Genomic DNA, 144,179 nt, shown 5'->3' with positions numbered 1-144,179 from the left:
GGAGGCCCTTGTCTTTGTTCAAGGAAAAAATACATCCCCCCATTAATGTACATTTTATTCCCTCTGAACACATCTCACTATACAATATAAAGCTGTGAAACCTGGAATCTATAAGACTACAAACCCATGTCGCTCTTTCCATTTGCACACACTCACTCAATCTTCCCAGTCTGCCATCTTCCGTGCTAGCCCCTCTAGCTATCAAGGACAAAAGATAGGGCCTTTTGTGTTTCACCATCTCTCCAAATAAATTACTCCTCCTTAAAAAAACAACAACAAAGAAACCAGCATCTTTAAGGAATGTGTTTCTTCAGAAAACATTGCAGAAATCATTGGTAGTGTCAGGGCTTGTATGTGCAGTCAGCCTTCAAGCTGGGTCAAAATCAGCAGTGTTTAAGTGGTTGGGCTCCTTTCTATAAAAAATGTTGGCTTTCTAGCAGTCAAAAGTTTTACATTTCAGATCTAAAGGGCTTCTCAAGAACTTCAGTTTGGGTGCCCAGTGCTCCTACTCTTCTTTACAAACAGCATCCTCTGGTCAAATTAACACTCCAGACAAACACAGCTCCCCCATGACATCCCCATGGCCAAGGTGCTCCATGGCAAATACAGCCCTGGTTACATCCACCTCCAGAGAAGACCCTAGATCACTATAAGCCAGGTGAAATACAAATTTCAGCCAGCACTGCTTTTGACAGAATATTTTTTAACCTACACTGTGGGGAGATCTGTGCACTGGTGCTGAGCCTTGCTGCCTTGCTGAGGCAAGCAGATTTGTTGACAAACCCTAAACACCAAATAAATGAGCTAGACCTTCTTGAGTGATAAATCTAGAGCCTGTGGCTGGGCAGTACCCAATGTGTAACACTTGGAAGAGCTGCAGTAACATGAAAACGGGAAAAAGTAAACATCCAAGCCAGCTCACAACACAAGGGCACTCTCAGTGCCAACCCTCCAACAGCACAGAGTTAATGGAAGAATTTTATTTGCTGCCTCTGTCTCTTTTTTTGGCAGTGCCCCAAATTCATAATTAAGAATGATGCAAGTGTGATTAGAATATTCAGCAAAATCTGAATAGTTTATGATTTCTACTAAGTTATTTCCCATGAATCCAAAGAGCTCATAAGATCATTCTGAATAATAAAGTAAGTTATTCTTATAGGGACAAGGTATCATTATCTAATATTCATCATGACAGAATACAGTCATCTTACAATTTATACTGCAGAATCCAAGATATTATCTAACACCCATTATCAGCTATGTCTTGAACTGCCTATATTACATTTAAATAAAGAAATCCAGACAGGTGAGATGTCCTACAAAGACACCATTTTCAAACAAGAAATAGGGAAAAAAATTATTAACTGCTATAAACGTAATAAACTCCTGCTGACGTCTCAAACTCATTACAGCAAACTAACAAGTATAAAGGCTGATAACTATGATAAAAGCAACAGAGAGAAAGGAAATACGATATCTGCTCTTCACTGAGCCAGTTCACCTGACTGCTACTTTTGGCATCTTCCCAAAATGCTTCCCATCCTTTTTGTTAATGCTACATTTACAAAATAACCCTCCCACGCCCCACACCCCATATCCCCCATTTCATAATGCCAGACTTTGAACTCTGTTTAAAATATAAGGGATGCAATTTGAAGAGCTGTATTTACTATTTCTAGGGAAGTAATTTAACTGATGATTTCTCTTTCAAGTCCAAAAAGTTAAAGAAATGATACAGCACAGCTGATATGCCAGTTCCTTCCTCTGGCTTACTGATAATAAGATGCCAACAGAATGAAATTTAGCATCATGCAACTATGCAACTGGGTGCCAAACAGGTTTAAAATTGTTTAATCCTGATGAAAACCATACATAGGAATATAAAATTAACTGGGTAAGTAATCAGTGGTAGAACAGGCAGATCCTTCTTTTGAATCAGCCTTTAAACACAAACTAGCACTAGCCAAAAACAGGTGGCTTGTTTCCCGCAGGGGAAGAAAAAAAAATAAGACAGAAAAAAGCTATTTTGGAATAACAACTATGACAACTATGAGATATGAGTTAAAATAGGCAAACTACTGATGTCAAAACATGCCTCTGGAAAAGGTTTTTGTAGAGACTTCTCCTGTATTTTGTCCCTTGCACATCGTCAGGATTTTAATCTTGCCTGAAGCTTTCATAACCACATTCTTACTATGTGAAAAAGCCAAAGCCAAACATGGTGCACAAGAGAGGGCAAGGTTTCCCTGGAGCCTGCAAGGAACTGGGGCAGCTCCTCGTGAGTTGGCCATAGGTGAGCTTGAGCACCTCCACCAGAGCTGTGATAGCTAAGCCCTTCCTCCCTTCTCTCCTTGCAACCCTGAAATCCTACTGCTGCCACTATGAAGCTCAGTTTGCCAGCAATGCCAAGATGCTGGAAGAGCAAACAGAGCAGATGTCCCATGCTGTGTGTGTTTATTCAGTTGAAGTCTTCCTCTTTTTGTTTTTTAATTACTGAACAGCAGAGTGAAGTAAGTTAAAAAGGGACTTCAAAACACTGCTGCTGTCAGCCATCATTTAATATTTTTTTTTCCTCAAGGCCAAACACATAGTTTGATAATGCATAACACTGATACAAATTAATTAATAATTTGATATGTAAATGATCATTTGTTCATTTAAGGATTAACTTCCCTTACCTTGATCCCTGCTGAATGGTGAGACCCTTGCAACAGTGTCCTTAATGTCTAGCCACAGTCATATTAGAAAAGGGTTTTCTAGACAGAAAAGATTTTTTCTATTTTTTTTTCTAAGCTGCAGCATACAGAGTTGAGGACCCAACACAGAGATGACACTGCATTTCAGAGTAGCCTTTTCTGAAACTTTAGCCTGTTACCTTTCTGCGAGTCTAAGAAACTGAAAAGAGTTGAAGAATAGAAAAAGAAAAAAAAAATCACAGAAGCAAGATTACTGTGGTTATTCAAAGCACTTCATCTCCTCACATCAAATCACATGAAATACATCCACACAGTTTTATTAGCATATCCCAAATCTGGCAGTAAGTGGTCCAGAGGAGAAACAGGACTGAATTCTTGAAGCAAGTATGAAAACCTTCATCTGCCTATATTGTCCCCTATGGAATTACTGAAGTCTCATGAAAATGAGGATAAACCTCGTCCCCTACCCCACAAAAAAATTAGCATAGTAAAGAAAATGAAGGATCTTGTGCAACTGTCCTTTAGTAATTTCAGATAAAATATGGTCGGTATACAAAGCAAGTTTATTCACACACACGACATAGTCCTATCAGTGGTGTCCCAGTGCTCCAGCCAGTGGCCAGGGGACCCACAGGAGGTCTCCTTCCAGCTCCAGAGCGATCTGCAGCAGGCACCTGGAGAGCAGACCTGGATACTTCAGGCTCTGAGCTGCTGAAGATTTGTGAGGTTGACGGCAGACCTCTGAACTGTCTGTCCTTGCATAAAGCCTTGTAACGTATTTTCTTGGGCAGCCCTACTGACTGCTGCAGGTCCCACATGGAAAGAGGCAATTGCCTCAAAGCAGCTGACTGCAAAAAGCTCTTGGCAGTGCGCCAAAACCAGCTCCTGGCCCAAAGCACTGGGAAGGCCGCAGCACTCCTGGGTTGCCAGAGCTGCCTGAAGCAGGGATCATCCATCCATCCATCACTGTTTCTGAGAGCTGTGGCCAGGAGTGGCAAACAACAAAAACACCAGGTTTGATTAGCGCCAGGCCTCAAGTATCTTACCAAAGTGAAGGGAAGAAATGTGACAGAGTACAAAGGAAGGCCACAGTGCTTTGCACGGTGGAAGTCCTCTGTGCCCACTTAAATGACTTAGGTCAAAAAAAAAAAAAAAAAAAGAATCCCCTTTCCCGATAATTCACGCCTTTTTGGTGCTGTTTGCAATTAAGGCATAATGCATTTAATTGCAAATTGCACTGATCAGCTTGACATTCAAAAAGCCAAGAGAAAGTTACTTTCTCTGAATTCCACTAATTTAATTGGCATGCACAAGCCAGTGTGCAGACTGAAATAGTAGAAGCAGTGGGTTTAGCTGTTGGAGTCTATATCCTTCTTCAAGATAAAGCCAGCCAACTCTGCACTGCTTTGATGACAACAGTTCTGGCTGGATTTCTGGTCTCTTGCTGCACAGTAGTTCTACATCAATACTGCAGGAAAAATATTTTAAAAAAAAAAAAGAGAGAGAGAGAAAGAAAAAAAAAGAAAACTTTGCAAAATAACCTTTTTTATGAAGACTTCATCCTGTAAGGGAAAGGGAAAGGGTAAGGGTAAGGGTAAGGGTAAGGGAAAGGGAAAGGGAAAGGGAAAGGGAAAGGGAAAGGGAAAGGGAAAGGGAAAGGGAAAAGGGGAAAGGGAAAAGGGAAAAGGGAAAAGGGAAAAGGGAAAAGGGAAAGAGAAAAGGAAAGGGAAAAGGGAAAGAGAAAAGGAAAGGGAAAAGGGAAAGGAAAAAAAGGTTCAATGTTTTAAACATAAGAACCTAAATTCCAGTTCTGTAAATTGTTTTGGAAATGTTATATGGTTCAAGTTTGGCTATAGCACAGGAAGCTAGTCACTCTTGAGGAGAGATGCCAACAATTTCGCAGTGAGCAATGTCATTCAAGTCTTCTGTGCGAGCTGCAAGCCTGACATAAAAGCCTCACGGTGGTTCTGAGCTGTTGTTATTATTAGGCAATAGCATATGTAAGCATCCTTGACACGTTCAGCTTGTCAACACATTTCAATCTCAGGAGGAGTCTACATAAAATCTTTGCTTAACATGTTCAATAATGCTCTCAAAAGGCAAGAAGGAAAAGGGAGGGCAAGATTACTTCATACAAACTAAGGAGATCATGGATTGTGAATCACTCAAAGCAATGCGAGTCAACAGTGTCTTGTTTAATCCTTATTTCCTTTCCATAATGAGCCTGCCTCTATGAATATAGCTCTCTTGCCTCTCAGCTGCTATCTGCCACTTCAGAAAGCAAATACATCTTCAAATTTGACAGTTTTCTTGTTGTTAGTCTTTGTTCTGAAACCAGAGTAACACTCTTGTGATGATCTGAGCAGCCAGGGGCTCTCAGCCCCATCCTGTCCTGATTATGGTCTGGTCTCTCCAGTGCAAAGACGTTCATCAACTTGGTACATTTTTTCAATGCTTTGTCTCCCACCCCACAAACCAAAGCATCTCTACTACTAGAATTATGGAGATTATTCTGGGAGTTATTGAAAAATACTTGAAAAACAATGCAGTCATCGGTCATAGCCAAAATGGGTTCACAGGGGGAAAGTCCCATTTAATGGACTTAATTTCCTTAATATGACAAGGTTACCCACCCAGTTGATGAAGGGAGGCCACTTGATGTAATGTTTTTGGATTTCAGCAAAGCTTTTGATACTATTTCTAACAGTATCCTTCTGCCCAAAATGTCCAGCATACAGCTAGATAAATACATAATAAAAGGGTTGAACAATCTGCTGGCAGGTTGGGCTCAAAGGATTATAGTAAATGGGCTTGCAGCAGGCAGGTGAGCAGTCACTGATGGGGCTCCCCAGGGCTCCATCCTGGGGCCAGTCCTCTTTAATGTTTTTATAAAAAATCAGAATGCAGGACTTGAATGCATACTAAATTAGGAAGAGCTGCTGACTCCCTGGAGGGTAGAGAGGCCTTGCAGAGAGATCCTGACAAATTAGAAGGCTGGACAATCACCATCTGCATGACATTTAACAAGAGCAAGCTTCAGATTCTGCACCTGGGAAGGGACAACCCTGGCTTTGTGTACGGACTGGGGGATGAGAGGCTGGAGAGCAGCCCCACAAAAAGGAATCTGGGGGTTTTGGTCATTGGCAAGTGGAATGTGAGCCAGCAGTGTGCCCTGGCAGCCAGGAGGGCCGACCATACCCTGGGGTGCATCAGGCCCAGCACTGCCAGCCAGGCGAGGGAAGGGATTGTCCTGCTCTGCTCTGTGCTGGTGCGGCCTCACCTCAAGTATTGTGTGTGGTTTGGTGCACCACAGTATAAGGACATAAAACTATTAGAGTGTCCATAGGAGCACAATATGGTTAAAGGTCTAGAGGGTAAGATATATGAGGTCCCTGGATTTGTTCAGCCCAGAACAGAGCAGGCTGAGGGGAGGCCTCATGGCGGCCTGCAGCTCCCTCACAAGGGGAGCGGAGGGGCAGGCGCTGAGCTCTGCTCTCTGGGGACAGCGACAGGACCCGAGGGAACAGCATGGAGCTGGAACAGGCTCGGTGTTAAGAAAAGGTTCTTCACCCAGAGGGTGGTGGGCTCTGAGGTAGGCTTCACAGGGCAGTGGTCACAGCACTGAGCCTGTTGGAGTTCAAGAAGCATTTGAACAATGCTATCAGACATGATTTTGGGGTGGTTCTTTGTGGAACCAGTGGTTGGACGTGATGATCCTTCTGGTTCCCTTCTAACTCAGGGTATTCTGGGGTTAATAAGGGAACCTAAACTAGAAATAGTGCAGGACAGTAATACATCCTACAAACTGTCTGGTATAGAGCTGATTGGGAATTTTTCTGACACAACTTCAACTGTGAAAAATTTTGCAGAACAAGGACAGTCAGTAATGAACTCCACCAGTCACAGCAGCATTACAAACAAGCAGCCACAGAAAAAAATGCTTACTTCACCTAACAAATAACTTCTGGGGTGAGAGGCACTCGGGGAGTTGTTGCTTCATAAAGTCTGCAATTTATGAGCAATGTTAGCTAAGTTTGTAACAGTGTGTTGGAACAGATATATTTAATAAGAACAGTCACTCTGGATCGGACAGAGAAAACATCTACCCCATATCCAGGCTCCCGCAGTGATGAGTAGCAGATGCCTCCAATATAGAGTAAGAACTGGGCAAGTATGCCATGAAACCTCCCCCAGCACAACTTCCCTGCTTCAAACACCCTAGAGCTGGAGCATATCCTAAAACAAAAATATGATCCACTGCGTAACAGCCAAAGCATTTTTCTTCTTTTGATTTTTCTGTATGTTTTGGGACACAAATAAGCCTTTGGGAATAAAGCTTTCTGTAATGATGATCTTCACTTAGATGCAAAGAAATACCTCTTTCTGTTTAATTTTGAGCCATCACACAATAGACCAGTTCAAGAATGTTAACTTTTGTACTATAAGAAGCCATAATGACAAGCATTCCCCTTTCACTGTACCACTCCTGATCTTACATGTGGCCACCAAAAGTGTTATTTAAATCATGGGTTATACATCACTTTAGGATCTGAGCATACTTTTCTTTTACTCTTCAGCTTCAGTAAATTTTCAAATTTATACTGCTAAGTTCAGTCAAAGGGTCCTAGATTTTCATAACAATGGCAAAACAAGATGTGCAGTAAGTTTCCAACTTAAGTATTTAACAATTTAAGTATTTTAGCACTGGTGACTGGCCGCCTAGTTTCCATGCAAATCTGCTTGGGTTTAATACTTTCACATGTGAAAGCCTTCCAGCCATTCCTCCTGTTAAACAAGACCAATGTTGACGTGGCCCATCAGCTCTTTCATACATCATCACTTCTACAGAATCTCAAATTGCAGAATTGGGCCTCCTCCAGACACAGTCACATGTCAAAAGAAAGGGAACATAAGAACATATTTAAACACATGAAAGTGATCAAAGACACATTTAGACATTTAAGAAACCCAAAAAGTTCATTCAGGGCATTATCATCTTTTATAAAACCCAGAAAGTATGATGTTATGTACACTCAGAGGCCTTCAAACTATCTAGGAATATATAAACTGATGTAAGAAAATGCAAAGAGATCAGGCCAACAACCTTAAATGCCTAAAAGGCTACAACCCAAAGAATTTATTTCATCATCTTTTATTGTTTTCCTGACATGAAAACAGGAGGGCATTGTTTAGATTTAATTAACTGAAAACACCTGAATATTCACAGCAGAACTGAATACATGGCAGCTCAGCCTTCTTCGCTCAACACTACACCAGCAGGCTGCCTTTGCTATCCCTGTCCTTGTCCAAAACCTGGAGATTCCAGTCTAGTATCCTAAAATATCTGTCAAAGTATAGTTATACTTTGTTGTTGATTCCAGGAGTTACCAGAGAGAAACCTAAGGTGAATTCAACACTAAAACAAAGCCTAAGTGTAGATGACAAAAGCCATAATGACACAAACACGAACACAGCAAGCTTTCTGTGCAGATGTTGGGGCTTGCCCTAGCAGAAGGCCACGGAGGAACTGCCTTAGGGTGAAGTCCCAGTGAAGGCAGAGCCATTATCACTGCTACCTCACTCCACTTCCCAGGTTACTCAGCATATGCATCTCAGTACACAAACACCCTTCTGAAAGCTGCCCTTATTACCTAACACACCTGTCTGTATGCTTGCTTCCATTTCCAAGCAACTGCCAACAAAGCAAGGTTAATGATGATGGTAGCCCATTTGTGAATACATGTTCAGCAAAATGCATCAAATACAGCAAACCTTTTTCACTTTAAGCGAAGTAAGCAGAGACATGCAAAACTATTCTATTTGTTCATACAAGCACAGATGAAAAGACAGGAAAAAGGTGTTTAGAAAATGGTCCTAATTCAAAGGTCTGATGATGAGACATTTCCTGGCAAACAGCATTTGGACTTCAAAACACACAAGCAACAAAAGCCCAGACTTTCACTGTGTTAACTTCATTCACTAGGCTTTGGCAGAGGAGTGTGGCAAATATACTGGAGACATTCCAATATTTACAGGTGCAACCTACTCCCTTTAGGTTATCAAGTTAAAAATAAAGCTAAAGCACGAAGTGAAAAACCTAATTAAAAATAGCACATAATAAGATTAATCAAAACTTAACCGTGACTTGGTTAAATTCACACATAATATTTAAAGCTGTAAAGCTAGTTACTAGGGTTGTTCAGGTGTGGGATTTCCCCCTGATGACAGTACCAGCAGAAATGGTTAAAAAGCAGTCAATAGCAAAGCTAATGGGAAAAAAAAAAAAAAAAAAAAAAAAAAAAAAAAAAAAAAAAAAGCTTTCCAGGGGTATAGGAGTGTTGTTCAGAGGGGGCGAAATGCTGCTTACAGTCTTAACATGTAAGGCTATTTGAGTGGTGCTATCTGTCTCTTTCTCCCACACAAAGCAATTGTTCTCACTACAAGCAGTCCTGCTGAAGGTAACAAGGCAGATCCAAGCGAAGTTGTCATTTGGTACCTGATGAGCCCTTCGGTCCAGCCAACTGGTCTATCCCCTCCTAGTGCACTTTCACAGTTGGATGGGGATGATCCACACTGTCACCTAAAGGGGTAGAGCTGCTTCCAGCCACATGCTCCTGCCCTTGTGCAGCAGACATTTGGCCAGGCAGATCCACAAGCTGACACACAGCTGAAAATTAAATCTAGAAAATAAGGTTGCTGGCTACCTGCACAGCTGCCTGTAAGTCAGTGCTGGCACAGGGAAAGGAGCAGAAACATGAAGGCAGGAAAAGGCCATTTCAGAGGTGGCAGAGACTTGAATGTGCCAAACTACACCCTGCAATGGGTCCCTGCAATGCTAGTGAGGTCCTACCTTCCAGGTATGCAGGTTTGTGATATGTATTTCCTCAAAACAGTGTTGGAACACCCAATGGCAACCTAACACAGGAAAGTGGGAGACCGAGCTACATTTTCCACTTGACTATCCCCTTGAGAAGCCTTAATCAATCTCCTCTGCCCCATCCATACCTTGCAATGATAGTTAAAGGTACCTGGATCCCTCTTGTTTAGCACTTCAGATAAAACACTGTTGTAAAACTACTCAGGATAAACAGAAGCACAAGTCCTCCCTTTCCTTTTGTGTAAATCTTCTTAAGAACGTTTCTCTTATGACCACATTCAGTGGGATGAATCAATGTTTTTCCTTGCCCTCACACAGCCTACCTTCTCTGATTTGCCTGGTTTGATGTAGCTGGACCATTTAGCACAAGTTACACAAATACAAGTATTTAAGGTTAATGTCAGAAGATAAAAGAAATGTGAAAATATATATATATATTATCTGAGTTATTTTCATGATGCAAAGACTAGTGTTTGGGCATCAACTCATTGACTAATGATTACTGTCTTCCACCCCAAAATGGTTTGAGGTTCCACCTGGAGACCAGGGGTCCAGTTTAGTTAGCAGACAATTTTTTTTTTTTAAACTTGAAGATACAGAAAGATGACAAATAGAAGAATTTAGAAAAAAAAATGTAGTTCAAATTGCAGACACTTCAACCACCCGGCTTATTAGTCACAGTGGGACGTCTAAACCACAGATTATCTACAAAATTGTTTCCTTCCAAGGTCTTTCTCAATGCTTGGGGAACAACCCTGGAAGTGAGTTACATAGGATAAAGTTCACTCCAAGGAGGGGACAGTCCAAGAACTAGGTGCTATAACAATGTAGGCACTCTGTAAGACATTTAAGTTCCATGTTAGCATGATTTTGAAGGCCTGAAGAGAATAAGCTTTGCACTGGTTCTTATGTGAATCAGAGAATCATAGAATCATCTAGGCTGGAAAAGACCTTCAAGATGACTAAGTCCAATTATTTACCTGACTACTGAGTCCCATCACTTAGCCATGTCTCTTAGTGCCACATCCACATCTTTTAAAAACATCAAGGGATGGGGTCTCCACACGTCCATGAGCAGCCCATTTCAATGCCTAACCACCCTCTCCATGAAGAAATTCTTCTTAACATCAAATCCAAACCCTGGCACAACTTGAGACCATTTTCTTGTCCTATCACTTGTCACCTGAGAAAAGAGAAGGACACCTCCTTGCTGCAACCTCCTTTCATGTAGTTGTAGAGAGCGATGCGTTCTCCCCTCAGCCTCACAGAATCACACAGAATCACAGAATTTCTAGGTCGGAAGAGACCTCAAGATCATAGAATCATAGAATATCCTGAGTTGGAAGGGACCCTTAAGGATCATCAAGTCCAACTCTTGACACCGCACAGGTCTACCCAAAAGTTCAGACCATGTGTCCAACCTCTGACCTAACACTAACAGTCCTCCACTAAACCATAGCCCTAAGCTCTACATCTAAACGTCTTTTAAAGACCTCCAGGGATGGTGACTCCACCACTTCCCTGGGCAGCCCATTCCAATGTCTAACAACCCTTTTGGTAAAGAAGTTCTTCCTAACATCCAACCTAAAACTCCCCTGGCGCAACTTTAGCCCATTCCCCCTCGTCCTGTCACCAGGCACGTGGGAGAACAAACCAACCCCCACCTCGCTACAGCCTCCTTTAAGGTATCTGTAGAGAGCAATAAGGTCGCCCCTGAGCCTCCTTTTCTCCAGGCTGAACAAGCCCAGCTCCCTCAGCCGCTCCTCGTAGGACTTGTTCTCCAGGCCCCTCACCAGCTTCGTCGCCCTTCTCTGCACCCGCTCAAGCACCTCGATGTCCTTCTTGTAGCGAGGGGCCCAAAACTGAACACAGTACTCGAGGTGCGGCCTCACCAGAGCCGAGTACAGGGGGACAATCACTTCCCTAGCCCTGCTGGCCACACTGCTTCTTACGCAAGCCAGCATGCTGTTGGCCTTCTTGGCCACCTGAGCACACTGCTGGCTCATATTCAGCTGACTATCCACCAATACTCCCAGGTCCTTCTCCGCCTGGCAGCTTTCCAACCACTCATCTCCCAGCCTGTAGCTCTGCTTGGGGTTATTGCGCCCCAGGTGCAGGACCCGGCACTTGGCCTTGTTGAACTTCATGCAGTTGACCTCAGCCCATCGGTCCAGCCTATCCAGATCCTCCTGCAGAGCTTTCCTACCCTCGAGCAGATCGACACACGCACCTAACTTGGTGTCATCTGCAAACTTACTGAGGGTGCACTCAATGCCCTCGTCCAGATCATCGATGAAGATATTAAAGAGGACCAGCCCCAGCACTGAGCCCTGGGGAATGCCAATAGTGACTGGCCTCCAGCTGGATTTGACTCTATTCACCACAACTCTTTGGGCCCGGCTATCCAGCCAGTTTCTAACCCAACGAAGCGTACACCAGTCCAAGCCATGAGCAGACAGTTTCTTGAGGAGAATGCTGTGCGAAACGGTGTCAAAAGCCTTGCTGAAGTCAAGTTAGACCACATCCACAGCCTTTCCCTCATCCACCAAGCGCATCACTTTGTCATAGAAGGAGATCAGGTTCGTCAAGCAGGACCTGCCTTTCATAAACCCATGCTGACTGGGCCTGATCACCTGGTTGCCCTGCAAGTGCCGCGTGATGACACTCAAGATATTCTGCTCTATGAGCCTCCCTGGCACTGAGGTCAAACTGACAGGCCTATAGTTCCCCGGGTCTGCCCTCCGGCCCTTCTTGTAGATGGGCGTCATGTTTGCTAGCCGCCAGTTGACTGGGACCTCCCCTGATAGCCAGGACTGCTCCCTCAGCCACTCCTCATAAGTCTTTCTTTCTAGTCCCTTCACCAGTGTTGTTGCTCTTGTCTGCACATGTTCAAGCAACTCCATATCCTTCAAGCAGTGAGGGGCCCAAAATCAGACACAATATTCAAGGTGTAATCTCACCAGTGCTGTGTGTAAGGGGACAATCACTTCCTTAGTCCTGCTGGCCACACTATTTCTGATGCCGGCCAGGATGCCCCTGGCCTTCTTGGCCCTGTGGGCACACTGCTGGCTCATGGTCAGCCATGTTCAGTTGTGAATGCAACTTACTAGAGAAGATGCAAATTAAATTTAAGATTGCATTCCTACCATGCTTCATGGCTTAAGTTCTCCACATGATGAAGTCCACAGCAAAGAATTCATGCAAACATCCAGAGAAATAATATACGTACCATTTTCTGAAAATACAAATAATCAGAGAACAATTATCAAAGTCTGGACTATTTTTTTCCCTTGGAAAATAGAACAAAGGGAGACTTGATGACTGAGTTGTAAAAAAGAATGATTCAGTCTGTAACATGCCTCAGAGGAGGCAAACCTGAATTTAAAACAGTTTCACAAAAAAAGCCATGAAGTTGCCAGCCAACCAGTATGGACTGTTTTGCTTCTGATTTGATTACTGGCATAAAAGTCACTGAATCCCAACTCTCCAGATGAATCAGTGAGAGTGGGTTAACACAAGCCACCACTCTACATTTTTTTTCTTCCAAGTTAGGAATTATAGTCCAATAAACAAATTTTCCTTGAGTCATCAAGTAGTCAACTATCAGAGCCAGATTTGTTCTCATTTGCTGAAGAGCATTAAGAGCCACTGTCACTTAAGCCAACCAACTTAGTTTGTTTTCGCTAAAGTAGACAAGAAAAGTAACTTGTTCTAGCAGTGGATCAGGGTAATTTTCCTAAGAGATGATAAAACATGGCTGCTTGTGGAAAGCAATATGCCAAGATCCTTTTTGAGCACCGTGGTCTTACAACTTGCAGGAAAGCTGTCAGTCACCAGCACATCTGAATGTCAGAGTCCACATCTGAAGTGCCCTTGTTCCTGACAATATGATTTACAGACATTTATTAAAACAGCTTGTAATCTAAACCTGTTTATTTATGCCATCCATGGCGATATGTAGTGGACTAATATCATCTATACAGATTTAGCTGTAAAGGAGATTTTTGATAACTGTCAATATCCTGTATGGAAATAACACCTTCAGACAACTAAATTCTGGACAGAAGTTGACTGTAGACCTTTGCTAGGAGAGGAAGATAGCTATTAAGTATCAGACCAGCCACCACACAAACCTAAAATACAAGAAAAACGTAAATATATTTATAGAAAATGTCAGCAGGAAAAAAAAGAAATAGCTCCTGGGCAAGAGTTTTACAAATTATGCTCACATGCAATGAACAACAGGCTTCACAACTGACAGCATCTGCTCTCTGGCCTTTCACAGGTTAAAATGAAAGAAGGTCCTTTGGAGTGAATCAAGGGTAAGAGAGCATCTCATAAAAGACATAAAACAGCCCAGAACTGACAGTCTGTTTATCATAATTGCAGTTAAGCAGGAAAAGTGAAAAACTAGCCCTTTTGATCCTGATCCACATACTACACTTGGGGCCATTTTTATCCAACTTTACCAGACCATCCAATTTGAGATAGGCAGCACACAACAGACCTGGAACCCAGCCTCCAAAAGTGAAGATGCACCTTCCTCCTCATGCAAGCTGCATGTCAATGAGAAACATATTCAGCACCATTCAAGGTTGGGAACCTGACCCCAGTTATACAACCACAGAATGACCAAGGTTGGAAGAGATCTCTGAAGATCGCCTACTCCACCCCTCCTGCAAAGCAGGATCCCCTAGAGCACATTGCACAGGATGGCATCCAGGTGGGTTTTGAATATCTACAGAGAAGGAGACTCCATAGCCTCTCTGGGCAACCTGCGCCAGTGCTCTGTCACCCTCATAGTACAGAAGTGCCCTCTCATACAAGGACATCTCTCTCCCATTGCTCTTTTTGTCCAATTTACTCTGTGTGTTTTGTCAGAATTCAGCCTTGGTACAAAACATGTTCTTTCTCAGATGATCATCTTGCAGCTATTACCATTTTTGCATTAGTCTGTTCCAGCACTATTAAAAAAATCACATCCATTTAACTGCTTATGGGCAGAATGAGCTCTCTTCAGAAAAGCTACAGGTAATGTGCAACCTCTTAGGCACCTGGAGAGAGATCTGTACTTATGAGTTACAGATCCCCTATACAGATTTAACTTCAGTACAGCAGATGGCACATTTGACGGACCCATCTAACACAGACAATAAGAAAATTCTCTCTTCAACTCCAGTCTTTCCCAGGGCTTAAATACCTGCATTAGTCTAGGGTTTATAGCCTCTTCTAGAGATCTGGATCATAGCAGATCTGATTACTTACAAAGCAGAGCAGGAACCATTTCAGACCTTGCCTGAACCCCAGCCTACGACTCCCACCTTTATACAATAACATAACCAAAGAAGGTTTGGAAACATCTGAAATTTGTCTCTTAGTACATAGGCACCTAATTTTGCTATACCTTGAATGAATAAATCTTTTTGTAGTTCTCCAGAATGTGACTGCAGATAGAGACACATAAATTAGGAAAGACAAGTGAGAACAGACCATTATTAAATAAGCAATAGTAATACAGGAGAATATTAATTATGCAATACCTGATAGGTCATTAACTCACTCTCTTTGGGATTCTGCAGCAATAAATCAGGAGGAAAGATACAACAGATAAGATTATTAGCTACATTTGTGGGCCAAAGGTTTGAACAATCAAACAAGATTTACAATGCTTTTGGAAAAATCAAGCATTTCTATATGTCACTGTCTGAATTTGCCAAGTGAGACAGGTAAACCTACCAGAAGTATCTAGAGTACAGGATGGTAAGTAATGGCACACCTTGCAATTTATAAACTACACATTTAAAAATTACCTAATTGCAAGCAAAATACAATCTCCCCAATGTATCAAATCCCAAGTTTGTCACTAATAACGGATCGTATATACTTAATCTTGATTCCATAAAATGTTCTTTTTTCTCTCTCTTAGCAATGGCAATAAAAAAAAAAGATCATGCTAATAAAGATGGCAAGATTTATTTTTGAGGACGGTAATACAAAGATGCTGCTCTATAAGTAGTTGTAACATTTACTGAAGGCAGCCATAGATTTTACTTCCAGACAGGATGATTATGACCATATAGTCTGGGATGCTATGAAGCACCACTGTCAGACGAAGCAATTTCTGCATCAAAGCCCATAAATTCCTGCTCAGACACTTCCTCGCTTTCAGAGGCCTGTCCTGATTTACAGTTTTTATATCCTATCCCCATGCTCCTGTGTGACACAACGCCTATTAGCCCTTTCTGTTAAATATGCACCCCACACGCATAAAACTGCGTGACTGCATATATACATATATGGATTGTGAAAATGGTTATAAATTAAGAGATCTTACATCTTTGAAGAGAATCATTCAAGCCCACACTAAAAGTCTATTTTTATAACTCCTTTTCTTCCCCATGCCCCTCCCCAGTTGCACAAATCGAACCCAGACCTGTTGTTACCCGACTGCAAGCACCTAATCTTCTGGAACAACGTTCTGAATACAGCTTGTTGGCAAAAGCTGGATCACATCTTTAGGACATTTCTGCATAAACATCTTCAGTAGGGCAGGGTGCCCCATAAAGTGGAATTTTCATTAAGATAGCTGTGGGTCCAAATACCTTAATGGACATAATTATTTCATAGAAACGCATCTGGAGAACAAGTCTTTGCTTTACTGTGGTGGGAATGTACACTGAAATCAACAGTACTCTTGCCACGGAGCAGACTAGGAGTGGGCTAAGGGCTCCAGCTAAGTAACATCCTTCAATGCGGATCCCAAGCTCCACTTAAACTCCAGGTTTTCCAGAGATGAAGTCTTCACACACAGCTGTGGTGGGTTAGCCTCAGCTAACCACCAAGCACCCAGCCAGCCGCTCATTCACACCCTGGCCCCACGACAGCACCTGTTTGCAGGGGAGAAAATAGGAAGAAGGGGAACAAGAAAGTTTGTGGCAGGAAGGAGAGGACACATTTTAAAAAACAAAAAGCATTATAAGAGAAGTTTAATAAAGTATTTCCAAATTTATTAGCACTTCAACAGAGAACACTCAAGGATTTCATTTTACTGGTTTTGAAGAGGTACAGGGCAGAGCCACCAGGAATGCACATCCCTACGCTGAAAACAGATACAAAATTGTGCATATTATATTTATTACCAAAATCTGGAATAAATCCCCTTTCAGTCACAAGGATCTGAACTCCATTGAGGCTTTTGAATGCATCACCACTTTATCAGATGAAATTCAGTAAACGGTACAACTATACTACCCTGGTTTCAGCTGGGACATAGTTTTCTTCCTCATATTTGGTATGGCGCCGTGTTTTGGATCTTGGGGAAAAATAATGCTGATAACACAGGGGTGTTTTAGTTGTTGCAGAGCAGTGCTTACACAGAGCCAAGGACTTTTCTGCTTCTCATGCTGCCCTGCCAGTGAGCAGGCTGGGGGTGCACCAGGAGCTGGGAGGGGACACAGCCAGGACAGCTGGCCCAAAGTGGCCACGGGGATATCCCATAACATACGATGCCACATGGAACAACAAAACTGGGGGAGTCGGCTGGGGAACAGGCTGTCACTGCCCAGGGGTGTGCTGGGTATCGGTTGGCTGGTGGTAAGCAATTGCATTGTGCATCGCTTGACTTGTTAATTCTTTTTGTTGTTACAGCGTTTTGGTTATTGTTTGCTTGCTTTGTTTTGCTTTCCTTTCTTATTAAACCATCCTTATCTCAACCCACAAGTTCTTGCATTTTTCTTTTCAATTTTCTCACCCATCCGACTGTGGGGAGCGGGGAGCATGTGGTGTTACAACAGTGTCAGCCAGGTTAAACCACGATGTATATACATCATGGATTTGATAGAAAACTCCCTTATCTTGAGAGGATCATATACTCTGCATCACAGCAAAGGAAAAATCTCCAAATCTGAGGAACAAGTTCAAGATGAAAGAGACTGGATGGAAGGATTTTTCTGTATCCTAGAAAATTAGACCAGACTTAGCTTTTATTACAGAATGTTCTTAGTCTTATTAATAGATGACTCAAGAAGCCTAAGCTCACCATGTTTCTCGATATTATTTTCGTGGTTTAACCTGGCAGACAGCTAAACACCACACAACCATTCTTCTTTGTTCTTCTTTGTTCTTACTTCTTTATTCCTCACAGCTTTGCGTAGTGGTGGCCTTGCAACAGAGAATTCAGATCACACTCCTGCTTCCCAGTCAAAACTGAGAAGGTCCATACAGATCTCCATACAGACCAGTGCTTACAGAAACACAGACGTCTTCTTCCAGCTCCACACAGCCTGATGGGAGCCAGAGACACCTGACACTTGGATCACTGATTTGTGTCAGCACTGAATCCTGAGGAAGAGTTTCAAGAATAAGCACAAAGAACTGTAACATTAGCTTCTAAACACTTTTCCTTTGCTACCTGGCTGGAAGTTAGTGCTTATACTATTTTTCTTCATTTTTAAATCATTAGTAGTATAAGCAAGTAGTTTCATAGCTTTGGGCTCAGCAAGAAGACAGTGAGCACTGGATACAATTTCAGGATCTCTTTGACACACATGTATTGCTCGATATGTGGGTTCTGGCATCCTAAGTCAAACAATATTTCCGCTCTTAGGCCCTGGAGAGAAGGAGCCGAAGAGCAAGACAAAACAAGCTGAAGGTTTTTGTGTTGTTTTTTTTTTTTTCCAGCACACAGCCAAGGGTGGCTGAAGGTGGGGTTTTGAATAGCATGGTGTTTTCTGCTACACATCTGCTACAACTGAGGGCATGGATTGAACACATCTGTATTTGAGTGGCTGCTCTGATCACAGCAATTAATTCTAGTTACCACATACAGGTGTTTAATTATCAAGGTCTCACTAGCTACAGGTTTTTATTAGACTTTTTTCTGCCTCCTTCTGTGGCATTGCACCATGCGTTCAGACTTGATGGTAATGGTACCCTTGAGAGAGCACATCTTTGAACTTCAGGGTTTATTTCAGCCATCCAAAGCAAGCAGAATTAAATAAATATAAATGGTCACAGGCATGCATGCACCCCAAGCTGAGTCCGGATGAGAACGAACAGATTGTGCAAACGGATTTATCCAAAAAACATGTGGCAAACCAGTGCCCTACACTGCATTTGCTGGAAGTCATTGAGTAATCAGGCAGCTGAAAGTTACTCTTCTCTCTGCGTAGCAGGTTATTAAAAAAAAAAAAAAAAAAGTTTATATTTGGGACATTGGCGTAACCAATATCTTAAACATTTTTGCAAATAAAACCAATGTTCAGTACCACCTGTGATCCCTCCCACCACCCACTTTACTTGGCTCATCTCTACTCCCCTCTCTTCTAAAATGCTGCCGAGTGACTCCAAGTGAATTTCTGAGAGCTCCCTAAGAGATTTATTCGCAAGACCAGCAGGAGTCTTGGGATTTCCCTGAAGACATTCACACCAGAAGTTCCAGTGCTGGACCCATCACTTCCATCAGAAGCACAACACGTATTATACAACAACAATAGGCCTGCTTTAAATGATGGCAAATCCATCAGATCCAACTATAAGTTGTCTTCTTGATTACTTTCGTTATTAATCGTGTGCATCACAAACACTCCCAAAAATCCATTGAGAGAGATGGCACCTTGCCACGATGTTATACCCCGGAGCAGCCTCCTCACTGCTACAGGATGATTGCTCACCTTCAGAAGCAGTGCTCTCCTTCTGCACAGAGACAGTTAAACTCAGCACCAGCATGGTAGGAAGCACTCAGCTGTTTTACAGCTATTCCTGCACTCTCAGGTGAAGGCATCAAATCAGATGGGAAAGTCTGATGTATCACATCTAGCTCACAGGGCTGCAGCTTTTGTTTTATTCTTAGCCAAGCAGAAAAATCACATGGTGCTAGAAATGGTAAGGCACACATGACTGATTACTCCCATGAGCACAGATCATATGTTGCTGCAGGGCTGCCCAGTCTTCACCACCCAAGCCTATGGACATACACAAGATGTGCATTAAAGACATTCGTAAGAACATCAGGAGCAATTCAGCAGAGCACAGAAGAGTAGCGTTGGGTTTATTCATGGACCAGCCCAGAAGGTGTCTGTGTCTCCTGTCCCAGCAGGCAGCCCGTGGCCGGAGAAGCTGCACTTGCAGAGGCCCTCACACCAACCCTGCACCCACAGGGCACGTGCTGTCCGTGGACAGGACTGAGAAGACTGGTGTTGGACACAGTCTGTCTGAACATTGCCTTCTGTTGTGATAACCTGCACCACGCTAACAGATTAACCAGCGGAGCACAGTGGGACACCTGAACCACCAATGAGCTAAGCAAGGCTCATCCAGACCACCTCCACTCCATGTATGTGGTCGTTTTCTTAACGTAGTAATTTTTATGTGATCTCTGTCTTGATGAAAGCAGAAATCTCTAACCACCAAGCATGACCCTTGTTTTTTTTCTTTCCATCAACATTGCAGAACAAAAATCCAGGTCTGAGCAATTATTCTCAGAGAAAAAGCAACAGCAAAACTGGAATGCATTAGCCATAAATGAGGCAATTAAGTCTAACCTTTGCTAACCTGGCAGGTCAATGGTAACAAACAGTATGCCAGGAGTTATTTGGGTCCTATAGATGCCCTTTAAAAAGCCAATTATCTGGAAATGAGTGACTCTGACAGATTACAATATAGCAGCCCTTCAGAAAGGGCTGGAAGGGCAGGGGAGGGGGCTCTCGGGCTGGCCCACACGCAGCTTTCCAGCGTAATTGAAAAGCTCTCACTGTTAGAGGAAGGCCAAGGTTTCTTTCAGCTGAAGGTCTTCGGAATTAATTGCACTGCCTCTTACCAAGGAACAGTAGGGCATGTTTTCTTGGATGCCGTGTCAACATGTGAATAGGGTTTTAAGAGGTACAAAAAATTACAAAAGCAAAGTAAAAAAAAAAAAAAAAAAAAAAAAAGAGAGAGAGAGGACACACAGCAAGCTATATAAATAAGAGTGCCAATTTTTTTCAAAAATGACAGGATGAGATGAAACAAAACTGAACTGAGCTATCGTTATGAAATGGCTGACAGGGCACATAGAGGGACAATGGATATGAAGCAGGTAGGACAGGTGTGCCCATGTGCATGCACACACAGGGCAGGGGGAAGGAGGGCCCTGATGTCAGTTTGGCTTTCAGAACTAAAATCCTCCTCTACATACTATCTTAGTGAGAGCAGTGTGTAAAATCCCACCCCAGGGGCTTCTCCAGGTAACACTGCTGGTCTCACAACAGACATCTTCACCAAGGGATGGGGATTCCAGGCCCAAATATAGATTTGATATCAATTATTTTGCCTCAGCTTTTTTTTTTTCCTTCTATTTTCTCCTTTCTTTCTTCTAAACCTAGGCAGTTAGTTAGGAATGCTGGTTCAGCTACTGCCCTGAACCAAAGCTGCATTGCCCCTCCTAGACGCAGCAAGAGGGAACCGGGAAAACCTGATGCGAATGCAGTGAAGGACATTTACCTGCTGCCTGGCATCCAGTCCACCACTCTCTCCTCTCTCTACTGTCCCCACCTACTCCTACCTTGCCCCACTGCCTCCATCCCATTTGTCCTTCACTCTTTCACTTTCCAGCAGGCATCCATAAGCAGGAGAGGATGTGTAAGGGCTCCAGAGAGCAGGCTCACAAAACGCATCAAGCAGCAGAAAAGTAATGAAACAAAATCACTACCTACAGCCTCTACCAGTAGGAATTAAAACCCTGGAGACAAGTCAAAGCCTTACAGAGACAGCCCTTTAAAACTCAGGCTTTAGGGTGGCCTGGACTAACTCTGGAAGGCAGATCTCTGAATATTACATCCAAGAATCAACACACAGCCTTGGGCCCACCCAGGCAAGCACCATTTACAGCGAACTGCTGAGGTTGCTCACAGCCACAAGCACTATGGTCACTCACACTGTGCCTGGCTACCTTCCTCTACCTGCCCAGCAACAAAGGGTGACCAGTCCTTAGTCTGTGGTCTCCCAAAAGGTATTCACCCCCGCTGCTCTGAGCATGGTACTGCAACACACAAAAATCAGCGCTGGCTTTAACCATTACAACACAAAAGGACGTGCACATTTGCAACCGCTATGACCGGTGCTTATGACTCTCTGTGCAGACTCTTCTTGAGACCACTGTGCAGCTTCTGCGGGGTGGCAGGCTGCTTCGCCTTGGCTCTAGTGGCATGCAAGGCTGGTTGCACGTAAAAAGCCTCCAGAGCGGGAAGAGCACGATGCTGCCTGGGGTTAGGCAATAACACGCACAAGCACTATTGCTAATGTAGGCTCCTGCCCTTGTGAGTACTTGCCTTCACTGGCCAACTGGAGAGAATATGAAAATCCATAAACATCAGCAGAGAGCAGGGAGCAATCGGAAAACAGGAGATCGTAAAACAGCAAAGTACTGCAAAATCATTATACGCTCATCTTTGACACGCAGACTGGATGTCTCCAGCTTTGGAAAACAAAACACAACCATCACAGCACCCAGCGAGAGCAAAACAGGCGGCAAAAACAACCGCATCCATCAGCTCTGTAACCACCCCATGCAACCCACCTTCCCCTTCCCTCCTCCCAAAACACCTTTATTTATTAGTTTCTCACCCCAAATTCCCATTTACAGCCATAGACTGTTACCTCCCAGGAGCCTGACCCACAGCCAGCTACCGCTCTGTGAGAGCAGCTGCGCTGCGTGCCCGCCTGTAACACAGGTGAGCTGAATAAAAGCAGCTCCTGGGGTGCCGCACATTTAATGAGCTGGGATCTCTTAGCAGAAGTAAATTTACAAATTTTGTATTTATCATAGCTCTTGATATAAGCAACTAAAAGGCACGGACCATTAGTTAAGCTGCTTTTTTGGTTGATTATGTTATCAGAACTCCCTATGGTGATCTGACTACATATTACCATATACTTAATGGCAGTAACTGTTGGTATACCTGATCTGACAATCACAGGGCTTTACGGCTTCTTTTCTAAGAAAAATATCTCTAGAAAAATTGACCCCTGGTCCTGTCAATGAATCATAACACAAAAAGCACACCGGGTTCCCTCTCAGCAACACCGGCCACCTCTGTTATTAACTTCCCACTCAGTCCGCTTAATGCATGCCTCGCTGACACTGGACCTAGCAGCTTGTTTCTTACAAGTGCTCAAACAAAGTCCTACCGATTCATCGCTGTTCCCACTGCTATTTTTTTCCATTTCATTTACTGCTTAGATCTGTTTTTCCCCCCCACTCACGTTATCGCCGCGGCAGTTTTCCTCCACCTCACGCCACCTCCTGCTCAATCAGCAGCCCGGTCTCCGTGCTGGCTCAGTCCCACAGGCCCAGCCCAGCACACACCAGGCCCAGACGGGTGCCACCACTGACCTGTACTGGGAAAAGCCTCAGAGCAGAGGGTCCGAACCCACCATCACTACTTGCTTACCTACTTCTGAAATCAGTAAGAGCTCTCACGCGGGTCTGCCCTTTAATCAAGCAGCACAGGACAACGGCAACAAAAAGCAGAGCCCTAAGATTACTAACAAGCAGCACTACTAAATCCCAAAAGCCTAACAGGCACTGTTCCAAACCCCCCCAGCAGATGTGGAGTGCAGGCCTGACCTAAGTATTTGGCATCTCCAGAAGCCCGGGCTGTGAGCTCAGCAGAGCAGATTTCGTGATTGTGGATGTCATGTGGTAAGTCAGCTCCTTGGGCCTTTCAAGCTTTTCCCACTTCAAAGAACTGGCAGGAGCATGAAACCTGAGAGGAAAGGAAAAAAGGTTCACGTGTTTCCCTTGGAAAATAAAAAGGGTGTTTGATTCTACCTCTAACTAGTTGCTTCTTCAGCATCCAAGAGCAAACCCTATCCTCCTGTGTTCACAGCAAGGCTTTTACTGGTGAGCCACACACAGACGCTGTTCACAGGGCTGCCTTTACACAGACGCCCTCCGTTATGAGATTTTTCACCCCAGCTCTGTTCTGTGCTCAGCTCAGCTTCAATTGGCGTGGCAAAAGCCACCAGAGCAGTTTAGATCCACCAGCAGTTATGTGGTTGCACACCTAGCGTCCAGTCACAGCTCTACTTTATCATCAAATTACCTACTCCAAAGACGAAATTTCAGAGCAAGCTCCATCATGGGGACCCGCTGGGACTGGCACCAGTGCAATGCATCAGCTGCCCCCAAGCCCAAGCACACCAGGGCTGCCTCCCTCCCACTCACCCAGATTTTCTCCTCCTTCAGAGCCTGGAGATGTCAGCCTTCTCAGAGATATTTTTTCAACACGGCTGCCTAACCTCATCATCTCACATTTAACCATCTGAATTTTCACCAAGCATCCTCTACATTTTTTTTCCTTACAGCCTGCCATGAACATGTTTCTCCCATTTTGTCCAGTTCCTTAGTATTGCCTAGAAGGGCACCTGACCAGATCTATTCTCCCTGCATAAAATCCACCCTCACTAATTCAACCCATTCTCACTGCTCAGCACATATTGGTCTTTCACAGCTCATTTATCCCATTTCAGTGGTTTTACCTTCTGGCTCTGGGTGTTATCAATCCAAATTGTTTTTTTTCTCCTCCTTTTAAGGGTTTTAAATATCTTTTTCTTGATTAATTACATGTTGTTCCCTGTTGCTTTTCACCAAAGACTCAAACAACAGGTGCAAATCAGCATGATGTAGTAGCTCTATAGCTCTTCCCCTCTTTCCTATCTTGTTAACAGCCCTTCTCACCACCAAATTTTCAGCACCCAACCCAACTCCCCATGGCCACATTAATGAACGGCCACTTGTCAAGTATTTCTGCTACTTAAACATGAGGAGGACCATGCGTAAAGTCAGTGAGAACGAATGCTTCAATCCAACCCCAATCTCCCAGGCTGAATTTCAACCTCTCCCTGGAGGCCCCACAGCCTCAGAAGAGCAGATACCAGGCATTAAATACATCACAGGGATGGGCCCAAGTACCAGCAGAGAGGCAGGGAAGAGAGAAAACTACAGCAAAGAAGAATAACACTGAAAAAAATAATAATATATATATATATATGTATGTATATTCTGAAAGACTTCTAATTGAAAGGAAACTTCAAAAGCAACTCCCACGAATCACAAAAGTTCCTTCAATGGACAGTCCAGGGGTGACAATTAGACTGAAGGGAAATTCTTGACACAGAGTTTGAGGTTGGAGCTGCAGCAAACCTTTTCATCTAGGCCTATGCTAAACCAAGGTTGCCTGCATTCATACAGGAAAAAGCAATCAAGGAGTTCATTTGTTTGGGTTATTCTTGCTTCACGGTGCTGGAACAGACGCTCAACTTCCTATTCATTTTCTCCATCAAAACTGAGTGATTACCACTTTATTTCCACAATCAAAGCTAAAATACAAAATGGTATCCCACGCACTCCTTGTGCAGCCTCTACACAGTGACTCTTTTTCTTGGAACAGGTTATAGTAATATGGACTTTCTTAGGCAAAGACTCAACAAACAATAAAGAAATGGCTGTGATATCCTTTTCTATTTTATGTCCTGAAAAGGCAGCCCAAAGGTTTTTTGTTCAATGTAAGACTTCACAGAACTACAGAATCACAGAATTATCTAGGTTGGAAGAGACCTCAAGATCATTGAGTCCAACCTCTGACCTAACATTAACAGGTCCTCCACTAAACCATATCGCTATGTTCAACATCTAAACGTCTTTTAAAGACCTCCAGGGATGGTGACTCCACCACTTCCCTGGGCAGCCTATTCCAACACCTCACAACCCCTCAGTAAAGAAGTTCTTCCTAATATCCAACCTAAAACACCCCTGGCACAACTTAAGCGTGTTCCCCCTCGTCCTGTCACCAGGCACTTGGAAGAATAGAATAACCCCCACCTTGCTACTGCCTCCTTTAACGTACATATAAAGAGCAATAAGGTCACCCCGAGCCTCCTTTTCTCCAGGCTGAACAAACCCAGCTCCCTCAGCCGCTCCTCGTAGGACTTGTTCTCCAGACCCCTCACCAGCATCATCGCCCTTCTCTGGACTCTTTTGAGCACCTCAATGTCCTTCTTGTAGCGAGGGGCCCAAAACTGAACACAGTACTCAAGGAGCGGCCTCACCAGAGCCGAGTACAGAGGGACAATCACTTCCCTGGACCTGCTGGCCACGCTGCTTCTTATACAAGCCAGGATGCTGTTGGCCTCGTTGGCCACCTGAGCACACTGCTGGCTCATATTCAGCCAACTATCCACCTATACTCCCAGGTCATTCTCTGCCTGGCAGCTTTCCAACCACTCATCTCCCAGCCTCCTCTGCCCTTCAGAACCACCTCCCAAGGGACTCTACCAACCAGTGTCCTGAACAGGTCAAAGTCGGCCCTCCAGAAGTCCAATACAGCGGTTTTACTGGTCCCCTTCCTGTCTTCTCCAAGAATGGAGAACTCCACCGTTTCATGGTCACTCTGCCCAAGACAGTTGCCAACCACCACATCTCCCACCAGTCCTTCTCTGTTTGTGAAGAGAAGGTCTAGCGGGGCACCTCCCCTGGTAGGCTCACTAACCAGCTGTGTCAGGAAGCTATCTTCCACGCTCTCCAGAAACATCCTAGACCGCTTTCTCTGGGCTGTGTCGTGCTTCCAGAATTTATCTGGGAAGTTGAAGTCCCCCACAAGAACAAGCGCTGACAATTTTGTAACTTTTGTCAGCTGCCTGTAGAACTCCTCATCAGTCTCCTCATCCTGGTTCAGCAGTCTAGAACAGACCGCCACCAGGATGCTTGCTTTGTTGGCCTTCCCGCTGATCCTAACCCATAGGGACTCAACTTTATCATTCCCAGCCTCAAGTTCCACGACATCAAAACTCTCTCTGATATAGAGCCACACCACCACCCCTCCCATGCTGCCTGTCCCTTCTGAAGAGCCTATAGCCAGACATTGCAGCACTCCAGTCCTGAGAGTGGTCCCACCACGTTTCCGTGATGGCAACCAAGTCGTAGCCTGCCTGCCGCATGATGGCTTCCAGCTCCTCCTGTTTGTTACCCATGCTGCGTGCATTAATGTAGATGCACTTCAGTTGGGCCATTGCCTTCTCTCCCAGCCTTGCCATTGTTACCCCTGGCACAGCTCTAACAAGCCTTGTTTCAGCCCTGTCCCCCTTCTTACCTAGTTTAAAGCCTTCTCAATCAGCCCCACCAGCTCCTGGCCTAGGATCCATTTTCCCCTTAGAGATAGGGACCTGTCTGCAGCCATCAGGCCGGGTGCCAAGTAAAGTGCCACATTGTCAAAAAAAAAAAAAAAAATCTGTGTTGGCACCAGCCTCTGAGCCACATGTTTGTCAGGTGGGCTTTCCATGTCATCTCTGTACCCCTCCCTGCACCGCAGGGATGGACGAAAACACCACCTGTACTCCCACTCCATCCACTAACCGTCCCAGTCCCCTAAAGTCCCGTTTGATGGTCTTCAGGCTTCTCTCTTCAATGTCATCACTGCCAGCCTGGACTATTAAAAGAGGATAATGGTCAGAGGGGTGAACCAGGTTGGGAAGATTGCTGGCAATGTCCCTGACCCTGGTCCCAGGGAGGCAGCAGACTTCTCTACAGGTAGGGTCAGGCCAACAAATAGGGCCCTCTGCTCCCCTAAGAAGGGAGTCACCCACAACAATCACCCTTCTTTCTGTCCTGATGGAGGCAGTCCTGAGGCCTGGAGTCGACTTCCTCGCCCTAGGCATCCTCCTGGGTAGACTTTCTACCTCTTCCTCAGCTACCGGTCTCTCAAGCTCCAGGGCCTCAAACCTGTTGTGTAGGGGCACCTGGGAAGGGGGGGCCAGTGTGGGGGAGGGCATCGCCTGCGATGTCAAGCTGTTTCCATTCCTCCTCAACTCCTAGGTCCCCTGCCTCTGCCTGACAGCAACAGGGCAGGGGGTCCACCCCCATCTGGGGTGTCTCACCCCAGTCCCTGTCCTTCAGGCCACGCAGGGAGTTGCTCCACAAGTCTATCTCCCACTCACACTCCCTGATATCCCTCAACCTCTCGACCTCCTCCTCGAGTTCTGCCATGAGGCGGATCAGGTCGTCCACCTGCTCGCACCTCAAGCACACAGTCTCTCTGCCCCCCGCAGGTGGCAGCAACAGGCTCAGCCACTCCCTGCACCCGGAGACCTGAACTGCCGCAGTTTTGAGCGGGCAGTCGGTCTGGGTGTGTACAGACTCCGTGGAGAGATCACCGTGCTTGGTGTACACCATCGCAGCTGAGCTAGCGGTACACCGCCGTTAGAGGAGGTGTTCGTATGGGCGGGGCGCGCTCTGCCCTGCCTGCTCGCCCTGCCTGCGCCAACTGCCGCGCCACTCCCTTCTGAGGCGCCACGCGCTGTTTGCCCGTCCTGGTGGCCGCGCTCCCTGGGGGCAGCGTTAGAACGGCCGGGGAGGGGGCGCTGCTGGCTGCTGGCTCCGCCTCCGCCTCGTTGTGGCCTCGTTCCCCTCCCTGGCGAGGGCTGCCGGGCCCTGGCGGCTCCCTCGAGTGGGCTCGGTGCCGGAGAAATGAGCCCTACCTGGCCGATCCCCCGCTCCGCTGCAGAACGCGTCTGCCCCGGAGCTGATCGCCTCGGCAAGTAGCTCTTTCTTTCCGTTTAATACTTCTGTCAACAAAATTTGGGGATATCGGAATTCCATCCAATCAGAGTTCCATCCAGAGTATACCAGGTATGAAAAAGGTTTCCAAGTGTCCACATCAACAGCTATTCTTCCATTTGGCAGCCTTTTAAGGTAAATCTACTTTACATACAACGTATAAAAGAGAACTGTAAACAATCTTAAACAATGAATCATGTGTCCTCACTTAACCAGTTTCATTAGCTTATAATGCATTGTCCTACTACTGTTCTTTCAGAAAAAAAAAAGAAAAAAAAAAAAAAAAACAGTGTAACAGTGTTAGGTAAGATAAGGATCTTGTAATACGAAAGCAAGCAGCAAAAATTCTGGATGTAGTTCTAGTACATCTTAGAAGAGTAATGAGTAGTGAGACTCCCTTTCCCTTTTGCAAATGATTAAATCAATCACTTAGGAACTCCACCAAATCCCTTCTCTACAACAGGAAGCTCCAATTAAATTAGTTGTTAAACCAAATTAATTAAAGCTGCACAATTCCTATACAGACGCACTCAGTTTTGTGTGAGTCTTACTTGCGTTCAACCCTCTTTCTCATCAACGTAAATAAAATCAATATATGAGAGTTAATAAAGCTTGCTGGTAGTTGAAGGATGAATTCCAAGTCATTTAGTTGTAGTTAATTTGGAAAAACGTTCTCTACTACACAAAGCCTGCCCAAATTGCCATTTTCTCTTATCTGAGAATCAATCATCTGACTTGATGACAAGAAGGGGCGGGGAGATACATCTCTTCACTCTACAGCATTAAATGATCAATTAACGTTTTCCAGGTAACGTTTTAAGTGACAAATAGGAGAGCTTAGACCGTAACAACTTGTCAGAGCTTGAGGAAAGTCTCCTGTCACACAAAACGGCCACAGCTGTTTAGCAGCAGCAGAAATGGAGATGAAGAACAAGGCGTCCAGAAGCACAGCCCATATCATGAGGACCAAGGAAGAGCTTCACACTGCCCTGAGAATCAGCCCCACTGAGCCACTCTTATCCATACACACATGTAAGCATCAGAAACTACAGATTTTAATTCTGCCATTGTAGACAAAGCCCTGGTCTTCATGAGGCATGGAGACTGATGCTGCTGAGGTATGAATTTTATTCCGAATTTGCCCAGGACAACAAATCCTAAATTGCAGTTTAATTCTAACTGCCTGCAGCCGTCCATGAGCTGCCAGCATGAATAGCAATGGTTTTGTATCATCCAAAACCCAACAAAGGAAGCAGCACGGCCCTAATCAAATCAGGAAGGTGTGAGCACCGAAGCAAGACCTTCCATTGCTGGGAACGGCGCGAGCTCCCATGAGCTGCTCTGCACAAGGCCTAGCACAAAAAAGGTTTGCCGTAGTTTTGACTCATCTTCCCTCTCTTCCCACTGGCTTTTCCAAATGCTTTTCATTTGTTTTTTCCATTCAAAAACTCTTGTGTCTCTCCCATTTATTCCCTATCCCCTTCACACGCCCTCTTGCCCTTCTCTCTCTTTATCTCCTGCCTTCCTCCAGTCCCCTCCTCGTTTTTTCCTCTCCTTCAAGTCCTTTTGCAGGCACTTGCAAATGTGACTGCTCAGCAGTCAAACAGAACAGGAAAACCCAGGCATCAAGGGAACCTTACTGCTTCGGCCTACCCTGAAATAGACTGACACGGGAGCAATTAGAATGCAATTTTATGTAATAAGATGATTTATTCATTAGTACAAGGCATAGATAAAAGCTTATGGCTGATGAGAGAAGCAGGTTTGTTACAGCTGTCAGTTCCACCAGCAAAATGTATTAGTCATTTCATTTTTCTTTTTATTTTTTTTAACACCAAAAGCATCCTATAATTATACGTGTGTGCCCTTCCTTATAGAAGGAGGCTTTGCACAAAGTTATTTTCATAATAAAATAGCAACAATTAAAGTGTCATAAGATGATTGGTCTGTCAGCGAGTTTGATTGGCCTGCGTATTCCTGATTTTTTTTTAATATTATTTTCTAGTTTCTAAAAGATAACAGTAAGATTTTGGATTCAAAATATGTATCTTTGCCACAGTAGGAAGGTGAACAAACATCAGGTACTTTGAGCATGCTCTTGGTCAACAGACATACAAAATTTCAGATTAATTCTTTTCAAGGCCAGTGTCAGTAACAGGAGTCTCCTTCTTGCTTTTGAAATAATTTCAGCACAGCCCAAGTACCAACACTAAATCACGTCTGAAGTTGGCCTTCCAGCCAAGACTGACGAGTAGCAGAGATCACCATGAAAAATACCTGCACCGTTGCTGGCATGTGGAAGAGAATAAGAACCTCAGGGCTTTGGTTCATCATCTCACGCACTAGCCACAAATCCTGAGACTCTGCAAAAAGCAAAGAGCACTCAGCTTTACCTTTCAGTGATCACAGCAGGAGCACACAGTTTCCTCTTTGCAGTAGCTCCAGTGTTGAATTCGTGCTGGATGGAAGCACTCAAAGCCTGCCCCATTCCTACAAGAGAGCACTTGGACCTCGGCAAAACTATACCTGAATACTCAGCAGGACCAAACTGGCAAGAAAAGCAGGCAGAAAGAGCCCTTGTCCAGAAGCAATTCTCCTGGGTCGCTTCATCCTACCCCACGGATGTACGAGCCAGCCCCTGTTCTTGCTATTAACCACCCAGCACAAGAGCGGAGAGCGTGAGCACTACTCTTTCACTGTTAGGGGAGGGGGTTGTTTGCTTTCACATGTCAGACCCCAGTGAATATATTAGCACACGTGGCCTTGTTAACATGTCAGATGGTGAAATTAAACAGCCAGGACCCAGCCTGCACTAGAAAGGAAGACAACTGGTGATCTGTGGGATTGACTAAGGCTGGCAGAGAGACGACTTGCACAACACAGCAAGGCTTCAGACCCCCAAATGAACAAACAAATGAAAAAAAATTATGCAAGACAACAAGGAGGTTCCCTGGGAAATAAGGAAAACCAAGGAAGACTATGTTCCATTTGTGGATTTCTCAGTGCAAGAAGGCCAGGTTGGTAACCCCATCTTGAATGAGTTTGGGACTGCTTTAATGTCTGACCCAGGGAAATTACTAGAGAAGGCAAATGCCTTCTAAAGAAGACCATGAAGTATTCATCTGCAGAGCAGGTGCTGTGTTTGCAAAGGGACCTGTGATAGGTAGGCTACATATTAAAAAAAGAAAAAGAAAAAAGAGAACATAAACACCTTAATTTTGTTTAAGACAACTCATGTCATTAAGTGCTTTCTTTCATTAATGCTCTTTTTTTTTTTTTTTTGTGAAGGAAGGTTGTCAGAAAAAGCAACCCTTTAAATAATAATAAAAAAAAACACTCGGTACCTTCCTGGTGTTTAGAGTCCCATTCATAGTACCCCTTTCTGCAAGGACACCTCTCCCCTTACCAGCAGGAAATAATTCACCACTCAAACGTACTGGTCTCACAACACTATTCAAAATAGAGGTGCACACAATAGGTGAAGGGGTGTCTGCCTGTATTTAAACTGCAAAAGCAATACTTAGAAATAACAAGGATTAGTCATACAGCACGCAAGACACTTTGTTCTGTACTTTATGAGAAACTATCAATTACAGGACGGAAGACAGCATTATAGCACGGGAATAGACTGATGCTCGGTACAGACCACAGTGAGCAATGCGACCGATAGTCTACTTGGGCTAAAAGAAGAGACTTCTCAGAAGAATTCCCACTTTCATTTCACTTTGGATCTATGTTTCATCATGGCTGACTCAACACGCATAAGACAGCACATCTAGTGAATTCTTACAACGTATTGTACTATTTAGAGGTGGAAAAGCATTCACATAGTTCACTGTAGGCTTATACCTGACACACGTTATGCTCCCTTAGAGATTTACTGAAGCGTGTCCTAAAGCCTCTTGCCAGTGGATGGCTCACATTTCCCTCCCAACAGCCATATCAGGTTTCTTCCATTCTTCTCATTCTGCAAACTCCACACCAGTCCCCCAGCTGAAACTGAAAACAGTGCCTCCTTCCCATTAAAACTGTGAAGAGATTTACCTTTAATATAACAGGTCTGCTCTCGGTTTCAATGGCATGGCTATTTGCTCAGGCCCTCTAACCAGCTTTAATCTGTCATTTTTCTTCCCCATTTGCTTGCTTTTAGCACACAGCAATGTACCTTTCTAAACAGCTCCCAGATATATTTTCCAGTTCCTACAACCTTCTCCAAAAACCTCTATTTGATGCTGACAGTCTAAAAATACACTGGTCAGAACAGAATGCTACCATCCATGTGTGATTACCTGAGACCCATATACTAACACGCTCACGTTCCTCAGGAGCTCCATGGCTGGCAGAGTTTTGTACCTCAGCCTCACTGAAAGGCAGCTGAAACCAGATACAGAATTATACAACTCTCAGTGAGATGAAAACCAGAATTAAATGCCTGCTGTTACCACAACTCTTGAACAAGTTTCATTAGGATGCCATGGGATTCCCATTTCACAGGACCACAGGATGGTTGAGGTTGGAAGGGACCCCTGCTCAAGCAGGGCCACATACAGCAGGTTACCCCCAAGGACCATGCCCAGCTGGCTCTTGAAGTTCTCTATTGATGACCTTTCCCAGCAACCTGTGCCAACATTTGGTCACCCTCACAGCAAAAAAGTGGTCCCCAATGTTCAGACAGAGCCTCCTGTGTGTCAGTTTGTGCCCACTTGTCCTGTCAGGGGGTACCAATGGGAAGTGCTCTGCCTCCTTCACACCCTCCCCTCAGCTATTTATACACACTGATGGGATACCCCCATCCCTTGAGCCTTCTCTTCTCCAGGCTAAACAGTCCCAGATCTCTCAGCCTTTCCCTACTAGAGAGACGTTCCAGTCCATCATCTCTGTGGGCCTTCATTGGTCTCCAGTATGTCCACATCTCTCTTGTACTGGGGAGCCCAGCACTGGACAAAGCACAGCAGACGTGGCCTCCCCAGTGCAAAGGAAAGGGGAAGGACCACCTCCCTCAGCATGCTGGCAATAGTCTGCCTAATGCAGCCCAGGATACCAGGCAGTAAGGACTTTCTTGGTGTTTTTGTTTGTTTTTCACTCTTTCCTTTAAGACCAGGACTCTAGATCCAAGACTTGTCACCCAAGACTTGAATGTCTCAGCTGGAAGCCAGTGTGTTTCCACTGGTTTTGTACAAAAATAAGATATGCCTTCAGAGCAGTACCTTTGGCAAAAGCACCCTGCTTCTCAAAATATTTCAGAAACAATCATTTTCTCTATTAGATGCAAAGCATCCAGATCCTAAGTCAGCAGGTTCTGTGGCAATGAACTGACAAAACAAGTCATCTCCAGGGCCAGCAGTGCCGGTGCCTTTCCACTCAGATTAACCGTGGATATCAGGCAGTGTCATGACTAAGGACAACTGGTGAGTTTGCAGCAGCCCTCAGCATGTTAGCTTGAAGATACAGCTATGTGAGTCATAAACCATCTCCTTTAGAAAAACATCAGTACAAATATTCCTGCTCTCCATATTAAATGGCAGTGCCATTTAAAGAGTTAAGGTGCTGATGTGTTCAAAGTGACCAAATACTGCATTGAGGGTGTAATATAAGAATATAAAATATACTTTGCAAACTGTTGCACCAAAACATTCAAAGATCAAAGGAAAATCCAACAAAAGCAGGACCATGTCATGCTGGTTCCATTAAAAAAAAATAGTAATAAATACAATTAAGTGATATATATCTTTGCAGAGACTGCTTTGCTAGAAATTTTTGTTCCAGGTTAGTGATACATCCTGAAAAACATATCTCCATTTCTCACACAGGTGGTAGAAACTAGCATGAAAGCAAACGCTGCTGTTGAAGTCAACAGGTGACATGCTGAAATACACTGAGAATGAATAGCCTCCTCCTGCCAGCAGGCAAAGCTGCCGTACAGTTATTGATTCGGCTGCACAGAGGTTTTCAGTATCCATGCAGCTGGCAAGTGGCTGCCCACAATGCAGCAGCATCCAGATGTTCCTCTCAAGACTCTGGGCTTGTTAAGCCATAGAGAAAGTTTGTACCTGAAGACCTTGTGCTCTGATTTTTTTTTTCTGTATCTGGTGAAAAAAAATGGGTAACAAATAAGAAGTGAAAGAAAGAGAAAGACTGAAAACACATGACACGTGACTACAAGGTCTTATAGTGTATAAGCCAGTAGCAGCTCCAGACTGCTAAAACACACACATGAAACCCATTATCTGTAGCTGCTGCTCCGTCTGGCCACTAGCCTAATTTCTCACCAGCATCACAGAAGTGTTACTCGGCATCCCGATTCATTAAAAGCATCCAAACCTCCTACTGAAACATCGCCGTAAGTGCCAATAAACCATCCTTTCTCACACAAGTGAGAAAAAAAAAAATAATCCAGCAAGGGCTCTTCCCTTTTCTGGGGCAGGGGGAGAGTAACCTGCCCGTGTCAGCTGAAAGGACCATCTCCAGCATGCCAAGGGAAGCGACCCTTCCCCCTGCCCAGCACCAGTGAGTCAGCTGGAGCACTGGACCCAGTTCAGGACTCCCCAGTACTGAAGGGGCACAGACATACAGGAGTAAGGCATAAAGACAGCTACATGGACCGGAGCACGCAGTACACGAGGAGAAACAACTCAGCCTGAAAACCAGAAGGCTAAGGGGGGAGCTTATCAAAGTGTACAAATATCTGATGAGAGAGTGTAAAGATAACTGAACCACACTCTTCTCAGTGGTGCCCTGTGAAAGGACGAGAAACAATGAGCACAACCTGAAATACAGGAAATTCTGTTTAAACATAAGAAAGACCCTTTTCTTTAATCTGATAGTGGTCAAAAAATAGAATATTACCCAGAGAGGTTCGCAGTCTCCATCGCTGGAGATATCCAACACCCAGCTGGGTTGCACTAAACAACCTCCAGAAGCACCTCCCAACCCTGAGCAATCTATGACTCTGTACATTGGCTATAAGTGTCTGTTGTTAGCTTGATTCAAACAAGCAGCAGCACCTAAGCTAGAGAGAAAGCAGACGAATGTATTTGGCCTGCTTAACCTCATCACAAAGATATTTTTTTTTTTTAACATTGCATGTGTACATTACACATCTGTCTACCCACACGCTTGCTAACAGCTGTGAGGTCTGCTTTGGCGTGCCCTGAGTTGTTCACTTCGTTGTGGGAAATATTAAATTAAAATGCCAGCTTTCAGATTCAATACATTTGAGTGCTTTTTTGTATCATTGTCATCAGCAGAGTTCGGAGATGAAGATCTCAGATGCAAACAGGCTTTGCCCTAACATTTACTGACTCCTAGAGACAAGTAACTGAGTTGAGTCACAGCTCAAAAAAAGAAATTAATACGAGCACATATACACACACGCACGTGTTTTTTAATCATCACCCCCAGGAGGTTGCACTTATTTTCACGCAGCAACACTTTGAAAAAAGTGTAAGGATTCAAACCCCTCTTCCTTCACGAAAAAAGTAACTACAAAGAAATGCAGTTTCCAACAGGCATTTTATACACTTGTTATAGAAAAAAAAATTTTAAAAGTGTCAGCATCTGGAGAAACTGAGTAGCTGCTGTGGCTGAAAAATGGTGCAAGTGAACCATGGACAAAAGCTAAAGGCCCGAGGCTGTAATGAGGATGTTCTGCATCCTTTAAGTATCCTGTTAATGTAAGGTTTGGGTAGGCACCTGCATGTGAACAGAATCTGTCGCAAAATTAACAGTAAATTTTCCCTTTGATTTCAGATGTATTTCTTTATGTTCTTGGCTTATCTCAGAAAATCTTTCCCACACGGTGTAATAACACAGACTTCCTCTCTGCACCTGATGAAGGCTCTACGATATCAACACGTACCATGCAGTAATGGTTAAACCAGTAATAGGTTCAGAGAAGCAGACTTCCAGCCCTAAACATGTTGCCCCGTCTCACTCTAAATAGATGCTTTTATCATCTTCCACTAAACAGTATATACATTTCCATCACCATTTCAGTTAAAACTTTGTAACTGCAAGAAACTTTACAGGCCCCCACTAAGAAACACTGAATTACAAACGAAAGAAAAAATATCATTTTTCCCATATACTCCATAGAAATCAAATTTAATATTTTCCGGGAAATGACAAAGGCATTATGAATGTATATAATCTAACTGAGGCGATCGGCTCCGGGGCAGACGCGTTGTGCAGCGGAGCGGGGGATCGGCCAGGTAGGGCTCATTTCTCCGGCACCGAGCCCACTCGACGGAGCTGCCAGGGCCCGGCAGCCCTCGCCAGGGAGGGGAACGAGGCCACAACGAGGCGGAGGCGGAGCCAGCAGCCAGCAGCGCCCCCTCCCCGGCCGGTCAAACGCTGCCCCCAGGGAGCGCGGCCACCAGGACGGGCAAACAGCGCGTGGCGCCTCAGAAGGGAGTGGCGCGGCAGTTGGCGCAGGCAGGGCGAGCAGGCAGGGCAGAGCGCGCCCCGCCCATACGAACACCTCCTCTAACGGCGGTGTACCGCTAGCTCAGCTGCGATGGCGTACACCAAGCACAGTGCTCTCCAGGAAGTCTGTACACACCCAGACTCAGCTACTGATCTCTCAAGCTCCAGGGCCTCAAACCTGTTGTGTAAGGGCACCTGGGAAGGTGGGGCCGGTAGGGGGGGGCATCGCCTGCGATGTCGATCAGGGACCTGTTTCCATTCCTCCTCAACTCCTAGGTCCCCTGCCTCTGCCCGACAGCAGCAGGGCAGGGGGTCCACCCCCATTTGGGGTGTCTCACCCCAGTCCCTGTCCTTCAGGCCGCGCAGGGAGTCGCTCCACAAGTCTATCTCCCACTCACACTCCCTGATATCCCTCAACCTCTCGACCTCCTCCTCGAGTTCTGCCATGAGGCGGATCAGGTCGTCCACCTGCTCGCACCTCACGCACACAGTCTCTCTGCCCCCCGCAGGTGGCAGCAACTGGCTCAGCCACTCCCTGCACCCGGAGACCTGAACTGCCGCAGTTTGGAGCGGGCAGTCGGTCTGGGTGTGTACAGACTCCGTGGAGAGATCACCGTGCTTGGTGTACACCATCGCAGCTGAGCTAGCGGCAGACCGCCGTTAGAGGAGGTGTTCGTATGGGCGGGGCGCGCTCTGCCCTGCCTGCTCGCCCTGCCTGCGCCAACTGCCGCGCCACTCCCTTCTGAGGCGCCACGCGCTGTTTGCCCGTCCTGGTGGCCGCGCTCCCTGGGGGCAGCGTTAGAACGGCCGGGGAGGGGGCACTGCTGGCTGCTGGCTCCGCCTCCGCCTCGTTGTGGCCTCGTTCCCCTCCCTGGCGAGGGCTGCCGGGCCCTGGCGGCTCTGTCGAGTGGGCTCGGTGCCGGAGAAATGAGCCCTACCTGGCCGATCCCCCGCTCCGCTGCAGCGGAGCCCCGCGAGACGATCGCCTCAGCAAGTGCAGCCATTTCAACCAAGGCTGGCTAGGCATTAGGCCTCACAAGAGGCGTTTACTACACAAAGAGCTGCAAAACTTCAAGTGCACAGATGAGGAAATAGTGACACTGGTCCAATTTCACAAAGCTGCTCAAGGCACCTGCTTTAATCCACCTCCACTCAGGCATTTAGGCACAAACTGAAGCACTTTGTTAGTCTGTACCTTGAGGTCACTGCCACTGGGGGACTTAGAGCTGTGGCACATACTAAATTCAGTACGATTTCTAGGGTCCCATCAGATGACTGAAAGGTCTTCCAAACGAACGACCACACTGACTGCATGGACACAGCGAACAGGAGAACACACCCTGCTATGACCGCCTCAACAATGGACCTGTGAGAGAAGGAACACTTCAGTTTCTGTTTACTCAGTTCAATTCATGCAAAGGGCCAGGTAAGCTTATTTACCCTCTGCTGGTTCAGGATTCCCCCCTGATTTTCAGGCTTCCTGAGAAAGAGGCCAATAGCAACAATTCAGTACAGAGCTGATGGATCAAAACACTCTATGTATTGAGACTCTTCTGGAACACTTGGTGCATCACTTCATTTTGAAACAAGTCAGCTTGCATCACATCGTGTACTTATTTTTTTATGTTACTCCTACCAGGACAGCTGAACAAAAGCAGGTGTGTTTCTCAGAAGTTCACCTCCTGCTGCTGCATATTCCCCTGCCTGAAGGCAACTGTGACTAGATTATCGTAACCATCTCCGCAGCAGACATGCCAAGGAAGCACAGCAGCTATGGAACTGACAGCAGATGACAACTGCTCTAGAAAAGGAATCTGTTTTCATCAGTGGATAACTTTTGGGAAAAAAAAAAAAAAAAAAAAAGTTGTAAAGAACAGAAGACAGGAATTTGGTAACCTCTCTCAAGGGTTAAAAAAGTTCCACTTAAAGTCAGATTTTTGGGGGGTTCCGTGTAAACGTGGATATAAATGCATCTTCCTACGCAGTCCGAAGACACGTTACCAGCAGGTGGTGCGTTATCTGGCAATTCTTTCCCTGTGGTGGCAGACTAGATGTATAGGCACGATGCTCCAAATAGAACGTTTGTTTCCCCACAGGATGAGACATCCGTGGGTGTTTTCAGCCTTGTATCCAAACAAAGCTCAATGTATTACTAATCATATACCCATAACATTCTGGCCACAAAAGACAGTTGGTGCTTGCAGCAGTGCTTTTGAAAACTAGCTAAGGACAACAGGCCTCCGTATAAAATAAACTAACTTAAAATTGATTTGCAGCTCTACTCAACAAGACTTCACAATTGATAAAGCTTTTGCTTAAGTCATCTTTGCAGGCCAAGTCTATTATTTTGAGGGCTGCAGGTCTCTGCAAATGTCAAGCTAAACTTTTGGCACAGAGCAAGTCATGCATGCAGCTTCCAATGAAGAAAAAAGGCTAGGTACCATTTAAGCTTTCTAGGGCTAGAACTGCACATGGATGTGGATTGCATGCAGTTAACCTGCCTGCTCTCCCTATGATCTGCAAAAGGCATACTGGCCCGGGTTTCTACATCTTAATTGACACAAATTCAAGACATTACTCCACGTTCACATACTATTTTTATTGAGGAAACCAACTTACCCAATAGTGAGCAAGGCAAAGTGATATATTTAAAAATAACGTACTACAAAAGACATAGCCAAGTAGAACAGAAAAGTTATCCAGTCCACCTTCCTGCCAGATGGGTGTCTCGGTACCCATCTTCAAGCCTCCTTAAGCAATGCCTAACTATGCAGAATCAGGATGTTTCTTTCCCTAATGTCCACCCTTAATTTCCCTTGCTCTAGAATTCAACCCATTAATCCCCAAAGGGCAGAAGTAGCAGTAACTCCTTTCTGTTCATCTCTGTTCTAGGAGGCTTTAACCTCTTCTGAGGACTTAAAACCCACCCTTTCTTTACTTAAGTCTTTTTTCCATGTCACAGATCCTTGTTTGTAGACCTCAGTCTTCCTCATACACTTTTCTGAACCATCTCTGATTTTTTACTCTTTCTTGATGTGCGATGCCCAAGTCTGGAAAGAATATCTCAGCCAAGAAAAAGTCTATCAAGGAATTCCCCTTATTTTATTGAGAAGACATACAGTAGCACTGAAGTCACTAGAGATGTTTTTTTAAGTGACCAAAAATCCTGTCATCCCCAACTGATTAACCCCAAAGTTGCTTGGCATTTAATTTGCTAAAGCTAACTCAACCTGACTTTGAGGTACTAGGATTAGTGAATGGTCAAGATACGTGATTTTGCATATTCTTTAAAATTGACCCAATCTTGCACAGCAGATTATCAGCAGGACCAGGGAGGTGATCGTACCCCTGTACTCTGCTCTGGTGAGGCCACGCCTTGAGTACTGCGTTCAGTTTTGGGCCCCTCACTACAAGAAGGACATTGAGGCCCTGGAGTGTGCCCAGAGCAGGGCTACGAAGCTGGTGAAGGGCCTGGAGCACAGGTCCTGTGAGGAGCAGCTGAGGGAGCGAGGGGTGTTTGGTCTGGAGAAGAGGAGGCTCAGGGGAGAAGTTACTGCTCTCTACAACTACCTGAAAGGAAGGTGTGGGGAGCTGGGGGTCGGCCTCTTCTCACAGGTAACCAGTGACAGGACTAGAGGGAACAGCCTCAGTTGTGCCAGGGGAAGTTCAGGTTGGAAATGAGGAGACATTTCTTCTCATAAAGAGCAGTCAGGCATTGGGACAGGTTGCCCAGGGAGGTGGTGGGGTCACCATCCCTGGGGGTATTCAAGGAAAGGTTAGACGTAGTGCTTTGGGTGATGGTTGGACCAGATGATCTTGGAGGTCTCTTCCAACCTTAATGATTCTATGATTTCATGCTTATGTGACGTACTCTCGTGTAAGCTTGGAAACATAACAAAAAGGGAGGATAGTGATTTTATTTTACTACTGCAGTTACAAAGATGGCAGTCGGGTTCATACGCCTGTAATTTGTTTCTCATCACTTTTTCAGTACCTGAAAAAGCAATAAGCATTATTAGAGCAAATTAATTCCCGTGAACATTGCAAGTACTGATTTAGAAATCTATTTCTACCTATCTACGTGGGATTTCTGCATACCTTTTCAAACTTTAAAAAGAAGTTAACAGGTGGCACAACTGGTACAACACTTAAACAGAGGGGGCACACCAAAACAAATCATGCTACTTCAGGATTTTAAACTGAAAGTAAACCCAGAGAGGGTAACGAAAAGATTAAATTGTCTCTAATTTAATTAGAGACATGAACTATTCAAGAAGCTGAAAGTACTTCTGTAGTAGTGCTGATTTAACATTAAGCAAATGCTGATTGCTTCCCACTTAAGTCAACCCAGGATCACTCTAAGTGTCTGTGCACTGATCTATGGCACAGGTCACCTTCAGCAAATGAACAAAAGCATTTTAAAACAATTTCAATGAACTCTAAATTTTAGGTTAAGATAGTGGTTATTTGATAATCTGAATGTCTTAATCAGCAAGTGTTCCACTGCACCGCAGGAAGTTATTTCAGATTTAAGAGGTTGGAGGGAGATTTACTACACGTATGTAGGAACAATCAAACCTGCGTGCTCTCCTACGACTGGGGTGAGACAAGACAATTCTGCCACCTTACTGTTAAGCTATTTATCTGATGACACACTAAAAAAAGAAACGAATAGACTTATGAATCATAAAATGATACTAACTGCAGCGGATGATGAAATTCATGACTCAGGCTACTAAGATTACCGTGTTCCAAATTATACTACTTGCATGTCTTTTATGTATTCCTTTGCAGCTAGTATAATTTGTAGTTACCATCAATTAAATGACAGTAATAAATGGAGTTTTAGAAGATTTTTAAAAATGAATCGTGATGTTAAAAAGCAAATAAAAATGTCAAAAGATTAACTTAGTATTATGCCTCAGGGCATTTATAAAGATATTAACACAACAACATGTTGGTCTGTCAGTACTCTTCAGCTAGGAAATGTTTTACATTTTCAGTAAACCAGGTTCAGCGTTTTGGCCCTTCTAACAGCAATAACAGGTGATTTCCTGCCACTGTGTTCTTGCAAGGGAGAAAAGTGGTAACTTCTTGTAGAGTTAGGACTAACAGGAAATGATACCACCTCTTATGCTTTGAAATAGCATATGGGTGGTAAGTATAGACACTGCCAAGTACTCTTCAGCCATACTGCTCAGTTTCAGTGCATATTTCTTAAGCTTCCTATCAAAACCCATCTTCTTTTAAAGTAGCTTTCACTGAAGAGAAATGCCCAGGAAGGGAAAAAAAAAAAGTGGTGTTCAAAGACCAAGTCACGGGTATCCAGCATCTCCTTCAGTTTTCCAGCAGTAGCAGCAGATGACTACAAGTAAGAGTGAGGTTTTTGAACCTGATCTTTAAAGATTAGCTGCCCCTAGTAAAACGGGGACAACACACAGCACAAATTCAGATGCGGCTGGAGGCCTACTATAAAGCTGGAAGGGAAAAAGGCTGCTCTGCGAGAATCACTACAGCATACCCAAATGATCAGTCTCAGTTTATGCACATTAGCAGTCACATTACTTGCAAACAGCATCATGAATTAAACAACAGTGTCTCCAAGCAAACACAAGCACCAAACCATTCTCATCCTTTAAGACAGTCATATTTATAGAGACAACATAAAGAATTAAATACTGAAATACAAAGGTTGTTGAGTCAGTTACCACACTACGAGGCCCTGACAGCAAAAGATGTCCAAAGAACGTTAACAATTTTGCATGTATCAGACAATAATACATCACCATCAAACTCTGTTTAACAAAATATTTCAGAAGAGCACAAGAAATAGGCTATTAATGTGAACATGCTGTCACCCACCAGTAACAACTTGGCAATATTTTTTCATGATGTGTTGGAAACTGTGGCCCTAGCTGTACCTGCAATTCAGGAACATTTTCCCCTGCTCCCTGAGCATCCTGCATTAACAGGTGCAAATGGCAGGCACTGCCCAGGTAAGCCTCAACTCTCCAGTGCTCTTCGGTATTAAAAGGAGGAGGAGAGGCCTCTGGGAAGGTAATGACTGTGCACATCCTTCCCATAAGAGAGTTTCATAGACCATTCTAGTTAAAAAATGGTGTAATGTTCCGTGTGAAGCTACCTGGAAAAATAGGATTGTGTACAAGAACTATCTGTCAGAGGTTTGCCTCTCCCCCAGTACTCCCTTGGTAGAAGTTATTACTATCGAGAAGTAGCTTCCATGAATAATGGTTGGTGTTGTAATCAAGTGTACCGTTACGTACTAGAGAATCTCACTCCCAAATAGAAAACAGGAAATGGAAAACCTGAACCAGAGGAAGCAACCACAGGGAAGGAGAGAGGTAGAGAACAGAGACTGCCAACAAACAGGTTAGTTTGAGCAGTCCCTGAGTAGTGAGATACAGCACAGAATAAAAAGGACAGAAGGCTCAGAATACATACATACATGAACAAATGACAAAATGGAAGTCTAATCTGTTAGACCTGGATGCTTGAAGTAGCAGTGTTCCTCTGAGCATACCCTGAAGCATCCTTAGGCCAACAGATGAGTTAAAAACATGCAAACAAAAGGTTCCAACTAGGCTTAAACAAACAAACAAAACAAAACAAAAAAGCCCACAAACACTCACTAAGACAGGGGCAGGGAAAAAAAATTATCTAGGAAAAGTGACAGCCAGAAGAACACATGAACAACAGCTCCACCTCTTGCTGGCAGGGACAGAGGATAAAAATTTCAGGCAGAAATCCATGACTGATGATCCTATGACAACTACACACCTGTAACATGAACACTATCAACAACCAGCCTTCGACAAGTGGCTATCATTGCTTTTGTGGAATCATTGTTTTGACAGTTATCTTAAATTAAGAGAAGTTACTTTTGAATAGATCTGCAGTTCCCAACAGTGCCCTTCAACTTTAAACAAAATCCTACCAGAAAAAAAAAATGCTTTCAAATAAAAACCAATTCCAGTTCTAGCAGCCTCCACACGCATCTTCTCAGCAGGCATTTACTTTTGAGTGCTCATCCCGCTTTCATCTCAGAAGTTGGACCGATGCAACTTCAATCTATTTTCTCCGAAGGAATTCTCCTGGTTATACACAAACTTACACTGTACGCAACTTTTACACTGATCAAGACTCCTTAAATGTTTGTACTGTCTTGCAGCCGGTAGGACTTGCACAGCATGTGGGCACTCCGCATGGCTTACACAAACAGAGAGTGATAATTTTTAGTGTGCTGTTTATCACTTCAATTCCCTCTGCCAAACCTCAAGACACCCAAAAGACCTTCCAGGGGATATGTAACACTTATATTCTCCTTCAAGAGTTAGTTGCCCATGTGCCTCGTCTACTCCTGTCTTTGTGAGGAATAATTTAACCCAGCACAGGTACATGTGGCAATGCTATTAAGAACTTTCATTTCACGGATTTTCAGGTTCTGGTTATCACCATCATGGACTACTTTTGAGAGCAACAGAGAAACCATCTTACCAGGCTGAAGTCAGGGAACAGAAGAAACAATGGAGAGGTTGTCTAGAAGCAGACATTTCAGAAACGTGCAGATTTCGCAAGCGATGGCAAGGACATGATAAATGTTCCCTCAGCCCCTGAACTAATGCCATGCAGCTCTATATTGCTAGAAAGGCTCTAACACGCTCAACAGGACAGGTACTCCAGACTACACTTGAGAGAAGAGACAATCAAAGTCACAGTTGGTAAGAGACACACATCCTGTGGAGTATCTATAGGACTGACACTTGGCATCTCAAGGCCCCAAGGCTTACAAGCACCATGCTCTTCCACTTCAAACAAGGACTCTTCAGAGCTGCCAAATCTGCCCCTATCCCATGTCGTGACACCAGGTGGTAAATTTGTTGGTCTTGCTGAAACAGCAGGCTGCTGCGCTGGAAAAGGAGATCACAAAGAAGCCAGAGGGCTCTCAGATTGCCAGATTAGTCTCCTAATAGCATACTCGGAATACCAAAACCTTCTGGTCTATCCCGAGACTGTCGAGATGAGACGGTCCAGATCCTCTCTGCTTGACCACTGTACCAGTCATAAGGATTGCAAAGAAAAAGCTGAATAGCTGTAAGTCCACAAACAAAGAAACAGAAGAAACATGTCAAGGAGTGAAGAAACACATCAAGGAGTTCCAGCAAGCTTTCCCAGCTCTGCTCAGCAAGTTCCTACCTGCAGGCTCTTTGCAGCTACCTACTGCAGTAAAACATAAAAATGGACTTCACTTCTTTGCACAGCAAATAGTTTTTCTCTCCCCTTACTGGTGACATGCTTCACAGCAGTAACACACACACCAGGCAGAATGGAAAGAAATTATCTCAGTTTTACTTCTGAAGATGCACCTACATAGTGCGATCTTGATGTATTCCCTTGCAAGCTGGGAAAATGAAGACTGCAGATGAAAAATCTCATCTAGGAAAGCCCCTGAGGTAGCTGCTATGAAGGAATTTAACCCACAGACTATACAAACCTGCACTTATCAGGAAAAAAAAAAAAAAAAAACAATTTAGAACACCGGTAAATGCCAAGATAAAGCCTATTCTGGAGTACAAAAAAACTTCTCAAAACTGCACAGGCAGAAATGTTAAATACTAATGGAGCAACCAACAAACTACATGGAAAGATGTAGTAAAGTTGTTATGGATGTTGGAAGGAACATGCAGATTAAGTGGCAGCGAACAGAACAGCTGGAGTCTCAAGAAGTGACGACGTGTGAGCATTCAGAGAGGAGTAATTCTTCACCCAAACTACGGAGATAAGTCTTCTCTTTCTCCAAATCTGCTGAAAGAAGTCCCCTTCCCACAGTGAAACCACCCTATCCCAGGCCTGCAGGCTATGTTAGGTAAAGTCATAGCAAGTGATTGTCTGCAGGTGCCTGAAGAGAACATTTCCTCTTACATGACTTTGTTACCAGAGCCAGAGACTGGAAGGTGACTGTAATAGCTGACTTGGGTATGATGTCCTGTGGAGAAGCTGAGACTGACACAGACATCTACCTGACAGGTGGGCACCAAGGCCAGGAGTGCAGAGAGAAAACAGAAGTGAACAAGTAGAAGGGTTAATGTCCTCATAAAAGGAAAAATATGTATGTATCAGCACCGAGACTGTAGGTCTATCATTAGAGGCCGTAAGAAGATACGAACATCTTCGAAGTAAGCAGAGTTTCTGTCATGTGTTCAAGTGAAGCAACGGCTAGCCTCTGAAAGTCCCCCATCTATATGGTCTGCACAAGGACACTGCTCAAAACTGCATAACACTGGTCCCAAGGAAGCAAGGAAGAGTGAGGTAAGTTTTCTCTGAGCTTCTTCATAGGAAAAGCCAGTGAGTGGAGACACTAATCCTACAGCATTACTTCAAGCTCTCTGTCCTCCAAGTTCCCATCTTCCAGAGAGAAGAGATGCAGTTTAGAAAGGTCTGTCACAAACTAAACAGAAGGCAGTCCATTACAACAGATTAGTATGCAACTTCAGCAGGATAGCTGTGCAACGTGACCCTGAACCAACCTGTTTTCTTAATGCCTCTAGCAAATAAGGAAGGACAAGAAAGCCAGAGCTACAAAATTACCATAGAAAAGGTCAACATAGAAATAAACAAAACTGGTGACACTGAAAAACTGTAATCAAGACTTAATTCAAACAGAAAGGTTGTCCCCTACCCTGACACTTGTATGTACCAGAAGCTTTCAAAGGCTTAATTGCACGTTTTATAAATAATTTCACCCCTCATGTTAGGTTTCACATGTAAAAATCAGATGACTTACAGTTGGTGAAGAGATTTGGAAAAGACTGCAGTTTTGAATCAAGCATAAACAGAGACTTCTAGTTTCAGAAAACAAAGGTTAGTAGTTACGGGATTTAAGAAGTACACTTTAGGTTGCATGGACACGTGCAAAAAAACTGAGCAAAAATTTATTCCAATATACAAGACACAAACCAAACACAACTCAGTTCAGTGTTTAACGTTAATTAAAGTTAGCCTTTTATTAAGAGTGAAAGGCTACAATCAGATTTGGAAAGTATCTCACAGAACTGCTACCAGTTGTTTTCACTGACAAAAAACAAGACATTATTCTTCTGTGACTTCAGTAATGAAAATACATTTAAACACACTAACCAAAAACTCTAAGTCCAAAACATTTTTAACAAAGGTTTTGATATCACTGATTATACATGCAATACAAAAATCACAAAATCATTATAATTTAATGAAAAAGGACAAAGCATCTTACATGCTACTCTGTGTTTAAAAAAAAAAAAAAAGAGTGATTTAAGGATGGAAAAACAAGTCTATTTTCAGAGATGAAACTGCCAAGGTGACATCATCTACCCACTGTCAATTACTGTTGTACCTGAGGGCTTCCTGGTTTCCCTACTGCTGTGTCTTGCCTGTTACATACTGGATTTCTACATTCTTCAACTAACAACGTGCAGCTTTAGTAATTCCCCTACAAAATCCTAGTCTGCCAACAGCACTGTCCAAGAGCAACACCCAGAGGCTAAATATATTGCTACAGAAACTCTGAACATTTTAACTTTTTTTTTTTTTCCCAAGAAAAGAAAAGCTTCATAAAGATAAGCAACAATTTCCTGTAGAAATAAAGACCTGACAAAACTCTTTCAATGGTAATGTTAACAGAAAAGTAAGTAGGCAAGCCCACTCAAAATGGCATTTTTATAGCTACTGTGAACAATGAGAACAGATTTACAGACACACACTTATGTAGAGCAGACAGATAAATAATTTTTGCAACATGCATGTGTATAGCATCCTGGTTAGCACAGCAGCACTGCAAAAGAGCAACTAAAATGATGCTCTCCTGGAAGTTAATTGCCTTCTGCACATGCAGAAAAACAGAAGAGCAGCAGCCTGCTCCCCATTTCCTTGACCAGCTGTCAAAGGTTTTTCTTCTTAAATCTTGAAGGCAGTTGCTGTGGAAATACCTTGAGCACTGAATAACCTGCAACCAAAAGGCATTGCCCTAGAGCATCTCTAACAGGAACATCTAACCTACAATTGCAGCAAGAAGGGGAATACAAAAGCAAGTCGCTACAGCTTCATCTTAAATACTTCTGGAATCTAATATGACTATATCCTGTTAATTTAAAGCCTATGTAACAGACAAAAAGACTGACGAACTAAGACCACAGTCAGGAACACCACACTTGTATCTTTGAACTCGTATTTAGAATCAATGTACTCTGAAGAAAATGCAGTTAAGGTTATGTAACCCCAAAACATGACTGCACCTACCCAACTTTCTACATTCTGAGATTCCAAATCAGGACAACTGATTTCAAAAATAAAAACAGAACTTTCAATCAAACACATCATGGACAAGTTTATTATCTACTGGAGTAGGGTTTATCCCATTCTCCTCAGAGTTAATTTTAATTGCATCTTCCTTTTTATCCATCTTCTCAGAATCATGCTCCTTGTGTGGCACATGCTCTTCACCTGGTTGTGATGAATCTGGAATCACATCAACTAAGAGGAAGCAATCATCTCCCAGCACCTGCTCAGCTGTCAGTCGGTTAGAGCAGAACAAATTCTGAAGAAGGGATTTAACTTTATCATCCTACAAACAGAGGGAGACAAATTTCATCAGCAAATGAAACAAACACGATTCCAAATAACAACCAAGTATTTGTTGAACAGGTCTCATAAATGCTTGCAGCCCAGGGCCCTCACAGAAGTTTGTACCACAGCACTCTCCATGGCCTGCACTCTTAATAGACACGGTGCTCATTAACATCAGAATAAAAGAAAGCTTTTGGCACCAGGTCTGCCAACTCGGTGCCAGCAGGCTTCACAGGAGAGCATAAGTTATGTCTTAAAACACTAGCTTCCCAGCATTTTAGAGAACTACAGAATCATAGAATGGTTTGGGTTGGAAGGGACCTTAAATATCAACTAATTCCATTCCCCCACACCCTGCCACAGGCTTTTTAAGTCTGCTTTTCTACTGAGAAAGAACAGAATGGGTGCCATTCACCTTCTACAACATCAACTTTTAACTCTGTCCTATTGATTTCTTGCAGAGCAATAAAGTAGAGGAAAAAAATGAAGTAATGGGAGTAATGGGCTCTAAATCAACAGCAGCTGTTTTGCTATTAGGCCATCACTTACACTTAAGCTGTTTGGATTTTTCTGAAAGGATTACATGCCTAAATGCTTAGCATATTAACAGCACTAGACTCCATGCACAAAACACAAGAACTCAGCTGCTACACATATGCATACATGTCAGCTGTTGAGGAAGGAAGGGCACACACTGGATTTGAACAAGGGGACTGCAAGAAACTCTCAGATGATGATCTAGAGACATAGATTAATAAAAACCAACATAGAAAGAATCTTCCCACAAGGGGGCGTTCATGTCTGTAGCCTCTGCAAGCCAGCATCGCCTCTGACCTGGGTCAATAGAACAGGAAAGCACCAGATAGCTGTGCATCACCCCTCACCTAGCTCTGTTTCATCCAGACAAAAATCTATGATGCAAAGGAATGTACACAAATTGTCAAAAACCTGGAAACAGAAACAATTTCCAACTTCCCCACTGACCAGCAGTGATTCAAGAGAATCAGCCTCTCTCTCCAGATAATCTGAAATCTGGGTGGAAAGATTAAATCTGAAAACTGTTGAACTTGCAGGCATAAAGGATTGTTAAATGGTTACAAAACATTCAAAACGTATAAAAGAGAATCTCTAGTTAAAAACATTCAAACATTTGATGTACTAAAATGCACAGGTAAATCATGCCTACACGCTTCCTTGGTAGAATTAAAAATGAAGAAAGCCCAGGCATTTAAAGAGCTCGAAAAGTGTTGCACTTATATATTTCCACTTCAAAAAAAGTCATATATCCTTCAGCAAGTTTCCCCTTTTCACCATTTTCTCACACTAAGGAAATCTAAAACTGATCCCTTAAGCAATACTACTGTAGGACAAGGTTTCACTGTGTTTACTCCAGCTGATTAGATCTTATTTACTCCTTTTAATAAATACACAAAATTGAATGCTGAAGTATGCTGAATACTGAAGCTCAGCATGGCAAAACGGAAGGTACAAGATCATGTCTCTAATCACTGCTTCTCCTCAACAGCTACATAAAATTAGTATCCCCTCATTGAAATTTAATGTTACTTTCCTGTGTTAATTTTACATTTCCTGAAAACAAACAAAAAAATTTAATGGTTGCAAGTGTACAATTCCTCTAGGCATGAGACTGAGATGGAAGGGAAATTACCAGCCTGTCAAGGGCCTGCAGATGGGCACTGAGATTAATTCTGAATAAGCCGATTAAAGATAAAGTCCTTAAAAGCAAAATAGATTTTCCCCAAGAACTGGGACAAGGATTAACAGCCAGAGGTCTTTGAGATACCCCAAGAAACTGTTGAAATATATTTATTAGTATTACATTTCTTAGCAGAACCCTCACAGATGTTCCTGTGAGCTGCAGGAAGAACAAGTTGCTTTGCAGCACTTTGACAGTTTGTGCACATGCACGCACACGTATCCAGGACGAATCCTTAAACTACCAACAAAGATGCATTGATTAGGATGGTAACACCTGGCAAAGTTCTTCAAAAAGAAAAAAGCTGCTTCTTTTTATCAGTGAAAAATTATGAAGGAGCTTGCTCTTACTGAGAACTGTAAAATGAATGAATCCCTGCTAAGGCCAATAACGAAGAACATTTGTCCTTCAGATAAAAGCAGATGTTGCACCTCAGAAGATATCTATAAGAAAAGAACCAAAAAAGTAAGGGAAGCTGAAACCAGCCACTTATGCAGAAATCTTAGAGAAACCAAAGTGAGCCAATTCCTATTTTCATGTCTCAAGTAACTCTTTTCTATTTCCTCAAACAAGTTTCCCTTATGTGTGAGAGAAAGCTAGTTTCTTTCAGAATCTAAGGATGATTATGCACAACCCTAAATGACGCACTGGACAGATGGCTCTGCACAAGTTTTGTAGAATATTTTTAAAACCCTACAGCTTGTACTAATGATCACAGAATCACAATGAATTGTTAAGTACTGAGATCTTTCCTACAGCACTACACATTTCATGAGACTCATTTAATTTTTAATAAAAACTGAGCAACTATAATGAGAAATAAGAAACGCTATTTACAGGAACACCTCACTACTCAAATGCTACGTTTTTTATTCCTTTATTTTTCACGATAGTTTCACACTGGAATCAATTTTCCAGATGGATTTGGTAGATAGTCCTGTGCTTTAATAGTAGTGATTTCAACACTGGAGAACATGGCTGAAAGCTATTAAGAAGACACTGCAGAGGACATCAGTGATCTAACAGAACAAAATTATTTACAGCACTGTGCTACGCAGTGATACACAAGCTACCTGGCCTGGACATTGGAAGTTCTACAGCTGTGTTAGTCTAATACTGTATCGTGACAGTATCTAAGCTTAAAGTGAAGAGGACACACTAAGCTCAGAATGAACACAGCTCCAGTAAATGCAGACCAATTTTTGCATCGTGTTATCCTAGATAGCTTTGCAAAGCACTCACATCATTAATACAAAAGTACAACCAATAAAAAGAGGGATTTATTAGGCTTTTGTTTTCCCTTGCTAAAACAACCAAAACTTACCTGGCAAACAGCAACTCTACTGTTTCATTCTACACTTTCCACTTCAAGTATTTCTCTACTTTTCTGGGTAATATAGAGACTTACCTCTAACTCCTTCCTACATTCTGTAGAGAATTCTATTTATTAATACTTCACTTAGAAACTAAACAGCTTGCAGGGATTTTATAATAGTGTAAGACATGATTTAAAGAGTCTCATAGCCTTCTCAAATCCAAAAGCAAAGCTATAAAAAAAAAAAAAAAAAAATCAAAGGCAAAGTTATCACTTAAAGTGAGGTCAAAAGAAAAAGCACAATGTGAGAAGTATATCCCAGTAATTAAAAATCACAAGGGTAACCCACTCAGAGGAGGTGGGAATGACAAGAACAGGTAACTAAAAGAGTCCAGCAGAAGTCTGAGGTAGAAACTAGTCTAAGCAAGTTAGTAATCTGAAAAAGGCCCATAAATCTTCCAGAGAATTTCTTTCAGCTATATATGGTGGCATAAAAGTTGGAAACACAGAATAGATAAGAAGAAGAAGAAGGGATCACCCATAGCAAACACAGAAGTTTAAAGCAGGCAAGAGACAAGTCCTGACCTGAGGACTGAAAGTTTATGGGAAAGAGTTAACCTGTGTGCCTTCGTATTTCCAAACTTAAGTCTCCAACTCTGAAGATGATCCTTTGCTTTCTGATAGGTAGCATCCCATCTCTTGGATGTTAATCAATGAGTAGATAACTTTATAGCCTACATCTTCATCAACCTGAGTATCTCCTTCCTTTGGTTTATTTTCTTCCAAGGCTATAAAATTATCTACTTCAAAGTTGGAAACCTAAGTTGGGAAATACAAAGGCACACAGGTCTACTCTCATTTTCAAGAGTCATCAAGACATTGGGCAAGGTCTTGGGTAAGTTTCAAAAAACAGACTGAAAATACAGTTCAAGGTGGCAACAGTTGCTAGCATAGGGCAGGCATAGAACAGTGGCTGACAGAAAACAGTGAAAGCAACAACATTAGATCTTATCACTTGAGGCCCTCTTACATCTCTGCACTTGCTTGAGGCATTTAAGAAAGCTTACATTTCACACACACAAAAGAGCAGAAAATAAAGGGTACACTATGACTTTACAACTGCATTTAGTGACTAAAATGGAAATCAGCTGTTTTATTAATGCTCAAGAATTGTGCAATTATTATGTAGAAGACACATGAACAAAGCCAACTTCCCTGACTTCAGAAAAGACAGGTTTCTGACTCCAATACCTCCTTCAAGGCATGAGGATCAGTGACTTTCTCCCCAAGTCTGTAACTGTTAACTGAGTGACACCAAGTTATCTATTAAGTTGTTCCTTGTGAGGGTGGACTTCAGTGTTAAGAAAATCCTGGGGTTTTATACCTTCTCAAATATTTTTACTTGCTATTTAGAATATCCAGTTTAGAACGTTTTCTCAACCCAGCACTTACAACCAATTTTTGTTTTTTATTTAAAAAAAAACGTATCAGTTAATCACCTCTAAACAAGACCATTCTAATCTACCTCATCTGACAATCAACATACCATGCCAACCGCATCCACCTCAGGTGTGCCATCTTCTTTTATGCCAAACTCCTGGTTTTGAATGCAAAGCTGTAAATTAAAAGATACATAATATGTAACATTGTTTTACCCTTTAGTTTAACAAATATCAGCCAAGGAGATTCCATGTTTCAAGTGAAAATCCACTGTTGTGAAAAATGGGCAGAGGAAAGCTTTTTTGTAGTTTCACAATAGCATAAAATACGTAAGTGGCTCACAATTGCCTTACACAGGAAAAAAGAGCAATAAAAATAGTATCAGAGAAGAAACTTTTGGAAGTCAAACGAAATAGACTTTTAAAAACATGACTCGAAGTCCATGTCTAAGCTGTACATTTAATTATATAACCCACGGCATTTCTTAAAGAAGATGAAGTGTGCTGTAATAGACAAACATGAACCCACCATCCATAAGCAAACTGAAATTTCCCCAGCCCTTATTAACGCCTAGAACCATGCCTGTACACAGCATTTTTCAAAACCCTGCTTGCAAGTTGAACTGAAAATGCCTCTATTCCCTACAATTACAAGAAAAATGGGAAGAAGCATGCATTTTGTCAGGACTGGGCTCCTGTGACACAGAGCAGCTGAGAACTCACAAAACCCCCATTTCCATCTTAGAAGCAGTAGGGCTGCTCAGTGAGGGAGAACACAATTCAGGTGTCTGCCATCAAACTGGCAATTGCTGAACATCAGGCCAGAATATGAACTAAAATTTCCCATCAAATGATCAATACAACATCAAGACTGAGCTGGAGATTTGTTACACATGGATTAACCTGAAATTCAGCTGGAAAGCTTGGAGATGGGTTTTCAGAAGACTGCAGATCTTGCTGCATCCCAGATATTCTCTTCAAGCAGAGCCAGCCATTGCCAGCCCTCCATTTGTTTTGGTGGTTTAGGGTTTTTGTTTGTTTGTTTTTTTGTTTGTTTGTTTTTTCTTCTTTGCTTTACACTCACTTTATTCACTTCTGCTTGTAAAAAAAGGTTTTTTTGAACAGAGGATCTGAACAGTGGCACTGCAAATGTTCCAACAAAACCATACCACATAAAAAAGTTATAAGCATCCATGATATTAATCTACACTTTAATCCATCTATTTCAGTAGAAAAATTACTTAGTTTTAAGCATCTGCTCTAAATTGGGACAAAAACATAATGAAGAATGACTTTTCTAAGAACTAGCTTCATCTTCTCAGCACAGGTAACTGATAATGTCTACTGATCAACTTGCAGCTTATGTCCCTATCACAAAGTGTTTAAAGATAGCTTCAGTCATCCCTTCTGTGCCACAAGATCATTGTGCAGCTGATGGAACTGCCAATGTCATTTATCTGAACCCCAACTGGTATTCAGTGAACCAGCTCCAATGGACCAGGTGCAAAAATCACTGCATGGGAACATCAACACTTGTTTGGTAGCTCATGGTTTTTTGTTTGTTTGTTTTTTAAAAGGCCAAGTGATTTTGAAGTTTTCCATTTGGAACACGTGACACTGATACCCTGAGCTGAGGAGGCAGCAAAACACTAAAAGAAGACAAAAAAGAGCAGGAAAAGGAGATGCTGTATAATGTGCAACCTAACACAGAAAAGCAGACTGCTTTCTCCTCTCTGACACAGCACGCCCTAAGGAACAGAACACCCACCTAAGGATAGGTGGGATGTCCTGAAGGATATCCTTCACCAGGGATAAAGTCCTATCCTTACCCAAATCAAAAGATAGGGATGATGAACACACTGCCTCACAGGCAAGGACACAAGAAAAGAATCAAAAAGGGTTACAAGAATGAATGATAAGTATAGTAAGAACTTACAATCCCCAGAACAAGGAACAAAAACAGTTTTTGGTCACTTAACTACAAATTACATTGTATACCTTACAGAAAAACGCACTGCCTTATGCCCATGAACTCCCATTCATTCCACTCCTACCACTCAGTTTATAATATGCACACTTCTCCAAAATATTCAAAGTAGAATTTTAAAATAACGTATTCATATTGCTGTTTATGAAGCCTGCTACAGTTCCCCAATTTTACTAGAAACTCCCTCATAAGCCATAACTTACCCAGAAGAGAAGGCAGCCGTAAGCATACATGTCAGAGGCTGGAGAAGCCGGCTGTCCCATCCTCAGTTCAGGAGAAACTAAGCTCAGGGAACTGACAACCATCGTGCTTGCAACAGCACGTTGTTCCTACGGGGAAAAAAAGTGTACTCCTTAGTGAGATCGATAGCAGACTGAAGGAGAGGTATCTCCCTCTCTAATTTAATGCATCAGACAACTTCATCATACCATTCTGTGCTGACCCCGAATGAAATGTGAAGTCCTTCTTTACTGATGGAAAATATGGGGTGTATGTAAAGGAGAAAGGAAATAGTCACGTATCTATCATCTAACTGTTAACAGAAAAGTAGCGCTGGCAGATTTTACTCCACACTGGAACTATTAACGGTCATAAGGTAATAAGGAATACAAGTTACAAAACTTCTCAAATTAGAAGAAAAAAAATATAGAAAATGGTTAAAGACACTCAGCACTACTTTGGAAAACTTCAGTTCTATTATCAGTTTTGCCAGTTTTCCATTCTTTTTTCCCTGTCCTTCTGGACTTCACCTGGGACCAGCTACTTCCTTCTTCCCTGTTTCCAGCCTGTTTTAGGACTGCCTACTGCCACAATAAAAGCTAGACCATGAGTTTCAATCTCTCTCCATGACTGTAGCCACCACCAGCTACAGCCAGACTGGAGGAGACAATCTCCAGATTGCAGAGAGTATTCAGCAACACAGCTCTGCTCATCAATTTGTGTTCATGCAGAAAGCACAAGCACTGAGCAGTGCTGTGACACTCCCCATACAGCAGGCACAAAATGATCCAGGCCGTGAACCACAGGTGGAACTTTCCTGCTCCATTATAACCTAAGCTGCAGGAGGGAATAGAGATGAGGCCCTCTTCAGATCTTGCAACCTTCAGATGGCACCAGCTACACCGAGTATGACCTTTCAGAAAATTCAGCTGGCAACATCTTTAGAACCTCTCTCCTTTGCGTGCTGAAAACAGAAATGTATTTGCTTGTTCTCCAAGCATGACAAGACTCATTAAGATTAACAGCAAATGCACTGACAAAACAGAGATATTATCAATAAAAATTATTTTATTATATATTTTTATTATATTAATATTATATAATAACATAACACACATTGTTATAAAAATTAAATAAACATGAAGACCTCTAGCACACAAATGTGCTCAAATCAACTTCAGTTTAGAAAGTCAAAATGTGACAACAAAAACATACATCAGTAGTGGAGAGACTTTGCCATGTAAACGAAGTAAAACACTAAGGGAGTAGATTGTATTCTTAAAGAACATTAGGCTTTCCCCAAAAATGGTTATGAAATTCTTTACTACAGAAACTGAGGACTAAAGAAAAATACATATAAATACAGGTATGTTTATACAGATAGCATGTATAACCTTGTTAGGTGACTGAGACAGATTAAAACACATCGCAGAACCTCATTACCTATCACATAGACATGCAAAGACTGCATGCAAGAGCTAGATTATTCTTTCCTCAAACAAGTTCCTACTCTTACCTCTGCTGATGCTGATTACCAGTAAACATAGAAAAGAGCCAACCAGCAAGTACTGCAACTTCTGAATTTTTCCATTTCACTGTTTTCCTTAATAAGGGCTCATGCTCGATAATCCTTTTCTTCCCCATCCAAAATCAGATTGTGTTTACAAAAATCTCAGCAAGACTCAAACCACCCAACCCCATTCAGAACATCAAACAGGAATCCTACTGCAGAGCACAATAGTTATCAATAGATCTTATATACTTCATCTATCTTGATACATAACTGACTAAAAGTCACTAGGTTGTTTTTTTTAAGCTGGTTTTTGGTTTTGTTTTACCTCTGGTTTAGTGAAATCGAAGTCTCCAACGATTCCTTGTTTTCGATTCACAGCAAAAATGTTGTTTCCATGCAGGGATCCATGCACTATATTAGCTCCATGCAACGTTTGCAGACCTTGGGCAACTCCTTTCATCACTTTTAATGTCTCCTAATGATTTAATTTTGGTGTTCATTACAAAAATAGATATGGAAGAACAAGAAAAAAAACAGTATCTAATGTTTCTATTCCAAAACTAACATTCTAATTATTTAAAGATTGCACACATTCAAAGTTCCTGACAATTGTTTTATAAAGTATGGATTAATTCCCAGTAAGACTGTGTTGACTTGCAGAGCCAGTCAACTGATTGTTTCGTTTCACAAACAAAAGGTAACCACCGGTTAACAATTCACTAACATTAAACAAAAATAAACAATTTTAAAACCCTGTAATATATTTTGGGATACATATATTTACAAGTGCCTCCAAGTTCACAGACAGAAGCTGTTGAGTCATCAAACATAACTAGGGAAAAGACTGTATTGGCTTCTGGCTACTGTTTCTTTGAGAAAGGCTGGCTAGCCAAAATGCCAATAAACTGTGTGGAGAGGAGGGAAGGAAAGGGAGGAGAGAGAAGAACAACTCCTGCACACACAAACACACCCCAAAGCCTTCCCCCACCATAAATCCTCTAAACTTTGGTACAAGAATGCCTCTGCTTACAAATTTACCATATTCACTCTTGAATTTTTGAAGTGTACTAGCAGTACTGCTGAGGCACTGATTTTAATAAAAGAAGAAAGTGTAACCAAGCAAAATCTCTTTTAGAAAATCATATCCCACTGCTTGACCAAATGCTAGTCAAGCCACGTTGTGCAACTCTGTATAGTCATTGGCAGCCACCAAAGAAGACTGCTCACACACCTCCAGCAGCATAATATACAGCACAATGTTAAGAGTTCAGACCAAACACAAAAAGGAAAATGCTGGTAATCTGTTACACTTACTTGTAAAGTTAAAGGTGTATCAGCCTGTAAAGCTCGCAGACTTGCCCCTGGGTAGTATGGGACCATTAAATACACCAGAGGATCAGACTTTAACAACAAAAACAAACAAAAGTTTAAGAACACATTGTTTCCAATATCAGGAACACTGGAAAATTTAACATGCATTAGATGCGTGATGTATCAATTGATGTTTACTAAGAAAATAGTTCACCTAAACTGAAGTCCCAAAGGAAATATGTTTCTGATTCAATATTCCAACTCAAAAAAATATTAAAGCCTTAAATTCCAACTTAAAAGTTTTCTGCTTAAAATTAAAAAAAAAAAAAAAAAAAAAAACAAGCAGCATTATCAGTTTGAATCTTGCCTTGCAGAAAAGAAGAAACAACAGTTGCAATAAGCCAGATTTCTCCTTTTGTTGATTCCAGGCCCTGTGATACTTGGCAACTCTTTCAATCACTTTGCCTTCTGAGCTCACATCTACAGAGTATCCCTGAAAAACAAAACAGAAATACCCAAGCTCTACCTCCTAATGTCTGTAACATTACTGCACGGCACTTTTTGAATTAAAGAAAGGCATACCATTAGGTTCCATCAAATAACTCTTCTATTTATCACAGAACTCAGTAACAACTGTCATAAATTGCTCTCATATTCATTAATGCTTAGGAAGTCTGTAACAATGAAACAACAAGCAAGTCTCCCATTTAAGAAGTAAAAAAAAAAAAAAAAAAAAAAAAAAAAAAAAAAAAAAAAGAGAGAGAGAGAAAGAAAAATTCAACTATGCCTCCCCTGATACTATAACCCTTGGTTCTCAATTGCTAGCACAATGGAGAAGAAAAAGGACAAGGGGAACACAGCAGTTCCTGAAGTTTCACAGTGATGAATCAACTGAAAGACAAAACAGCATTTGCATTTTTGGAAACAAAGAGTAACAAACAAGTTAAAGGGTTCACCAAATACGAGAAAGAACAGACAGCAGAGGGGAAGCACTGCTCACTACAGCTGCCCTCAAAAGAAGTGAAAAATCAGTAAGCAACAGGAAAGCAATCCAGACAGAGAACAAGGTCTTGTGTTCTACAGGCCCTGACAAAAGAAAACACATATCAGAAAAGGGTTGTTAAATGCAGGAATACAAAAGTAAAAGCAGAGTTCATTCAGAATCAGCACATTCCTGGGTCAGGATCTCACCTGCAGCGCTAACTGAAAGCCAGGACCAACATTACCTTTAGAAGAACCTTCTGATCCTGCATTTCTGAACACACTAACGGCCGCTTTGTGCTCAGCTCCTTCATGGGCTCAGCATCTAAAAGGTCTCGCTCCAGGCTGTGCGACAGAAGCCCACCTGAATTCTGAAGCACACATACACAGAGACAGCCAGAATAAGAGTACAGTATGAACAGCCAGCAACACTCACAGGCTCTGACTCTCTCTTCTCTTCCTCAATCAACTTAGAGCACAAACACAGTGGGGGCTTGTTAAAAATGAAGTTACCGCATCTGTTAGCAAGAGGCTGGCTGCACACAAAATGCCATTGTAAGGCAGCTAACAAAATACTGATCACCACCCAGAAGGGCAGGGAGCAGGACACACAGCCATGAGAGTGCCTTAAACAATAGCTGACAGATTAAACCACAACCTCAGCTTACCATATAGCTTAAAATTCCTGCTTCTGGATAAAGAAGTGGCAACTCAGGGAACCATTTCTGTACCAAGATGGAAAGTTTCTCCTGGATGAAGGAAACAAGCTTCAGGTCATTAGCTTCTGACACCATATACACTAATGTTTGCAATGTTAGGACCAGGACATTCAAATGGATATCCATGTCTGTTCCACTTTCAGTAGCACCATGCAAAATAAGACAGGGAAGTGACAACACCCCACCCCACACGCTAATACAGCATTTCAATACGCGCAGATAAATTTTGGAAAGCTCTAAGGGTGAATAAAGTTAAGGCCTTGAAGAACTCATGTGCTATGAAGGAAAGACACCCCCTTTTTTCTACAATACCCTTTAGTAGCCCTAAACAAAGGGCACAGCTTCACTAGAATGAAACCAAAGAAAACAGCAACCAAGCAGTAACATAGATCAGACCACTCAAGCATCTACAGATCTCACACAACCACAATGCAAGGTAACTATTTTGCACAAATGCTATGTCTTCAGAGGTAAGACATCGTCATCGCAATCCCTGGTGCTCTTCTACTTCCTAAAAGGTGATGGTTTCAATTCTTCCCTCCATAGAGAGGACTTAGAGAAAGGGTGATCTCCTTCACTTCAGGACAAAACCCTGTTTTAGTCCACTCCTAAGTAAACACTTGCCTTACTTACACAGAACAGTCTGCCTTCAGCTACTGAGCTTACACTTTAACCTGCAGCTCTTTGGATCAAGAACTGCAGCTCATTTATTCTCACTTCACCCCATTTGGGGGAGGGGAAGGGGATGCAAAGAAGTGTCTGAAAAGACAACATCCAAACAGAAACAAAAAAAAGAATTGATCAGCCTCCCTTCCATCTCCCAGAGATTCTGCCCAAATAGGGCCACCTTAACATTCAACACTGAACTTTAAAAATGTGATTTTTGTATCCACATCATACATTAAAAGCAACTGAAATGCAGATGTGCCTCGCAGAGCTTTATTTTAGCTGTCTAAATAATTTAATACTTACATATTCTTCACGTTCCTTGTATATTTCCTGAAGAACCCCATTTCGCAGAGCAGCAATTTCCTCTTTTATTCTTGTCATTTCAAGCTCACTGCAATCATCAGACTGCGTTAGGAATAACCAAAGTTAGCATACAATTCCCATTCTGCTATTATACCAAACAACAATTATCTACTATATCAGGATTAAAAAGCAGTTTCAGTATCACAGTTCTGGAGTCAAATGCATTCTGAAGGTTCAGTCTCCATCCTGGAAACCTAAGAGATTCCCCTATAACCTGACCACAGGGAAGGGTGCACCATTTATTTACATAACAGACGAAATGTTCCCTTTGCCTACTCGTTTCTTAAGTCAAAGAGCTTGAGCTTTTTTTTTTTTGTTTAAAAAAAATTACCTGACCCCACATAATCATAACAGAAATATTGTTCACCTACCAGCAAAGCTAGGTTCCTTAATTCATTCACTTTTTTCTTCCCTAAGTGGGCATTCACCTCACGCCACCCCATTTATCAAGAATCCTTTTACCAGTGGCTTTCATCAATGTCCCTCATTTTACATCCTTCTTGGGAGATCACTGTCCCTTTACAATGCTTACAAAGACACACATGCAGGTTTTCTTTCCTTAAGCATCTCCAGAGCAATTAATGTGCAATCTATGCATCTGTGCCAGCATCAGTGCTGTTTATTTGATTTAGAGGCAACTTTTACATTCTTTCAACTTTTTTAGGGGGAACCCTAAAAATTGGAACAGACATTGACTTCTGCCTCCAAAAGGGAAGTACACATTATGAACAAAGTGGATATGGCTCATAGGAAAAGGTTTGCAGGTTAAGGTAGAAGTCTAATTTACTTGCTGTTACACAGTTGAACAGAAGAGGTAAGGCAGACCAACTCCAGCAAAGCAAGCACTATGCACACAAATACCACCCTTCAGACTGATCGGTGTAAGAGGCATTGCAGAAAAAGTAAATCACACAACCAGCAGGGTGAAAACGGCAGGACCAGACTATGCAGTACTGAGCAGTGACAGCCACCAGAGGGACCCCTTCCCTTTCCTTCCCAGAAGGGCTCCTTCCAGAGCTGTCTCAGACTGCACAGCAGCTGCATTTTGTGAAGGATTTCCCATGATTTTTAAGATAGTGTTACCTAACTGCAGTTCCCAGCTTGACATGAAGGAAATGCAGGTATTTAGCTCCTCACACAGCTAGTTAAAAGCATCGGTAGTGTGGCTAGGGACTGAAAAAACGTCTACATAAAGTTAAAAACAAATTCATGTAAAGCAACTAAGTCTTGACTGAAGGGACACGAAAAACGTATCTTTGAAGTACAGAAGGTACAAACTGTTCAATGTAGTTACCACTGATTTGGTTTACATTCCTAAATGAATCTGAAATAACAAAACCTGTAATGTTTTCATACTTCCTCAAGGTTGTTCTTTTCAGCCAGTTTCCATCTTAAATTGGCCTTCAAGCTTTTCACAGTTTTCTTAATTGATAGTAAGTTGTCAATATTAGGACTTTTATTCAGCCATTCCTCAGCTTGTTTTTTGAACTAGGAAGAAAACAGAAAAACATTCAAGCATTCTGTTTTAATATGCTTTACTCCAATACATTAGAGAAACTGCCCTAAGCCTATCTGAATTCAGTTTTCAGGGTTTTTCCCCACAAAATAGTGTTTCATTTTACTGACATTAACAACCTCCTGGAAGACATTCTACTTAACCTGAGTTCCCTTAAGTTACATACTACAGATTTGCAGTGAATCCAGAGATTCCAGCTTTCATCATTAAGGGAAAAAAAAAAAAGAAAACCACACAAACACACCACGCTTTGCATTTAGCTGAAACAAAACCTTGTCTGAGGTAACACACAACTGCTATTCTCAAACTTTAACCCAACCAATCTCTCATCACCAACTTACACCTAGAATTTCCATTATAAAATTAAAGAGAAAAAACAAAATTTTAAAGTGTCAGAAAGTGCTACTAATACAGGTCAGCATGACATAAATAAGGCATAAACCAACCTCAACGCTGGCCAAGTATCTGTTCTGTATGACAGTGATCAGATTCTGCTCTTCATGAACTTTATGCACAACTTTACTGTATGCACTCATAATTATTCCCTTCTCTGCCTCACCATGTTCCTAGATTGAATTATAGACACAAGAGCGATATTAAAGATTGAGTCATTCTCCATTCATACCAACAATGTTCCATTTGTAAAACCTTTACTGAGAAATTCCACTGTTACTGGAAAAACTTGTCTATCAGTTTTTCCTCTTCTTAAAGACGACTAAAGGAGAAATTAGTAAGTCTAAGAGTTCATCCAATACTTTTAGGAAAATAAAATTCATCAGCACTTCCATGCAGAGGATCCATTTCATATTCCACGTACTATGAAGGAGTTTTTTTCATTTAATGTTTCTGAAGATCGAACGGTTTAATAGATATGAAGCATCAAAGTAAGCAACCATTCTTGCAAAGGAGTCGCTGGTTCTGTTGCAGATAGCAGTCAGAAGCAGGATAAACTGTTGGTTTTCTGTTCTGTAGTTAAAGCACAAATTCAACATTTGCTGATCATTCTCTGGCACACAAGGGGCTCACTGCAGGGACAACGCAAATACCTCAAAGAGTCAGCAAAAGAGAACCGAGGAAACACTGAACAGGAAAGGTACACAACTGGAGAAAAAGTTACCACAAGCATCAGAAAAAGATTCCCAGTGAGGCAAAAACACTTGCTCCATGCAAAAAGATGTATAGCATTTTGTCACTAAGACTGGAAACAAAGTTTATCCATAAGCATCCACAAGATGCAACAGAAACTTACTTAGGTATACTTTCAGGGCAAGCACCAAAACTCAGAGCTGCTCAAAGAAATGTGAGCTTCTCTGTGCATACAGAGGGAAGCACCAGTTTTCTCAGTATCTCTTAGTTAACCAAGTTACAGAGTTGAGTTCCTGTAACCCCAAGCTGTCCTCTGCCTGTTGCCTAGAAAATGTTCTTTTCTCTGTAAGGAGCAACCTTAGTGACTTTTTAATCATACTTCCACAAAGAACAAAAATGCTGTTCTGTAGTGAACAAACTTGTCTGGTACGTTAAGTGAAGCCTGAAACTGAAATCAAAGATGTATAAAACATACAAAAATGCTTAGAACCTACTGTTAAGTCAGTCTTCAGTTCTTTGCAAATATTCAACTCAGCCTCTTTGAGAACTTCATCCACATTGACAGCTACTTCCTCGAAATCTGAAGATGTTTCTGATGACAGGTCAAAACACTTCAAAGAAAAAAAAACAGCCATGTAATTCGAAGTTAGAACTTAGCAAGAAGACATCAAGAGCAGGCAAAAAGAAGATACAAAGAACAAGCACTACTGGAAACCTAATCAGAATTTCTGTCAAATATCACCTTTAACTACCTGACACTTGAGTGATACAGCAATTTCTAGAACTAATGTAGCCATGATTCACTAAGCAAAGAGTTGAATTGTTCATGGAAAAGTTCAGGTTTGAAACAGGTAAATGAGTTCATCATGACATTAACAAACTTTAGTCACTTTTGTACTTCAGTCACTTGCATACATGCAAAGTAGCACTTTGAATTGCACACAGCAATCACGCAAACCCACCTGCACGTAAGTACGTTCTCCCAGTCTAATAACTGACATGATTATAAATATCTGCAAGTAATTCATAAGCATTATGCTGCACACAACATGCACCAAGCCTATGCTGCCACTGAACAGTATTTACCATGAGGTTAAGGCACACTGTTACTCATAACAACATCTGGCCACTGTAAATGGTCTGGGTACAACAAAATGCAAATATCTATTCACTACAAAATGGTAAAACACTGATGGATTATGCACAGTTCACACTGGCAGGAAGGTTACATTGATACTGTCTGAGGATGTTTACACATAACAGTGCAGCAGAAAATGCAATCAATGAAGCTGGGTCTGCAGGAATAAAGAAAGAGCAACTTACAGTCTTCTCAGTAAGATTAAGAGTTCAAAACTCAGCAAGAACACAGGTATTAAGCACAGAAGCAGAACAGCGAGAAAGTTACTTCCCAACTTTGCACCTTCTTTACAAACAGAGCTCAGCAATAACCCACTTCCACAGTTTACCACCTTTTAAGACAAATACCATGTGTAGACATACTAGCTCTACTGCCCCCAACTTTCTACAACTCAGATCAAAAGAGCCCCAGCATCTATGTGGTATTTCAGCAAACGTCATAGGAAACGCAATTAAAAGTGGGTAGTTTATTTGCATAAGTTCTCCACATTCAGTATTCCAAATGAGAAAAAAATTATATATTTGTCTGCAATCTGTATCTAAACTATTTTGAGTCAGATTGGCTTCTCCAATAACGTTAAGTCCTCATTTACAGTGCTCCTTCATCTCCTTTAACAGCATTTATGAACTAGCACCTTTTAAAATCTTAATAATTTCTATCCAAAGGCTACTTGAAGGGACTAATGAAAGTATTCCAGTCACATAAGGATTAGATAGAGTATAAGATATATTAGAGTTATAGTTGCATAAAAGCACTGATCTTTAGTCAAAAGACATCCTTTCACAGGCAAGCATAAACCCTCACTTGGTACCAGCTCACCGCAAAGGTATGCTAAGCACAGAGATAAATTAGCACTCTGTTCCTCAACACACACCTTCTCCCCCTGCAACAAGGCGCTGACATTTAGTTCCACTGCTCATATGCACAAGCTCCCTGCCAAAGGCAGCTGTCCCTACTAAGGACTATTGCACACAAGCTTAGTTAGATAAAACGTCATGCTTCATCTTTTTCCGTGACAGGAGAAGTGGACTTGCTTGACTTACCTTTAAGATACCACTGAACAAGTCAATGAGAATTTTCAAAGCAGCATCTGTATCATTTCTGATGTGAACAAACTCCTCCATTTCAGCACACTTCCATTTAAAGAACTGTTGAAACACCTCCTCAGAGTCATTCACTTCAGATACTTGACCATAAACCATCTCCAGAGAACCAGACAATTCCTGTGCATCAAAGCAAACAAAAACAGCAGGTTTGCAAAACAAAATAATTTTGCGGCAGTATTCTATAAATAAAAATCAAGATATTTAATGCAGAAAGACTTGGTACTACCTCCTGACATAACATTACTTATATTACAAAATCCTCTTCCTGCATTAATCGAAGTTTTTTTTATATTCCACTTTCCTTTCATATCCAGTGGCAGCACCTCTATTCAGAGAACATAATGCAGAAATGGATCTCACACTACAGTCTGATTCTCCCTCCAAAACCCAGAAAGGAAAAACACCACAAAAAGCTTAGCAGATCATATCATGTCATTCGTATTCTAGTCTCTTCTACCTTACGGGCTGGACTGTGAAATTATGCTCCTTAGGACAAAGAGCAAGAAGGGGTTCCGTTTATAATGCACCAGAAAGCTGCCTTCCATGCAACTGGGTAGGAAGTCTCATGCAGTCTCATGCTCAAAAATATCTGAGCTGCAGTATGCTTGCATACAACTTGCTATAGCTCAAGAGGCAAAATTCTTCCTACAAAAAGGGATTTGACTGGACCAACCTTTTTTTTTATTTATTTATTTTTTTAAATAATATGCCATGTCCTCCACGTTTACAAAAACTAGTCACACCAGAAGAGCACCTGCAAGTATTCCATCATACTGTCCTCAAGGAAAAGAGTCTTATAAGTTAAGTCCCATTTCCTCCCATTTATCTTCCACATAAACACACTTCCCTAAAGCATTAGTACCTTTATCAGCAAGATAACAAGTTACCATACAAAGACTGCTCCATGGTCCACAAGTACACAAACCAGCCTGCTAAGTGTGACAACTCAAAACAGGAGGAACAAGCTACTGTAGGCTTACTGTGCAGCAGAGGAAACACATGCTTGCAGGCAGCTAACATGGGACAGCTGACAACTGTTCAGCTCACACCCCAGCCTGCTTTGGAGTAACTTACATACATATCCATACCCTCAACCTTCCTCTTAACCATCGTAATATTACAAGTTGGAAATCAGGCAGCTAAACCCAACTGCATGTTCCAGCCCCAGTCAGTTGGATTCAGCTAGGACTGAAGCTTCTGGAGTTTGTCTGTAGTTCAGGCCAGCAATGGCTCTTACTAGAAAGCATAAAACCTAAGTCAGAAGAAATGTGTGATGGGCTGGGTTTGCAGTGCACAACCTCAGTGAGACAGGCATTAGTTCCCAAGCTCCTGTTGTTCTGAGATGCACTGAAAAATATTCTTTTCTCCAGGACAGTGCAAGTGTGACCTCTTAAGCTCTGAAACACGGCAACCGAGGTTCTCACTGATTTTTGCCAAAGAGGTTCGTTTGGGAAAGCTATTCTGATCATCTAGCTTCTACTACAGGGTAAGACCTTTAAGCTAAAGCACAAAGCCCATTTAACACACACAGACACATTTCAGTACCCCTTCAAGTATTTAAGAAATATGTATTATATTACAATTTCACTGCAGTACAATTATCCAGAGAATGTTTAATGTCTACCACCTAGTGGATTAGCACAGCATAACCTTTAAACACACACTAAACACAAACCAGTTTTCCTGTTTGGAGAAGCAGGATCTACACAGGGTCTCCAGTGACAGAAAGCCATGAAATGCTATTCATCTAAACTCTAATTAGATGCTCATCTGCATATCAGACTAGCACCAAAAATAAATGCATCAAAACATACTTGAATGGTGTTTAAAAATAATTCCACACTTTACTTCTATTAATACTGCTCCAACCTTACACAACTCTGCGTGCTGCCTGTAACTGGGGTGTTTTTCATAGGAACCCAATCTTGTACAGGCGTAGGAGAGTAAGCCTCCAGAATTTGTACAGACAAGCTGTTGAAACCATTGCTAACCTTTTTCCCTCTCCAAAAACGCTTGCACAATCAAAATAAAAGCAAGCAGTATTTCTGAAGTTTAAAAGAAGAAAATAACGTATTTCTAACAAAAAAGCCCAGAAACACCAGTTTGATAATCCTACCATTGGTAAGACTAATTTTGAAGAGTTCCTACTGCATCTACAGAGCCTATCTCCTCATTTACTCCCCCACTTTCTGTTGTTGGGTTCACTTGTAGAGAGAAGGGGAGGAGGAGAGAAGAGAGGGAGAGATAAGAAGACTCCCAGTATTGACGTGACATTCTGTACTGCTTAACAAGCCTCCTAGACAAAAAACGCTTTAACCACTCTGCACTTTGCCATACTAGCCCAAACTACACAGCCAACTTAACAGAGAGATCTAGGATAGCATATAACCCAATCATGAAAGGCACTGACTTGTTAATTGTAGGTTCTCTCTAGTGCTCGCCTTCTAAGTTTTCTGTGCCTTGTGAATTTGTTAGTCACCAAATACAGTACAGTAAGAGAAAACTCTTGCTCAAACCCAAGATAATTTGCTTCAGAAACAAAACATCCCAAAGACCACGATCACAAATTATACTGAGAACGACAGGTGTCAGATGTACAACTTACCTCAGAAGTGTAACCTAAAGCTTCACCTCCTGCTGTTGAGGTCCCTAACTACAAAGCATGTAACATTTAAGAAACATCTCCAAAGATTCCCAGTTTTTCAGAATCAGTAAAAAGCTTCTGCCCTACCTGCAACATTTTTGAGCGCTCAGAGAGGAACAGCTGATCCACTTCTGAAATAAATTCATTAACTGCAGAATACAGCTTCTGTTGCACCTCATTTCTCCTGATAATCAATTCATCTCTTTCATCCTATGCAGAAGGAAAAGCGAATGAGCACCTCACACCCAAATCCCCCCTACACAGAGTGACAGAAAAAAGTGGTAACCCCGCAAAATATATGTAATACACAACTGATGAGAATGAATGAAAAAAATAATTTCATTTTGACATCTACTCTAACAAAATATATAATATAAATATAATGCATCTGTAACATAAGTACATATACACAAGCAGGTTCAGTTTTTGATTTTATTTTATCCCATGAAAGCTTAGAAGATGACTAAATCGAGAGTTTGTAAGTATCCAGAGAAGAGACTAGAAACATTTTTGTCAGTAACAGACAACTGAATTAGATCCAATGGTTGGTAAATGAAAGATAGACATTAGAGAAAGACAGTGAATAGCTATGAATAAAAACTCAGGTTGCAGCATACACCATTTTAAAACATAAAACCCAGACTAGCAATTGAGCAGATATTATTCAGCCAGACAATAACAGACTAAATAACAAAAATCAGTGAATTAAGTTCTACTATATAAGTTAAACACAAAGCATTGCTTCTGCAGTTAAAATTAAAAAAAAAAATAAAAAAAAAAAGAAAGAAAAGCAAAGAATAAAAAGGCAGAACAACAATGATTATTTAATAGGTACTTCTGCGTTTTCTGGACATCTCTGGTAACCAAAAGCACACACAGTTTTTACAGACTTCTTGCTGTTTTACGTATGTAAAACATGAGCTAGCTTGAGAAAGAATATTTAACACACTGCATAAAAAAATGTGTAAGGACGCCTGCCAAAAAGAACACTTTCCAAGACAAATTTCTGCAAAATATTGCTTCAAAAACTACAGCAATAAAGACTTAAGTGCAGTAAAAGACTTAACCAACCAACCAAATTCCAAGTAATACTAGTCCAACACTAAGGAAATTCAACGTTCTACAAAGGAGAGAATGACACTTCATGAAGTCAGGACACAGCTCAAGAACCACAGGACAAGTCTCCTTCCTCTGCATGCCATTTAAGTGGGTACACACAACAGTTGATGCCTCAGGAAACACCTGCTACATAACTTCAGAAAGCATTAAGTATTTTAAAAGCATTTTACATTTATAGAAGTATTTTGCAAAGACTTAAGCTCATGGCAATAGTAGACAGTAGAATTAAAACTCCTTTAGAAGGATGAAGATTTCTCAAACTACACCTAGAAAATTTACTCGTGTCTCAGTCTCATACCCCTCAACAAACCCCTCAACAAACGAGCAACAACAAACAAACCACCACCACCCAACCACCAGACCCAGTCATGCCAGATGCCCATCTACCTTTCCATCTTGTTTCAGAGAGCTCCAGCAATGGGGTTATTACAAAAGACTGTAAAAGGAGGATATGCATAGTGCAGTCACCTCATCAATGCTTTCTTGCTTTAATGGCCTCAAGATAAAGATACACCCCCTTCCACAGACACTTTCTAATCTGCTTTTTGAGCCTATTTCTACTTTTGACCTCAGTTTTTGGCTTTCTTTAGTGCAAATTACTACTTTGCAGTATACGAAATAGTTAAAAATAGCTCTTGCATCAGCAACCTCATTAATTGCTCCCCAACATTTTCTTTTTAATGTAACAACTAAATAATAAATATATTATTATATGTATACTACAGTCTTCAATAAAACAAATCTTGAATCAGCTTCTAGTTCTAAACCATAAATTAAGCAACACTCCATAAAATACTGCAATTCTGAACATACAGTGTTTGTGTTACATATATACACTGAGTTATCCGCCTACATTACGATCAGGGCAACTTCAATCATTTGTGTTTCTTCATCTGTAAAGCTGCCATCCTGCCAGTAAAATTTTGTAAGAGAGCTGGTTAAATGATCAGCACCAATATCCCTCCCATTTGAGTACGGATCCTTCCTACACTGAGCACAGAATTTACATCGAATTCTATGATTATTTTTTGAAACATTTTAAAGTACTTTCTCTCCAGAAGAACGACCTTCGTTATTTTTACAAAAACCATGCGCAAGGACCACCTCAGTTCACTGATTATCTTTTTATGTTTCTAAGACATCCATTCATTACATTAACACCTTATTCAGGAAGGAACCATTCAATCACCCATCTTCAGTTGGGGCAGCATCCAGACATGAAATTAATTAAATTAATTCAAAAAATTCTTCATTAAAGAAATGAATAAAAATATAAAAAAAGAATAAAACACAAGAATACCACCACTACACATTTCAATGATTTAAAAAAAATGTGAGTAGTAATCAAGTTAAACCAGCACTAACAAACTATGAAACCCCAGAAAATGAATATTGAAATGCCATTTTCTCTACATTCAAATTCTGTTGGGTTTACTCCCCTGCAGTATCGTTTAAGATGTATTACATTTATCCTAAAGCAAGACATTTGCTCTTAAGAGCTTACAAACAAATGAGACTTGGGATAAGGAGAGAGGGAGGTTTAAGGAACAGCACGATGCTTATGCACCGAAGAGCAAGATTTAACTTTGCAAAGTCAATTTTGACAGATAAATTGACAGATTAAACAGAGTTAAAACAGACTGTTATAGTTTAATAGGCAGCTATTTCACCCATCTGTTTGGGTTCACTGGGCTTCCTGTACACAGGGTATCTCATTATCTCATTTCAACTAAGCAGGAAACAAAGTTAGCACAACCAAATATGTTGATGTCATAATCAAAAATATGTTATCCTACCTCTAGCCAACATAATTTAAGAAGGGATGACAAGCAGAATAGCAAGCACACCGTTTTACCACGTGCATCTTGGACATTTCTTGTATTTGGAAATACCGCAACAAAGACTCTAGCACGTTACAGCACATAAAATACATTTTAAACTAAAAATGATTCTCATGGGGAGAAAAAACACCACCTAGAGCGTATGATAAAAACAGGACAATATTGGTAGCACAAGATACTCTCTTATTTCAGATTCATTACCCTAGCTTTAGCAGGATGCCACCAAAGCTCGTATTATGCACACTTCACCTCCCAAAACCTTCAGAATACCTGAGACAAGTTCGGCAAGACCCTTGAAACATCCTGCTTCCAGCTACTACCAATCCATCTTTAAAGAATAAATTAATTCTTCAGGGAGATTTGCACTTAAGCACACTTCCCCATTTGCAAATACTTTATGGTTCTTGGGCACTCTGGGGGATACCTGACACTTAGTAGAATTCCTGTCTTCTCTACATTTCCCAATTTAAAGTAGTTGTCATGGTAGTGTCACAACTTTCCCTCTTCAGACAGCATGAATTTTCAAAAACCATGGCACGCTCTTTAAAAGTCATAAGATTTTGTGCTGCCATTCATTTACGCTTTAGTTTAGGCAAGCAAGAACAATGTCAGAAGTGGAGGAAGGGGTTCATTTCTTAACAAAATCGGGCCATGTGAGGTCACACCTCACCAACACAAACACATGGCTGAAGAAACACGTGGAAAAGCATAGTGCTGCCTTTCCATAGTATTTCAACTATTTTAACAGTGTAACACACTATCATGCGTCCTACAGACATAACTTCACTGTTAGCCACCTTTCACAACTAAAGGGGATGGCAGTATCAAGATAGTCTAACATGCTCCAACAAATTTGTCCATCAGAAAAACCTCAAGCACTCTTCAAGAATTAGATCTCTTTTCATGTTTCTCATAGAAGAACACTATTTGCCGGGGCTGTCAACTCAAAGAAGAAAAAAGGAAAAAAAATGGTTATTCTTCTATACATTACTGGCCTATACAAGGCAAGGCCAAAATGTCATGTGTGTATTAACAGCTTAACATTGTCGTGTTTTATATCTCAGGTTTTAGTAAATAAAAGAACCAGTTTTCACCTACAGCAACTGAACATGTCATGCTACCCATGTTTTAATACATTTCCCTGCAAAAACAACAAAAACAGAACTTATTTCAGATCTCCACGTGGCTTATTATTTTTTAGTCTATTTCACGAGGTATTAAATTCAGCGCAATGCAGCAATTCCTCTTAAGCAGATATGTTTAAAAGGATTTAGGTTATAGGTGAAAATACTCATAGGTATTTGCTGTCATCTTCCCTCTGCATAGCTACCTTCCCCTCCCTGCCTTACCACAATGCAGGCGACCCTCCTGTTCTCAAAAGCAGCACCTCCTTACATGAGGGACACAATACATAAGCTTTTTTTTTTTTTTTTTTTTTTTAAATCATCACAGCTATTTCTACGTACCCCGGCAGGCTTGTGGTGACTGCTGCTGCTGCAAAGCTACGCTAGATGGCATCTTTCCCCTGTACAAGCCAATACAACTGCCGTTTGCATACTGCTCTCCCTGCACATCTCCATGGGAGGGAAGCATATACTAGTGTAGCAGCATGCTGCTTTACGAAAGGTTTTAAGGATACACCAGCTGCACAGCAAAAGTGTTTAACTATTACAGAAAATAAACCCTTTAGCCACCATGCTCTGATGTCCTTATAAAAATCGTGAGTGCCAAAAAGTCTGCATTTACCAGAAAAATAACACTCCATAAACATAGCGGCTATGACAAAGGTAGCAAAGCTCTGATGTTACCTGGCAGAGGTTTCCATTCTGTGCTCATATCAAGCTACACTTACAAGATTAAAACACTCTGTAAACAGCTATTGAACTACTGTGCTTGTGACAAAAAAATAATTCCAACCTACCACGTTTTGGCATAACTGAATCATCTCTTGAGCCAAGTCATACTCTGTCCAAAGCTTCTGCAATTTTTCCAGGGAACACGGAACAGTGAGACATCCTTCTGTAACCACTTTTATGGCTTGTGAAAGCTGCTCCCCGAAACCAGCATTCTTTTTTGCGTGCCTAAATAGTAAGGAAGAAACAGCATCATACCCAGAGAATACTTTTTCCCCAGAACTCAAGCATTTTAAAAATCAATGCTATTTAGACCTCTTCAACATAAGGATCTTGAGATAGCACCTGCCATGTTAACCTAGTTTCTTCCACAAGGCAGTAGCAGCAAGTTGACTCACTCAGCTGTTAAATCCCTTTTTGAGGAAGGAGGAAGTACCAAGAACATATTCATTATATCTCAGTATTAACGTGACTGTATATGGAAATTCTCTCTTGCTCTTAATTTCTCTTCTGTCTCATTTCTTCCCCTAGTAATTTCTTCATTCATCTGTCACAAACATATAAACCAATGTATATTATATATAGTCCTTCTTAAAGGACTTCTTAAACCTTCTTAAACGTTTTGTCCCTTCTTTTACAGCTTGAGGGGCAATTTTGGCTACCCAGTGAGACACCTCTATCAGCAAGACAGAAACCTAAAGGGACTTGTGACTGCCCAGGTACTTTGAACAATTAGCTGCATTTACTAAGGAGCATTTTCCTTTAAGATGGAATAGAAAGATCTACCAGCCATGGCAAAGAACCAGAAGTTAACTAAGTCATCTGATGAGCAGTCAGAAGCAGGCAACACAAATCCCAATGTGACAAAAATCTTAGGTTTCAGCCTTGGTCTCGGGAAAGGGTATTTTCCCAAGCTCTGTATAAAACATGGCTTTAGTACCTGGGAAACTAAAAGCATGCTTTCAAGAGATAAACAGGGCAGTGACAAAATGTACTATTTTAGAAACAAATACATACCTAATTTCTTTCAATACTTTCACATTAGCAGCCAAATTTCTCATTTTTGTTCCAATGTAATTACGTAAGGTTTCCTCAAAACATTCAGCAGTTTGCCTGGACGCTTCCTTCTCCCCCTGAATCATTCATTGATTTTGGAGCAATGTTTCAGAAAAAGAGAGTCAGCTGAGGTTACTAATATGCAGACCATAATTTAGACTTCAAAAAAAAAGTTTAAAAACAAAGACACATACATTTTTGAAACACTAACAAAAACGCTAGAAAGACACAAACGAGGGAGACTTCATTTTTTTTTAATAGCTTCTTACAGGCTGATGGTTCATTTTCTTCCTTTTGTTTTAGTAGTGATGTGTTTAAGCGTGTTTCTTCAATTGCTCCCTATTTGCTAGCAACTTTTCAGACAGTAAGGAATTGTTTTGAACGCAGAGGTATTTTTCAGAAAGGCAAGTTTAGGGAAGTCAAGTTCAGGACCACATTCAACTCCTTACTGTCATAATCACACCTCAAAATAGTGCAGAAATAACTCTTGCTGTATGTACAACCACCGCGACCTTCCCATAAAGAATTTTCTCAGAACAAAAAGGTAAAAGCAAGAAAAACCCCACTAGGCTGTATTCCCCAAAGGACTGCCTAAAGTTAAAAGTGCTTGCTCTCATACTACCAAAAAGTTCTTATAAACCCCATTTTTAATAGTAAAGATTATTTCATTATTTAAGACAAAAAAACACATGACCACCCCCACACAGAAAGACTTAAATAGTTTTGTATTTACTGATGAGCACTTGAAGTCTCATGACAGTAGAGCATTTTTGAAGTACCCCTCAAAGTAGCGACTATCTCTTCTAAAACACATTATTGCCTACTTCAGTGTTTTTATCAGGGACCAAAGATTGTCAGAACGTACACAAATTTTCATTTCAGATCAGCTCACCTGCAGTCAGCACCAAGAAGTAACTAAACCGTGTGGGAAGCAACTTAAAAAAAAATAATCAGGATATATAAAGTAAATGCTTTATAAGAATTCTTTTTTATAAGAATTTATAAGAATTCTTTTTAAGAATCCATTGAATTCAAGTAACTTTTCTTCGCTGCAGACCCATATTCTATTGTTTGTAAATTTAGTGTTAAGAGCAATACACAAGCACATTAACTTTAGTTGATGAATCTGCACTGTAATAGCTCAGGCAGTGTATGGAGAAACACGGGTATTCTAGGCAGAGGTAACTGAGTAGCAAAGCTGGTTGTGAGTAGTTTTATTACCCCAAGAAAAAATAGGAAAGAGCTATGAGCAATCTCAGGCTTGGGGTTGTCAAATGTATTGGTGAAATGGCAGATTTTCCTCTCTTATCTGTACAGGTTAAGAATTTGGAGATTTTTCTCAACTCAAACAAGAGCAACATCCTTTCACACAATCTCTTCTCTCTACTGCCTTTTATCACACGCAGAATTTTTAAGCCTACTGGTAACTAAGTACTGGGCTTCTCACATAGTATTAAGCAGGAACTTCCTCTGGAAGAAACATAATTATGTGGTATCTGCATCTTTTCTATTCAGCAGCAATGAAGGAAACAAACATTTTTATCCAGTCCTAAAATTCAACAGCTGCAATGATTCTGTGATACTTTGGAATTTTCAGCCCAACATCCAGAAAGTTGTTTTAGCCTTTAAGTGATGAAAAAAGGTGTGGACAACATTATAAACAAAGCATGTTTTTCATCACAAAGTGCAAAACCCCAAGCTCAAATTGAACACCCAGATCCAAAGCAGCAAGTGCAGCAGCAAGTGCAGCAACAAGCTGGTTCACACACCAAGGCAGGGCAGCCTGGACTGCCACACAGGTGGTAACACATCACCAGCATCTCCCTGCACCAGCAGGAGCTGAGTCTTTGGTCAACCAGTCAGTCCTGTTGGATTCCACACAGCAGTATGAAGAAACCACATCTGCAACCAGGAAAGAAGCACCTTCTTTGCAATTCCACATACCTGAAGTTCACCTTTCAGCTGCTCAACTTTCAGCTCTAGTTCCTTCTGCCTCCTCAAGAGATTTACATTCTCCTTTCTGAGAGCTTCTTTATCCACTTGAAGCTTTGCAATCTCTTCAGCCAGCTTCTGATCTGGTCTTACTTGTGCCAAACTTCTGTTAGGCACTGGGGCTGAAGCTAGCATTTTTTCCCTTTAAAGAAATTAAGAGAAATTAAAAATAAGAGAAATTAAAAATAATCCACCATGATGTGCATTCTTTCATGCTACAGTAGTTTCAGTAACTACAGAACACCACAAAAAGACTAGAAAAGCATCTACACAGTTACTCTTTAATTCTTTACCAATTCTCCACTCTTATTCTCTTATAAGAGTGGAGACTGTTATAAACTAACAGCATGCACACATCATTTGAAGACAATCCTTATGTTTTCATATCACTAAATCAGATCTCTTTCCCATCCAAAAACTGGATTACAGTACCACACTGCAGACCCAGAAAAGCCAGTGTCCAGCGTAATTCAAGTCTTCTCCCTACTTTTGCCTCTTTTTAATAAAAGGATTTGGAGAATACCTAACTCAGGCCAGATTAGAGTATCCAAGCATTCATAATGAGGCATTTTACAATGGACTCGGGACTTTTTGGAAGAGCACATCATTTCATATTTGTTAATGGCACAGACTTGCCTAAGTCATCTAATTGTAACACAGATTGGAATACTATGCTAGTATGTGGAAGGGCATGCCCTCAGGAGCTTCATTAAAATGTCTGAGAAGCTCAGATTATGGAACATAACCCTTTTTTTTTTTTTTTTTTTAGGGGGAGGTGGCTGGAGGGGGAATGCTGTGGGGTGGTTTTTTGGAAGAACATTACTTCTTACATCATCGCACCTCTCTGAATGCCAAGCACCATCTTTTCCACCCACAAACGTCTTCCTCAGCAGCCTGTTGCCATGACAACCCTAGCAACTGTAGGACAAGTTTATTTTAAAAGATTTCCGACAACTGAACTGCCAACTTACCACTACCTCTTATCAACGTAATTACAAGTTGCAGAGACATCACTATCCCCTAACGCTTACTTTCGGACTGCAATTGCTGGCTTTATTTCTCATAAGCACACACTGTTAACACTCCTACACAAATAAATAACCAAAATATGTTTGTCCTGCTAGGTGAATGTACTTTTATGTTACACATTTATGTAAAATGAGTTTTTAATATGAGTAAATAAACAGGGAATAGCTACCAGGAGTCTCAAGGACAAGCGCGTGGAAATTACACGCATGCATAAACAAACATCACTGCCTATAACTGAGGCCTGATATCTTGCAACCTTCACTTCCAACTGAGGTTCACTGCATCTCCTTCTCTGTTTAATAGCTGCTACCCCTTCCTTCTTTCTCAAAATCCCATGTTAAGATATACTAGAGAAATCTCCCTGGAAAACAAATGAGGAAGAACGAGCTATCCAACACGCAACAACACGAACAGCTTCTCTGCGGACTGATGCCCTAATTACAGCCACCACACAGACTTGCATGTACTTCCCTTCCACTCAGTACCACTACTAGTAGATGCTGGAGTGACAGAAAATGAACCTTGCACATTAGATGCTCATTTTCCCCTCCGTCTTCACATCTACACACACCCAGCAACCAAGCTCATAAGGCCACTCACACAAACCCCACGGCCTTACTTTGTGACAACCATACGGTTCCCAGCAGCGTTCTCACTCCTTGTGCTGGCAGACACAGGGTCAAAGAGCCCACTTGGACGGCTGCTCTGCGCACGACCAGGCCTGTTCACCCACAGGGGAACTGGGACTTTTATCTTCTGATGTTGGTTTTGCATAGCATCGACTTCTCTCCGTTCCTCATCTTCAGCATTTCCTGGAGATCTGCATTTTTCAGCAAACCCTGCCTTGGCCACTTCTTCTCCAATGTCTATTTTCTCACATTCTGCCTGGACAATGATGATACCATCCTTCTGCTTGACCTTCTCTCGTACTTTTATTTCTTTTTCGAAAACTAGGCTGCCCAAGAACTTCTTCCCCTGTAAAATAGAGTATGTTGATGTTGTGTACTCATCATTCTAAATACTTGTAGTTGAAATCAGCTATATTTCTTCTATGAAAGAAAAAAAAAGAGGCATGTTTAAGACCAAAGCCCAAAAAGCAGAACAAAATAAAGCTTCCTGTGCTTAACACGTTTATTCTGAAACAATGGTGCATCCCTACAACGACTGTCTCTGATCTGATTTCTGCCAATGTCAGACTGGACATCAACAGCAAAACTCCCTCAGCATTCAACTCCAAAGAATTCAGCATCATTTATAGGTGACGAGTCCAAAGACCCACCAACTCTCAAGGGAAGTTGGCAACATAGGGTTATTCAAGTCTTTTAAAGGATACAAGACCATAAAAATTAACGTGGAAAGATATTTGAATTACATTGTTTAACAGCCTTTCAATACACGGTCCAGAGGCTGGAAGAGACGAAAGCAACAAGTAAATTATTATGTGCACCTACCTTCTTGAAATCTACCTTACTGAAACCACTCATTCAGAGATCAGGAAATGCCAGAATTGAAGCTGTCATTTTCATCAGTAATAACAAAGCACAGCAGCTTTGAAAGACTGGGGAATACACTCAAGACCTTCAAACGGCATCTGACAGAAAGTTAGCTTTTTACCAAGAGGGTTTTTCCCTTCTGCTCAACTACTTCTGAACACATGCTGGTTTTGCTTAAAATTAAGAAGGGAAGAGGCTGGAGGCAGGAAAGGGGCATAATTTCAAACAACACTGAGCTAACAAAGAAAGTTTTACCTCAGGTAACAAGAACATGTGAAAAACATGGAAGCAATAACAGATTTCCACCTGCACAGGGATATGACAAGGCAAGCAGGCCAGCCGGTCCAGCTCTTCTGGCAACTGCTGCTCTCAAGTCACCAGCTGGTGAAGCGTGGGCAGTACCAGCAACAAGCCTGAAAAAGCGTAACTTCAACACTGGAAAATGAGCGGTGACCAGGAAAAGGAGACCATCGCTAGTAAAACTAGACCAAGGGTGTTGAGCTTTTATCAGTTCTGTTGGCATCAGCTCCTGAGCCTGCAAAACTGTAAAAGCATATTCTAAAGCCACCTCCCAGCACATTCTGAACTGATTTTTAACAAAACACTTTTCGTTTTTGGAATACGATCAGGGCAAGAGATCAGGCAATGCTTCACAGCATGCCCTGCTATCATGATTAAACCCCTGTCTCTTCAAGAACTCCTCCTGGTGACAGCATGCTGGTATCTGGCATCATCTATTACAAGGCACATCATCTTAATGCTTCAAAATCTGTCACTCACCTGGTCAAATGTGTTTAAGTTCTGGTCAGCTGGTATCCGCAGTCCCCACAGCCTGTACTTCTTGGCAACACTTGGACATTGTAAGTTTGCTGGGATTTCAACTATTTCTGATCTATTAAGAACCTCTGAATTTCCATAGTCAATGTATAATACCTGACACTGCAACAATATAAAATGTAAATAAGCAGAGGCTACAACATGAACCTCCTACAGAAATGTGTGGTGAAAGCTAAAATATAAGCATTTTAACAACCGTGCACAATGCAAGTACTACATTTGAGGCAGAGACCAGAACCCTCTATACTAAGCCTAGCATACCCTTCAGAGAAAGGGAAAGAAGTCAGAAAGAACACACAACTTGGCATCTGCCTAAAAACAAAATCTTTCAGGCAATCTAATGTTTGCAAACCAACCGGCGTGTTCAGGAATTATCATTTTAAATAGGAACTATTAGCCGTCTGTGTCAGTCACCTGAAACTGATGAGCAACCCTTTCAGTGCATTTGCATCAGTGCTAACATGTCACACAAAGACTGCCATTTTCACATCTCAGAAGTCTGAAATTAAATAGCATTGCTTAACAACATTAACTATCACTTGTGAATCTTTTTCAAGACATACAAATGGCACTTTGCAACTATGTCACATTTTGTCAGTCCTCCCATCAGCAACTTCCAGAACTACAGGTCACTTTAATCTGTATCATACGTGCATATTCACTGTTTTTAAAATTTACTCAGACAGCAAGGTTAAAACAAACAGGGATGAGTTGCATTTATTTCCATCCTCCTGCATGGAGACCTGATAAATAAGTAAGGACAGCAAAAATATATTTCCTGCCTTTTCATTGTTGATCACTTGCTGTACCATACATCTGTACCAACATCTGTCTTCAGAAAAACACCCACCATAAATCTGAAAATAAGGAAAAAAAGATCAGGAATTGCATTCTGAAAACATAAGCATACCTCAAGTTGATATTCATAATACATTACAAATCTCGTTTTCACACGTCTAAAATTCCCCCAACAGCAGCATGAAAACAAAGTAATGCATGGTAACCTATCTCTCACAACAGCATATGCTAGCTGCTTCAAAAACATACTCCTCTACTCCACAAACAATAAAGTGAAGAATACCTTATAACTTGAAAAATATCAATATTTTGCACAGCATGTTCATGTATGCATTTTTCTACAAATGTATAACTACAAAATTTTACTGGCATTGCCAGCTTAGTAAGCCAAACAAAGGAACATGTCAGGAACCCCACAAATATGCTGAGTTTACTGTTGATGCGTTTTCTTCCTTTTCAAGAGGAATGCAGAAGGTCATTTACCTGCACACACAAACAGTTCAAAGATAAAGTCTTTTATTTAAACCATATTTTGCAGTAGGCCATCAGAGGTTCACACAAATATGGAAGTTACTACCACTCTTTGCAGTTTTAACTTATCATATAACTGCTACTAAATATGTTATCTTCTTAAGAGCACTTTCCTTAGGCTTCTAAGTACTACAGGTTTTCACAGGATCTCCCACAATTTTGAGATGGAACAACGAATCACATATCTGAAAAAGCAGTGCTCTCTAGTTAAAGACAACCCATAACATGCGCTAGATAACACGAGAATTCAACATTTTATATAAAACCATTAACGAAATACTACAAAAAATGTTATATTTAATTGTATGTGTCTCCATAATTTAATTGAAGTCTGGAGTGCAGAAAGAAATAAGATTTGCTCACACAAACCAAGCATTTTCTTTAGGAAAGCCAGCAGTTCTTAAATATTTGAGAGAATATGACCCACAACATAATTAAAGATCAAGAAAATACCAGAGAAAATAGCTGCACAAAATTAAAGCTTTTACATTCAGGCAGAAAACAAACTCTGCACACACTCAGCCTACGTACCTTGCTAAAATCAGGCTTGCCAAAAATTGCATTAGCCCGAGGACAAGCTTCTGCCAGCGCACAACTTAATTTCAAGAGGTCATTACATCTACTGATACCCTAAGAAGTGTGGAGAGAGGGCTTGAGTTATTAACTGTCACTTTTAATAGCTGCTTGATGGCTTATAACAGCCAAAAATTAAATCAAAACAGTTGCACTGCTGTTGAGACAAGTAACGCCCCACCTTAAGCTTTCGATCTTCATGATTTTAGTTGAATTTGCAAGCCTGCTCTCATTTTCTTCCAAAAATAAATGAATGAGAGGCAGGTAACATACCCAGAGAAATAGTTCACAAGAACATTTTTAACAGTTTAATGACCTGATTCGCAGGAAGTACGCAGATCTTATTTATCAATCCTGCCTCGCAAATTTTAGTATGTGTTCGGTGTTCTTTTCCTTCATAATACTAGAAGACATCAGCTTTGGCATACCCCTCATTTTCCTTATTTGCAAAACTTGGGCTTGGTTCAGCTAAAAAGCAACAGATTCTTTCCCATTACAACTTGTTATCTGAATCACTCACTGTAAGACTGTCAGTTCCAGTAACATGACATTTATTAGATGTCATCCTACTTGCAATTCAAAGCAAAGAATCCAGAGCTCAGAGCAGGAAACAAAGCATTAATGCAAGTAAATATTCTGTTGTCCTCAAAAGCCCACTCTTAACTTTCACACCTTACAATGCTAAATAAGACACCGTAACTGAGTCTCAGAATCCTAGGGTATGAACCCAAAGGAGAATGAACCATCATTATTATATTTCAATTAAAAAAAAAAAAAAAAAAAAAAACAACTTTTTTTTTTAAATAAAAAAGGTGTTATATAGGCAGAGCAAACAAAGCTTGGTCTCTCTCCCCTAATCCGTATTAACAATAAGGCAAACGGCAGCACCTCCTGTGACTGGCTGCAAGCTAGGCAGCGCCACCTAACACACACCAGTTATAGCTCTACAGCCAGCAGACCAAACAGAAAAGGCAACCCTAGGGGCTCCTAGATTTCCCCTTCTCTCTGCCACATCAATTAATGAAAACTACTCTTCCCCCACACACACTACCCCTTCCTCCAACACCCTCCCACCCATTCACACAAAACTCGAAGGGAGCTGATATCTTCAAATCAATTTCCTATTAATTTTGGCTGAAACTGCCCCAAAGGCTCACTTTGGGAAGGGGAATCACCTCCAGCAGATCTCCAGCTGCCTCCTGCAGTATTTTACTTTTAACATCAAATACTTGCACACTTTATTGTTGTTGTTGGGGGACTACAAAGTATATGTGAAAATCCAGCTACAATTCAAACGGATGGATAAGCAATTCCCTTTCATGTTTTAAGAAAGATGAAGTAGCCAAATTCAGTTTATAGCACAGTACTTGGAATTCTGAGATCTAAATTAATGTTTTTTTAAGACAAACACTACCAGTTGTTCTCACTTCCACAGAAACTCGCCATGGGGGGCAAATAAGATGAAGCACTTGAATTAAAACCAAGCAGCTCTTGAAATTCACCTGTGCCCAAAATGTTATGGCATCTTCAACGTGGCAGCCCACAACATCTTCAACTTGAGGGAGAAAAAAAAAAATGGTAAGGAAGAATTAAGTTACTCCTGAATGTAAGATTATGCCGTTGGTGGTGTGTTTTTTTTTTTGTTTGTTTGTTTTTAATAGAATCCTCGCATTACCTTTGCTGCACTCTTTGTCTCCATCCATGACAGCAGGTCCTGAGACACCACCACACACCTTGGGATGCTCCTCGCAGACGCTGCCCCAGACCCCTTCGCAGGTCAAAAATGAGACCCCACGCCCCTGAACAGCCCCAAACCCTGCTCCAGCGCTCCCCACCACTCCTCCCTGCTCTCCCACCGCTTGCCCCAACTCCCCACCAGCGCCACCAACGCGTCAGAGCCCCTTTTCTTTGCTAAAAACGCGGTTTTTAATCCGCGAGGAAGCGCCACAGAGCAGAACCCCACCTCCCTCTGCCCGGCGCTACCCGAGGCGGCCGGGCACTGCCGAGGCCGCACGTGCCTCCGCCGCCACTGCGCATGCGCCCGCCGCCAGCCCCGGGCCGTGAAATGGCGGCCCCGGCCCGCTGAGGGGGCGTAGGGCGGTGCCCGGGTGCCTCGTCCAGCCCCGGGAGCGTTTGGGGGCCCTAAAGGGCTTTGCTGGCCGGGCTGATTGGAGGTGTGGCAGCTTGACACGGGTTCTGTGCTGGTGCTGTTAATTGGCTGTGAATTGACGCACTGCCCTTCCGACCTGAGAAAGACACACATTTTATAACTAGTATCAGGGGAGCGCGGCATCAGGAGGAACTCCTTCCCCTGGGATCACTGATCAGTCTTCACTTCCACGAATAGCCATCTTACACCTAAGTCATTTCAGAAGAAGATGAAAATGTGGTCTCTACTCTTGAATGTTATAATGGCAAATAATTCCTCTGAAAGCCAACTATTTAAAACGGAACGTGCTTAAGTGTTGCCTAAGACCCATGCAATTACCTTTTAATATTTTAGAGCACTCTGTGACAAAACCCCAAAAACATTTTTCCCGTGCCACATTTCTTGGATTAGAGTCAGGAATGGTTACTGTGTCTGGCTGAACAACAGATATATGCCCACAAACAAATTGTACAGATGAACTGATAACTTACCCATCCCAGGACGTTATGTTCAAAGTTCATGGCTGCTCTCAAGAAAACAGATCACCAACAACTACATGCTAAACAACTCTATATAATGATCAATGGCAATGGCAAACACTTTGACATCTGGTCTCTTTTACAAAAAAAAAAAAAAATATATATATATATATATATTTATATATGTAAATATATATATTGTTTTAATAGAATTACAGAGAGATTTTTCAGTGGAATTGGAGGTTACAATTTCAATCCTTCAAAATGATATTTTTCAGGATAATTTCTGTTTGGTTACTTTAAATAAGAGAAGTTCTGGTTAAGTCTGCAAATTACTCTCAGGACATGACTTCTGTCTCCAGTTTTCACAGCCAACAATGTTTTAAAATATATTCTACCGATTTTTTCACATATAAGTAATACAAATTTAGACATTTAGACATTGGAACAGGCTGCCCAGGGAAGTGGTGGAGTCACCATCCCTGGAAGTCTTCAAAAGACGTTTAGATGTAGAGCTTAGGGATATGGTTTAGTGGGGACTGTTAGTGTTAGGTCAGAGGTTGGACTCGATGATCTTGAGGTCTCTTCCAACCTAGAAATTCTGTGATTCTGTGAAATCCTGCAAAAAGTTCTACACAAGTAGTTCCAAGAAGTCAAAAGTAAGCCTTCTAAAAACAAACCATATTTTTTTACTTAGAAGTCATCAACATGGGTAAAAAGTGGTCAGAACACCTAAGCAATATTTATTGCAGATGGTATTTTTTCAATTCTGTTTTCAAGCTACAAAGAGTTATTATGAAATTAATGTAGTAATGTAGTGTCATTTAGATGGAAACATTAAATATGTTTAAGCACTGAATAAGATTTTTAAAGATTAACTTTAATAAAAAACAGGTTATGGTGACTGAAGTATAGTTTAGAGTGAGTGAATTTGGGGAAAGCAAGCATTTAAAACTGGCAAGTATTTTTAATTTTAAAAGTTAATAAAAGTACAAGTTATTTCCTAAAAGTGGAAATAAATAGGGGATAAACATGAAACTATTGGAATAAACGTCCTCTGTTTACTTTGCAATAATCTCTTAGAGGACTGAAATCAAAATATTTTTTCTATATTTACCATTTTTTATAAATGTTAATCTCCATTTTTCGGTTTCTTGTAATTTTACTGTGAAATTCCCATTTGCTTGAGACTAAATACATCTACAGAAACAATTGCTTATTAAGACCAGAAGAGGGAGCTCAAATTAGTATTTTTATTTATTAAGATAAAGCAGTATGTAACCGTGTTGAATTTAATGGTAAAGGTACTTTTTAAACATTCAGCATACACTTCGATGTATTGTTTATCTAAATTAAGATAACAGACCAACCTCTCTGATTGGCATCACTGGTAGTGAATGGCTGCATAGTTCAGAGTTAAGTGAAGGTAAATGACTGCTACTCCTGATTGAATTTGGGCAATCCTTATTCCCTTCACACTCCCATCGGCCGCGTGAACTACCAAGAGCCTGCCTTCTTTCCCACAGCTGCTATTTGAACAAAAAAAGTAAGTTACCTAAATGCGTTCAACTCACCTCGTTTCCTCTGCCAATAAGGCACATAGAGGCATCACAGTGGCATCAGTTCTCTGATGGGAATCAAAACTTTTAAAGTTTCTCCCAACCCATGCTATAAAGTCTCAGTACACACATACCACCTAGAAAGTCTTCAATCCAAGAGACATCTTCAAATACTTTTAAGGACAAACTGACTTACACTTTCCTGTTTTCAAGGGAGCCTAGCAAAGTGGACTCAGGCACTGTTTTTGCCTCCTAATTCCAACCATATTGCAGGCTCAGCCAGGCACTCACTCTGTACTATGCTGCTTCACAGATTTAAAACATCACACAAAGTTGCCAAATTTTACATTTTCACACAAATGCCCACAACCTTTAATACAATATTTGCTGCCAGAGCTGTGAATGTGTACAAAGAAAATAAAAGGATGTCTCCCATCTTGAGGGACTCTGTATTGGATCAGACATGATGAAAGAAACTCTGTTGGCTAAGGAAGTTTATATCAAATAATGTGTAACTGTTTGCTTATGTGCAGTAAATAGCATGTAAATTTCCATGTAATGTTTTCAAAAGTTCATTGTAATGGAGTCACTGTTACAATAGTATCAGACAAACAGAATCACTATAGAAATCTGGGATAAGGCAGGCAGCAAAACCCTTTAAAGTACCTAGTAAGTACATGTGACAATAGTTTTACGGACATACAGAACTTCATGTGTAACAACTACTTATACATTGGCAAGAACAGAGCCTAGAGAAGTGTGACAGACAAAAGGTATGTTTTAATTTTATGCAAAAGAAATTAAACCAACAGAAATGGAAACAAAAAAATTAAGATTAAAATGTCAATATTAACAGAACAAACCCAACCATTAAAAATCCATGAAAAAAAGATATAAGGATTCTATAAATAAACAACATCATAAAAGTCTAAGAATGGACATATATTTTCTTTATCCTATTACAATGTAATACTTTAAAACGTTCTTATGCTCTCAGTACTTAAATAACAGTTCAGTAAACCTGGAAATATGATTTTCCATTTTCAAAGCAGTATCTACATAACAATTCCAGAGACTAGAAACTCTTTAATCAAAGTGCCAATTTTATTACAAGTTAATTAAAAATCAATTTCAGCAATAGAACAAAGCCAAATAAAGAAATGAAGTAAATGCAGGTGCAGAGAAAAATACTCTTCAATACAACAATTGACACTGTTGCACCTAATAAGTATTTCTTCATTAATCTCATGGCTTTTTTGATCTCACTGGACTTTTTTCTGTTTGTTTAGCAGCCTTCTCCTTTTTCAGCTGTAACAAAGAAAGACACAACAGTGGTTCAAGTTAATTTGCAAGTAGACTAACGATGCAATATTAAACCTCTACAGTCAGTCAAAAATTTACCAGAGTAATTTATGAGATAGAGAGAGCTACAGATTATTATTAGCCCAACCCAGAACTGCTCACTTTTGCATCATGTGACAAAGGAGCACTTATATAGCCCTGCAGCTACTCCCCTCTTCAAACTAAGGCTGCCTTTATCTCTGATAATGACAGTGAAGGTATTTATGTATCCCCCAAGGCCAAAGTGCCTCACAAATGTTCATGGTTTAATCTTTATCTCAATGAAAGTTAAAGGTGTTTTATTCTAGATGTGTAACAGACACAGTAAGACCAACCAGCATGTACAAAATCACAAAGAAAGTTTGTAGCTGAGCTAGATGCTAAACCTTTATCTCAATGTCTCAATGTCCAAAATCCTAGGGGGAGAAAAATTCTAGTAATTTAGATTTAACAGTAATGTTTTCTCAAATGAACTGATGCCTTTTTTCCATATTTACAACAATTTACCACATTTTGAGATGATTTCCAAAATAAAGAAAATTATTTAAAATTTCACAAATTAGCACAGCTTTCTCATTAACAAACACACCTTTTTGCAAGGCGCAAGAGTAACAGTAATTAAGCTTTTAGGAGTTAGTTAGTTAGTTCTGCAACATCTCTTTACAAAAGAATTCATAAACAGTAAAAACGTGCTTCCAGCTAAGATGGTGGTGCTAAGAAGCTAATGTGGGGAACAAATAGGTATTTAAGCATCTAGGTAAAAGTGCAGGGCATTTGAAGTTAAAATAAAGTCAGTGCAGTGGAAGAGGCACCTCTGAGAGGGTGATTCAGGTCATCTAAGAAAGATGCACCCGATTTAGTACAACTACCCAGACATTCCTACAGTAAGGAAAAAAGCATGAGAAAGTTTTTAAGTGACATAGTAAACACACATCCCTAAATGTTACATGGGACTTACAGTGAGTCTGTTTTGTTGTTTGTTTTTCTCACACAGTAAAATACTTTGTTTTTACGTAACAGAGAGTTAAGGAAATAAAAATATGCCCAGTTAAGGTAAATACCATCCCAGAAAGTAACTGACGTCTAAAAATCTACAATAAATAGCACATAACTGTATTTCAAATCTCCATTTAATGAGCTTGTTTTTCTCAGGATGAGAACAGATGATATAATGCATTTATATGCCACTTAAATCATATGTTCATCTTTGTTGCCCATCTTTTTGTGAAAATATATTTAAATTAAGCAATAAATGTGGTAACTTGCCCGTTCCTGGTAACGTTTTTCAAAATAAGCCATGTCATCTTCTTCTGAACGCCCTTCATGAGAAACTTGCATTGTGGCAGTAGAACAACCTGAAGTGGAAAAAACCCTCTATTCCAATAGCTATTTTTAACATTTGGAAAACACTTGGGAAAACATTTAAAAATTAGAAGTCAGAATTGATGTAGTAATGTAGTAAAACACCTTTATAGACAAGTAACAAACCGTGGCAACTGCAACTAAAGAGCATCCATCCCCTTTACTCTAAGAACTGCAGCTATGATAAGCAGACTTGAAGGAGTTCAACAGTGATATTAATTGCTTAATATTTACACTAAATAAGAGACATAAAGTAAGCATAACCGATCCCTAATTCCATGCAGAAGACTTTCTAGCAGAAGGCAGTTTCACAGGATTGAACTGAATCTGCACTACTCAGATATGAGCTTCTAGTAGGAATCAAAATTAAAACAAACAAACAAACAAAAAAATGTATCCAACAAATAAATGACACCATTAATAGGGAAGATACAAAATACTAAATACATATATATTTTACTTAAAAAGCACATCGTGACCAAAATAACAAGCAGTAAAAACATAGTTATTCTAAGCACTTCTAGGACAGGAGAATTACACTATCTTTAAATTAGGCTTCAACACTCATTTTAGTATTTACCTTTAATTTTTATCCCTAAACATATTAAAAGTCATTAATAGAACCAAATAATTGTATATGATATACTTATGGTGAAAGACGTATTATCCTACTAACTTATCACCTGCTATCTGTGAGATGGTTTGAGCAGAACTAGAAGGTCCCTCAAATGCTTTTAGAAATGGATGATCCATGCTGGTTACAGGGGATTCTAGAAGTTCAGCAGAAGGAGCCCCTGTTAAATAATGAGTTGAATGAAAAAAAAAAAAAATCACTTTGCAAGGTGCATTGAAAATATACATGATGGTGTCAAAACAAAGGTACAGATTCCTATGAACACTCTGTGCAGACCAAATAAACATGAGTTAAGAAAAATGGTACAGAAAATAGCTTCAAAAGAAATTAAAAACTTTGGTTCTTTACTTTCTACTGCTATGCTATAGTTTCTAAACTTCAAACCCATGAAAGCAGATCAGAATTTGAGAAAGAAATGGTGTGTATAAGGAAATAATAAATAAAACACTCAGGATAAAATGAGTTCATTACTACATGACACAAAAACTTAGAGCTGGAGAGATTTCAGGGTCCTTTTTTTATTTTGTTTTTGTCCTGAACAGCTATTCATCTATGACTTTATTGAGGAAGACTTCGGCAGTATTAGGCTAAAGGATTAATGTAAATAAAAATTAAAATATTAAGAGAAAACAGTAGTTACAGAGTTCTTTCTAAAAGATATGCTCCAGTTCAATGAGAAGCTACTGTGCTGAACACCAAAATTATGGATTTTTATATTTTTTTTTTATAATTCACTACAGGAAACTGGACAGGATGGTCACAGTGGTCTGCTGGAAAAGAAAAAAAAAATCTGTCTTTAAGTCTTACTCTTATTGATCCAGTTCACCTTCAGACTCTGAAAGTCTATGTTGAATGCCTACTTTTCAAAAATACCTAGTTGTAGAAATCAAATTTCATCTCAGGTCAGCTGCACTTACCTATTCCACTGTCATCAAGCCTCATGTAGCCCTCTGCTAGTGAGCTAAAACCAGTCAGTCCTCCCATAGCAGCGTAAGGAACGTCCTGCCCCACAGGCTTTCCTTGGGCTAACCTCTCCTGTTTAGTTTCCACAACGGTTTCATGTGCATACGTTGGCTGACCACATCCACAGGTAAAGCAACTGTGAAATCCTGAACACTTGGAACCTAATTAACAAATGATAAATGTTATAAGTGAGATGAAAATGGAATTTGTACCTCATAGCAGACAAAACAGTGTTTCCCAAAACTGATCTTGTCAAAAACTGGAGAGTTGTACAAGATTTGGGGCAATGTAACCAGCTTTCTTTGCTGAAGCCTTTCACAGCCTCATTTCATCCCAGTACAAAAATGCATTATAAAACAGAAGGCATGAATGTGGGGATTAGATCACAGGGTCATGCAGTCTCAGGGTCTCATCCAGTCAAGCTTTGAGAATCTCCAATTGAGATGGAGATTTCACAGCCTCTTTGGCAGCATGGGCCAGTGCTGGGCTACCCTTGGAGTGAACTTTTCTTTCCTAATATTTATTTGGACTTTTTATGTTGCAACTTGTGTCCACTGCCATTAGTAACACCTTTCTCTTTCCCTCCTCTGATGAAAAATAAAAACAAAAAAAAATCTGTCACTGGGTAGAAAAGACAAGCTGCCAGCATTTTGGTGGCATTATCTCCAACTGAGCACAGCAGGTGTCAATGCTGCATGGCCAGAAAACTTCTCATCATAATGTATGATAAAAATCATCAAATTTAAACGAATTTTAAGATAAGCAAAATTATCCCAGTATGAAACAGAACCTATGGTAACAGCAAAGGAGGTGCTACACAGGAGTACCATTAGTCTGTCTCTCTCTGTTTTGTTGTTTGGGTTTTTTTTTTTTAAGTTTTACAAAGCCATTAGATAAAATTGCAATGGTTATACAAATGGCAAGTGACATTCAGAAAAACAGGGTACAGAAATAGATCTGCCCCAACTATGGCTAAGACTAAACATTACTAAAGCCCTGCTGAAGCAGTGATGTGAAAAAGATGCAGAGTTGCAAGTGTTTCATTGTTCATATTAGTCTACATTACAAACCTATTTACAACGTGCCTCTAACCAACCCCAGTTACAGCTCATTTTGCGGAGCACCAAGGAAGGTTTTTTTTTTTTTTTTTTTTTTTAAAGACCTGTATAATATGCTTAAGAATCACATTCTTAAAATTGTTAAAGGTCTGTTTACTTCATTTGGGGCATTCCTTAGAGTTCTTACTCTGATACACAATACAGTAGATAAGATAAAGTGCAACAGCAGTATTTTTTCAATTTTACTGATATTACATCTCTAATTTATCTACCACATTACATTTAGACAACTAGTGCCAGTACAATAAAACAACATAAGTCCAAAATTGAAGCAAGTCTTGGCATTTCTTTGCATAATCTTTGAAGCTCTCAGAAGTGCCTGGCGTTTTTGAGGAACACCACAAAAAGTGCATAATGTAAATGATCATTAAAAACGTTTTGTTCTGAGGGTTCCGTTTGAATCATCCAACGGTGCATTTAAGCCTTATGCATTACTTAGAGAAAATTCTTGAAAGGCTGTCATATAAATATTTTATGTTTATTCTGTGGGATATGATTCTCATCTCATCTAACAAAAGCTGATTATTATTATTTTACAGTGCCCATTAAACAGACTTCACGAGAGAAATGTACTAATATTACAGCATTCTAACAAAAAATCTTCAGCTTGCATAATTTGAAGTTTCACAGAAAAACATCTGTATGAATTATTTAATCTCCGTGGTTAATAATTACTGCTGCCTCTCGATCAAGTGAAGCAAAAAACTCCCTCTTACTGCCTACCAAACATTTTGCTTAAAACATTTTGCCGTTTGCATTTCTGGACCCACAATCACCATGTTTGGGAACTGCTTTCTTAGACTGTTAGCAATAGTACTATTTAGGAACAGTGCCCTACTTCCTACTGAGTTGAGAAAAAAATACCCTAATGTTACATTCAACCAGGTAATAAGAGGAATAGAGATGAGCACTTCTCTCTTTCAAACTACCAAATTCAGGCAAAAAAGTCAGATGCATGCAGCAGTGGAAGGGACACAATGCAAATGGGATGTTTTCATACTGCCTAATTTTAGGTGGTTAAACTCCCCATGTACTTAACCTAATCGTTGAGGAAGTTTACAGTCCCTCACAGAAATTGGAGAACTAAGGATATTCTAGATCTTCCTGTGCAAAAGGCTGTGCAGGAAAAGACCCTTCCTATCTCCCATCCTTCTGCAAAAATCGGAACATGCATCAGTTAACAGTGGAGAGCAGACCTAGTACTCTGGGGAGAATACAGCTCCTGGTTAAGTTTACCAGTAAGGATGTGTAACTTACAAGAATTACATGAAAATCCAGGTGCTGCACTGTGCTGATCAGCAAAGTGTTTGCATCTACAGCGGATGGGCTGTGTGCCATTTAGAGGAACGTAGTGATAGGACTGGCACTGACAGCGGCTCACTCGACACGGCACACAAATAGGACGGTCCTTGGGAATCACTTCATAGTCCGTTTTGTGTTGTTTATACCTAAAACAGGCAAAAGTAGTAACTTGTATAACCTTGTTAGTATTTATCACAAAACTAACTGAAAGGCTTAGTTTACAAGTTCTGGGATGAAGTATCTGTGATTATCTTAATTACTGCTACTTACTAATTTTTATTTAGATACAGAATATCAGATGCTTTTACATCCATTGTATAAAGATTACAGATCTTTATGTTTCATTTTGATAACACTATCAGAATCAAGCTGATCTACAATAATTCATGCCTTAAAGATGAATTTATTGAAGACTACAAAATTGTTCTGATTTCAGAAAAAGGTTATTTAGATTTAGATTTTTTTTTTAATCTTATCATTTAAAACCTGATTTTCTGAACCTTTATACCTTAAAATAACTTGTCTATGCTGTGCTTCATAGAATCTGGAATATTTTTATATTTCCCTAATTTAAGAAAAACACATCAGTGCAGAAAAAGACAAGAAGCTTACCGGTGAGTACAAAAGCACAGTGTCTCTGGTCCAACAAGCTTACAGTCCATGCCAGTTGGTGATCTCCAGCTCACATACAACCTGTTTTGTAACCGAATGGGTAACACTTTTCTTTTGTACTCCTCATATTCCTCAGGAGTAAAGATTTTTCCTCCATCATCATCACCTACAATACTGTAAGCATGTTAAAAAAATAAAAAAAAAGAGGAAATAAAAAGAGGTTTCTCAATTGTTTGTTTGTTTTTTTTCCCAAACAATACATAATAGTACTTTTAATGTAAATGCAAAAAATCATGTCTTTCATAGTACTATTCTAGTAATATAACTATAACAAAAGGAAGAAAATACAAGAAAAAAATAATAAACTATGAAACTATGAAGCTGCTTTTTATCCTGCAGAAAAAGCAGTTGGCACCAAGGGTTGTGTAATCAGCCTGCTCTGCTTCAGCAACTTCTTGAGTGGTCTCTGGCAAGCCCCTTCACCCATCTACACCCAAGTCTGTATTGCAGACTTGTATTAATTATCTAATCTTCATTGAGCCTGAGCAAGAATGTTTAACTGTAATTTGGGAAACACCAGCACCAAGGAAACAAACAATACACCTAAGCTACCTTCTAGCTTGCAAGAAAACCACGTGAGTTTCTGCAAAGGAATGGGAGCTGCACCCACACCTCTGCCAAGCCCATTTGTTTGCATGACCACTGATTGCAAATTCAGTCCCCGAATAGCTGGGACTCTGGACCAACATCCAAACCCTGCATTTCCGTAGACTATTGAAGACAAGTAAAACCTGTAAAATGCAAACTATACTTCACTGCAACACCTAGCTAAGCTGCAGCATAGTTTACTAATGTCTGTAAATATTTCAGTCATCATTTGCTGGGTGCACTCGAGTGTATGAAATAAGCGATCCTTTGTGCCGTGCTGTGTGGATTTGTACATTACGGCAGAACAGCAGGGCGATGTTCCAGCACACCGCTGTCACCTGCGTGTCAGTGAAGTGGGCACCTGCCTGACTCGGCGTGTAGCTGCCTATCTAGGAAATACCGCTCCGCTGCTTTATTGCACGCTTTCTCCAGCTAAATAGCCGCGTTTCAGTGTAACGAGTTTGTGTTTATTTCTGCTGAAGCCGTCCGGAGGCGTGCCCAGGCGGCTAGGTTAGCACAGCCCCTGGGGAGCCTCAGGGCAGGTGCCTGCAGCTGCACAGCCCGAGCCGTGCTCGCTGCAGCCCCGGCACGGGTCGGGCAGCCGGCAGCTCACCCCTGGCCCCGCTTCACACCAAGGCGAGACACGGAGTTATTACTGCCCTGCCCAGTTCCAGCCGGCAGCCAGCGCTTGCGAAGCTGCTCGAGGCCGCCAGAGCCTGCCCGGCCCCTCTCCTCAGCAGCCGGGCCCTGCCCCGGCTCCCCCCGGCCTCTCACCTGCGGTACTCCGCGTACTCGTCCAGCGCCGCCGCCTCCGCCCGCAGCCGCTCCATGGCCGGGGCCGCCGTTGGGCCGCCCGCGGGCGGGGCGCGCTCCGCCGCCCTCCCGCCCCCCGCAGCCACCCGGCACGAACCAGCGGGCGCCTGACACCCGCAGCACTGCTGGCCGAGGCACCTGTGGCCCCCTCGGCGCCGGTGTTGTCGTTGGTGGCGGTGACAGAGCCTTGGCAAGGCTCAAGATGGCGAGCACAGGACCCCCAGCGAAGGGAACCCGACTTGGGTCCCCTCACACGTACACCACAACCGCCCTGTGGCAGCCCTGCTCGCACCAAAATCCCTGATGCGTGCCTCGGGAAGGATCGCTCTGGTGATCTCCACTTGCTTGCAGCAGACATATCTGCACTGAGGGATGTTGGTTGCCTGGGGCCCACGTAACCCGCCAGTGCTGCCACACAAGATGGTTTCCACTATCACTGCTTCTCCCCGCAGTGCAAGGCGGTATATATCAGTTCAGCTGCTACACATTGGCTCAGAGGCACAAATTTTCAACAACAGCAATATTAACCATAATAATGTGATCACCAGCAATTATTTGACTCTAGTAATAGCGTGCATTTCCAATTTTAGTTACTCATTTTTCCTGTAAATGAACGACAGGTCTCTCCTACTACCATCAGCCATCATCTTCCTAGCAGAGGAGAATCCACTGCTATCACATCAGTCCCATGAGGAACAGAGAAATTTATGGGTGTTGGTCAGGCTCCAGTAGCAATCAGTGTTGTTTAACCTTTCTATTCCCACTCAAGCTAAACTAACCAACCATGAGTTACCAATTTTAACCAGTTGCATGCTCCAGCCAATATACATCCCTGTTGGCTTCTGATTCTGGTGTTATGCACTGTGAACAAATAGAAGATCCTGGAAACGTACTGTGTGGTGTGAAAGAAATGCTAACAAATCCATGCATGACTTGTCTTTCAGTCCATATTCAAACAATATAATAAAAGTCAATAGCATTACTCAGGTTATGAGGGGTAGAAGCACAGGGTGTGGATTGTAACTGCAATGATTAGCTACAGCCAAGTTGAATATTGCCAGGTGACGAGCCTTGCTGTGGAATATCTGTTTGGTTTTGCAAAGTTTATGAAGAGGAGGTATTTTATTTGTTTGACTGATACAATGGGAAAAATAGGCTTTAAATAGAGAAGCTCAAGGACAAACAAATCTTTCTTCAGGTTTTGCTTTAACATTCAATGTCCTACTGCGTAAGAAGGGTTCTTTGCTTTTACAGCTTTATGAGTGGATGGATGGTAAAGATGCTAGCAAAAAAATATGTACCATCTCAAATGTTAAATTCTCTTCCTGACTTAAAATTCTTGTCTTCAGTTTATTAGACAAAAATTATACATTAAAGAAGTTACAGACTTTGTGTAATGATTACTGAAAGGAGATTTCTGAAAATATGATTTTAACATGTGTGACCATTTCTCCATGCTTTTTCACTATTCCAAGTTTTTTAATTTATTGTTTGAGTAAAAGGAGGTAATTTTGTAAACAAATCCATTCTAAAATATTTTCTAGAGAGGCCCCTGGTGGAGCATGTTGGCTCCCTGCAGCCCATGGGTCCCCCATGGAGCAGATCTCCACGCTGCAGCCCCCCCATGGAGGAGCCCCCAGTGGAGCAGGTGGATGTGGCCTGGAGGAGGCTGCGGCACATGGAGAGCCCCCACAGGAGCAGGCCCCGGGCCAGAGCTGCAGCCTGTGGAGAGGAGCCCATGCAGCAACCGGGGATCTGGGCCGCCTTATCTCAAACCTTGTGGCCTTTCCACCATTTTTCTTCTTTTCCATTTGATGAGGGGAAGTGAGAGAGCAGATGTGGTGGAGTTCAGCTGCCCAACAGGTTAAAAACACCACATTTAACAAAGAATCCTCCTGCCCTGGATTTCTCAACACAACCTACAAACCCTTCACATATTTTTATACATTTTGATTCTAGAAGTCATCTCAGCAGGTGAACTTATACCTAGGAAATTTCATTCTTGTGAATGAAGGAATCTAGAGAGGTTGCAAAGAACAGGACTCTGTTGCAGAGTCATCAAGAAACTCAGCTATAAAATTCTTCGGAGCAGAGACAGTCCCTATCTTTGTGACAGAATCCAGAGCTGTTGTTATAAATAAATAAATGTACTATTTCCATTTACACAAAAAGTCTTCAAAGATTTATTTAATGCAGAACATGAAAGCTGCCTCTTGAAATCATAAATCTTACCTTTAACTCACTGATGTTCTTTGAAAGCTTGTCCTTTATAACATTTTGTTCATAGTCCAAGACAAAAGGAGGCCAGCTTAGGAAAACTACCAAAACCAAAGACGGTCTTAGGTGGGCAACCTGCAATTCCCACTTGCTTCTGATGCACCACAAACAACCACTTATGCCACCATTCCACCAATGTGCTTAAAGGCTGCTGTGTGTAGAACACAGGCTGCTATTTCTGATACTTACTGCACTATCTGTAAACCGACTGCTTCCTCTTGATAAAAATATGTCGATCACCATGCTTTAAACATAGCATCTGAATATGAGAGCAGAAGATGTATACTTAATTGAGCTTAATTGTACATTAGCATAAGCTATGAGCTCTTACTCAGGCTGTCAGAATAAGACCCGAGAGGGTAAGCTTTTTTAATACAGTAAAATGATACATGCCTGTTGAAAAATGTACAGCCATTCAAAGAAATCTCCAGATTGTTTCGCACTGGGCAAGCCACCAGCAACAAAACAGAAGGTGAAGAGAGATGTCACAGGGACCAAGGCAGTGTTTTGCCAATGCTTTCCCCAGAGAGAGATGAAACAACAGGGAGATTGTCAGGTTTCCAGCAGTATCTAAATAAGGTGATAGAGCATATGGTTTGGCCATTTGTCCCATGGCTATGCCACACGTATAGGAAACTTCAGTGGAACAGCTAGCACTGACGTACAGCATGGATGTTTTGTCCCTGCTCTGAACTCAGAGCAGGTCCTTCTTAAATGCAGAAGAGAGAGTGGGAGCAAGTCATCGCTGCAGTCAATACCTTCTCGGGGAAGCTAGCTGAGGAAAATAAACCCACACAAAGATGTCAGGATTGTTTCTCCAAGGAAAAGAAAGTTCCTCCAGTGACCAAAGTTTTGAAACAGGTGGTGGAAAGAGCAGTTGGAAAGCAGGATGAGCAGCTCTGCAAAAAGAGAACTAGTATGTAATGAAGAACACAGTACTGTACAGGAGCTGAGGTAAAACTGAAGATCTTTGGAATACTTCATCTGTATGCACGTTTCACTGGTGCCAGGGATTCCAGCACCACCAGTACAACGGGAAGTGCCCTCTGGCAAGCCTGGTTCACACAGAATCGGTGGAGCTCCTCTGTCATGGGTTGACATACCTCATCCAAGCAATCTTTGTTAAAAACTGTGCTTTAAATAGTTTGGCTTTGAAGAGCAGAGCTGTGTTTCTGAGTAAAGCAGAAGGTGAGGGAAACAAATGTTCAGCTGTGTTGTATTTCAGTATCAGATTACTGTGAACAGTCAGTGTGAAGCTGTTGAGAGTAAGAAATTAATTTTTTTGTGGGTCACCTGTCCTATGAACTACCTGCCTTATACCTTAAAAAGCAAGTGTTTATCACTGGGTTTGGTCACAGCAACTGATCTCTGTAATTTTAAAGAGCCTCTGTTCAGCTCATTAGTAGCCCAGCATCTGCTTGGATCCAAATTTGTGCTCATAGACTTATTTGGGAACAGACATAAAAAGTAAAGGACTCCAGCAAAAAGACCCATTTCTTAATTATGACACAGGCATTTCAAGCACCTGCTGCTTCACTGTCATAGCATATCAGAATACATATTTGATTCAGAAAACCCTAGCCTGTCTCCCATCTATTCTAAGAAACTGTTGGTGGACATTTGAAATAAAGTTCATTAAAGCCTGAGTCAAACGATAATCCATGGTAAACCACCGAATAATTTTGAACAGCAGGGTGAGGGGGAAGAAGGCTTTTCGCCACTGTGGCACTCGCTGTTTACAAGGTAAGTGAACAGAACAGAAATCCAGATGGCAAGTTTTACCTCCTATGTCTGTGATGGAGCATACGGATGCTGCTGGCCCAAGATCTCTGAACATATCAAAGTGGGTTGAACATATGGACGCTCACTTACAGGACAGCTCTGTGAGACCTAAGGTGCCACCTACACATCGAAGGCAACAGCTTAATGCTGCATGGGGTGTTGACAGTCTCCCTCAACACCCTCTGTTAACAATAAAATGTGTGACCCATTAAATCTTTAAAAATTCTTACAAGTTTGACAAGTGCTTTAAAATTCAGTAGAATACCTGTGTAAATAGAAGTTAGCTGCTTTATTAATGCAAGGATAAATGAGTTAGATATAACCATTTTAATGTTTTAGGTGAGTCATCATTTTGAATTAGTACTTATTCTATTTCTATACATTTGCTCATTGACTATCACTAATTAACTATTCTGAAAATGAGTGACATAAATAACATTCACGTTTATCAATATTCTGATATACTTAAAAACAAATGCAGGCAATATTCACTGTAAGCTTCTAACCACAACCATACAATATGCTATAATTTAAAAAAAATAATCTGTTTTATTCACCCTGCTTCACAAGCATTTAAAAATGTCAAAATTTCTCTTTGGTTTTGCTATCAGAAAAACGGAACGTGATTGGACATCTACTGAATGCCACAGGGAAAGTGCAAGCTCATCTGCAAGTCAAGGGTCAATTAATAATGATAGGTTTTTACTGGAGGTACTAAGAAACATACTTGGGAACTTGCTTGTAAATAATATCATTTACTAATTATTCTGCAGCATACGATGCCACTGGCATTTAGGTGGTGTGATTACGTATATGTATGTGATATGAAGTTTTCTTTCACTTTAAGTTGGGCCACAGTTTAATAACCTTCATATTTTTATACGGATAGAAATGTACGTGTACGTCATCCCAGACAAGCTGAGATTTAGTGAAATACCAGTTCAGTAACAGTCTGTTGTGTATGAGACACGCTACAAAAGTCTGATTCACCTTTTTAGCTGACATCAAAAGAAATCTCCCATTTCACTCCTGCCTCTTAAAAAAAAAAAAGAACAACTTATATACTATCAAATATATTAGCTAAACTCCACCAATAGTAGCCTGTGTTGTTTTATGAAGCACAGACCAATGAAAGAACACAAGTCCTGGGTAGGGTGGTCATATTTAATTGTTATAGATGTTGATTGACACTCCACATCACCTTTAGAAAGTACCACACCAATTAAGAGTGGTTTAGAAATTCAGTTTATTCCATTAATTTGAGTATTTGGAGGAAGTATTTTCTAAAGAGATTTAAGAAAACATAATAAACTGGAATGTCAAAGTTATGTAATCATTTTTCCAAATCATCTTCTTATAGAGGTTCCCAAACTTACTCTGCTTCTGCATTCCTGTGGAAAAAGACCTCAACTGTAGTGGTTACTCCCAGAATACATATCTGCACAGGAGGCACTTTAGTCACTTAGGCACCCTGCCCACAACACTAGACCGATAATGCTGTTTGGAAACCTCTGCAATAGCAAATATTTTTGAGTAGAATTTAGTTCTATCTAGCCAGACCCTTTAAATGACTGCATTAATGAAAAACAAGTGTTGAGCAGTTACTTGTAGAAACAGACAACTGTACAACGCGTTAAGCGTATTACTGGACGTCAAGGATACTGATGTTTTCACCACACTGACTAGAAGGACCTCTACATCCTTGTGCTACATTTCTGTACTTTTTCTTTGAAAATTATTTAGTTAAAAACAGATCAGCAAACCTCTGTGATCCTAACAGTGGAGGAGCAGATTGTTATGAGTGGCCTCACTGGAGTATCTATTATCTATCCATCCAACCCAACGCGTGGGACGACTCTACTGCTTTTCTTTATGCAAAATTTTAAGACAATGCTCAGACATCTTAATTACATTAATGTTAATCTACTGAGATCCAGAAATAGTTTTGTTAGACTAGGAAAGCAACAAACAGAAAAATCCTAGAAAATCAAGACAATTTAACCTGCCAGTTATTTGGCTGTGGAACTTGACTCTTGAAACTCATGGTGCTTCTAGCTGCTTAGGTAACAATCAATATAATCTTTTCTTTCAGTTTTTCTTCATTAGAACTTTGAGAAGTGGATCTTGAACACTTTTGCTGCCTATATTAAACAAACATTCAGAGTCACAGAAGTACTAACAACCACTTAGTGAAATCAGGTGGCAAACACTCACGATGCAAATTACAGATGGGGAAATTCAAGTCTCATCATATGCCAAAGGATTTAAAGAACAAAAGCAGAAAATCCAGACATTCCCCCCAATACTACCACCCAATAAGTTGTTTATAAGGAAGGGTATGGGGCCCCCTACCCTCCAAAAAAAAAAAAAATATTCAACCTAGACCAAGAACGAACCTACCTTGAGGAGATTCCATGTTTCATAAAACTTGAAGAAAGTCGCTTTGGGAAAATTTGTGGTGTCATTCATAATGTGAAATACAGTTGCATCATAAAAAAAACACATAATGGAGAAATACTACTGAGATCTTCCTTGAAAAAAAGAAATAAAACAATGTTTGGCAACACAACCAAATGTTGTGATACTCTAATGGTTTTAAACTGAAAGAGGATACACTACTCCTAAACCTCAGAGATGTACAATTTTCCAATCCTGAAACACCTAGAGCTCATGTAGTAAGAATCACAAGATCGTTAAAAGAGAGAACTGGAGCCTTTACAAATACAATTAAAAATTTATTGTTCTCTTTCTGCAAGGAAGTACAAGTTTACGCACAGTGTGACAAGAAGAAAAAATCATCTGGATACTACTGTTCTAAGCGAATCCAGAATACCAGCAGGGAAAAAAGAAAAGAAAACCCACATAGCTTTGGAAAAAAACAAACACACACACACATCACAGGAAAAAATACAACGAGCACACTTTTGGCTAAAGTCCCTGAACATACCCTCCCTCCCCACAAAACATTCACTATGTTTTAAAAAACAGGCTCAGTGGCACTTTCTCTTTAATATGACTTCAGTAACATTTTGAAATGCAGTGCATCCACACTGCAATTCACTTTGCTGTAAGGCTAACTTCAACATAAGGCAAATATTACCTTAGCTCTGAAATATTCCATGATAAGACACCCTTAGTACATAGATCTCTGTTAAATGCAGAGATGGCTTGTCTCCCTTCATCACTCTCCCTCCTGCTCAAGAAAGCATTTCAGGGAGATGGTGTGCTATTCTCATCACAAACTGCAAGGTACTAAGAAGTTAAAAAGAAACAGCAGTGAATAAAAATAAACAGTATTCACATATCTCAAACTTATTTCTGTCACTTAAATAGTTTCATCTGCAGTTACAAAATACATACACTTAAATATCTTTTAAGAAATCAACATATAAGATATCTCAGATTATGCTTTGCTTTTGATAATCTAACTGCCCTAATTCCGGCATAAGGACATACCTGGACAGTGTTACTACCTAGAATGTTTTCCTATTATACTGGATTTTCTTAAATATACAGTAAATTCTCTAGCTATTCTGACTGATAGTGCAAATAAAGACATTCTTTGGGTCACAATTCTAAAACATTACCCCCCAATGCTATCCTCATTTTAATAATTTTTCAGTAAATGAGTAACAAAATACTGTAAGTATACACATTTTCTAGCATCTGTTTAACAATATGTTTTCCTCAGTTACCTCTGTTTAAAGCAGATCACAGAAATGAATAAGCTACAATGCTGCTCACCTATCCAAGAGATATGCTATATTTATACTTAAATAAATACATTTATAACCCTACCTATAAGTTCCCCATTCCTTTCCATTTATTGTTATTATCCAATGGCATACGACATCAAATCATGGTATCAAAATATTCTAAAGACAACAAAGATCACTTTAGAAGCACTGCTCAAAGGCAATGAAATAGTGCTTTGAGAACCTTATGCACATAAGTTAGGCCTACATATATCCAGCGCATTCTATAACAGAATAGTGTACGCTTCTTTTAGAGGCAGCTACTACTTTGCCCAAGCCAGAGATAAAAAGCTTGTCTTAATTATGACCTATCATAAACGTAGCAAGACAAAGTGACCCGCTTTGCTATCTAATGTTGCCTGCTGCTTTTGCACGTTTAATTGAATTTACTGGTGCTTGATTGTTAGTTCCATTAGTGGTATTTGTAGCTGAGCCATTCACAATGATGTAATCAACTTTGTTTTCCAATTTCACAAGGCGTTGCAAGATGTCATCCAGAAGAACAGCAATTGTTCTCTTAAGATCAGCTGAAGATAGTGAGAAAAAGAAAATTTTGTTCTATTATTAGCTTGTGTATGGAAAATAACTTCTATTTCAACATATTCACATCTTAAGGCCTGCCATCTTTCCTACTATTAATTCTGGGAAAGCATACAGACCAGGAGGAAAGGGAAATTAAATGACTCCTAGTTTATTTTTATTTAAATACCATTTCCTTGTTATTTTAAGAAAGAAAGATACCACCATTATAGTAAACTGTGAACCCAGCCAAGTAAACATTAGAGCATAAGAACACAACCTCTAGCTAGAGAAGTATAGTGAGTATTTCAAGGCAGTATTTCAGGTTTCATCCTGACAACACCCAGATATGACACCTTTTAGCCTTGGACAGCAATAGAATATAGATAGATACTTTCCAACATAAAAGGGTAGTTCTTAATCACTTTCCTCGAAATAACAGATCTATTCCACAGAAAAATTGTTGTGGAAAGTATCATATTACTTTCTGCACAAACTACAAAGCAGGAAAGAAAAGAGTACTTTTTTTCCTAGTTTAAAGCTTCTATATATTAAGCCTAAATTGAAAAAAACATAAGAAATGAAAATAAAAAATAACCCACATGCTTACGAACAATGACAAAAGGATCTTGAGTGTTGTAAAACTATTTTCTGGAACACAGAGAACAGTATCAGTAACAGAACTTTCTAAAAAATCTAAGTATACTGCTGTCCATGTTCACACCACTATCTTCTCTCATATTTGGAAAAAAAATAATATTTAAACTTACTGGGTGTACTGCATCTTAAATTTCAACTTTGTTTAATAAACTAAAGTCGAATCAATCAATACAGAGTTGTTGTTTTCCTCTGAAAGATTATTATATATTACTTTAAAAAGAATTAAAGTTTTACAGTTTTCACTTAAAAAAATACTAGAATAAATAGAATGTTTTTTCCTCTTACCATATCCTGCCATAGAGGCTCCACTGCCACCGTTCATTAAATTTTTATTTTCTTCTGCCAGTGCTTTGACATATCTTTTACTTAGGTCTAATATCTGACCACGCAACTCAGCGCTACTTTGACGTCTTGGATACTGAAAAGTGTAGCGTAGCAACATTAAACCCCAAATGATTCCAAAAACCAGTAAAAACATACTCAGTTTCTGGGACATATTTTTTCTTGAAAATGATAGAAACATCTCTGATAAAGGCCACGGGTGTCTTAACTTCAAGAAAAGTAACTGAACTTGACTTAGTCAAATTGTATTACATATTAGAACAAAACCAGGATATCTACAAAGTGAAAACTCTTCTAGCCGGATCATCTTGAACACATCTTCTCAGTTTAGTTGGTCTTGATTCCTGAAACATGTAAAATATCACTTGGTTATTGAAAGTTGTTACAGTTGTTGAGATCAAGGACAGAACTTTTTCCAAATGTAATATTATTGCATAACCGAAAGAAGAGTTGTAGATGTGTATTTGCTTAGAGGTACAGTCATCTTGCTATCTCACCTGTTGTAACAAGGTTTTTCTTTTTTTTTTTTTTTTTTTTTAGGAAAAAAAACTTTTGTTCTCCAAAAATCAGAACTGTCTTCTTACAAATCATCTGAACTACCTTAAGTGTCATACTTCAAATGATTAAACCCAAAAGCAGTATCTAGAAGAGACTTATATAGGAAAGTGTTTTACAAGTATTTTCCATTTATACTCAACATCTTGATAAACAATACAGACACATCTATACCAAGAAAATAAAAATAAAAGCTTGTGAAATCATTCACTTGATTCTTGTTCTTCACGTAGAACCATTGGGCAAGTATAAACAGATAAGAGGAAAAGCAAGGTCTCTTAGCTGTTTTGTTAGTTCAAAGTTGGGTGTCATCCTCTTCTGGTTTTGTACAGTATTCATTCTTTGTCCTTTTTGGTGTCTTGACAATAAACAAAGAAATAAGACCAAAACGAAGATGCACACTGCACCCACTTCTAGCACTTTGCTACTACTATAAAAAAAAAAGTCTTACCATAGCAGCCAATTCTGACACATGGATAGCCAAAGGCTTCGGAAGAACAAATGGTAGGAAAGCTTCAGCAGTTAAACAGTAAACGTCCAGACAGTTTGAAGCAATACAAGCCAGACATCTTCAGGGAGCTCTGTAATGGAAGACAAAATTACTCAAACAAGATGAAATGCAGGACTAAAAAAACCCTTAATTTTCACATGTACCAGCTGAAGTTGATCTCTTCAAGCCACGTGTTTTTGAAACCAAAATACATTTTTTGTTTTGAAGCAACTGTTCGGAAAAAAACACAGAATCCAGTTCCCTTTTTATTATAAATGCACATATGTAAATGCCCTAACATTCATTTTGACAACTTACTTTAGAAAAGAACAACTTAATAAGAACCTCAGCAAAATATCTCACTATAAGACAGTGAAAACCCGATTCATCACATGCATAAACACATTTACATGTGTCCTTCGTACTCATTTTTTCCCTTCAAATGAATCTATTCTGAAACGGTCTCTTTAAATGCTCATATCTTCTATTTCTCTTTTCTCAGATACCCCTGAAAGTTCTGAGAGGAGATTTCTATTATTTCACATAGTTTGGATAAAACCACTCATTCGACATAACAGTACTTTTTCACGCTACTCTCCATTTTCTCCCACATATAGTCTGACACAAGTAGTTTTTAGACTGCAGTTATACGTATACTAGAGTTCATGACTGGACTTTCTACACTGATACTTAGGCCTCTGTTTTTAAAATGCAGTGTTAGTTCAAAATACCAACACCATTATTTTTCGTCCTGCTAAGCACTCATCTAAACTTAATCTCCATGGTATTTTTCATCGTCTCTGCTGACCACTTCAACTGGCCTTATATGGACACACCACAGACTACTGTAAATTCTAATGTCAGCAGCAGCAGCACTCAGAGCTGTGCTTCTTGCTTCCTCTTAACCTTCATGCTTCAGATAGTCTATCAACATGCAGATCTAAATTATTCTGGAGATTCTAAACCCAAACGAGGGGCAATAGCAGAACTTGGACAACAAAGTTGCTGTAAAGTGAAAGGTGTTGTGTCTAAAACGCCGACAGGAATTGCCAGTATACAAAATCTTACTTTTAATGTAGGGTGCACTAATATAAGAGGCAAACACAAGTCAGCGAATGAGGAATAGGTTCCTTCTCCTTAACTGTAGGATATGACCGTGCACACAGGCAGATGGCCTACATGTAATAATTTGACATACCACTGTAAATTCAGTGGGATATACTTTGTTCAAAGAGCACGCTAATCACCCCCAAATCTGCTTTTTCAGACAATTTTTTCTTAAGTATATAAAATAGAGACAACCTTAAAAAAAAATTAAAATCTGTGGTATCAGCACAAGTATTTGGAATTGCATGACTACAATTTCCTGAAACAGATCTTCCCTAAACACAAACTAACCAAAATTTCCCCAGGACTTAGCCAAATCCATGGCTCTGTACTCACACTTTAAAGCACCAACTGCACCTACGTCATTAGATACATAATGGACAGTATCAAATACACATGAGGTACTGGTGTAGGGTATTCCTGTGATGGCACAGAAAAACAAACAATAGCTCTCAAAGAAAGAAGACCACAAGTTTCAACCACCCTTCCCAAAAGCCTACTCTCTCCCTCTATATACACACACACACACACGCTTGTTTGAAGATAACAGACAGTTCTTGCCGAATTTAAATGAAATGCTGCTCTCCACAGAGCTCCACTCAATTCTCATCCCAAACCACTTTAGTAGACGGTATCATTGTAGAGCTCTGGAGTAGCAATAACTCTGCTATCACGCTGTAAATAAGACCACAAGCCAGGACAAGAGTTGTAGCCAAGCTGAACAGATTGAATGAACTCCCACCAAGGAACAGCAGGGACTACAGACTGGGTCACTGCCACATAAATTTGATTCACAGCGCACATGCTGACCACCGAAACTAACAGAAATCAAGGACTTCACCTGCTGGGCAAACAGCGTAACACCCGAACACTCACTCTGCTCAAAGAAATGGGGAGTAAGGTGTACCAAAATGAAGGTAACTATTTGCAGATGGCACTTTTCCTATCCTGCAAAGGCATTTTAAGGGGCCATCCCTCCTTAAATGATTGGTAGTGTAATTTCAAAGTTCTCAAGATCTGGTCTCCTCTTTCTTCCTGAAGCATGCACTTCCAGTGACTCACATCATACTCTTGTAGTGGGTTTACGTGACAAGGCTTTGGTAGCAGGGGGTCACCATACAGGTGACTTCTGTGACAAGAATCTAGAAGCTGCCCCATGTAAGATAAGGGCCCTGTTGCTGGCCAGAGCCAAGCCAGTAAGCAATGTTGTTTGTGCCTCTGAGACTGTATTTAAGAAAGGGAAAAAACAAATGCTGTTACACATCCTTTCAGGATTACACAGTGCTGAGTGGGAAAAAAAAAAAAAGAAATGCGAGCTTACACCCAAGTATTTTCTAGCAGGAAAAAAAGGGCAGCAGAGTAGCAGGTATACGTACTAGGAGGAAAACAGCACAATAAATAAGATGGATGGACGGGAATAACCTTTTACTTCTTGTTGCCCTGAAGGGTCAGTATTTCTGTACACGAACGTTATGGTTTAAACAAAATTTGTCTTCAGAATGGCCCTTGGTTTTCAATAATGCAGACAGGCAATGCAGCATGAGATAAAAGTACACTTGTAAGAAGGAACTAACAGTTTTGTGATCTTTTCTTCCCTCCTCACCTACTACCTGCGGATCAGGGAAATAAAGAAAAAAAGAGAGAGACTTCCTTCTTCACACTGACTGAGTCCATGCGGAAATCCAGGCTTACCAATCTCCAAGCCTCAGCTGAAGTGCTTTTATGGCCAAGGAAGTAATTGCAAAGAGCAACAACAAAAAAAAAGGATGCATGAGAGCTACAGATTGTTACAGTTCCTATTATCCCAAATCTAAGACAAAAGGAAAAAGACCATGAAGATAGTGGAGTACAGACAAGACAAAACCTGAAAATCTGAGGAAAAAGGACAAAACAAACAATAGGCAACTGTGCAGGCAAAATGGCAATTCCAGAATCCATGAAGAAGTGAGTATCTTTCAGATAACCCTTTAAATAAGCAGGCAGGGTGAGTGATTCAAGTGGCGATTTACCAAAGCTCTCTGAATCCAACATGCACGCCTAAATTATTCTGAAAATTATAAACCCAAGACAGGGGCAACATTAGAACTTGGAACTAAAGGCAATTTCCAGAACAGAGGATATGAGGCTAGGTTTGTCTTTCACAGACACTGAAAGAGTTTGCTTTTGTTTATTGTTGCCACTGCTTGTCGTGTAAGAAATGTATTGCCAGAGCCTGCCAATGTGGCTTTGACACTGTCCAGGGATACCACAACAAACAGTGACACATCTGGCAATGAAAGCAACAAGCGACGGAACTCAGCCTCTCCAAAATAAAATCACATCTGTCCTCTCAGCTGCATTCCAACGCTGAAGTCATATATAAATTGCATCATAAGCATATGAAACAAAAGAAACAAGGACCAAAGAAAAAGCAACAGAAAATCCATTTCATGTTCTGTAATAAAGCAAAGTTCCAGTCTCTCTGGTGCTACTGTTAATAGCATCAGACCTAGGCTTGAATACTGACTCTACTCCATGGAAACCAAGCCATACATAAAAACACGCTAGCTGAATCGTGCTGCAAAGCTTCCCATAGATTCAGCTTTCCTTATTCCTAGCAAAACCCAGAGATTACATTCATATACTTCACCGAAAGCGTGACAGTTTGTTAGGCAAAAGAATGCCTCGTGCATCCTCTGAAACAACATAGGGGTATCATGAAAACAAGGCATACTCAATCCTTCAAAGGTCACAGCGCACCTTAACAGCGCTGTCAGTTCTGCTAGTCAGCCAGCTAACAAAAGACGAGTACAAATTCATGATCAATTTTCTAGTCTGTCCAAGAGATTTCACCCTTCCTAAACTGCTAGAAGTAGTTCATGGCATCAGGACAGCAAATTCAAAGTTGTGCTGCAGAGGTGGTATGTACCTCCTAGCTTTGAAAAATGTACAGGACAGATAAAGATGACTATTTATAAGAGCAAAATAAAGCAGCAAGCAACCACCAGGTAGCCGTGGTAGCTATTAATAACCAACTTTAGCAAAAATGTGAACAAAGTGTCAACTACAGGGGAAAAATAGGGAAAACTGAAGTTTAAGAACCCATTCCATTCCAGGATTCAAAACAGTTTAAGGATGAAGCTAAGAAAAATAAAGTCACCTCTTGGTTATGTATTTTGGCTGATAGCATGCCAAACGCTGAGGCAGCAGTTCCTCAGTGATACCATAGAGACCTAGAGAGATAGATCTGTAACAAACTAATACATTAAGAAAGTAACCTTGGCAAATGCAAATTTTACTCCACGTATTACTTACTACCATAATACTTACCGGTTTCTCACTGCCAAATTATGACCAACACCAGCACGACTGAGTAAATTCAAAAGCAAGTCTGGCTTTGTGATTAATTATCATTCTTAACTGTATAAACACAGAGAGTGATTTACCAAGACAGAGATAAAAAAAGAAATGCCAAATACAGCCATAGGACAGTGCATCCAGCTACAGACATACGAAGGGGGAAAAACACTGAAAAAGAACAGACAGCAGACAAAAACTAGGGCAGTACAAATAAAAGCTGTCACTAATAATTACTATAAAATAATTGAACAGGACAAAAATAGGATTTACTACAATATCAGTAAAGTGTCATAAGCTTATGAAACATGAGCGATTTTAAAATCAGCATATTAAAATCGTCTGTAGTAGACATTTCCTTAGCTCTATGGCAGCATGTTTCTCAGCTTAGTGGGGATATTATATCAACAGACAATGAGCTGTAAACAGACATGACAATAATCATGTTGCAACAGCCAACGTACCTCCCAGGAAAGCAAAATCACAGGGTATTACAGAACACCTGGAAACGTTTCCACAGCCCTATCGGCAATATCTTATTTGTTTTGTTTTACACGTGTATTTGGAGTCCACCCCTTCCATTTACTTCTGTGACCTCCAAAATCTTTTGTTTGGCCAGTTTTCCAACAGAAAACTTCCAAAATCGCAGTCCCTCAACTGACAGACATCATGCTGATCTGTGCAGATAGGGACAATGAAGTAAGCATGCAGAAGGCCAGGAGCTACATGCTGAGTCTTTCCCAGAACAGGACGACCAAAAATGATGTTTGCATTCTGGTCATTTGCAGTCTTCGCTGGCTGGCTGCTTGGCAGTAGGAGAAAGATCTGCACAGAGTGCAGCTGACAAACAGGTGCCCAAAGAAATTAAGTATATTCAGTTACACAGGACCATGACTCCTGGCAAGATACAGAAGAAAAAAAAAAAAAGCTATTTCCCCATCTGTTATTTAATTCATGTAGTTTTCTATTATCCCATCCTACTTGAAAGGACATCTTCTAATTCCCTCCCTTTAAGAGTGCCTTCCTACACGCACCAAAAGCTCCCTTAACAAATCATCCTGCATGCACCATTCACATTTAAAGCTGGTGCCCAAGAAAAAATCACATTCCTCATATTTTAAAAAGAGGATATAAGCTCTTAAAAAAAGAGTAAAACCACATTCCTATACTGGACCAGTTGCACCAGTGACTTTTGCAGACCACCACTGCCCCTTGGCTCCCAGGTTCACGCCGACAGCTGCACAGCTCTATGGGAGAGCTCAATATTCTACCAAGCAGCAAACAATTAACAGCAAAATGTGTCCCTAGACAAACGAAGCCATATTTGAGCAGTTTTTATGATGAGACCAACTCTCAGCACGTTAAGTATTCCTATTATTGGTGGTGTAAACTCTGGTCAACAGAAAAACATCACCAGTAAGGAAGGAAAAGAGACAGTCAAAAATCTGTCATGCTGACCCCACAGAGCCCCTCGAAATGCTATGTTTGTGCGCGGCTAAGGCTTGCAGGTCTTTTCAGACCGCATCATAGATCAGTCAATAGAAAAGAGTATTAATTCCAATGATTGCTTTTACTTTTGGTTTCTTAAAGTATCCTGGCATGCTTTCCTCCCCCCCCCCCTCCCTCCCCCCACTTTGTTCTGCTTGCTACTGTCAGTGAATGCTTCTAAAAATCCACCAACAGAAATTCATTGTTCCTCGCCTGCAGGCAGTCAGCCAAGACTTTGAGTGGGGAAATGACTTGCCAAGTGTTGCGAAGAAAGTTAAAGCGAGTGAGTATCAATGGGAACAGTATACTATACTTGCTGATCTTCCCTTTCACCCCCCTAGGTCCATCTGGACTTTGAAACATTCCTACAACTCCGTATCTTCACATAAAAAAAAAAATCTCAGCTTCAATCCATCTGGGACACTTTTCCCTATCACTGATGTTTAGGCCATTCTGGTAGGAGCCCTGCTCAGTTATGGCAGGGCATGAGCTACCTCCTTAGCTTCTTATCTCCCCATAGCATTGATACAATTTTTTCATGGCAATTAACACTGGGATATGACAAATCCACATTTGCAACACTTTTTCAAAGCCTCTGGCATTCCAAAATTTCTTTCTGAAACAGTAACATTCAGCTAATTTTAGCTACTTTTACAAGAAGCCATACTTGCAAAGCCATTAGTGTAGGCTACAGAGAGGAAAGGGATTTTCACTGAACATTTTAAAAAGACCTAAAACAAGAGGGTTTGGAGAGATTAAAAACCAGCTAGCAAAGTGATTGCTGCGATGGCGGAAAGACTGCCGCTGTAGAACTGGTTATACACGCACATAGAATCCACACAAATGCTGTTCCTGTAGAAAAGCAACACAAGAGCGCTTATGCCACTGGGAAAGGGTGGAAAAATTTAACTTGCCTGGTTTTATTTCAAGAAACCTGCAGGACTCTGAGTATGGGCATGTGCAAGACTCATCCACCAAAAGCATGTTTCAGTGGCAGAGCTCCAATATAGACCGCCTCAGACTGATGCTCCCTCCAAGGAGGCTGATCCATTTGAAGACTTCAGAAAAATAAAAATGCAGGAAGTGATAAAGTTAAACAGTTTATTTCCTTCTTTTTATTATTTCTAGATTGGCCTGTCATTTTATCTTAGCATCGCTAACAGTTGTGACAGGCAGTAGATAACCACAGTACCAGAGCGGTGGGCATGGCAAAACATGTCATTGTTCAAATGAAGGAGAAGACGCCCAGAAACATTACTTGGGTATTTATATCAAGGTAGCCTCTTTTTTCTTTGTTATCACCGCATAAAAAAAATGATTTTAGTGGATTAAGTTTGAAGTCCTCGAGTCTAGTATTAGCCTAGACCCTCTTTTAAATAGAGGAACTACTCATTTAGTTCAAAAGTCATCTTGTAAACGACATAGGCAAATGGTAAAAGAAATAATTTCTGTAAATCTGACAGTCATGCAAGAAAAGTTAGGAGACTGTTAATAATGCTCAGTTGAGGAAACGCAGCCCACCTAACGGTGCAAGATTTCAGTCACAGTTGAAAGAGCTTTTCAAATAACCAATACCATGTAAAGTACGTTTTAGCAATAAACATGTACCAGGACAAAACACATTCATCTGAATGACTGAGCTCCACAGCAGATTTTTGACAGCTACTGGAAACAACTTAATGGGTATTTTTGACACTGACTAGTCTGTAGATGATGTTGTCTACACAGATGACAATTTAAGCTGACAGCATGCATTTATCCTACTCACAGTGTGGGCAAGATGCAAAAACTAGTGCCCTTAACTATTCTCAGAAAAGCGGTCATGAACTCCACAGGAAATATTTTACTTGTAGCTGTTAAGTGACATCCAATCCTCAAGCTGAACAACATGGGATTAGCAATACCAATGCCTCCTGCAAAAAGCTAAAAGCCACAAGAGGCCTCTAAAAGAAGACCAAAAAAAATCTAGAAGAAGCAGTTTTATTTTTACCTGTGAAAGCTTTAGAAACGAGACCTATTTACTAGACCAAATGTATTCCATCATAATTACTCAAACCTCTGGAGCTCTCAAGTACCTGAAATGAATTATTAAACACATATAACACACAAAATAACAAAAAGAGGCCACAATAATTTAAGCTTTATACACATGGGTATTTCCAGCCCTCAAAATGGGAACAAAGGTAGCAATAAATTTTCATGTGACCAGAAACTGCAATCTCTCCACTTGTAACACTAAAGCAATATGCTGCTTACTGCATAGTTATCTGCATTTTGTCTTTGATATTCTTGTGAAACAGCAATTCATGACACCTGCACCAAAATAACACCACATCCCAATTAGTTAGAACAAATCACACGCGTGCTCACGTTTGATGTGCCCATATCCTGAAGGCTCCATGAAAAAAATAAGTCACAACTCCTACAAAGCTCATTTTTTGAAGTGAAAAACTGCCCCCCTCTTCATAATCTATCCACGTTGGGTATCAAAACCCCAAACATTTGTTACCCTGTTCTAGACTGCACTGAAGAAACTCTGCATCACATCACAAGAAACAACAGGAATTCCTCTCTGCATTGCTTTGTGGCACACAAACCCAGAAAATACGCTGCGCTCAAGCTGTCAGTATCTTTCAGATGACAAGATACATAAAAGAGAATTTATGGGATACTAGCACGGGGGGTTAGGAAACTGAAAAGAAAGCTTATTAATAATAAATGATTAATGAGACTACAGAAGTAAGTGAGAGACATACTAATGCATTACAAATGTTTATAGAAATAAAAAACTACCATTCCTAACGAATCTGGTTTTGCTTGAATATGGATTAAGCAAGCTATTTTTCTTCCATGTTCCATCACATCGTTGTAAGTAGGCTTAGCCTCTTTGAAAGTTAGGTCCTTACCATACAAGAAAGACATAAATCTTGCAGCGTCACTGCAGTCACAGGTTATGACAAAAGAGCCACTGGAAAGAGGAAGGAAACCACAAAATATTTTTGGAAGTCCTGAGCGAGTTCTAGATTTGTTTAAGTTATATTAGGTCGACATGTTTCAATTCCTCCTTTGGTATTTCAAAACAGATCACTTGGAAAATAAAAAATAAGATTCAACAGACGTTGTCAGAAATTAGCATCACTAGTTACATCTACCCAAGCAACGGCAACGACACATTTCTACCTTACTGAATGTTGTATGCTGGTACATAAGAATACGGTAAAGGTTACAAACCTCTGCCGTACCACAGTCAAAACGATTAAGAGCTTAAAAATCATCTTCGTAAAACAAAGTGGTCTTTAGAGAAGAATTTAATCACGTGCATGCATTTACCGGTGCACAACACCCGAGAAACCCCCTTTTGCTTTCGCTGCTCCTTCCCCACCCAAGGGCACCGTGCAGCGGGGCTGCCCAGCGCACGGCAGCGCTCAGCCGGCTGCCAGCAGAGCCCCCCGCACCGAGGCACCTGCACGAACGAAGAACGAAGCGAGGGGGCCGAGGCGCGGTGACAGCCGGGGCTCCGCTGCCCGCCGCAGCCCGGCTGCAGCCCCCCGGCCTCCCACCTCCCCAGAGCGAGCGGGACGAGGCCTCCCCGCGCCCCTTTCCCCGAGCACAGGGCCCCGCCGCTTCACTGTGGCGGCGACAAGCCCCCCCTCAGCCCCAACGGCCGCCCAACGGTCACCTAACGGCCGCCGCGCGCGCTACCTCCGCTCCCCCCGCGCCCACCTGACGGCTTCCGCCCGCCCAGCGACGCGTTGCGTCACGGCGCACAGCCCCGCCCCCCCTCACCCCCCCGAGCTGCCCCGCAGCCCCCGTCCTGCCCCGCCCCAGGGCGGCGCATGCGCAGGGAGGGGGCTGTGCCCCTGCACGCCGCCGCCATGTTGGGGCGGGGGGCTTCGTGCCAGGACCAGGGGAGTGGAGGGGGCGCTGCTGGGGCCGGGGCGCCTCTGCAGCTGGGGCTGGGACTGGATGATCTTAAGGGCCCCTTCCAGCCCAAGCCTTTCTCTGAGGTCTCGTAGTTATTCCCGAAAACATTTGTTATCAGACCCCAAATGGGAAGCCCATTGTGTATTTCAAAAACTATGTGGCTGCGACTATAAATTCCCGTTGACATCGACAAGTAAAAATTATCCCCGGAGGTTACAGAGCCTATAAAAAAAAAGGGAAAGGTGTCACTTCTGCCCTCTAATGGTGTACGTTAATGTTGTCAGTAGTCTCAAGTGAGCCTGGTCCCTCTGGTTAGATAGATGGATGGTCGGTCGGTCGTTACCTGCAGTCCAGTTCTTGTAATCAGCTGCAGGAGCTGTTGACGGCTTTGATAGTACTTAAATCTCCACCATAATATTCACATAAATCAACTGTGGGCACAGAACTGTGCTAGCGAGTTACGTTATGCTCTTCCTACAACGTGGTATGTGAGAAGTTGGTATCAATTTACCAGTGGAGGTTGGTGAAGATGCTAAACAAGCTGACATACCAGTTACTAATAAAGTGGTGCAAGTATTCGAAGGTTTTGCTTGCAACATGGTTCTGTCTGCATTAGTGCCATCACGTGTAACATATACAAGAAGTGGTGTTCTTAGTTTGCTGGTCACACTGCCGCTCCACTCCATCTCCCTATGGGTGCACATTTCTTTCTTTCTCTCCTCTCCAGTGCTTGTCAGAAGCTACCTTCCTCCTCTGTATTTTTCAACTCTTTTTTGTTTGTTTTCGGCATGGATTAGATGCAGAGAAAAAAAATGACATTTAAATCATCTCCTCCATTAGAAAAATGGATATTAATATATCAGAGAGGTTTGTGGCCTGGACTGAAGAAAAGAGAAAAAACTGCTGGCAGGTAGTATCACAAAAGCCAGTGGATCAGGTGCATATCAAAATATTTGCTTCTGTGACTTCTAATGTTGACGAGTCTACAGTCCCTTATTTTGGAGTTTTTCAGGGCATATATTGGTACGGAAATATTGGCATTCACCTGAGAGCTCATTTCAATATGAGAAAATTATGCAATTGTTGAATTGGATGGAGGCTATATTTCCACAGAGACTTAATAAGAAGCTGCATTAAAGGAATGATATATTTTTAACTATACAATCCATCCCATGGAAAGTCTTTTGCTAATATTATACAACACTGAGGGAGGAGAGGCAAAAATTAGAAATTGAAATATTTGATAAGTAAGCTTTTCAGTGAACAGATTGGCTATATATTGTGCAGCACCAATAAATGTGTTGCTAGAATTATTTCCTAAAGCCAAATCATCTCATCAGTTTCTGTATTTTCTCATTAAGATATCCTCTTCTAATATCAAGAAAAGATCAAAAACAGATGGTCTGAAATGGACTTCACATGACAAATGTACTGCAGCTATTTACTGCCATTTATTACTGCACTATTTGCTCAGTGATTAATCCTTTATTTTCACAGACATGCAGTGAACAGCTGTAATATCTTTGCAAATAAATTATATGATATTTAGAGTTTACTAGGGGGAGAAAGGGAAATCTGTCCATGGTGTAATCACAGAAAGATTTGCTGGTGGAGGTCACAGAATTGTATTAAGATATCTATCTCCATTATAAACGTATCCTCTGTTGACAGGAACCCTTGACTCTTTATAACATCCTTAATTCTTACTGCCTGAAGGCCTCATGTATTTGGTCATCTTTCATGAATGTGCATTTCACAATATACTCTTTCTCCTTATCTTTACCACCTTACAGACTGTGAAAGCTGAACCTGAAAATATATGTAACTTCATAAAATTATTGGTTTTATACTCTAGGAAACTGTGGTAAAGTTATTGTAGGGAACAATGAAGACAGAGTCGTTATGGAAAACACAGTAAAGAGCACTTGTAGTTTTCAATTTAAAATGTAAACTTGATCGGACTTTTTACAAACAGGTCTTTCTATCAGTTTCTGCCATCTTTATGTTAGGTTTAAGTGCCAGAACATTTTAGAATAATTTGCTGCTGGAACATGAATGGGTATACTAATAGTGCTTAGGAGATGCAGATACAAGGGCTAGGACTTATACATGTACGTGTTAGAAAAAGTGTCTTCCTGTCCTATGTTCTGCCCTTTCCTCCTGCTCCAGCTCATTTTTCAAGTGTGACTGTTACTTATTTTTAATAGATCCTTGGTTGCGTTTTCTTTCAGTGACCCACCTGGTGGCAGAAGACGAGTAAGCATTTTCGTGCTAGGATTTAAGTATGCGTCCTTTCCCTTTTGTTCCTGTAGTTAGGTTATAGGCAGCATCAGCTCGGATAAGCATCAGATTATGCCAGAACAGTGTGTGATCTTACAGTAGGATAAATGTTTATTAATAAGTTACACTTGAAGGGGAGATGAGAAAAGCTATCTACTGGAGCTGAATGGTGTAGAGCTGGTAAAATAAATAAATAGATAGATAGATAGATAGATAGATAGATAGATATGGATTGAGAATGTCTTTTGGAAAGTAGGACATCAGCTGAGGCTAAAACATAGTCTAGACTTTTAGGAAGGAAAATTTAATTGCAATTAAACAAGAACTGGCTAAGGAGCTGACTAAAACTTTTGAAATAAATGACCTGAAAGAAGCTTTCAGCCAAAATGAAACATTTCACAAAACCTAGAGGAAGATCTTCCTGAAATACTGCCTTCTTATACCATTATGGCATAATTTAATTTTTAAATATTTGCTTCTGATTTACCAGGCAAGATGAGGAAGGGCTAGCACATACCGTTCCAGCCTTTCATTTACAATGGACACAAGGAATAACTAACTTCATTTATGGGTCCGTGCAAACCATTTCCATATAGACGTATATAATGTCAAGGCTTTGTTGGAACCTCTGCACTGAGCTGTGTATGGATGAGCAGCAATATTTTGGCCACTGTGAATTTGCTGGTGTGGCTGTGCTACTACAGACACCACTGGAAATCCTGTCATGGGCTGAGGAAGGAGAAGCAGGTGGAGTGGATGGCGCTCCCATTTGAAGCCCCAGGAGTGTGCTTCACACAGCAAAGGCATTTGGTTTCAAGGGAACCATCCCTTGCCTGCTGATCACCCTCTGAGCTCCCCACTCCTCTTTGGGAATACTCATTTGTATGAGCACTCAGCTAAACTGGTCAGCCTTTGGCTATGGCAATGGTGAGCTGAAGATGTTCATTGTCAGCCAACGTGGACATGACAGCACAACCACAACCAGGCAGCTCTTAGCAGAGGCAAAGCAAGCCTCACTATTTGGTCAACTTTGGCAATTTTCTCACCTAAGCAACTATTTGGCCTTGTTGCTGAGCTTCTAGTGCCTGCAAGGGGTTAGCTGCAATTGTTTGTGTGTGCTGGAGGAAGGACGTGCCCAAACCACATGGGACAGAGAGGAACAAGGTGATGTGAAAAGAAAGGCTTTTCAGTAATGTTCTGTTTAAAAGAAAATCCTCAAGACTACTAGTTGATGTGTAGGCCTGTCTTTCCTAGAAGCACTCAAGATGGATCTCATGGCTTTATTTCCAAAGTCTTACATTGAAAGCCATCTTCCAGCCCTATGTGCGAAGCAGCCATTTGTCATACCAAAACAACACTGGCAAGGGGGGCCTAAATCAAGGTTTAAAACTGTTCCCAGTGGAATTTGCCAGAAAGGAGCGGGTGTGTGATGGTAACAGGAGATGAGAAGCCAAGTCGGGCTGGGGACAGGAGCCTGGGCAGTTATGGGGTAACCGAGCGCCTCCAGATGCCCCCCGTCGGTGTGCGGGCACGGGGCGGCAGCTTTGGGGAAACGAGATGAAACGAAGAGCCGCGAAGGCGCTGCCTTCACCTCACGGGGAGGAGGACGAGGCGCCCGCCGCCAACCCCCGAGCCCCCCGTCCCACCCGGAGCCGCCACCTCCCCTCACAGCGAGGCCGCGCTCGGCGCCTCCTTTGTGACAGGCGGGCCGCGCCCCGCCCCCCCGCGCCGTGCCGGGCGCAGCCGGAGCGGCGGCGGCGCCATTTTGCGCTGCGGCGGGACTCGGCGCGGGGCGGCCGCGGCGGGAGGGAGGTGGCGGCGGTGGCGGCTGCGGTCGCGGCTCGGCACTGAGCGTCCCCGTTCGCCCTAATCCTTAATCCTAACCCAGCCTAGCCTAACCTCGCCCAGCCCCCAACCCCGTGGCCGGGACCCTGCCGACATGAGCGACGTGGAGGAGAACAACTTCGAGGGGAGGGTGAGTGGCCGGCCCTGGCGGGGCCGTGCTGAGAGGGGGCGCCCTGACGGGGGGGGGGGGCGCGGGGCTCGCTAAAATGGCTCCTCCGGGAGCCCGAGGCTTGGCCGGGCCGTGAGCCGCTCACGTCCCCCTCCTCGCCCTGTGTCCCCCCACCGCCCCTTTATTTATTTATTTATTTATATTATTTTATTTGCTTCTAACGACCCGAGGGAACCGGCCCGGCTGGGGGCTGAGCCCGCTGCCCCCCATCCCCCCCCCCCCCCAATCTTCCTTCCCCCCTCACGCCGCCATCCCCCTTCCCGGGGGGGGTGGGGGTGCCTCCATCCTGCCCCCCCCCCTTCCCCGGCAGCAGGGCCCGGCTCCCTGCCCAGCCCCGGCCCTCTTCACGCTCCTGCTCCCCGGGCCCAGCCTCGGGTCCCCCCTTTCCCCCTCTCCCCTTGCCCGCGGGCCCCGAGGAGGGACCGGGCCCTTTTGTGAGCGCTCCTGCTGCCCGCTGTGCCCCGAGCCTCGCAAGGCCCCGGGGAGGGGAGGGGAGGGAGGGCAGGGAGGTGCAGCCCCCGCTGTTAAACCCCCGGCACGCAGCGAGCGCGAGGAGCCGAAGACTTTCTCTCCAGGAGCCGCTGCGGTTTGGGATCCCTGTCAGGCCTGTTCCTTCTCTCTGCCCTCCCATGGCTGCGGTTTTTCTCTAGGCCTCCGACTGGTCCCTTCCGTTTTCTTTGTGTTTTTTTCTTTTTTCTTTTTTTTTTTTTTTTTTGTGTTTTCCCCTAGTGATGAGCAGGGCAGGCAGGAATTAGGAGCTGCTTGAAACAGAAATTAAACGCGCGTTGTTCTCACTCCATCACCATTTACTTTTTTTTTTTTTTTTAATTTTTCAGAGATACATATTTTTTTATGTTCTCTCCTAGAGAGTTGCTTTAGAAGAACACCTGAGCATCCTTTTGGTGACTTTTTCTGACGAACCAGTGATAGCAGCTTTTCAGTAATACGGTTACATAAGGTTGTTGCCTGGAGAACCGAGCAATGAATTTTTAAAGGACCAGAGTCACATTCCAATAATAATTCTTACAGAAATGCTGTAGCCTTTTTGTAACATTAGTCTTCTAAAAAAATATAAAGAAAACCAAAAAAACCCAGTCCCCAGGCTGACTGTGTTGTACCTGGCTGCGCAGTGACTGCTGCTGGTTCCTCAGGTGAGGTAAACAAAATCTGTTCTTGTGTTAGTTGCTGGACAAAGGCGGCTGTCTACCTATGCTCGTTTCAGATAAATGAACTAGTCTCTGAAAGGAAAACCAGCCAACTCAGAGAAGGTTGAGCATAAGTATTCTTCGTTGTTCATTTTTTTTTTTAAATTTGTTACTTCAGCCTTCCAGTTTATAGCAAAATTTATGTTTTTTTATTATTTTCTTATAACTATTTACATTAGATTCCTCTAGAGAGTGTTTATATTAGCTTCTGTGATGGATCTAATGTTAGTGTTTAAAAAAAAAAGATACAGCTGTTTAGTTTCAGTATTTCTGCATACCTTCTTCTGCCAAATGTAGAAGTAAAATTAATGTTTTGACAGTATTTGAAGTATGAGAGGTCCTGCATAGCCATTTCTCTGACTGTTACTTCTCAGTTAGCTTATGCTATTTTTTTTTTTGAGGTGGAAAATCTACCTGTTGGACAGAACTACTGACCCCATTGAGTTTTCACTTGGAAAACTTGCATTCTTTCCGTGATACTGGAATTTCTGAATCAGTCTAGCAAGTGGCACTCTCTTGCTTAATGCTCTTTTTTAAACATAACTGAACAGCATTCACTTACAACTTTTTTTGTTGTTGTTTTAATTAGGGACATTCCTAAGCGGTTCTTCTTTTCTTTCTCTAACACATTTTTTTTTGACGATGATGCTGTTGAAATATTTGAAATTACAAAATATTGCAGCCTAATATATATATATATATTTCATAAAATTAAGCATGTAAGTGTTGGGGGTATTCAGTGTTTTAGTCTCCTATTCCCTAATGGACAGAACTGTGCCAAGCTGAATGTCTTCGTGCCTCAGTTATGTGCAGGCACATGGGATGGGGAGAATATGGCAGAAGAGTTCAGTGGGAGAAGGAACCACAAAGAGACCAGGGAGAGGGTGGAGAACCTGCTTTCCTCCAAATTGACACAAAAGAGATTTCCGAGTACCTAACTTTTAGTCCTCCCCACCTTCCTCAGCATTCAGCTTAGTGACTAACTAGTGTGATGTTCAAGGGGGGGGGGGGGTAAGTTTAGTCTAAGTCCCTTTCTGTCCATACAGATGCATATCATCCCCAAAACCACTTCCAGTAAAGTTCTTGAAAGTAGCGAAATAGCGATAAAGTCTGGTAAGATGAAGGTGCATATTGAATCAGCAGTAACCAAAAAAATCTAAAAAAATAAACCTTTACATGGAAGATTAGTTAGAAAATCTTTCCCTGTTCTTCTTGTTACTTGCAAAGAAAAAAAATAGTTTTAACAAAAATAAATGATGTCTGGAATTATTCTGTAAAGCATGTTTTAGCAGTGTTAAGATGTCCGTGCATCTTGCCTCCAATTTGCAGTTTTAAAATCATGCTGTCACTTCATGTGAAGAGGAAATTGAGGATAATCTTGGAAATAACTTTGCAGTGAGGTTGCATAATCTGTACTATTCGAAAACTTGCATTTATGAAGTGTTGGTTAAAATTGCAGGGATTTAAACTATTATTCTTGAGCTCACTCACTTCTTTACTGATGATTTTTTTTCCAAAGCAAATGTTAATCAGATATGTTCAGACTAATTAACGTTTGCTTTGTTTTTACATCAATTTTCCTTCAGCAAGTTCTGTATTAAGGATGTGGCTGGTGAAAGAGAAGAAATCCTGCCCCCAAGTATGGTTGGGGGAAAGAAATTGACAGAATAATTAGAAATATAATGGGCATACTAGATGTAAGTTTATGGACTTGAAGAAGGAAACAGATTTTAAGTCATGTTTCTGTCCAATGACGTGAGTTTTGCAGAAGGTACAGGATTTTATCACCTTTAAGTGTTCATTTTGAGCAGGTTAGACAAATGAGACTTTTTATCTCTTATTGTTGATAGATGATAGCTTTGTAATGATTTAGATCTCAGTTCCTTTCATACTTGCCCAGTTATTTGTAACAACAGATTGTTCATCTGGTGCACATTCTGTGATGCAGCTTCATTAAAAGCTTCCCTAGAGCAATGGAAAAGTTGCAGTCTGAACAGACGTGAACGGAAACTCCACTTGCAGTTTTGATCAATTTTTTTGAGCTTCTGATAGCGTTTGACTTCTGTAATCTTAAAAGTTTACTAGTTTTCTGCCAATATTAATGGGCTCTTTGTCTAAATAGATAAAACTTTGTATCAGAGTGAAGGCAGAACTCCATCTTAGAACTCCAGATTGATCATCTTCTGTGGCTGTAATGAGAGGCCTCTTCCTGCTCTCGCCAGAATCTCAGTGATTTCAGTCTAATAAAGCACTTGAACCCTAGATCATTTCACGTGTGAGCCATTCTGTCGAAGGAAGGATGTGTAGTTTGTATGCACGCAGGTGGCTTTTGGGTCAGCTATACTCTGAATGTGTCTTTTTTTTCTTTTTGCATGCAAGCTTCATGAAGAAAATACTTAAATTTATATATGTTCCAACGCTACCTAAACCTGATCAACCTTGAGATGATTTCTTTGGTTCAGACACCTGTATCAGCAACCTGCCAGCTCAGGGGCAAGGAAGGCACGCTGCTTTCCTACCTCTTGAAATACAGGTGTGACAGGCTGCTAACGCTCTGCAGTTCTGCATTAGCTTGGGTAGGCTGTAATCGTGCCGTGGTTTCTAATGGCAAACATGGGAAAGGAAACTTTTTACAAAAGTTGATTTTTTTTTGTTTGTTTTGTTTAATAAACTTAATAAATTTTAGATTGTTACCTGAACAAAAGAGTGACCACAGAACCCTTCCATGGACAGGTGTATATATTCAAGCCTCACTGAAAAGATAAACTTAGTGTCTCAGGTTTATTGCTGAAGCTACTTTTATTTATTTATTTATATTTATTGGAGCAGTGTCATTTTTAACAATGTATAAAGCTTGCTGATGCTAATAACTTTATTTTTTAAATAGTTAAATATGTATCTAAGTTTCTGTATGAAAAGAAACGTAGGTTTACATATGTATTAAAATATTTATGGAAAAATAGCTAATTAAGAGATTAGTATTATTTTTAGTATGGAGTGACATCACAGTATTAAGCAAAAATGTAACTTTTTTGATGAGTTCAGAGGAAAGTTGGTGAGTTCCTGTCAAAGCAGTGGTTAAAGAGTAATCTGGTGTCATCTCAGGAAGAGATGCTGCTAAATTGACAGTTTAATCCAGCGAATGTAGGCTGCTACCAAATTTCAGTTTCTTTTTTGACTGCTTTCACTTTTCTGTTCCCTTATGAAGTTGGACTTTATTTTTGGAGTTAGGGCAGGATTTTTTTTTTTCTTAGCTCAAGGCTTTACAAAAATCTTGCCATCTTCTGCTAGCTTAATGGTGTTGCTATAATACTTGCTGTCCTGTTCTGCCCCCCCCCATGCAGGTGGTACGCCTTAAGGTGGAGGCCAACTGATACTTCTTGGTGATTACATATTGTGTTTTTTTCTTCCCATTTGACTTCCCATGCTTTGCTATAGGAAGCCTAGTGTAAGCCTAATTGTCTCTTTTTACTTAATCTCTCCTTAAATTTCGATAGCTTTGTAGCAAACCCTTTATGATATGCTCAGAAATGGTGAGGCCTGAGGCATGGTAAAACGTGACAAAAACGAGGACAGAAGAGTCATGTAAAAACTATTTTTGTCTTTTCTTGCTGTCTTTATCATGCCCTCTGATGATGGGTGGAAATCTAAAAATACTTCCTAAAGACTTTTGCAATTCTGCTCCACATAGAACTTTTTGGAATGTGATTTTTTTTTTTTTTTAAAGTAACTGTTTTGGAAAGTAGCATTTCTCTTGAAGTATATGAGGAAGATAAATGGCAGCTGTAACTTGAATCGCTTATGGTTGAAACAGTTGTACCGATACGGGTGAAATGCAGTGACGTGACTAGCATCTCGCTTAGCTAAAGCTGTTGATCAGTTATTCAGTGCCTAGGTTTATGTGAGCATGAGGTGATGGTAGGAAGAGGCATCCTGTCCGAATTACTTTTTTCAGTGTTGTTCTTTCTGGTATAAACTAGGTAGGAATGATGGAAAATACTCTTCAGTGCTCTCTATAAATGCTTCTAGCTCTGCGGTTCTTAACCAGAGGATCAGTAGCTGAAGCAGCAGTCTTTAGGTTGTGTTCACCTACAATAATTTGTTTGCCTCCAAGTTTGACTTCCTAGTGAATCATTAATCCCATTTCCCAGTATGTGCTTGAGGAAGTCACCGTATCTTGCTCTGAGGAAGCACAGTGAAGATTTTTTCCATTTTTACCATGGGAAAAGTGTTATTGACAAATACGTGTCTTTTGAATGGGAAGATTGATCTGAAGACTATTAGGTAGCTCGCTGGCTGGCTGGCTGGCTCTTTCCTACCAACTGTACTGAGAGCAAATATAGATGGTTTGAAATGGTCCCAGTGAGCGTCTGTCTGCCTGTAAGGGTGAGAGTGGTGCCTTGAGAGTTGCGTAACAAAGCAGAAGACATGAAGGTGCACACTGTCAAGTGTGAGGCTGTTGTGGGGCGAGGAGCTGACTTTAACAAAATGCAGTCTGATCTGTGGCCCTCAAGTGACTGAGGATCTTTAGAACAGAAAGAATAAGTAAATATTGGGGATACAGAGAGAAACTGTAGTTCATTCTTTCTTAAGTAGTAGTTTAATTAATTTATGGGGTAAACATGGAGCTAAGATCAGGGTATCTAATTACTTGAAGACTAGTACAGAACTTAGGGATTTGAATGCTTTGGATGATAGAGGTGTCTATTTGCTGTTGTTAAAGATGATGTACAGATGACATACACGTTGACTATAATGTTCTTGTTGATATTGCAGAATGGATGTATAAATTGGTTATGAAGAACAGTTGGGTCTGTCTGTGACATAGACTAAGGCAAATCTTGCTAATTACTATCTCATCAGGAAATAGAGGAGGAAAATTCTTTAAAATTGCTCTGTGTGACACCTTGAAGCTCTGACTCTCTTAATCCCTACCTGTAGTCTTGCTGATGTAAATCTTATTAGGTACTTTTCCAGTGTCCTCCTTAAGGCCTTAAACTCTTCCAGGTTATTGCGATTCCCTTAGTGTCTCCTTTTGAAGCACTGTAGGAGATATAACTAGGTGATCTATGCTGCATCAGAAGATGAGATGTAATTGCCTGCCAGTGACAGACACGGTATGCAACTGCTAACAGGTAATCTCTCTTCAGCTGCAGTTTACATCTACAGGTACTTGGTTTGAGGAAGTTTGAAATGTGTAAGAACTCCTGCTGTCACCTCTGTCCCTCCGCTTCTAAAGTTACGTGTTTGTGAGTGCAGCCCTTAAAGGGCTGGAGCAACCAGCTTGGAAAGGACTTGAACTCCATGAAATGCTACACTGCTTACTTTTGGCAACTTCATACAGAGCTGTTGTCAGAACTGATACTCTTAGAAAACTGGGGGCAGCATCAGAAGATGCTTCAGTTGAATAGATAAGGATGCTAAGCTAATTTTGTCATTGTATGGGAGTTAACTGGGTTCTTAATATTTTTGGAACCTTCCAACACTTCTAGATGGTGTGGTATCTGATTTGTTTTTTTGTTTGTTCTTGTTTTTTCTTTTTCTTTTTTTTTCCAACCTTATTGTTTAAGAAGTGATCTTTCAAATGTAAAAAGAGAATGGACAGTACAGTGTCCTCATTAAAGAGTGACTGAGGAGAGTGAATTCTTTGTTTTTTTTTATTGAAGGATCTATTCTAAATCTGAAGGGTGTCACATTAAGTGCTTTTCTATATTATTGGTCACTTTCACTGAGGAGGGGAGTGGAAATAACTCCAGGAGAAACTGGGAAGTATTGCAGGATATGAAGTATAAATGTAAGAATTAAAGAGGGCTATCAAACAATAAAGAGTACAAAATTAGAGGAGAGGTAATGAAAAAGCATGTTAGTGGCTCTAAAAGTTTTTTGGTTTTTGTTTTTTTATTTTTAATAATGAACAGTGAATTTCAAATATGACAGTAAGAACACAGAATAAAATCTGGTATTACTTAAGTGCCCGTTCTTCCTTCTCTTTCTGCGACAGTCTTGTAGCTAGACCAGCAGATAGCTGGCTCAATAGGATAACCTGTAACGTAGACCTGCTGGGGTCCACGTCACAGCCCAGCTTTGAATTTGGCCTTCACTGATCAGTTTAGTGTGCCTGTCAAATTAGAAGGTGGCGCTCTCCACGTATCCTGTGTCCTTTTCATTGAGGTAAAGGGGGAAAGGCAGCATAGCTGTAATACTGCTGTAATAAATAAGGGGTCTCCCATGTTTCATTTTTGGTCGATTTATTGTCTTTGAATACGAGGAAGGAGTCCTTTGGAAAGGACTTCAGAATGCTGAAGAATTCAACTACAAAAGAAAATGCAAATCTGGACTTACACGGAAAAATAGATAAGTTGGGAAAAGTATTTTAAGGACAGGCAAGAGAATATATGATGAAAATGAAATGTAACGCTTGTGGGAGGGGAACTTGCTGTGCGATTTTTCCATTACAAGTTTTGCACGTTTTTTTGTGACATTATAGAGGTATATAGCACACATTTCCACAGCTTTTTTTTTGTTTTTATATAGCTGAGCTCCCTAGGAATGCTGTACGCTAAAATGTGAGGAAATCCTAACCTGCTCTTTGTTTGCTTGTTTTCCTAGTTTTTCTCTTGTGTGCATTATCATACAAGAAAACAAAAAAAAAACTCCTGTCTGTTATTGGATTGCTTTGAACTGCAGTATTATACGTCTTGTTTTTTGTGGATTAAGTTGTGTGCAAGGAAAACAGGATAACAATGAGGAAGAGAAAGTAGGAAGAAAAATTTGTCTTGCATATATCTATGTGCATGTATTATGCGAGTAAGTATGTGCATAGATAGATTTTGACTGGAAGTCTTTGGCCGTGCTGTTGAACTGAGTGTCTTAGTAATAATGTGTAGGAGTGGAATTTGGGATATTTAATACTGAGAAGTACATAGTTGTTATTAGGGGGAAAATCAGTTATCTATATCAATATTTTTAATATATATTTGTGCTAATTAGCTTTTTAGTTCATCTATGTGTCGTACAGAGAATAAAAATCTGAAAGGGGAGGAGGGTAGCTTTGAAAATACAGTAAAACACTGAGAACTCAGTAAGCTCATTGTTAGACCGTAGACACTTATACAGTTTTAAAGCTTTTTTTAAAAAAAGGTTGTTTTATAAAGTAGTTTCTTGCACTTTACCTGCTGGCTTTTCAATTTGGTAGATAACATCTGAACTCCAGCAGAGTTTTATAATCCCCACGTGCTTAAATATACTAAATGTTCTTTTTCCATTAAGGTTAATGTTCGTGAAGAAATTGAAGAGTTTTTTCCAAGAATGTGGAAGATAAATCAAGATAAAAGAAGGCTAATGAAAAGTATTAAAGATCAGAAAATTAAAATTGAATGGGGGAAAAAATTGAACAGAAGATTGGTCAGATAGAAGCACTTGAATGTTTTTTTTAAGGCTTTAATGAATTGTTTGAATTGGGGAAGAATACACGAAGTATGAAAAATGAAAAACTCAATGAAGAATGAAGAGAAGTAGAAAGCAAGAGTGAAGTAGAATTAAAAGAATCTGGAAGAATGAATGGGTCCTAGGTTAAGTAAATGTATGGTTTATGTTCCAGTGTCTGTATGATCAAGTTGTAGATGAATTTGCATGATTACTTAGTTAATAGAGAATTGGTGATCTGGTTCAAGCAGGGATCTATTTGAGGAAAGCATACAATATTAACAGTGGGCTAGCAAAATGAAAATTTGTTCTGGAGGGTATTGCCTAACCATTTGTTTTTTCAGGAGCAATCAATATAATAGAATTACTGTACTTTAAATGTTAGGAGTTAGGCATTTGTACAACCAATACCATTTGTAATACTATCTTTTTCGTTAGGAGTCTCGCTCCCAGTCAAAATCTCCAGCTGGGAGTCCTGCTCGTGTAAAATCGGAGAGCAGGTCAGGATCTCGCAGTCCATCGAGAGCTTCCAAACATTCTGAATCGCACTCTAGGTCGAGATCAAAATCGAGGTATGTCTGGAAATAAGTTTGAGTTGATATTCACTACTACTGCTTATGCCTGTTCTTTTGATACATTGCTGAGATTTTTCTCCCCTTATAAAAATTATAAACCTTTTGGAAATGTATTAAGAAGACTGTTAATTTGTGTGTTGGTGGATGTATAGTTGAACAAAGCTGGGGGAGGATTCCGTAAGTAATAGTGTGTGTGGATTTATAGAGAGGTAATATAATAGAAGTAGTGGAGTAGAAATCATTACTAAAATGAGAAGATTTAACTACTCCAGAAGAGAGGGAAGAGAGTACAGCTCAGTTCTGTAAAAGCTTATGTCCCCTTCCCCCAAAACCTTTTTCAGGGGAACTCTTTCTTGTGTAGACCCCTCCTTTAGGAAAGAAGGAAAACTGAAGGGAGAACTACAGCAAAAGTAGTCTGGGTTGGATAAAAGAGTAAGCTCCATAGCTATTGGAAATGCTGGAAGACACTACTTGGGCCAGTTCTTAACAGTCCTGCACCAGAATCTTTTTTTAAAAAAAAAAAAAAAAAAAAAAAAACTGAAAAAATTTTGATTAAAGTTGGGCATGGATAGCTTCATAATTTATGGCAGCTTTAGTATTTAAGCTCGTTTTTGGAAGCTGCATATGCCTTCCTCTCACTGCTTGTGCCTGCACAGGCAAAGTTTTACAATTCTCAGTTCTGAGAGAACTACTTGGTGTACAGGAGGAATGTCTGCCTTTTTTTCCTCTGTCATAAAATATCCAGCTCATGCCACTTCTCTTCTTCCATCTTGCCGTGCACCTTCATACTGTTGATTCAGTAACTCTACCAGTTTTCCTTTTATCGGTGGAGCGAAAAAACAGAAAACAAAACAAGTGTGCCCCTGGAGAGGGAGGGGGATTCGCACAGTACTACATTTTTCTTCTTTACTAGTTCCTGGGAGAGATCAGTGTCTTCTCTATCTGTTTACTTTACCAGGGAAGTCTAGAAGAGTTATTGTGCTCTGAAATTGCAAAGTTCAGCCCGATGTTACTGCTTCTTCTCTTGCAGTGTATAGCCAGATATCTGCCTGTTAGTAGGATATAACAACTGTATGAAATCATGCAGCTTTGACAGAATTATGCGAGTTCAAAATTGTATTCATCACTGACTGGATATCTGCAGAGAAATGCTTGAGGAGTCTAACAGCTTTTTTGGTCTCAACCGATTTTCAAACTTCATTTGTAGATGCCCTAGCACTGTTGTACTGCTAGATCTTTCAGTTTATCAGCTTAAGACAATATTTTACAGTGTGGTATACTTGGTGCCTGTATCAGTATACAAGTGTTACATGTGGAGCCAAGCTAATACAAGTCTAAGCTCTGAATTGTCTGAAGACTGTTGTGAATATAATCTGTGTTTGATACCAGAAGCACTCTGAGCACATTGAAACTTGTGCTACTGAGCAAATTATTTAAGATCTGCAATCTTAAGATGCACAAAGTAGAAGAAACTTAACTATTTTTATTGTAGTGAGCCTCTGAAAAATGAATTTAAAATTTTTCTCTGGGAAATGTAAGGCTTACATTTCAACACATTGGGTGCATATGACCTAACTAAAAGCTTTTTCTTTGTTGAAGATCCAGGTCCAGAAGACATTCGCACAGACGTTACACTCGCTCCAGATCCCATTCCCATTCTCATTCCCATAGGAGACGTTCTCGAAGCAGATCGTACACGCCAGAATACCGCCGTCGAAGGAGCCGTAGTCACTCTCCAATGTCCAACAGGAGAAGGCACACAGGCAGCAGAGTATGTCATGTTCCCCAAGGCTGAGTATCAACAGAACAGTCGCTGCTTACATCAGTGTAGTCTAAGATAACTGCAGGCTGAATTTGACTTGCTGTCTTGTTATTGGGAATTGTACAGGAATTGTTTTTGGGTTGGGGGGACAAAGTCTTTCCTTAACAACTAGGCACTGATGTTGTGTGCCAGCCATTGGCAGGGTAGTCATAGAATTTTACCGTAAGCCATACTGTCCCAAGTGAGTATGGGTAGATAGGTTGCATCCGTTTCCCTCTGCTCTAGAAGTTAGACTTCTTCTATTTTTATGCTGTTCCAAGCATACGTACACTACACAAAAAAGGCAACTGTGCATGCCTTTAAAAAAAAAAAAAAAAAAAGTGAAAATAATTCCAAGGTAACTATAGGAGTAAGGGGAAAAAAAAGGCTCTCTATAACATATAGCGTATTATGTTGCAGATTGCTTGTGATTTCTTTATTTCCAAGTAATGATTTCGATTTAACTTGAAGAAATTAACTCATTTTCAAATCTTAAACTAGAAAAACGGAGAGCTATGAAAAGGATCGGTAGTCTTCTCAGAATTCAAATGAAATAACTTAGTTTCTGTACAGACAGGGATAGAAAGTGTAGGTAAACTAACAAAGACGTAAGATGATACTACTGTGTCATTCAGAGAGATTTCCCCCAGTGTCCTTCCTTGTTCAGTGTCTTAGATTCTGGTTTTGCATTACTTGATGCTGATCTAAGTGAGTGCTGCTACACGCGGGTCTGCCTGTTCCTTGGTGAGGACCATGAATGATCTTTTTAGTATTCGTCTTTTTTAGTTTTTCTTTATTTTTCTTTATTTGTTATTAATCCTGTCAAAAAGAATATATTTTTTTTTGCATGCTTACCTTAGTGAAGCAGCTTACCACAACCAGTTAATACTAATGTGAGGGAGAAGATGATTATGTGGAAGAAGGCAAGACTACAGCAGTGCTAATGTACAGCAGCTTAAGCTGTTGTGAAGCAACATTTGTACTTAAGCTATTTGTGGATTGTTGCCAGTGTGTAGTCATACTGTTGTAAATACGAATCTAATGTCTTAAAAAGTTGGCAGGAATAACAACTTCAAAAGGCTTAGCAGATTTCCTGGTGAAAGACAAATGAATCCACTTTACTACTTTAGGAAGTATTAGAATATTTTGCTGTGAAGTCTTTTTTGCCTTGGAAATGACTCTGTGAAACATGAGAAAGTCCTTCTCAGAGTGAATTCCATGTTCATTCTAAGGAGTAGTTCTAATAGTGTCAAAACAAAAATAAGCCAGATTAGAATTCTCTAAGCTTCAAGGTCTAAGGACACTAGGAAAATTGGTAGCAATTTTGCCACTTCTGCTGACCTTGGCATACTGTGCCAATGGGAGGCAGTACAAAAAATTTAGTATTAAAGCTGTCTTTTAATTCTGCACAGTCAAAATCTTTCCAGTGGTGATGGCTGACACTGAACAATCTTTCCAGTGGTCACTTGTTGCTTAGAGTGCACAGAGTGGTTCTCTGTACTTAGCTTGCCTTAGCATAGGTAATAGGGTTCATTACTTAAAACTGATGTTTGAAATTTGGCAAATGCAGAGAAACAAATACACAGGTATTTTTGGGCATCGTATTTTCACAATGAACTCCTGAAAAAAAGTTATGAGGAAAAAAAAAAAAACAGAACAATTTGAAACATACCATTATAAAAATAAGGAACGATAGTATGAGAGCACAGGTGAATCGTGTACTTCATCTTTTCCATGTCTTGGTAAAAGATAGGGTAATTTGTTATATCAGCAAGCTGTAATTTTTTAACTGGAGCTAGGGTAGGTTGCAGATAAGAAACTGATGCTTTCACTGAACCTGCTCAGGCAGAAGCAAGTAAACAAAGCTGTAATGTTTTTAAACATTCTTGTGAAAAGAAGTGCTTATCAAGTCGCTACTTCCTACATGGAAAAATACTATCCAAATATTTTTTTTTTCTTGTGTAGTAAAAAAGATGTGCTTAACTTGGTCGCAGTCACTATCTAATGTTATGGTTCTCCAGAAAACAAGAGTTGAAGTTCTAAACATTTTTCTGCAGATGGAGAACACAGTAGGGTAAACTTAAGCCAACTGCACATAGAAATGTTTTTCTTGGTTTATATTTTGCATTCTGATTCTCATGGCTCTCTGTCTGAAAATCTGCATGTTGAAGTTTAAATCCCGGTAACTAACGCGCATGTTCTAATGTTCCGTGCCTGTTACTTGGCTTAATGTAGTTACTTAATTTGTTCAAAGGTGTAGAATTTCAGCTAGAGACCATGGAATGCTTTTACTCTGCTTTTAGTCTTAGTTTGTTTCATGACTATGTACTTGGAAGTAGAATTTTCCTTTCCTTATGGAAGTAAGCTTTGAAATCCAAGACTATACTTTAAATTGTCATCTAAAAATTGTCACCTTGGTATCCAGGACTACAGAGGGGTTCATAAGAGAACATGACAGGAGATCTCAGTTTGTTCATTCTTCAAGTCAGGATGAAAGGCAATCTCTGAGGCATAAATTACTGGTGCATCAGTACAGTACAGCACTATGCTTTGAAAACCTGAAGCTGAAATACAAATTTCATCTGTGTTGACTTGTAGTTACTATTTCAGCAGAAAAAATGCCTGTTGCCCCAATTTTAAATTCCTGAGTCTAGTATAACAGGTGCCAAGAACTTAGCTAGGAAAAAAAATCTCAACAAAACCAAAACAACAACAACTTACCTTGATCAAGGTAATTCTTAAAATGAAATTGGCATTGTATGAATTCTGGGGCGTGTAGAGAAATTTTGAACCTGATAGGAAAATGAATTGCAGTATCTTGAACAATTGTACAATTTCTTATTTGACTTCCTTTAGTTGAAGTAAAGTGTATGAGTATTTCCATTGCCCACATTATTTTAAAGAATTGAGAGTCTTGCTCTAGAAAAGTGAGCGCACGTTTGGGTTACAGTTTCACAGAACCAGCCTTCAGTATGTAGTTGAGAGAAGCTGCTGGTTTTGATCCAGTTTATTGAACAGAAAGAAACTTTCAAATTTAAATATTAACTTTCATTATAGTTGAAAATGAAATGCTGGAGGGAGGATGGGTTGGGAAGAACACACCTTTGATAGAAGGCATGTTATTGTTCAGCTGTCCATGCTTAGGATCTCAGATGCTTTTAGTGTATGAAATTGGAGGCAGCCTGCAGTATTCAGAACCAGTGGTGGTGACCTTTGCGGAATGGCTGAAGATAGGAGTTAAGGCTGGCTGACCAATTTTCAGCACACACTTGGCCATCCTGCCTTCAGCTTGTTGATGATTTGAGTGAGAAATACTAATAAAACAGGTTCTTGTTACCTGTATCTCTTCTGTAACCATAGTGCTTTGTTTCTCTCAAGTGTACAGTCGGAATTTTTCACCAACATGGGAAGTTTACTTTTTTTAAAATATATAAAATAAAAACCAGAAAATGAGCTGTACTTTAAGATTGAAATGTTAATGCTTGAAATATTAAGATTTGTAATAAACTATGCTTAATTTTTTTTCATTTAAAAATAATTGAGAAATTTCAATGTAATAATGTATAACTTGTGTTTTATTAACTTAATTGAAGTTGAATGCTTGTCTTACCAGGCCAATCCAGATCCTAATACATGTCTCGGAGTGTTTGGTCTCAGTTTGTATACCACTGAGAGAGATTTGCGTGAAGTCTTCTCCCGTTACGGACCTTTGACTGGTGTCAATGTGGTTTATGATCAGCGGACTGGACGATCAAGAGGATTTGCTTTCGTTTATTTTGAGAGGATTGATGATTCTAAAGAGGTAAATTCATGCTTTACTACTTTAAACAGGTGTGCTCTTTGTGTGTTGTCTTTACAAATATCTTTGTAAAAAAACAAAAACAAAACAAAAAAACATTTTTGAGTGCATATTCACTAGAAAGTTCTGAGTGAGATTCATTTAAAATACTTGTTCAAATCATGTGGCACTTTTAGACAGATCAAACACATTAGTTCAATGTTCAGATGTTTGGGCAAATTTTGAGCCTGAGCTGTCCGTATTGAATTACTAAAGAACATAGTACTTTGATTTGTTAATCTGTTACCCCAAAATGAAAATAAATCTTCAGGCAGACATAGACATCTAGGATTTTTCCAAATTTTTCAAAGTTAACTCTTCAAACTAATTTTCTGTATCAAAATTCTGAAGGTTCTCTTTACTGTTTTCTTTTGAAGTATGTCACCATGCATTTGAGGGAGTACATTTTCTGTCCTCAATTAAGCCTCAGTTAGTGACTTGGCTAGTTACACAAATAGCTGTTTGCAGATGGACTAAGTGGTCAGTAGTGTGATTGATGTGTAAGGAAAGAATCAAAGAATCTGAACAGTGGCCTGTATTAAGATTCACTGCAGTAAGAAATATTTTAACCTGCATATGGATACTGTGAGCTTCACTAAATATGATAAAATTTGTAGATGCAAAATTGTTGTTAAAAAATGTTGTAGATGTATCCGTTCTTTAAAGAAGAACTATTTCAGTCAGACATTCTTTAAGATGAGTAAAGTACAGTACAAATACTAACTTAGCATGTAAGCTTTCATTGTGGAGATTCCTCCTTCTTCCTTATTTGCAAAATGAGTTACAGACTTCAAGCATCATGTTTATGGATGAGTAGTCATGGGCAGATGTTTCAGATTTGCTGTTTGATTCTGTTTACGTTAGATAAGTATATTCATAACGGTTGGGTCCGACTCTTCTCACCTAGCACTGCAGGAAGGGAGGGTGACAGCTGTGGGCCTAGTATCAGTAACTTAAAAATGAAAATTGCTGATGCTAGGTGATGATAATTTAACAAAAAATGTTTCATGGATGGCTTGCTTGAACTAGACTCAGTTTTGAGCTTTGACTGATTTCTGGTACGATTCTACAAGCAATTGTGATATGGCAAGCAGCTGTAAAAGATGGTGAAGTGTTGCACAGAGAAATGGTTTATAATGAGAATGGAAGTTGCATGTGTGTGGTTGTTGCAGGCTAGAATAGGAGTTCAGAACAGGAGACTTCCTTCAGCTTCACTTTATTTTCCCACTGTTGCTTTGATGTGTTGAGAGAGGTGTTAGAATGGGTAGGATTCACATTTCCTGGCCTTTCTGGTTATGACCTTTTAGCCTAATATTTCTTTGCACTGGGGTTTGTTAGAAACAGCCTGCAGCCAATAACACGGACTCACATGAGGATCTCAGTGAAGTACTATTTTTATTTACAATTGCAGTGGAGGTCATCCTGCAAATGGGAGCATCCAGCAAAAGCATATAATAACCTTTTATTCCCTATTACCCAATGCTTAATTCCTTCTATTTCCTCATTGGCTGAGTACTACAGGTCCACAAACTACTCAACACCTGCTATATACCAGGTATATACAATTTTATTTGACCAACCATTAATTTCTCCTTTTTTTTTTTTTTTAACTTCTCTCATGACTAGAGGGCCTGTGATTTTTTTTTTGTTGTTGTTTTTACTGATTTCGCACTGCTCATCTTGTTTTTCTTAGCTATTCTGCTTATTTTGGGACAGTGGGACCTTGCCCTTATCTGCTTAACATACTTCCCACTGTATGCCTGCACAATCACTTTTGAATATACAAGGTTAGTAGAATTTTCCACTGCAAAAACACAACTTGATTTCTCTCACAGGTGGGATTTTGAAACTGTGACCATTCTGTAGCACAGTTAGTATCTAAAATACCTGCACGGTATCTTGGCACATTCATATACTAGTCTTGTCTGTTTTAAAACTTTATGTCTTTAGAAGTACATTTTTTTTTTCCTAGTTGTCATTGGCAGTGGTCATGCATGACACCATGCATTTCTTAAAATGTTCCGTGTAAATACCATAAAGCAATTCGTTTAGTATGAAGCTGCTTTGGCAGAAACTACAAAACTGGAATGCAAAGGGGAAAAAAAAAAAGGGATATTACATGCAGCATCAGAAATACAGAAGTAAAGATGAGCACTGTAAGTGGGAACTGAAGTCATTGGGAATGTAAACAAATTTTTCTCCTGTCCTCTTTGCTAAATTATTTCAGTTATATAAATTCCAAGTGTTGCGAGGTTTTACACTCCTCCCTCTTCCCACACCAGCCCATTGCGGGGGAAAAAGAAGACTTTATTTGACTTGATTTCACGGGCTCTGAATACAGATTTGAAGTAGCAATAAGCAGGAAAAGAGATTCTAGCTAGAGGTGTGAAAATCTGTGGCAGGCCCTGTAGGAGGACTGAAGGACATAAATTAATTGCTTGTGGAAGATGGATCAAATCTGAAAAGTTGGGTATGGGTGATAGCAATGTTACTTGTGCTACTTTTGTTCCAAGTAAATACATTTTGTCTTAATAGAAAAACAAACAAAAAGCCTCTGAATAATGGGAATGTGAAACTCTAAATGAGATGCTTTAAAAGGCTGCAGTTCAGTTCAGCAGTCATAGATGGACTAAATAGACGTAGAACCCTGTTCCTGGGGAGTACAGGGGAATGGACAACAAAGATTTCAAAGCATCTTTACTGTTGTTCTTCCAAGAGGGGTGCACTGGGAAGCCTCTTGGCTGATGCACTCTCAAACACTGTTGATACTCAGTGACACTAAGTGGGTTGTGAGTGTGTTTAAGCTTTTGTACTTGGTTTAAGATAGGTCAGTCCCAGCCCAGTGTGGATTGTGTTGCTGCGCAGATCTTGTTGGGAAGCTTTGTCATCATGAGTAACCATTCTTACAAAATGTGTCAGTTACTGAGCTGGTTAAAAGGTTGTTACGTGTTTTGATTTTTTTTTTTTTATGAAGCTACATCTTTGTTTACATAAAGTTAGAAGATTAGTATTTGGTACTCCTTTTTGGCCTTGTCTGTTGCAATGGCTTGTCTTACATTGTATCGCTACTCTAAGTCTTCAGAACTCCATGTGAGGAGTACAGTACCCGTATGTGGAGAACGAGATCCATACATTTCTGTTGAAGACCTGTTTCTGAAGATATTTTCTTTTATAGTTCTCAGCATTTGCAACACTGGCACTGAGGTGTCCATTTTGAAATAGTTTAGCTAAGTATTAAAGGATGTTCACCTGCTCATTACATTATTATTAGCATTTCTTCCAGGGTTTACAGAAAAAATACAGACCCATGTAGCAGGATTAAAAAAAAAAAAAAGTTGGGAGGCAGAATGATTATCTCAGGGTTAGCAGTAAGAGAATCGTGAGTAAAAAGCATTGGGTGTTCTAGGGAGGTGATTCTTACTGTGGCAGGGATTTCATATGCAACTATCCAGCTTTTCAGTAATTCATACTATCAACCGTTAGCTGTTAAAGCTGAGGCTACTGTGAAAGTATTGTGTGTCTGTAGCGAGAACTCATCTGAGAAGCATTAACTACAACAGCTGTTGGCAGTAGGGAACTTTTAGTTCCTAATGCGACTTACATGCTATTTACAGTTTTGACCATCTTTCGGAACAATTTTCTGAAGTAGTTTTTTAGCAATCAAGGCAAACTTTATGCAGACAGACTGAGCTGTTAACTCAGTTGCCAAAGACTAGAATGATTACAGGTGCTTTGGTCTTGTTTTTCATTTTAATTTGCAAGACATTTAATCTGTGGTGCAAGCAGACCAGTTTTAGAAGCATTGTTACTGACTAAAGCTTCTCCTAAAGCTTATTGAAGAAATGTTTAAGTGGTGTTTGTAGTATCAAAAGGACTCTTGATGTACCAGAAAAGAACATGAGAAGGTTTTAGATATTTTGAATTACCAGTTTCAGATTTCTGGAGGCCATGAAATACCATGAAATTGCTCGTACAGAAACATACCCAGTTACTCATTCTGATTCTCTAAAATCCTGTATTTCTTGACTATATACAACTCCTCAAGGTATGCTTTAAAAAGAATCTAAGTAATCAATAGATATTTAAGCCCAGAAAGAAAAAGAAAATATTTGCTATTATTATATTTAAATAAAAAGCAACCTCAAAGCAGAGAATGTAAACAGCTCTTGCTCGGAGGTGAAATAGACGCTTCAATTCAACTTGGCAGGCTGCAGTAAGTATAGAAAGCTGGGTTTCCTCATTTGTTTCTTCCTCGCATCACTTTTTTTTCCCCAGAACATCCTTTCAGACATCCTCATAAAATTCGGGGTAAAATACTGATACCAGTGTACTGGGGGTGGGGTGGGGAAATAATCGATTGTCTGTTCATCCCATGTTGTGTCCACAAGGGAAATGATCTTTTTATTGGTGGCCTTAATTATAACTAGGGAAAGACACAGGATTTAAAAGGGGGAAAAAAAAAGTCTCTTAGCCTGAAAATATTTTTAAAAATGAGTCCCACCATAAATTGCTCGTTTGACTCTTTAAGTATAATCAATCTACTATACCTAAACTCTAATATCTTTAGAATACCATATATGCAATTAATTGAAATCTGATGAATTTAATGTTTCCTTTCTAACTGTTCTGAGCCACTGGAAGTGATGACCTTGTAGTTTAGGAACTGCTTGTCTTTGTCAAAGTAACACTTAAGATAGTAATTTGAAAGAACTTTCTTGTTATGGATAGACTATTCTAGGTGTAAAACTGTAATCTAAGATTATTATACATTTTGTTCACAAGTCTTATGTTGTGTCTTCTGACTGCCAACATAGAGATGTATATGCTGGCCTACAAAGTCAGTTTTTCTTCAGAGTTTGCAACCCAAACTAATAGTGTACGCTTATGGGAATCCTGGTTGCTTGCTTGCTTACTGTCATCTTGCAAAAGCTGTGCCAGTCTTCTGAGAATGCTCAGATATTTGGAAGAAAATCCAGGTTGAAATAAAAATAAACTGACAGTTAAAGGCTCATAAAAAGGTATTACTTGTCTTTTCAACCCCAGTGTAATTTGATTTTTTCCTTAAACATGTTTTGTTTGATCTGGAAAATATATTTCTATCTTTGAGATAGTGTTGGAAAATGTTTTCTTCATTGTTAAAGCAAGTATGCAACTTCTTTTACCTTTAAAATTTGAATATTCTTAGTGTTCATGTATGCCCAGAGTAGCAGGAGAAGCAAACTGAAATTTGTTTTAAACACAACATGCTACTCTAAAAAAAAAAAAATTGTAAAATCTTAAATTTGAATATCAGATGTTTTTAATTGAAGGAAAAATATTAAAAGTAAGTAGGGTCATGAATATGTTTTGACAGTCTTTGTACAACATAAATACTGTGGTATCACTTGTCTGAAGTATGTTTTAAAATAGACTTTTTTTCATACCAAAGCAATCATTAGTTAATGAAGTCCACTGAAGTACTTTGTTTCAAAGAGTTAAGAATTTTCCATTTGCAAAGGACTGAATGTGAGTGATACCATCAAAATTATTTCTGTATTTATGGTGGTTTATTTTATGTTTTTACTTTATCCGCTGAAATACAAAGCATTTCCTGGTATTTCCAAGACAAACTATCAAGTCTCAATTAATTCATCAGCTACCCTGCTGGTATCCTGCTTTTCTCTGTACTGCTCCCTGCACTAACTCTTCCTCCTTCATCTTAAAAGAGGTTCTGGTTCTTTTAACTAAACAAAACAGGTGCCAGGTGTTCTGGAGTTCAGGTGGCTTGTTATCAGCTAAATTTTTGGCTGCAAGTTGTTGATCAGACATAAAAGTGCCATGAAGCGGAAAGTTCCTTTCCTTCCAAGACTCATTGCGTATCGCCACTTTTTCCAGAAAAATGCTTTTCATCAAGATGCTGATTTTTCAGCCAGCTTTTTAGCAGCATTCAGTTTTATTGTCATGTGCATATACGCTCATAACATGAATGCACAGATTTATTTTTAGTTCTTTCATCCTTGTGGAGCAAGATCTTTCAAGACATTTCAAAGCTAGGAAACTAAAGCTAATGGTTACGTTTAATTCACAAAACATATTTCAGGATATGTTGAGAAACTTGACATGTTCTTGGGCTCAGCCTTGCAGTTAGCCAACTCTAGTTGTTAGATTGCTGTGTGGGAGCAGAGCTCACTAGGTGGCGATATAGTATAGATATAAACAGAATTATTAAAGCACAAACTAAGTGCAGATAAATATGATAGTGATAACTCAGTCACTTCCAGTTTGGAGACAGTTAGATCTTGTGGGTGTCAGGTTTTTGTGTGCTCCTCTATAGCTTATGTGTTCATTCAGTACAATCTTTTTTATAGAACCGCAAAAAAAAAAGGTTACATTTCTAAACAGTTGCTAATTTCATTTTTAAAAAGAAAAAAAAAAAAAGAAAATGCTCTTCTCTACCATGATTTGAGGCTTGTGCATTGTGCCTCATGGTTAAACTCAAGATTTGTCTTTTTGCTGTTGTTTAACTTGAGATTAAAATAGTATATTTTATCACAAAAAAAAAAAAAAAAAAAAAGAAAAGAAAATACTATGTGTTGGATGAACTGGGTTGTAAAGTAGTATTTAGGAGATCCAAGAGTAGTGGTGAGGAAGGATCAAAAAAAAATTTTGGCTTTGAAAATTTTAATAACTATGAAGTCCAGCATTAATTGTAAAATGTGGTTATTCTTTTATTTTTTAATTGCTATCACCTGAATGTAAATCTCAAAAGTACGCTGTGGTCCTCTGAAAAACTACTTTACTGATTAAGAGTTTGAGAAAGACCACTGTATTGATTGAAAGAGCAAAGAAGCAGGGGCTAGAACACCCAGCGAGCGTGAGCACGAGCTGCGAGCGGGTCTGAAGGCAGAGGCTTCTCAAGCGCAGACCCTCCTGCGTATCGCTTTAGCTGGCTGCTATTGTGAGAGTGAGTGGGGAGGAAGGTTGTAATTAGGTATCCATGTAGGCTGAACCCGCCATTTTACTAAGCTCTGCTGGAGTAGGTCCTTGTAAGGGAGATGGCAGGAGGCTGGGAGAGCATGAAATGGCAGCCGACTAGCAGTAATCCGGCCATATGCACCCTACAGGAAGCCACTGTTTTGCACAGCTTTTGAATCCGCCCATCCCCTCTGGGTCAGGGACGGCGCTAGGAAAGATGCAGTTTTCAGGAAAAGCTGCTTGGACTTTGTTTACCTTTCTGATGGGCTGGTAGGCGAAGTCCCCTACAAAGAAATTGACTGTGTTAGTGGGTAGCCCTGTGCTTTCTTAGAAAGGGATTGCGTGGCACGCTGCTCCCGCGCCCCAGTGCAGCCCTGTAGCACTGCCGGCGGACGGGCCGGGGGACAGAGACCAGCCATTCGCCACAGTGGGGCACTAGTAACCAGGCTAAATAAAACAAGGTCGGGGCTTGTTTCTCTAACAGAAAATAGTGTGTTTTGCACACAGCTTTCCTTAGTGGGTTGTAGGTTTCACGTCCACCGTCCCTTCTCTTTCCTGCAGGCAATGGAGCATGCAAACGGTATGGAGCTGGATGGCAGGAGGATTCGGGTGGATTACTCAATCACCAAGAGAGCACATACACCCACTCCAGGCATCTACATGGGCAGGCCAACACAGTAAGGAGTTTGCTCATTTCCTTCAGTGGGATTAAATTAATTTCAACTGAACGATTGAAGTCTGGTTGAAAAACTGAACTGCAGACTTCTTTTTTAATTTTAGAGTTATGCCAATTGTATCTTCTCACAAAGGTATTAATATAATTGTGTTACTGTGATTCAGTATATACTTAATATACTATTAAGTCCTACTGTAGTTTCCTGTATTTTTATTTATTTAAAAGATTGAATATGTTATAAAAAAAAAAATCATCTAGCACAACCAGTTAAGGCACCTTTAGCTTACTTAAATATTAGCGTGTCCATTTGCCTTTGATTTTGATGTGAATTAGGCTGAAAACCTTGATGTTGATTTTATCTGTTTTGTTGTGTTACTTTAAATGTTTTTCTTTGAACGTTTAATCATTAGATTAATTGCTTCATCTTAAGTGTCTCATTTACAAGAACACTGGAAAAAGTTTCTGAATTATTTAATTTGATGAAGAGTAGAATCTGAAGTACTTCTTGCTCTTTTTTTCCCTAATAGCAGTGGAGGAGGTGGTGGTGGCGGAGCAGGTCGTCGCCGTGACTCTTACTATGATAGAGGGTATGACAGAGGTTATGACAGATACGAAGAATATGACTACAGATACAGGTGCATAACTTTAATTTTATCTCTGGAGGAAAAGTGGGTTTGGGGGGAAATTGAGAAGTTAGGTGGCAAAAAAAAAAAAAAAGTGACTCTGTTTGTACCAAGATTGGATATACGTGCTTGCTTTGTTCGAGAGTCTTGTTACGATAGTTTGGGTAAGATTAGTTGTCATCTTCAGTGCCTCTGTAATTCAGCTACATACTAAATAGTTAAGTGAGAGGTTAATTTTGCTACCTGGAGAAGGTAGAGCGTATATTCTGCAAACGTAGTGGACAGACAGGAAGAGGACTTTTTCCATACTGGATATAGAATCAGGAACAGCTGACAAACAGTGCTGTTAAAGAAGAGGTTATTTGTAGATGGGGGTTTTTAATGCTTGACATTTCATAGCTATCTGACTGTTTTGAAAGTTATCTAGTTTCAGAGAATGTTGTACAACAAGAATTGTAGGCATCTGTAAAAGCACTTAGGTGTTTGCAGGGATAGTGAAAGTTTATTAAATGTTCTGTAGAAATACCACATAGTTTTAAACCCGTCAGATAGAGAAATGTGAAAGCATTTGTTAAATAGCTATAAGCCACAGCCAAATAAAGCTGAACTCTTTCATGCTGGCCAAATCTGTCAGTGCTAAGGAAATGGTTTTGTTCTGTAGAAGAAATGTGAATGAGGCTTCTTTCATTATGATGATCTTTGTTTTCTTTTTTAATTTTCCTTAAAGGAGACGATCACCATCGCCTTACTATAGCCGGTACCGATCACGATCAAGATCCCGTTCCTATAGTCCAAGTAAGTAAATACACAGGAAAAAATAGAATCAGGCCAGCATAAGACTTGTTACTAGTCTAATAATCAATCAGTGGGAGTTCTAAAAACAAAAAACCTGGGCACTTCCAGTGTTTGTGTTCACGTGTACTGTTTGTTCACAGTAATGATGTCTGTTTTTTTTTTTCCAGGGCGCTATTGAAGATGAGAAGAGTTACAGTTGAGGACATGATTTTTAAATACAAGGTTCAGATCTTAGCTTCCCTACTGCTTCCCTCCCTTCCTTGTTCTCCATCCAGCTATTTTACACAACTTTGGTTCATTTAGAGTATACATATCTTCAGTTGAAGTATTCCTGTTTTCCATCCCTTCTTATTGTAATACTCTTAAATATTGTAATTGTTGTAGTTTTTGTGTAGTAAAACATCTTGAGCAAAATGAAATAGAAAACCCAAAGTGTTGATACATTTTGGAAGTCATTCCTATTTTGTTTTTAAACCAATTGGACTCCTGGCTAATTACAAGACAGCAATGATATTTTTAAAGCTTGCATGTCATATGTAATACACTCAGATACTTTAACATAAACCTGCATTTCCAAGTAACTCGTTAATCTTTCTGTTAAAATGTTTACCTATTACTTTGATAAACAAATAACGACTTTGAGCCTTTCCTGTAATGACAAATTTATTTAGATAGTCATGAACCAGAGGATTTCTTTTTTGTCAGGTAGTTGCTTTGAGTGTAGAATATTTGAGCTAGAGCAAAATTTGGTATTTGGCTGACCAGGAAAATAGATCCTTGTACACTGAAAATTAAGACTGTATTTTATAAATAAGTTTTTGGATTGCTACACAGTGGATAACATCTGCATTTAAAACCATAAAAATCTTTTTTTTTTTTTTTTTTTGGACTTGGTTGAATATTTCCCCCTAATCAGTGCAGGAGAAAAAATATTTATTGAACATAGCAATTAGTTATATAATTTGCTGTTCATTTAAACAACAACAACAAAAACTTTTTGGTATTGCAATAATGATTTAAGCAAGTTTTGTTTCCAGTCCTTTTTGGAGTTCGAAAGTATGGATGGAAAGACCTGTAACTACATGTAAACCTTTTTTTTCCCCCCTCAATAAAAGTTAATTCCACTGAAATGCGTCGTCTTGTTTTCTGTCCTACATCTCATGTCACCTTGGAATACAGGTTAAGCAGGACATGATATTGCTGTATGAGTAATAAAGTCAGCATTTATCTGTTTCCTTAGGAGCTTTGTCTTCCCTGGGAATTGGCATGCAGTTATATGAGATGGCTAAGCAGAGTGGGTAGTCCAGATTTTTCTTGGACTATCTTTGGCACTTGCTGGAGTCATGGTGAGATGGTTTAAGGAGAAGAAACACTGTTGACTTTGTTTAGATTTCTGGCAAGATTTGCCCTCTGAAATAACTCACCATGTGGCTGGTTGAATGTTGATGTTGGCACAGCAAAAGGAATAAGACTACCAAGCTCTCACAGCAAAAATAATTTCATCCTGACTGTCAAGGAATGCCACCAAAAGTGTTCGTCATAATTTTAACAGAGTAAGCATATGATACAATTTCATTAACTATTTCTGAATGCCAATGCTGGGAACTATTCACAAGTAATTACAAGAAACAAACACGTACCCAACTCTTCTAAAGGTTTGATACAACATACCAGGAGAAACTGGTGACAAAACACGTTCTGTTTTACTGATTCTTGCTCATATTACTC

The 144,179-nt window shown here is 40.6% G+C and overlaps 4 protein-coding genes across 6 annotated transcripts; 1 reads left to right on the top strand and 3 right to left on the bottom strand.

Annotated features, from left to right (window-relative positions):
- Positions 1 to 47,942: 47,942 nt before the first annotated feature.
- Positions 47,943 to 82,753, bottom strand: STK31 (serine/threonine kinase 31; the record flags this gene model as incomplete). The annotated part of the gene is made up of 23 exons (XM_082755338.1): positions 47,943 to 48,203; positions 52,784 to 52,852; positions 54,867 to 54,992; positions 56,721 to 56,870; positions 57,710 to 57,796; positions 58,074 to 58,199; positions 58,933 to 59,058; positions 59,356 to 59,436; positions 60,379 to 60,480; positions 61,795 to 61,926; positions 62,401 to 62,520; positions 63,535 to 63,651; positions 65,222 to 65,401; positions 68,016 to 68,138; positions 72,810 to 72,969; positions 73,759 to 73,874; positions 75,721 to 75,931; positions 77,438 to 77,793; positions 79,092 to 79,250; positions 79,931 to 80,005; positions 81,009 to 81,107; positions 82,553 to 82,605; positions 82,726 to 82,753. 23 exons carry the CDS (start codon positions 82,751 to 82,753, stop codon positions 47,943 to 47,945), a joined length of 3,057 nt encoding a protein of 1,018 aa, XP_082611464.1.
- A 74-nt stretch (positions 82,754 to 82,827) lies between these two features.
- On the bottom strand, positions 82,828 to 94,047 carry FAM221A (family with sequence similarity 221 member A; the record flags this gene model as incomplete). The annotated part of the gene is made up of 9 exons (XM_082755337.1): positions 82,828 to 83,296; positions 85,253 to 85,305; positions 86,504 to 86,545; positions 87,845 to 87,933; positions 88,624 to 88,734; positions 89,492 to 89,698; positions 91,913 to 92,103; positions 92,570 to 92,743; positions 93,992 to 94,047. The coding sequence occupies 9 exons, from the start codon at positions 94,045 to 94,047 to the stop codon at positions 82,828 to 82,830; spliced, it is 1,392 nt and encodes a 463-aa protein (XP_082611463.1).
- A 6,764-nt stretch (positions 94,048 to 100,811) lies between these two features.
- CCDC126 (coiled-coil domain containing 126) lies at positions 100,812 to 114,086 on the bottom strand. Of its 3 annotated transcripts, none has more exons than XM_082753900.1 (4): positions 114,065 to 114,086; positions 104,372 to 104,501; positions 103,309 to 103,709; positions 100,812 to 102,371 (listed from the first exon to the last, which is right to left on the bottom strand). In XM_082753900.1, the coding sequence occupies exons 3-4, from the start codon at positions 103,544 to 103,546 to the stop codon at positions 102,190 to 102,192; spliced, it is 420 nt and encodes a 139-aa protein (XP_082610026.1). In that variant the 5' UTR covers positions 103,547 to 103,709; positions 104,372 to 104,501; positions 114,065 to 114,086; the 3' UTR covers positions 100,812 to 102,189. The 3 variants fall into 3 exon arrangements, with proteins under 3 accessions (XP_082610026.1, XP_082610025.1, XP_082610027.1); XM_082753899.1 differs by lacking the exon at positions 114,065 to 114,086 and adding an exon at positions 114,021 to 114,054; XM_082753901.1 differs by lacking the exon at positions 114,065 to 114,086 and adding an exon at positions 113,248 to 113,269.
- Positions 114,087 to 118,349: 4,263 nt separating this feature from the next.
- On the top strand, positions 118,350 to 143,575 carry TRA2A (transformer 2 alpha homolog). The gene is made up of 8 exons (XM_082753752.1): positions 118,350 to 118,520; positions 127,628 to 127,761; positions 129,364 to 129,535; positions 133,179 to 133,367; positions 140,919 to 141,034; positions 141,561 to 141,668; positions 142,384 to 142,451; positions 142,619 to 143,575. The coding sequence occupies exons 1-8, from the start codon at positions 118,485 to 118,487 to the stop codon at positions 142,627 to 142,629; spliced, it is 834 nt and encodes a 277-aa protein (XP_082609878.1). The 5' UTR covers positions 118,350 to 118,484; the 3' UTR covers positions 142,630 to 143,575.
- The last annotated feature ends 604 nt before the right edge of the window (positions 143,576 to 144,179 follow it).

Source organism: Aythya marila (assembly GCF_965140915.1).
Source record: "Aythya marila genome assembly, chromosome: 2".
In the NCBI taxonomy this organism is placed as follows: domain Eukaryota; kingdom Metazoa; phylum Chordata; class Aves; order Anseriformes; family Anatidae; genus Aythya; species Aythya marila.
Note: the sequence above shows the minus strand (reverse complement) of the source record. Positions and strands in the feature narration are given on the sequence as shown.

Bases quoted from the DNA above. Each gene is read 5' to 3' on its own strand.
- TRA2A (XM_082753752.1), top strand. From the start codon at position 118,485: ATGAGCGACGTGGAGGAGAACAACTTCGAGGGGAGG. The intron at 118,521-127,627 runs GTGAGTGGCCGG...CTTTTTCGTTAG, and splicing joins AGAACAACTTCGAGGGGAGG to GAGTCTCGCTCCCAGTCAAA. The intron at 141,669-142,383 runs GTGCATAACTTT...TTTTCCTTAAAG, and splicing joins GAATATGACTACAGATACAG to GAGACGATCACCATCGCCTT.
- CCDC126 (XM_082753900.1), bottom strand. From the start codon at position 103,546: ATGTTTCTATCATTTTCAAGAAAAAATATGTCCCAGAAACTGAGTATG. The intron at 102,372-103,308 runs GTAAGAGGAAAA...CACTATCTTCAG, and splicing joins AGCCTCTATGGCAGGATATG to CTGATCTTAAGAGAACAATT.